The following is a 121,289-nucleotide window of genomic DNA, read 5'->3' as shown; positions in this document are numbered from 1 at the left end:
TATTAGCTATGGTTTATTTTGAGCTATGGGGGGCAGAGGAAAGTAGTTGTGGCAGAAACGATATGACCTACAATGCTTATTATCTTTCCCTTAAGAATTTTTTGGTCAAAGAATTTATCATCTGTCCCTTAAGAATTTTTTTTGTCAACCCCTTCTCTAAACAAATTATATTGGTAATTAAAATCTACCACTATTGAACCCATGGTGACTGAACTCACACGTGCCATCTTGAATATTAATACTTCTTTTATGAATAGATATGGATCTTTTGTTTACTCATCTGTAAAAGGAGAAGGAACACGATTTCACAACTTTGTCATTTGTGTTAAATGTTTTAATATGTGAAAAGCTAGAACAGTGCCTGGCTTGATAAACAGGGTACTTGATAAATATGAACTCTAATTCTGTTATCATATAGACCTGAATTTAAATAAATACAAGAAACAAAGACTTGTTCCCTCCTAATTTATTTTAAAATGTGCTGTAAACAGTTTGACATGTCCCTTTAAGAGCATGCTGGCTTCCCCAGTACTGACAACGTGACAAATTCTCCTTCATAGAAGGTACAAGTGAAACAGAACTGGAGGGGCATTTTGGCTCCTTCCCTCTTCCGTAGCTGGGCATCAAAATGTATCTGTGCTTCAGTAGAACTGGCTCATGTTTCTTGGGAGTGACGTGTCCAAACCACTGTTCATCCATATTTCCTGGATGATCTGCTCCCTGCGCTCAATCCTTTCTGCCAGCTCTGCAGCCTCGATGGAACTGTAGACAGGATATGTAGTCCTACGAAACCCCGAGAGTTCCCCTGGAAAGTCGGAGTCAGAGGAGTCCTCTTCTTCCTCTTCATCCTGGCTGTCCTCCTCGGCTTTGTCACTTCCTGGCACCAGGTGCTCCCTCGCCAGCTGCAACTCCCGGAAGTCCTTGGTGCATGACACTCTGATGACCAAGGCACATAACGTGAGAGCCAGACCGATGCAGACACTGGACACGAACAGCAGGGCAGCTCTCTCAGGGTGGGCTGCAAGGGAGAGAGAACATGTCAGGACCTGGAGGAGCTGTCAGTCATCACCAGTGCAAAGTCCCAAAGAAACAAGCATGTGCCCAGGCAGGTGGTGAAGGCAGATGCCAGTCCTGGACAGCCCCTTGGAGACCATCCATACCTAACTGGTCATATACTCTCATTAATAATAATCAAAACAAGTTTGGAGCATATATAGTTAATATAGGTGTGTTTATGAGAGCATATATAGCAATGGAACTGAAAAGCTGGACCCACCCGCCACAAGCTCAAATGCGGATCTGCCACTCACTAGTTGTGTGACTTCTGGCAAATTATATAACCTCTCTGTGCCTCTGTTTCTTCACCTATGAAATGGAGCTAACCCACCCCCTTGTCTTTTTGCCTTTTCTAGGGCTGTTCCTACAGCATATGGAGGTTCCCAGGCTAGGGGTCTAATCGAAGCTGTAGCCGCTGGCCTAAACCAGAGCCACAGCAATTCGGGATCCGAGCCACATCTGTGACCTACACCACAGTTCACAGCAACACTGGATCCTTAACCCACTGAGCAAGGCCAGGGATCAAACCTGCAACCTCATGGTTCCTAATCAGATTTGTTAACGACTGAGCCACAACGGGAACTCCTAAAAGCCCCTTTCTATCATAGAGTTGAGTTAATTCTTATGAGGCTCTCAGAACACTCAATGCCATAGAGCGAACGCTAAATAAACTGTAAGCCATCATTAACAGGAGGACATTTTGAAAAATTTGTTTATAAACATACATACAGGAATCCCCTTTGTGGCTCAGAACTTAACGAATCTGACTAGCATCCATAAGGACGCAGGTTTGATCCCTGGCCTTGCTCAGTGGGTTAAGGATCTGGCATTGCCATGAGCTGTGGTGTAGGTTACAGATGTGGTTCAGATCCTGTGTTGCTGTGGCTGTGGGGTAGGCCAACAGCTGCAGCTCCGATTGGACCTCTAGCCTGGGAACTGGGAACCTCCATATGCCGCAAGTGCGGCCCTAAAAAGCAAAAAAAAAAAAAAAAAAAAAAAAAAAGGTTTAAATATACATATAAGTACTAATACAGTAAATGTTACAAAGCTTAATTTCTTTTAGATTAAAAAAATAAATAAAAATTATTTGTTATTATCTATTATCTATTGTGTAATAGAAATAGTATTTATTGGTATTATGTATCCTTGTCTAAATCCTTACATATGTTTAATCCTTATATCAATCTTGCATGGAAAGGACCATTACTCTTCATTTGCGTATGCTTTGAGGCATTAGCGCTCCCATTTGGGGAAGTGATGATTCAGTTAATGCCTTTTTAATATAGGTTGAGCATTGAAAGATTTTTTTTCTATAAAGATTCAGAAAGTACACACTTGAAGGCTTTGTGGGCCATAGAGTGCGTGTTGCACCTACTCCGCTTTGCTGCTGTAACACGAAAGATGATAGAGGTGTGGCTGTGTTTTAATAAAACTTTATTTAGAAAATCAGCCAGTGGGCCGTACTTTGTGGATCCCTGATATAGAGACTCAAGCTGAGGAGGGGAGATGCCACCGCGTCAGCTCAGCTGGCCTCTTTAAGTGCAGCCTGGATGGGAAGCCACCTCCTGAGCTGGGCGCCTCGTGAGATGTCCTGTTGGCACCACCGGCCTCGCAGCTACATCTCAACAGAACATCCTCCTCCAGGCACTCAGCCTCCCCTGTCACTACCCGCCAGTAGTGATAACAGTTGTCTTTGCTGCCTCTGTCCTTCCGCAGAGGTGCAGACTGGAGGTTCAGAATTCCAGGGTTGTTCCGTTTCATGTACAGTCAAGGGATACGGCAGCTGTGATCTGACAGGAGAGATCTAAGCGGGACACGTTATCTTCTGGAAACTTGAAACCTCGCCATTCGGTTTCCTCCACCCAAGGCTCAAGGCACTAGGAGGTTCTTTGCTGCCATTGCCCCGATGGGCACGATCTCATCACTCCTTTTAAGACAGAAGTTGGAAGGCAAAACTGATTTTGGCTGGAGGAGGGGAAGCAAGCTGCATCTGTAATGTTGTTTTTTTCTTTCTTTTCTTTTTTTCTTCTTAGGGCTGCACCTGTGGCATATGGAGGTTCCCAGGCTAGGGGTCGAATGGGAGCTGCAGCTGCCAGCCTACACCACAGCCACAGCCACACAGGATCCAAGCCATGTCTGTGACCTACCCCATAGCTCTCAGCAAGGCCAGATTCTTAATCCTTTGACCGAGGCCCGGAATCGAACCTGCATCCTCATCGATACTCTGGAAGGTTCTTAACCTGCCGAGCCACAGCAGGAACTCCCTGTAGTGCTGTTAATAACTGTCCATCTTTCCTAAGGGCCAGGGTATTTTGAAGATGTGTGCAAATATAGACCCGCCTCACATCCTCTGTGCCACTTTCACTGCCAAGAGTGGCAGTGGAAGGGGGATTGGGAGACACTGGCATTTGAGACACAGTCATTAAACCACGACATACAAAAATGATGCTAAGACCTGAGGCTCGGATCTGATGGGGAAAATCCTTCCCCGATCCCGGCCCCAACACACACACATCAAAGCCTCTGCTGGGAGTGGACTCATCACTTCACTCTCACCTTCCTTCTTTTGAAGCCTCCTCCTTTCCTCTCCCTGCTGCCTCCCCCGCCGGAGCCTCCCAGCCACTGTCCTCTCCAACCCCTCCTGTTCGTGTTGACTCTGATAGAGCCTCTCAGTGCAGCCACGATTCCCCTCCTGCTTCTCCTGGGAAAGCATAAGCCTTAAGTCCGACCACAGCCACGTCTGCAGCCATCACCTCCTGCAGCGCCTATAAGGAGTGCTGCCGATGGGGAAACGAGTCCCATCCATGGTAACCTTTCCAGCCATCCTGGCTCAAGACAGGGTCAGCTCGTGCTGCTCAAGCGTCTGGGAAATAAGTATCACCCACAGCCCCTCCTCTCCTCTCCCAAGACCACCATTCCCAGTGGTGCTGTCGTGGGTGAACCAGATGCTCCCCAGGACAGGAGGCTTCAAAGTCTGGCTCTGCCCCAGACGGGCAGGTAACACTGGGCTAGTGACTGTCCATCATGCCTTCCTCCCTCCCTGCTTTCCTCCCTCTCCCTCTCTCTCTCTTCCCAACCTTATTTCTTCTTAAAGACTCCAGGTAGGAAGACTTAAACGAACCATAAATTCTCAGGATATGACGCATCCTCTTTATTGGGCAATATAGACTTTCCTTTATGCTTATTTATTTAATTACCTTACCTTTTAATTTACATTCGGTCATCAGCACCTGCACTGTGAATAAGCACCTCCCCCAGCAGGAAAGCTGGAGCCTTGGCAATACCCATGTCTAACCTGGTCTAACCTGTGGGTCCCCCTCCCCCGAGCCAGCCCCTCCTCCCCATCAAATTAACTACCACCCGAATTCCACGGTCATTGCTCCCTTGCTTGCCTTTTTATATACCTTATTACACCTCTACGTATCCTCAAAAACTTTCTGAAAAGGATAGACGGGTAAAATGTTACAAATAGCCCTGGGGCGTTGGTGTGTGTTTGTTTTTCACTTGGAGTATTGCCGCCTACTACTCCGTCGTCCTGACTGCACTGTAGTTGCTTCACTCACACGCCTGCTGCTGGGCATCTGGGTGGCTGCCAGGTTTCTGTCTGTGGGCCCTGTGACCTTGACCATTCCTGCAAATGTCCCTGGTGAACCTGGGCAAGGGTTTCCTACTGACCTAGGAAGGCAGCTGGGTGAGTTGTAAGGTATGTGAGTTTGGAGAAATGGTGCCGAAGTGGCTTCCAAAGCGGTGGCAACGTGTGAGGAATCCAGTGACGCCTCACTTTCTCCAGCACAGGGTATGGACAGGCTTCCAGCTTGTTTGCAATCGTACGGGCATAAAATTGTATCTCACTAAGGCTTGGCTGGTATTTCCCTGATCCCCGATTACAACTCTTCAGATGCTTATCTATTCTCTCTTCTCAAAACGCTGGGCTGTTGTGTGGTCCCTATTACACATAAAGAATATATATATAGGGAGTTCCCGTCGTGGCTCAGTGGTTAGTGAACCCGACTAGCATCCACGGGGACTCCGGTTCGATCCCTGGCTTCACTCAGTGGGTTAAGGATCTGGCGTAGCCGTGAGCTGTGGTGTAGGTTGCAGACATGGCTGGGATCCTGTGTTGCCGTGGCTCTGGCGTAGGCTGGTGGCTACAGTTGTGATTGGACTCCTAGCCTGGGAAACTCTATATGCTGTGAATGCAGCCCTAAAAAGACAAAAAGACAAAAAAAAAAAAAAAAAAAAAAGAACACACACACACACATATATATATAAAATCTCTATATGTTCTTTTAAAAAAATTGTTTTATGGCCACACCTGCAGCACATGGAAGTACCCAGGCTAAGGACTGAATCCGAGTCACAGTTGTGGCCTGCATCACAGCTGCAGCAATGCCAGATCCTTTAACCCACTGTACCAGGTTGGGGATTGAACTCGAACCTCTGCAGTGATCCAGGCAGCCCAAGTCAGGTTCTTAACCCACTGCACCACAGTGGGAACTTGCTATATATTCTTTTTTTTTTGTCTTTTTGCCTTTTCTAGAAAGGGTCGCTCCCACGGCATTTGGAGGTTCCCAGGCTAGGGGTCTAATCAGAGCGGTAGCCGCCGGCCTACACCACAGCTCACAGCAACGCCGGATCCTTAACCCACTGAGCAAGGCCAGGGAAAGAACCCGCAACCTCATGGTTCCTAGTCAGATTTGTTAACCACTGAGCCACTATGGGAACTCCAATATATATTCTTGATAATAATCATTTGACAGTATATATACTGTCAATATTTCCTGGTGAGTGGCTGGTGTTTTCCTTTCATGAACCTGTCTTGTGATCTAGTGAATTTATCTGAAAAATAGGAACAATGACACTGCTCTTCTCCATTTCCCCGCCCCCAGCTGGTCTCCTCACCCATCTTTCCACTGTGGCCATTGTCATCTTGTTAAAAATGTACATCTGGAGTTCCCGTCGTGGCGCAGTGGTTATCGAATCCGACTAGGAACCATGAGGTTGAGGGTTCGATCCCTGGCCTTGCTCAGTGGGTTAAGCATCCGGCATTGCCGTGAGCTGTGGTGTAGGTTGTAGATGCGGCTTGGAGCCCCCGTTGCTGTGGCTCTGGCGTAGGCGGGTGGCTATAGCTCCAATTAGATCCCTAGCCTGGGAACCTCCATATAAAAAGGCAAAAAGACAAAAATAAAAAAAAATAATAAAATAAAATAAAATAAAATAAAATAAAAATGCACATCAGACATCACTGCCCTACTTAAAACCTAGAGTTCCCCTTTTGGCACAGGAGAAATGGATCCAACTAGTCTCCATGAGGATGCAGGTTTGATCCTCTGAGTTAAGGATCCAGTGTTGCCATGAGCTCTGGTGTAGGTCACAGATACGGCTTGGGTCTGGCATTGCTGTGGCTGTGGTGTAGACTGGCAGCTGCAGCTCCAATGTGACCTCTAGCCTGGGAACTTCCAGGTGCCACAGGTGGGGCCCTAAAAAGCAAGCAAATGAAGAAACGTATAAACAGTCCCTCTCTTCCCATAGGGTAAGAAGCCAAACCTGACCACGGCCTAGGATGCTGGCTAGGAGCTGGCTGTCCAACCCCCTCCCCAAGTTCACCTCCAAAGACTCATCCCTCTGCTTTCTGCCTTCCCACCCACTGGCCTCTCTCCAGCCCTCAAAGGGGGCGAGACGGCTTTAGACCTTGGTGCTTTTGCAAGTGCGGTTCCTTCTGCCAGGAATGTTCTTTCTCCCTCTCTGTCCAGCCCTCTGTGACCCCACTCCCAGTCTGGATGAGGTCCCCCATCATAGGTCTCATGGCACCTCGAATGTCACTAAGTCAATGAGTGTGTTTTGTCCTTTCTTGCCCCATCGGATGCAAGGGCTGGGGCCAAACAGCCTTGTTCTTCGCCCAATCCCCAGCACCCAGTCAAAGCAGGAAGGGACACGGCTCTCTGCTGAGTACGTGAGGGGAGGGGTCCTGAGTTTGCAGCTCCTGGCTTGGTACCCTGTGGGTGGGGGCGCCATAATGCTAGTTGCCTTTCCTCCTCTCTCCCTCCATCCAGGGGGTAAGGTCTGGCTTCTAACATCAGGAGAGCTTCGCATGCGTCAGACCCTGGGTCCCTCTTGGCTCAGGTTTACTCCCTGCCAAGCCGTCACTCTTCGGGCTGTGTGGACACCGAGTCTGCTGAGATCCACGGATCAAAGATGGAGAGCACAGCTGGCCCCCTGGAAACGAGGCTTCCTGGTCAATCGAACCAACAAGTGTGAAGTCACAGAGTCACCAGATGTTCATTAGACGGAGCCCTGGCAGTCAGCCGCCCCTGCTCCTCCTGTCCCAGCTGTTCCCCTTGGCCAAAGCTGCCACCAGGCCGGCACCCCAAGCTTGGCCAGGGCGCTCCTAAAGCCCTGGGCTTTACTCCAAGGGGACGCCACGTGTTTTCTGAAACCAGTCAGACCACTTTAAGCCTTTGTGACCCTTTCTCCTAGCATATATTCTGGAAACATAAAGGCAGTCGTCTCCTTCTTAAACAGCATCTTTGCCCTTTGCTGCCGTTGGTCTTGGTCCCCTTTTCATGTCAGTTCGTCACAGGCTCAAGTGAACCTGACTTCAGTTTCATCAGCTGTGGTCCTTGGGAAACTCACCACGGTGGCCCGTGACCTTTAAGGCCCAGGGACCCTTGACTCTCTGGTCTGGAGCCAACACAAGCTCCAACTCCAGCTTATGTGCGTCCAAACAAGACACCGAGAGGCGGGGGCGAGGGTGCCACCCGAGGGGCCCTGCTTCCACTGGGCGAAAGCGCAAAGCGTCCTGGGCCTGGTCTGACAGCACTTAGGGGTGTGATAACACCTTTCTGTCATGGAACCAAAGATGACAGGCCATGGGAACACGTCAGAACACACACCCAGGTGACAAGGCGGCGCTGATCTCCAGCCATCCTCCCCGACAGGGGATCGTGTAACTCGGATTGTGGAATGTGTTATTATACTTCTGTTTCAATGTGGGTTTGTCTGAGGTCCCGGAGTTCCTTTCATAGGAGACAACAGGGCTCTCCCAACTCAGGAGAAGCGCTGCTTTCTTACCCACGGCCCCAGGTACCCCACACACCCCAGAAGTCCATGGTCAGCCCTGCAGAGGCTGAAGATGCACACAGGCCCAAGGCAGTGACAGAAATATGAGGCCACACCAGGCATGCAATTAGATAAACATAGTCTGGGTGGGATGGGAGACATGAGGTTCTGAGCGCAAATGTCTATTTAAAAAAAAAAATTTTTTTTTGTATGTGTTTCAGGGCTGCACCTGCAGCATATGGAGGTTCCCAGGCTAGGGGTCAAATTGGTGCTGTAGTCGCTGGCCTATGCCACAGCAACTCGGGATCCAAGCCACATCTGTGACCTATACCACAGCTCACAGCAACGCCGTATCCTGAACCCACTGAGCGAGGCCCAGGGATTGAACCTGTGTCCTCATGGATGCTAGTCAGATTTGTTTCCGCTGAGCCACAACAGGAACTCCTCTGAGCACAAATGTCTAAATAAGTCTCCTGCAGCACAATCAGCAGGGGTACAATGGCTGAGCTGCCCAAGAAACTGCCTTCCCCGAACCCCAACACACACACACACACATCCATCTGCCCACACACATATGCAGGCACCTTATTCCATTTCCCTAATTTCAAAAATTTTCCATAAGCTTCTTCAAACCTATGGTCTAAATCCTAGAATGAATTCAAAGAGTAGATCTATACTATTGAGAGGAGGACAAATTCGAACGCTCCCAAGATGCCTCATAGGCCCCTGAAATGACTAAAAAGAGAAATCGCTCATCAGGGACCCTTGGACGTTTTCGTGTCTGTTCCACCAGCATCTGTGTCTCGACATCAGGGGACAAGCGCCTTGATTCTGGTTTCTAGTCTGCTGGTCCCCTATGGGCACTTGGCTACACTAAGGTGGCAAAGCTACCTGCAGCCTGACCTGTGGACCCGGCCTTTTGGACGCGTTCTCTCTACTGTCTCTTTGGCCGATTTTGTCAGAGTCTTCCCAGCTCAGTCTCTTGGGCTGCTCCTGTGGGGGCCTCCCCTGTATGGGGACCTCTTCCCCTTGGTGGGGGCCCAGGGACCCCAGTCCAGCCTTCAGATCGCATCCCTACACTGAGGATGAAGATGCGTCAGAATTGGCAAAGGGACCACTTTCTAGCTACAATGAGGAGGGTGTTTTCATGGTTCGAGGCTCGTGTTCCCATAAGACTTGGTGAGCCTCTGGGATTTGATGAAAGGACTTCCAGTAGCCACTTCATCTCCTTAACACCTGACACAGCATGTTCAGATCCCCTTTCTCTTTGACATGAAATTTAGGCTTGGTCGCTCCTTGCTGAGATGCATGTGCCTAAACATCCCTCAATACAACCAAATAATAACCCATCGAGTCCTTTAATTTCTTTAAAATTGAATACATAAAATTAGAAACCATGGGGTGATAATACGGTGCAGGGAAGCTTGTGACACCAGAGGAGGACTCGTTATTTGATCCCTTTTTTTTTCTTCTTATGGCCACACCTGTGATGTATGGAAGTTTCCAGGCTAGGGGTCGAATCAGAGGTGTCACCGCTGGCCTGCGCCACAGCCGCAGCCACGGCAGATCCGAGCCGCATCTGTGACCTATGCCACAGCTTCCGGCAATGCTGGATCCTTAACCCACTGAGCGAGGCCAGGGCTCGAACCTGCATCCTCGCAGACACTCTATCGGGCCCTCAACCCACCAAGCCACAGTAGGAACTCCTGGTCACTTAGTAACTACTTCCTGGGACTCGACTCTATGCTGGTTCTGTCCCAGGCACTAACTAGATGCTAAGATGACAAACACCTGCCTTATGACACAATGTCCAGTGGAGAGATGGATGCATAACAAATACACCTCTCCAAAGGCTTCTGGGGGTGATGAGCTCATCAAAGGACACAGAGGGATGGAAGTAAGTAATTCGAGTCACTCCGGGTCATGAGGTTTCAGTCCCTCACCATTCTGAAGGGCATACTTCTGTCTTCGAGAAGCTGGAAGGCAGGTTGCATCTGCTGAGCCCAAATCCTGCCCTGTTGCTGGCTACTCGGTGTCCTCAGGCAAATGGCTCAACTCCTCTGAGGCTCAGCCTCCCCGTGTGTAGGCAGGAGAGAAGAGTCCTTCTCTTTGGGTTGTTGCCATGGACAGGACGGCATCCCCCCAAATTCATGTGTTAAGGCCTGAGCCCCCATGTGTCTGTATTGGGAGATAGAACCTATAAGGAAGCAATTAAGGTTCAACGGGGTCATACAGGTGGGGTCCTGGTCCAACACAATTAGTGTTATTATAAGAAGAGATGGAGTTGCCTTCATGGCTCAGTGGTTAACAAACCCAACTAGGATCCATGAGGTCGCAGGTTCAATCTCTGACCTTGCTCAGTGGGTTAAGGATCCGGTGTTGCTGTGAGCTGTGGTGTAGGTTGCAGATGTGGCTCGGATCCTGCGTGGCTGTGGCTGTGGCTGTGGCCAGCAGCTGTAGCTCTGATTCAACCCCTAGCCTGGGAACTTCCATATGCCAAAGGCACAACCCTAAAAAGCAAAAAAAAAAAAAAAAAAAAAAAAAAGCTCTCTTTCTCTCTCTTTCCCTCCCTGCTGTGTGGGGACAAAGGGGGAAGGCAGTTGTCTACAAGCCGTGAAAAAAGCTCTCACCAGGAACCAAACTTGCCTGTACCTTGATCATGGCCTTCCAGCCTGGAGGAAGATAAATTTCTGTTGTTTAAGCTACTCAGTCTCAGCCCAGGGTATCTTATTATGTACGGCCACTTGGATGGACCAAGACAGTTGTTGGGAGGAAATGACACAACCCGGAGTGGCCATAGCACAGTAAGAAGCCTTCTCGTTGCTCTTCTGTGTGAAGTGTTTTCAAGGTGCCTTTCCTCCAAGAGGCTCTCTGGGAACTTCAAAAACATGGGGATACTCTCGACAATAAAAACCCTTACATCTCTTAAGTTTGACAATTATCAGGAAGAGCAAGAAATGGAAATGGGGGGATGGTTAGAAAAGAGAAGATTCTTAACAACCATACAGGAAGAACAGTGGTCCCTACAACCACTCTGGAAAACAGTACGGAGGTACCTCCAAAAAACTAAATAAAGAACTACCATATGATCCAGCAATCCCACCTCTGGGCATCTATCCAGACAAAACTTCCATTGAAAAAAATACATGCACCCATATGTTCACTACAGCACTATTCACAGTAGCCAAGACATGGAAACAACCTAAACGTCCATTGACAGATGAATGGATTGGGAAGATGTGGTACATATACACAGTGGAATACTACTCAGCCATAAAAAAGAATGAAGTAAGGCCATGTGCAGCAACATGGATGGACCTAGAGATTCTCATATGAAGTAGGTCAGAATGAGAAAGACAAATACCATATGATAACACTTACATGTAGAACCTAAAATATGGCACAAAGGAACCTGTCTACAAAACAGAAACAGACTCACAGACTAGAGAACAGACCTGTGGTTGCCAAGGGGTGGGAGGAAGAGGGATGGACGGGGAGTATGAGGTTAGTAGATGCAAACTATCATATTTAGAATGGACAAGCAATAAGGTCTTACTGTACAGCACAGGAAACTCTATCCAATCTCTCAGGATAGAATATGATGGAAGATAATACGAGAAAAAGAATATACATATATAGGAGTTCCTGTTGTGGCTCAGTGGGTTAAAAACCCAACTAGTATCCATGGGGATATAGGTTCAATCCCTGGCCCTGCTCTGTGGGTTAAGGATCTGGCATTGCCATGAATTTTCATATGTGTGTGTGACTGAGTCACTTTGCTGTACAGCAGAAATTGACACACCATCGTCAATCAACTATAGGTTAATAAACATAAATAAATAAAAGTCAAGACGACTGGTCCCAAGAGGGTCCCAAGACTTTTCAACTCCCGCGTTGAGATGTTTCCTTAAGGCTTTATCTTCCTCTGAGGAAGGCTTACTCCAAACGGCCCCCACTCTGGCAGGCCTTGAGTAAGTCGTGCTGTCAGGCATTATATTATCAGCTATTTTACAGACGTCCTCAGAGGCTTTGGCTCCCTGCACAGAGTCGGGCAGGCGTTGCTGCAACTTGCAGACCCCACATTCCAAAATACGGCCTCTCTGGAGGGCAGCGGAGAGGCGGGCGAGGAAAGACGGGCCCGCACCCCGCCTCGCTGACGAGCGAGCTGGGCTCTGCTAATTAAGCAGGGCTGAGTCTGACTCGCTCCTCGAGGGGAAGATTATCCAGCGGAACTTTGGCAACCGTGCGAAGTAACCCTGGTGACTCAGACAGGGGCTCTGCCTTCACAGGGCATGACCTGTTTTATCCACGAAGTCATCTTTCAGCTCAATTTTCTTCCAGCCAAGGGTGGAATTCGATAATCCTATGCCCTTCCCAAATTCTAGAGCAGGAAAATGCATTCCTCAGCTTCCTACTTTGCCAATCAGAACATTCCCTGTGGAGCCCAGCTGCCAGAGAGTGTGACTCTGGCGTGTGTTACGTCCCTGTGCGTGTGGTTCTTATATGGGTCACCGGCGGGAACTCTACCTAAATTCAGGCCTCTGGCGAAGACCGCAGTTGCAATGTCAAACTTTTTCTCTAGTTTTCTAAAGTTTAGTTTTAGATTTTCCTTTCCTTTCTTTTTTTTTTTAAAGTCCTTTTTCTTGAGCTATCCATGTGCTATAATTAAACAGAGCATTTGTAAGACCTCGGCACATCCATCGACATTCTAGAAAGCTTCAATTCACTGACCTACCTCGGAGGTAAGCAAATGCTGCCAGAGAGTGGCTGACAATGACTCCATCTTTCCTCAGAACCCTCGGTTCTCTTGGGTCAAACTTTATACCTGTTTTGTATAAAAAAATAAATACATAAACATTAAAAAACAAAAGGCAAGACTGATGAATCCACAGCTGTTCACAGTAGGCTTTTTGTTCCCAATCCAAGACTGCCATCATAAATAAAAAGTCATAGACATCTAACAAGTGGACTTCTGACTACATTGCCAAAGACTAGGCCAGGAAGAACACGTAGGAAGCAGTCTGAAAATATTCAGTGAAAAAAGGGGATGTAGATATTCCAAAACGGGTCAGTTCCAACCTCACTCATCCACTCTACTGCAGAAGGGAACACGTTTATTTTTCCATTCTAAAGGCAAAGGCACTCATTGTGTCTCTGGGAGATTTAATAATGTCTTACTTAACCACAGAGCTGCTGTCTGCTCTGCTGACCACAGAAGAGAAGGGCCTGAATTATCAAGGGAGGGTGTGTTGGGCTATTTTTGGAATGACAGCCAAGTGCAGGACAGCTTGGATTTCACATGTCTGGTTAAGCTGCTTTGATGGGGTTTGAAGAGCCCCTATGGAGCAGCCTAAGGGGAATGTCAGGTGGGGCTCTCAGGCCTCTAGTGCGGGGGGGACCAAGACATTCATGGGATCCACTTGGGAGCCTTGTAGGAAACAGCAGAGGGGCTGGCAGAGGCAGAGCCTGGTGGAGAGCTGGAAGGGCAGAACGAATATATTAACAATAGTTATCTCTAGGAGTTCTCGTCGTGGCTCAGCGGTAACAAACCCAACTAGTATCCATGACAACGAGGGATCAATCCCTGGTCTTACTCAGTGGGTTGAGGATCGGGCGTTGCCCTGAGCTGCCGTGGTGTAGGTCGCAGATACAGCTCGGATCTGGCGTTGCTGTGGCTGTGGCGTAGGCCGCTGGCAACAGCTCCACTTCGACCCCTAGCCTGGGAACCTCCATATGCCGTGGGTGCAGCCCTAAAAAGACAAAAGACAAAAGGCAAAAAAAAAAAAAAAAAAAAAAAAAAAATTACCGTAGTCACCATCTTTCTGCGTCGAAGAAGGTTTGAGATCAGCAACACCTGGATCAATCGCTGTGAGTATGTTCTTGGGAACTAAAAACCAAAAAGAAATGTTTTCAATACTTGGCACACATAACATATCTATGTATCTTTATTTATTTATTTTGTCTTTTTAGGGCCACACCCACTGCATAGGGAGGCCCCCCAGGCTAGGGGCATAATCGGAGCTGTAGCCGCCAGCCTACACCACAGCCACAGCAACACTCGATCTGAGCCGTGTCTGCGACCTACACCACAGCTCTCAGCAAGGCCGGATCCTTAACCCACTGAGGGAGGCCAGGGATCGAACCTGCGTCCACAGGGATGCTAGTCGGATTCGTTTCTACTGCGCTGCGACGGGAACTCCTATCTACCTATCTTTAAAATGCAATGTAGATAATATAAAAAATCAACTTTCAGGAGTTCCCATCGTGGCTCAGTGGTTAATGAATCTGACTAGGAACCATGAGGTTGCAAGTCTGATCCCTGACCCTGCTCAGTGGGCAGTGGGTTAAGGATCCGGCGTTGCCGTGAGCTGTGGTGTAGGTCGCAGATGCGGCTCGGATCCTGCATTGCTGTGGCTCTGGTGTAGGCCGGTGGTTACGGCTCCGTTTTGACCCCTAGCCTGGGAACCTCCATATGCCTCAGGAACGGCCCAAGAAATGGCAAAAAGACAAAAAAAAAAAAAAAAGAAAAAAAAAAATCAACTTTCAAACCAGTACCTAAATCACTCACTCTCCTTGTCTTATACACCCCCATGCCTACACCGACAGAGCCCGTGTGATCATCCAGTGTCCCAGAAAGATTAAACTTTAGGCCTATCATGCAGTATTAAAAAAAACCCAAACCAACATCATGGAGAATAAATAAACAAGATATGGTATATCTATTGATAGAATAACGGTTACCAATAACAAGGAAGGAAGTATAACTGTCCCTTGGTGCCCTTGGGGGATTGGTCCCAGGACCCACCTCGGACACCAAAATCCACAGATGTTCAAGCCCCTTCCATAAAATGGCATATGATTTGCACACGACTTACACATATCCTCCCATATACCTTAAATCATCTCTTACAATACCTACCACAATGAAAATGCTGCGTAACTAGCTGTAAATATAATTGAAATGCTATATAACTAGTTGTTGGCATGCAGCAAATGCAAGTTTTGCGTTTTGGAACTTTCTAGGATGTTTTCCCCAATAGTTTCAGTCCATCGTTGGTTGGCTCTATGGATACGGAATTGCAGATACAGTGGGGCTGCTGAGCTGACATCTGCTACCACGTGGATGAACCTCCAAAACATGATGCTCAGTGAAAGAAGCCAGACGCCAAAGACCGTACATGGTAGGACTCCATGAATATGAAATCTCCAGGAGTTCCCGCTATGGTGCAGCAGGTTAAGGACCTGGCATGCCACAGATTGAAGCTGGTTGAAGCTGCGCTCTGATTCCTGGCTCGGGAACTTCCATAAGCCATGGGTGTGGCCAAAAAAGGGAAAAAAAACTCTCCAGAAACAGTAAATGTATAGAGACAGAGAATGAATTCGTGGCTACTGGTAAGAATGGGGACTGATTGCAAACGGGCACGAGGGCACTTTGGGGGATCGTGGAGATTTTTTTTTCCTTTCTATGGCTGCACCTGTGGCATACAGAAGTTCCAGGGTTAGGGGTCGAAGTGAAGCTGCAAGCCACAGCCACAGTCAGAGCAACACCAGATCCAAGCCGCATCTGTGACCTACACCGCAGCTTGTGGCAACACGGGATCCTTAACCCACTGAGCGAGGCCGGGGATCGAACCTGCCTCCTCAAGCAGACTATGTCAGGTTCTTAACCCACCGAGCCACAAGGGGAACTCTGGAAATGTTTTAACATTGGAGTTTGTGGTAAAGGCTGCACAGCTCTGTAAATTGACCAGAAATCACTGAATTGTTTTCACATAAAACAATTTAAATTTTAAGGTATATAAATCACGCCTCGATCATGCTGTTAACTCTGAATATAAACTTCCCTGAGATGCGGTGAAACAAAATGACTGTAACCAACTGAAAACCACCACTCACCTCTCCCAGCTGCAATTCTGCTTTTTGTCCCAGCTCCTTAACCCAATGCTTCCTTTGTTTTTGGTTTTTGTTTTGTTTTGTTTAAATGGCTGCACACATGGCATAGGGAAGCTCCTGGGCCAGGGACTAAATGCGAGCCACAGCTGCTGGATCCTTTAACGACTGCGCCCAAAGCTGGGGTTTGAACCTGAGCTTCCTCAGCGACCTGAACTGCTGCAGTCGGATTCTTAACCCACTGCTCCACAGCAGGAATCCTAACACATTACTTCCTTAATAAGCCTGCAGAGAACTCCAAGGCTCCATGCTAGAATGAAGCTCTCAGTATTGCAAGAAAAGACACCAGAAAGATGAAGAGAGAGGGCAGTGTAACAGCCTCCTTTGGAAGGAGGTTAAAGATTCTATGGAATTGACCCTAAGGATAAACCATCCAGCTCTCAAGACCTTCCGGGCAAAACGGACAAACGGGAGAGCAAAGCAAGACTTCTGAAGACTCAGTGCCCTGTCGCGGGCTAGGAGACAGGAGAGGAAGCTAAATGTTTTTGCTGCAGAAAACTGTTTATTTTTGTTTGTTCTTCAGCCCAGCTGGTATCTGGGAGAGGTGGCAACAGGAAAGAGAAGTGAAGCCAATACAAACCAGGCAAGTTCAACGGCACTGGTTTTTTTCAAAAAGAGCTGGAGAGACATCTTTAGTAGCAAGACAACCTCATTTTCTTCCCCAAAGTGCTTAACTAAAGTCTTTTGGGGGTGTCCCAGGATCGACAACCAGGGGACATTCCTAAACTGTGAATTTTCCACATGCAGGGGGCCCTGGCGCCTTTGTGACCATCAGCAGCGAGGGTTGCTCTACAGGGTGGCACGGTGATGGTGGTGGAAGCGGCAGAAGCTGCCTGGGGCCCCCCAGGAATGCCTGTTGGCCGACCAGTGGGCACATGGCTGATCCTGAGACCCTGGCAGCGCCCCGGAGAGCTGAGCTATGCTGCCAGAGATGCCTTTTTTTTTTTTTTTTTTTTTGCTTTTTAGGGCCCCACCTGCGGCATATGGAAGTTCCCAGGCTAAGGGTGGAACTGGAGCTGCAGCTGCCAGCTTACACCATAACCACAGCAATGCCAGATCCTTAACCCACTGAGTGAGGCCAGGGATTGAACCCGCAACCTCATGGGCATTCTCATGGTTACTAGTCAGGTTACTCTGAGCCACAGTGAGAACTCCCCACGATGCTTTCTGAGGAAAGCGCCTCTCTGTCATTTCCATGCACTGATGGAGGAGTGGCCCTTCTTTCTCGCGTCTATGTCTTAGTTTGTTCTCAAGATATGGCGAGAGGAGGGCTGGACTCTGCAAGTGCCAGAGGTCTTACAGTGCAAGAAGGAGGAGCTGCTCAGAGAGGAAGGGATTTGTAGGATGATCTCTTACAGAAGAAAGCACTGAATCCCCTGTGTGTGCGATAAGCTCATGTCACGAACTTGTCCACTGACTACATGAAAATGGCTGTACTAGTGGGAGAATCTTTTATTTTTTTTTCTTCTTTTTTTTATGGCCGCACCTGCTGCATAGGGGAGTTCCCAGGCTAGGGGTGGAATCAGAGCTGCAGCTGCAGGCCTACACCCCAGCCACAGCCACACCAGGTACAAGCTGCATCTTCGATCTACACTGCAGCTTGCAATGTAGATGGCCTTAACCTACTGATCCAGGCCAGGGATCGAACCTATGTTGGGTTCGTACCCTGCTAAGCCACAACAGGAGCTCCGGGAGAATCTTTTAGGACCTTTAAGATAACATCAGGGGTCAACACACCTGTCAGATTCCCATACCTCCCATTTCAAGTGGATTCAGAATAAGGAGAGTATGGTATGACTTACTATTGTCTCTCAAACTCACCCCTCTGCACTAGGTACACCTGTGCAAACACCAGCGGGCCACTTGTCATGAGCTCCCACCGTGTGCCTCGGTACTCAGTGTTTAAATAGGGCCTCCTGTGCAACCCTCTTAGCGACCCTGTGAAAGGAGTCTCATTCCCATTCCTGCAGATGGGAAAACGGAGGCTCAGAGATGCGCCTTTCCCCCAGCAGAGGGTGACGCTTCTGCTCTACGTCTCACTCACATCCTCTTGTACTTTTTTGTGGTGCTGGGACCTTCCGCCCTCTGGGAACCAGAAAAAAGATGAAAGATGGCAAAGTGATGCCCATTCAGATAGAGTCTTTCAGATGAAACCAGAGAGGATGATTTATTGGGCCTGAACTCGTCGCTAAACTGGGGCAGGCATCTATCCTGTAAATCTGTCAAGTTTGGATCAGGGCAGATTTTAAGAAAGAAGCCTCCGTGGGTTGGCCTTAGGCCCCAAAGAATTTTTCACATCGAAGACAAAAAGATCTCTGCTTTTTTTTTTTTTTTTTTTCTTTCTTTCCTTTTCTTTTTTGGCCATGTCAATGGCTTGGGGAAGATCCCAAGGCCAGCCCAAGCCAGGGATCAAATCAGCACCCCAGCGGTCACCTGAGCCATGGAAGTGGCAATGCCAGATTCTTAACCACCAGGCCACCAGGGAACTCACTCCGAAAGAGCTCCCCTTAACTGTTTCTCCTTCTCAGTAGGTACCCAGATTGCATGAGCCCCTCTACATCCTGGCGTCTCCCTACCCTGCTTGTCCCAAACCTGTGCCACCAGGTCCTCCTGTCCCCAAATCCTAGCATCCTTCTTTCTCTCCTGCTCCCAAGTCCTGGGACAAAAAAAAATTCATATTTTATGGGAGTTCCCATTGTGGCTCAGCAGGTTTTGAACCGACGAGTATCCATGAGAGTGTGAGTTCGATCCCTGCCCTCTTTCAGTGGGATTAAGGATCTGGCGTTGAAGACGAGGCTCGGATCTCATGTTGCAATGGCTGGGGTGTAGGCCAGCAGCTATAGCTCTGATTCAATACCTAGCCTGGGAACTTCCATATGCTGCAGGTGTGGCCCTAAAAAGACAAAAAATAAAATAAGATAAAATAAGATAAAATAAAATAAAATAAACTCATTTTATGACAATACAAGAAAGATTTAAACATAAATTTTTCTCTGCTGTTTGAGCTTCCTGTCTCCCCTTTAGTGTGTATCGTGCATCTTCATCAACCCAACCCCCTCAGAGATAACCTTCCTTAATCTTATTTGGGGTCTCAAAGAGCCACAACTCACTACTCGCTCTGGAAGTGTAGATGATTGGGTAAACTCTCACATTATGTCATTTGGTGTACAACCCTTTGTCTCCAAAAAAAATTTTTTTTTTTTTTGTCTAGGGCCGCTCCCGCGGCATATGGAGGTTCCCAGGCTAGGGGTCTAATTAGAGCTGTAGCCACAGGTCTACACCACAGCCACAGCAACTGGGGATCCGAGCCAGGTCTGGGGCCTACACCACAGCTCACGGCAACGCCGGATCCTTAACCCACTGAGTGAGGCCGGGGATCGAACCCAAAACCTCATGGTTCCTATTCGTTAACCACCGAGCCACTATGGGAACTCCTGTCTCCAAAATTTATATACTTGTGCTATGACCTTATAGCTTTCTTTTTTGGGGGGGAGTGCTTTTTACAGCCACACCCGTGGCACATGGAAGAAGTTCCCAGGCTAGGGGCATAATCAGAGCTGCAGCTGCCAGACTAAACCACAGCCCCAGCAATGCAGGATTTGAGCTGCGTCTGTGATCTACACCACAGCTCATGGCAACGCCAGATCCTTAACCCACTGAGTGAGGCCGGGGATTGAACCCGCATCCTCGTGGATACTAGTCAGATGCATTACTGCTGAGCCACAGTGGGAACTCCCTCAAGAGCTTTCTGAAAGACTTTCTCCCAGGTTATAATCCTCAGGTTGGCTTGAACAAAAATTTCCATGTCTTTCTAAATTGACTATTGGTTAATTTTTCATCGATACCCGCTACTAGTATCCCTCTTGTCTCTAAATCCTGGCCCCTGTCATTTTAACCCCCCAAATCCTGGTACCCATCTGCCTGCCCCATCTCCCGGGAGGAGCTGCAGGCCCCAGCCTAAGGTCCACACATTTCCCGTTCCTGTCAGGGTGGGGCTGCTGGCTGTGCCTCTGTCTTGGGGACCCTCCAGGACCAGTGGCTGCGGACCTGGGGAGAAGCCCTCCCTGCAGAGGTGAGGGGAAGAGGGGGCCAGTTCTCCAGGCCTGCCTCCTTCTATTCGGAGGACAGTCTAAAATCTATCCTGTCCAGGAAGTGTGGTTAATAATAAAACTTGGATAAATTGAGAGCTGGAAGTTCCTGTCATGGCTCAGCCGTAATGAGCCTGGTCTAGTATCCACAAGGAATGCTCGGATCCCGCATTGCTATGGCTGTGGCTGTGGCTGGCAGCTGCAGCTCCTATTTGACGCCTAGGCTGAGAACTTCCATATGCTGCACGTGGGGCCCTGAAAATAAAAAAACGAGAGTGAGGACCTCATCTAGCAATGCATTAAAGAAGAGTACTTGAGAGTTCCCATTGCGGCTCAGTGGTTAATGAACCCAACTAGTATCCATGAGGACGAGTGTTTGATCCCTGGTCTGGCTCAGAGGGTTAAGGATCCAGCATTGCCATGAGATGTGGTGTAGGTTGCAGACACGACTCAGATTCTGTGCTGCTGTAGCTGTGGTGTAGGCTGGCATCTGTAGCTCTAATTTGACCCCTAGCCTGGGAACCTCCATATGCCATGGGTGCAGCCCTAAAAAGACAAAAAAATAAAAAAATAAAATAAAAAGAAGAAGAAGAATGCTCGATGCCTCTTCCAGCTCAATCAAAGACCAAGTGCTCTGTGCCGGAACCATTCCCCAGACGGTGCACCGAGATGCTGAAATTCTCCGCCCAGACTAAGAGCTGTGTGGGCGGGATAGCCTCAATTAAAAGAATCTATAAACTGGAAGGAGTGTTTCTATTAAATGCAAACTGCTTCTGTCCCCAGAGAAAAAACCCTCCAAGGGCTCCATGCTGCCCTTAGGCATAGGCCGAGCCTTAATCTCCCATCCCCCAAGACCCCTCCAGACCTGCCCACCCTCCCACGTCCTGCTCACCTCCCAGCCTCTTCCTGCCCTTCATCTTGCTGACTCCTACACATCCATCTTATTTGCCTCAGATGCCACCTCCCCTGGGAAGCCGGCCTGGTCCCCCAAGACACCAGGGCCTGCAATCACCCCATTTGATCCTATAGCCCATGAGGGCAGGGATTTTTTTTTTTTTTTTTTTTTTTTGTCTTTTTGTCTTTTTTGTTGTTGTTGTTGTTGTTGTTGCTATTTCTTGGGCCGCTCCCGCGGCATATGGAGGTTCCCAGGCTAGGGGTCGAATCGGAGCTGTAGCCACCGGCCTACGCCAGAGCCACAGCAACGCGGGATCCGAGCCGCGTCTGCAACCTATACCACAGCTCACAGCAACGCCGGATCGTTAACCCACTGAGCAAGGGCAGGGACCGAACCCGCAACCTCATGGTTCCTAGTCAGATTCGTTAACCACTGCGCCACGACGGGAACTCTAAGGGCAGGGATCTTAATGCTCACCACACAGACACACCCCCACCCACCCGAGGGGTAGTGTATCTCCTTGGTGGGCACAGCAAGATTGCTGGCCGGAACAGCAAAGCCTGGTTGGACATCGCTGCAGTTAGAAGCCAGGTATTAGAAGTTCCCTGGTAGCCTAGCAGTTAAGGACCTGGAGTCATTACTGCTATGGTGTGGGTTCGATCCCTGGCCTGGGGACTTCTGCAGGCCACAAGTGAGGGAAGAAGGCGGAGGAGAAGAGGGGGAGGGGAAGGAGATGAAGAAGGAGTCGGGGGAGGGGGAGGAGAAGCAGCAGCAGCAGCAGAAGCCGGTTATCGTATTGGAATAGATGTCTGTTGGGATGGACAGTCCTAGAGCCCCTTATGTAAAAGCATCTTTTTTTTTTTTCTTGGCCGCCTCAAAGGATATGGAGTCCCCGGGCCAGGGATCAGATCCAAGCCGAAATCGTGACCTATGCCGCAGCTGCAGCAATGCCAGCTCCTTAACCCAATGTGCTGCCAGGATTGAACCTCCGCCCCAGCACTCCCAAGAGGCCACAGATCTCACTTCGCCACAGCGGGAACTCCAAGAGCATCTTTTTTTTTTTTTTTTTTTTGGTCTTTTTGTCTTTTCTAGGGCCGTACCTGTGGCATATGGAGGTTCCAATGCAGAATTTCCTGGACCAGGGATTAAACCTGTGCCACAGCAGTGACAGTGGCAGATCCTTAACCGGCTGAGCCACCAGGGAACTCGAAATCTTGTCTTTCTATTTATTTATTTATTTAGGGCCCCATCTGTGGCATCTAGAAGTTCCCAGGCTCAGGGTCAAATCGGAGCTGCAGCTGCTGGCCTACACCACAGCCACAGCAATGCCAGATCCAAGCTGCATCTGTGATCTATACTGCAGCTTGTGGCAACGCTGGACCCTTAACCCACTGAGCAAGGCCAGGGATTGAACCGGTAACCCCATGGATACGGACTAGATTCTTTACCTGCTGAGCCACAACAGTAACTCCAATCCTGGGTTTCTCTGAAGCAGCATATATCACAGTTGGTAACAACAGACTTCTCTGGTTCTTTGTTTAATGGCCGTCTCTTTCCCCCATCTGATAATTTCTTGGGGACAAGGACCATACCTTTTTTCTGTTTTAACTAAAACATGCCCGCAATGTGCTAAACCAGTGAATGAGGGAAAGGAAGCCTGGACTAGAGCGTGTGACCCCCAGGCCCTGAAAGCCCACCTTCTCTTAGCTAAGAGGAGCCTTAGCCTGGGAACTGCTCTCTCCTCGTCCTTGAAGGCAAACCAGGAAATTTACCTAATTTGTAGGGTATCATCCTGTCCTTCCTTCAACACTCAGCTGGGGAGGCCTGAAGTTACTAGAACTTCTGAGAGATCTCTGTGGCTTCTTGGGGAAACAGCCGAATGGGCTCCATGCTGCCCAGAGCTGTTTTACATGGGAGCCAGAATAAAGACTGAAGTGAAAATAAAACCTTCTTCCTGGAATGTGAATGTGGGCGTTTTTTTCTTTCTTTCTTTTTTTTTTTTTGCTTTTTAGGGCCGAACCTGTGGCATATGGAGGTTCCCAGGCTAGGGGTCTAATCGGAGCTACAGCTGCCAGCCTATGCCACAGCCACAGTAATGCCAGATCCGAGCCTCATCTTTGACCTACACCACGGCTCATGACAACGCCGATCCTTAACCCACTGAGCGAGGCCAGGGATCGAACCCACAACCTCATGGTTCCTAGTTGGATTTGTTTCTGCTGCACCATGGTGGGAACTCCCCTGGGTGTATTATTTTGGGATTACATGTATTTGGTCATTTTACTATACAGTACAGCTTTGATATTGCAGAGGACAATGTTTTAAGCTCAGGATAGAAAAGACTGGGGATGCAACAAATATTATTGGGCTATAAAAGGAAGTGAAGTACTGACATGTACTCCAACATAGATGAACCTTGAAAACATATTCTAGGTAAAGAAGCCAGTCACAAAGAACCACACACTGTCTGATGCCATTTGCATGAAAAGTCCAGAAGAGGCAAATCCATGAAGATAGAAGGTTGGTGGTTGCTTGGGGTGGGGGGTGAAGGGTGGATTGGGAGGTGATTGCCAAAGGGTCCAGGGTCACTTTGGGGGGGTGATGACAATGTTCTTAAATTAGCTGTGGTGGTAGTTGCACAATTCTGTGACTCTATCAAGACCGTTGATTTGTATGATTAGCGGGTGAATTGTATACTTTGTGAATTGTATCTCAATAAAGTTGTTCCCCCCCTTAAAAAAAAGGTGAGAGGTATCCGGCCCAAGAAGGGGGTTTCAATGATCATAGGTAGCAGGTTCATCAGTTATGATGCTCTTTGCTTCTATACTTACTAAAAAAAACAAACAAAAACAAAACAAAACAGTTCACATGTCAGGAGGACAAATCAGAAATCCACAGCATGCTCAGAGAGTAATGAACATCTGATTTTTTGTTTTGTTTTGTTTCTTCTTTTTTAGGGCCACTCCCATGGCATATGGAAGTTCCCAGGCTATGGGTCGGAGGAGCTATAGCTGCCGGCCACAGCCATGGTCACAGCAAGGCCAGATCCATATGCTATGGGTTTGTTGCCACTGAGACACAACGGGAACTCCCTAACACATGATTTTTAAAGGTAACTTTAGGAGTTCCCGTCGTGGCACAGTGGAAATGAATCCAACTAGGAACCATGAGGTTTTGGGTTCGATCCCTGGCCTTGCTCAGTGGGTTAAGGATCTGGAGTTGCCATGAGCTGTGGTGTAGGTCGGCAGCTGTAGCTCCAATTCGACCCCTAGCCTGGGAATCTCCATATGCTGCTGGTGTGGCCCTAAAAAGACAAAAGACAAAAAGGTAACTTTATAAAATCAGAATCAAATGAGCCAGGAATTTCATGCTATTCTTTGAAGACACTAGGAAAACAAAGTGGAACCTACTTAATGGTTTTATGGGGAGCATTTGATCTGTTGGCTCAACCCCAGAGGTATATAGATACAATGGCTGTTGGAAGCATAGAGACTTTGTCATTTTAGGGCCTAAACGCAGGACTGGATGATTAACTAAGAGTCAGGCAGCACTCAGTGCACTTGCATGACAGACCCATACATTTGAGAGCCTTCTAAGCACCCAGATTAAAATCATTCTTCTCAGTGACATCAATTTGATTCCATTTGCTTGTTCTTTTCCTATCCTCTGCACTTGCTGCCAATCTGATAGGTAAAAACACTTTTAAAACAAATTTTGACCAGAGAAAATTCTATTGCTCATCCAACATAAATGTCATGAACAAGGATAAAAGATAAGAGAAAGGGCCCGCAAACACCCGGGATGGCAACACACTTTTGTGGGACTTTAAGGCCTGTCCTAGGAGATAAAACTCAAAGGCTCTGGCTGAGGTAAGAATTACGAGACCTTTATCATCCGCCTGTCTCACTGTAATTCCCCTCCCCCCCTTGAGCAACCTGGCCTACTCCTTCCCGCCCCTTACTAGGAAAGGTATCTGGCCCACTCCTCACCCTGCCCCTAGAGGGGCCTTATACGCCCCCAACCAACCAGCGAGTGTCTTGTAAGCCCCCTCTTTCCCCGACCAATCAGCAGGTCAGCAGGTGTATCCTAAGACCTCTCCTCTCCCTGGGCTATAGAAACAGACATGACCACACACGTGAGGAGAGCTCTCCCTGATTATCAGGAAGTCATCCCACTGCACTAGCAGTGTTTCTTATCTCTAGAACCTTTTCTTTCCTTTTACCCCACTATGAATCTGGAAATTCTTTTTCCAACCCGTGCATGGATCTCAACAAGTGTCAGAGGTAGGGTGAATGCCACAGCCTGTTACTGGGAAATTCCTTCTGTTTACATGCTCAACCCCTCCCCGAGAGGCAGGGTCTCAAAGTAGCTTGTGGAGGGAGGGTTCTTACCACATGCATAGGTGACAGTGAGGTATTTTTTCACTCCTGGCAGACAGGGGCTTCCGAAATGGTGGTTGTTGACCAGGATTTTGCACCTCTGCTTCCCGTAGCACCTCCTGGATAACACTTGCAAAGCTGCTGCGTAAGACAAGCAATCTGAGAGGCAGGAAACATGAAGAACTTACGTCAGATTCCATCTACCGCCAGTGCATAGTTGCTGTTATTTTCCGGAAATAAGTACACTGAGCTGGATTTCAAATCCCATGCAGATCATTTCTCTGATTAGTTTCTGCCTCATGAAAGCACCCCGTACAGGCCAAGTACCCTACAGGCAGGGCTGGCTAGAAGGTATTACTTTATTTATTTTGGCTGAGCCTATAGCACGTGGAAGTTCCCTCGCCAGAGATCAAACCTGCACCACAGCAGTGACCCGAGCTGCTGGAGTGACAATGCCAGACCCTTAACCTGCTGAGCCACAAGGGAACTCCTAGAAGGGCTTCATCAGCTTCCTCTAATACTCTGCTGTAATTGTCTAGGAAGGCTTATATATTTCCGAACAAGGGACCCTGTATTGCATCTTGCTCTGGCACCACCCTTGCCCCTGGTCATGTAACTGGCTTTGCATACAGAACAGGCAAAATATATAAAACACTGAATAAAGATTCTTATTTCTTTTAGGGCCCTTACCCACTCTTTGAAATATTTCATTTATTGGTTTATTTTGAGAATCCCTCTCCCCTATGTGAACACAAGCTCCATGAGAAGAAGGCAGTTTCTATTCTGTTCCTGTAATTCCCATACCTTGGTCCTCTGCGGAAACCCAATAATAATGACTGAGTCGATGGACAGATGGATGAATAAATATGAGGCCATCATTTTTAGCACCCCGGCACAGTGTCATCACAATCAGTCAGTATTCACTGAACCTGTATGGAGGATGAGGTCCTGTGCTATGCACCGTCAGAAAAACAAGTCAGAAGAAGCTTACCTTGCATTTGTGGGAAGTGTGATGGGGCTGGAGAGACAGACCCATATGTGTAACCTGTCTAATTATGTGAAACAGGGAGTGGTCCAGATGAGAGATGCTGGGATCAGAGGTAGGAGAGACAGTTGGGGATTGGAGTGGTCAAGACAGGCTTTATGGAGGAGAGGGGCTTGGTTATGAGAGAAGAATCATGACCTGGGTAGAGGCAGGCAAGAGAGAAAGGTCTAAACACCAAGGTAAGTGGGCCAGAAGCACCTAGAGGCTGAGGGGCTGAGAGTGAGCTGGAACAGTGATGCTGCAGAGAACAGCGAGGAAAAGTCAAACAGAGCAGGAGCAAGATACTTCTGAACGCTGAGCTAAAGAGTTTGAACTTTACTCTGCAAGCCATGGGAAGCCTTAAAAAATGCCCTGAAAATATCCCCCAAAATGTTTTTTGGGGACAGGGTATGGGATGCCCTGGGAGAGAAAAGGAACCAAAGGCAGGGAGACCAATATGGAAGCAAGTAGGGACCAGAGAAGGAGAGCATTTCAGAGACCTTGCAAATTTCAGCTCGCTCATGATAAGGGCTAACATTCTGCCAGGCTCTGTTCTCAGCACTTGGATGTTAACTGATCTAATGTTCCAGCAATCCTATGAGAAAGGTGGTTTATTATATATCGTATAGTTTATATGGTACATATAGAGAATATGTTTATAGAATCTGTAATGGGTTATTTAATAGATAATAGGTTGTTTAAATAAATAGGTTTATTACATATATGTTTATAGATACGCATACAGAGAGAGTGTGTGTGGATGTGAACACCAGGACAAGGCCCCCCCCCCCCCCCCCCCCCGCCCCGAGTCTGCAGGTTTAACTTCTTAACCTCTAAACTCTACCCTCCAGGCTCAGCGGAGGGTGGGTGAGGTCCCCCTGGAGAAAGACTCAAATCTTCAGCCTGGAGACAGAGGAGCCAGTGGCAGTGGTGCTGAGGAAAGGGGAAATCAGCAGGCCATTCAGAAGACAAAACTGTAAATGCACTCACTAAAGCGAACAAAATAGAAAGCTATTCTGCCCTGAGATGGGAGGGGCCGTTAAAGAGAGTTTTGGATCCAGAGATGCCCGTGGGAGGATCAGGCTTGCAGAGCCCTAGGGGCTGTTGCTGCTGAAGCCTGTCCCCAGGAGTGCAGCGCCCTGCATCAAGGACCCGCCGGCATAGGACTTGCCTTGAGCTGTCTGTTCATGTCTCATAAATGACAAACTCCTACCCCCTAAAGACAAAACTCCTGCACTCCCACAATTCCAGAACATCTCTCCAGCCTCATGGCTTTCCTTCTCGGTCAGACTTCTGGAAAGGTCTTTGCCCCCTACCTCCACTGCATCTGGTTACCCGCAGAAAAAGAGTAGGGTCGGGTCCCCATATAAAAATCAATTCCCAAAGGAATTGATTGTCTTTTTCTAGGACCGCACCTGCAGCATATGGAGGTTCCCAGGCTAGGGGTCGAGTTGGAGCTACAGCGCTGGCCTACACCAGAGCCATAGCAATGCAGGATCTGAGCCACATCTGTGACCTACACCACAGCTCACAGCAACGACGGATCCTTAACCCACTGAGCAAGGCCAGGGATCGAACCCGCAACCTCATGGTTCCTAGTCGGATTCGTTAACCACTGAGCCTCGATGGGGACTCCAGGAAAAGATTTCTTAAATAAAATACAAAAAGTGGAGTTCCTGCTGTGGCGCAATGGGATTGGCTGCTCTTGGGAGTGATGGGACCCAGGCTTGATACCTGGCCAGGCACAGTGGGTTAAGAATCCAGTGGTGTTGAAGCTGTAACACACGTGGCAACTGTGGCTTGGCTCTGATCCTTGGTCCAGAACTCCAAATGCCTCGGAGTGGCAAAAAAAAAAAAAAAAAAAAAAAAACCTGAAAAAACAAAACAACAGCAAAAACAAAACGCACTAACTGAAAAAAAAAAAAAGAATATTGATACATGTTAAAATTAAGAACCACTGCTCATTGAAATACGCAATAAAGACAAAGCACAATTGCAGGGGGTGGGGGCAGAGGGAACTGGATGAGGTGCTCAAAAGGAACCAAAACCTCTCACTTATAAGATAAATAAGTACCGGGGATGCAATGTACAACATGATAAATGTAATTAACACTGCTGTGTGTTACACATGAAAGTTAAGAGAGTACATCCTGAGTTCTTATCACACACAAACAAGTCTTTTTCTATTTCTTTAATTTTGTATCTCTACATGGAATGAGGGATATTTACTAAACTTATTGTGACAATCATCTCGTGATGCATGTAAGTCAAATCAATATGCTGCACACCTTAAATTGATACAGTGCTGTATGTCAATTGTATCGCAATAAAACTGGAAGAAAAAAAATTATAGGTGATAGGGAGAAAAAGATAAGCCACAAACAGAAAAGAGATAAATCAAATGGTTTAATGCTTCTACAAATAAATACAAAATAGATAATCGAATTTTTTTTTTTTTTTTTTTTTTTTTTTTTTTTTTTTTTTTTTTTTTTTTTTTTTGGCTCGTGCCAGTGTCATGCAGAAGTGCCCAGGCCAGGGATTGAACTTGCATGACAGCAGTGACCTGAGTCACTGCAGGGACCAGGTCAGATCCTTAACCACTGAGCCACACAGGAACTCCAAAAATTCAATTTTTCAAATGGGCAAAAATCATAAGCAGGCATTTCACAGAAGAGAAAACATCTGATACATATATGGAAACAAACTTAATCCTTTCTCTTCCCTTTAAGAAAAGCTTTTTTTCTTTGTATGGCCACACTTGCTGCATATGGAAGTTCCCGGGCTAGAATTCAAATCAGAACTGCAACTGCTGGCCTACACCACAGGCACAGCAATGTGGGCTCCGAGCCACATCTGCCACCTGTGCTGCAGCTTGTGGCAATGCCGGATCCTTAACCCACTGAGTGAGGTCAGGAATCAAACCGACATCCTCACAGATATTACGTCGGGTTCTTAACTTGATGAGCCACATGGGGAACTCCCTCCCCTTTCTTCTTTTTAATTGAAGTATAGTTGGTTTACAAGTTGTGTTAGTTTCATGTGTACAGCAGAGTGATTCAGTTATGCACACACACACACATATTCTTTTTCATATTCTTTTCCATTATGGCTTATTATATGATATTGAATATATTGAAATGAGCTACTCTTATTAGCAATGAGAAAGAGGCAAATGAGGACCACAATGAAAATACCACTTTATATATTCTAGATTGGCAAAAATTAAGAAGCCTGTCAATGCCAAGCGCTGCAGAAGCTGTGGAACAATGGAAGCTATTGACCATGGCTAGTAACTGCATTTCTGGCATCTTTTTAATTTGAACATTCTAAGTTTTTTATTTTTTATTTTAAAATTTTTTTTGTCTTTTGTCTTTTTAGGGCCACACCTGTAGCATATGGAGGTTCCCAGGCTAGGGGTCAAATCGGAGCTGTAGCCACTGCCCTACACCACAGCCACAGCAACGCGGGATCCAGGCCACATCTGTGACCTACACCACAGTTCACAGCAACACCAGATCCTTAACCCGCTGCACAAGGCCAGGGATCAAACCCGCATCCCCATGGATACTAGTTGGGTTTGTTAATCACTGAGCCACGATGGAAACTCCCAATTTGAACATTTTTATAGTTTAAGACTCAATAGTTTCCATCCCAAAAGTATACACGTGCACACATACCTTTCCTGAAATTCTTCAGAATTTATAATTCCTCCAGTTTGGGGGAGGTGATCTTATGCATTGGGACAGATATCCTGTTATTTCTCAGGTAAAACATAGAAATAAGCACATTACATGAAATAAATGGGGACTAACCAAAACCTTACATTAATTCTGGTTCTATCAGGTTTTTTCTGCCACATGAATATTTAAAAAAAGCTCTTGATATTTTTCAGAGCTTTCGGGTTTGCAGCCTTGCAACAAGGGATTGCAGACTTGTACTCTCGAGGAAGTTTTACGCACATAACCCCCAGGAAACATGCACAAGAATGTTCAGAGCAGCATAATTCTTACCAACAAAAACCTGGACACAACCCAAATGTCCATCGTCATAAGAATGAATAAAGTAGGCAGTGTCACTCATCAGCATGAATGAAAGGACCATACAGCCGCACACATGATACGGATGAACCACAGAAACAACGGTGATTGAAAAAAGCTGGTCCCAGAAAAATACATGCCGCTAGATACTATTGTTATTAGCCAAAATAAAAACCCTAAAAAAAGCATGTATATAACATACACACTTATGAAATAAAACAAGAGTGAAAAAGGGAAAAAAAATAAACCCAAATCTCAAAATAGCTGTTGCCACTGGGAGAAAGAGAAGGCGAGACAGAGGACTAGAGGCAAGTTATTGACAGGATTCTAATTCTTTGGGAGTGTAAATTATTCTGCTTTATAATTTGCATGAGTGTTACATATGCTCTTTTGCTTACATCAAATATATTAAATAATTTTAAAATAAAAAATGGGCTACTAGGAGTTTCCGTCATGGCTCAGCGGAAACAGATCTGACTAGCTTCTGTAAGGATGCAAGTTCAGTCCCTGGCCTTGATCAGTGGGTTAAGGAGGGCGTTGCCGTGAGCTGTGGGGTGGGTGGCAGATGCAGCTTGGATCTGGCATTGCTGTGGCTGTGGCATAGGCCAGAGGCTACAGCCCTGATTTGACCCCTAGCCTGGGAACTTCCATATGCTCTGGGTACAACCCTAAAAAGGAAAAAAAAAAAAAAGGACTACTAAATCCCTTTTCAAGATTTTTCTCCTGAACTCTTTTACATCAGATGGAGAGCAGTGATGTTGGAGGCAGACAGATAATAGTAATACTATAAGAAAGAAAAATATAAATATTTATTTGTCCCAATATTAAGCCAGAAATGTCTCATAGAGACATACAAGAAGTAGCAATGTCTGGTAGAAACGTGAACACAGGGAAAGAGAAAAAGTCAGGAGTCCACAATGACAGTAAGACCAACAGGCCCACGTCCATTTTTTCCCTTTGGTATCCTTAGGCTATCAAATCAACAGAAGCTGCCAGAACCAACTTCTAAAAAAGTACAACTCTGGGGAGTTTCCTTGAGGCACCATAGGTTAAGGATCTGGCACTGTCACTCCAGTGGCTTGGATTGCTGCTATAGTGTGGGTTCCATTCCTGGCCTGGAAATTTCCACACGCCTCAGGCAAGGCCAAAAAAAAAAAAGGTACAACTCTGATGATGTTCCTTCCCTGTTTATCTTGAAGCCTCATGAGGAGGAAGCAGCCTGGATCCCTGAGTCACCGCTTGGAGGAGAGCGGCCCAGGAAATCCACTTAAGCCCCATGGGACAGTGATGTGAGCAAGAGATAAACCTTTACCAGGATAAGCCACTGAGTTGTTTGTTGAACAGTTAATGCTAATTGCCTTGACTAATGCTTAGCAAGGTCATGGAACTTGCCTAAGGCCTCAGAGTTGAGTGGAAGTGAACACCCTAGATCTTACTCTGGTTGGCATTCAAGACTGTGCCCTTAAATATGATTTCCCTACTTGGACAAGAATGGGAAGAGGTACTGGGGGAATCGTGGCCTCAGACATTTGACAGGAGAGAGAGGATAAAAGACTGGGCTATGATGAAGAAGAAATTAGGGCTCTGGCTCCTGAGAGTCTGCTCAAGAAGACAGGACGGGGTTAGGGAAAGTCTAAATGATTCAGGTATAAGTAAGTAAATAAGGCAAGTGCCAGGTATGCACACGTATTTGGCACATGTGAACGATGTGGCCCAGTAGGGGAAAAACAAGAGGGTAGAGGGTTCGGGGAGGAGAAAGTCAACAATGGGAAGAAGCGTGCATGTGCTTGATGGCTTCAGAACCGGGGTTGGGCTCTGGAAGGATCTGGAAGGGAGGAGGTGTGACCAATAAGGCTTGTGGAGTGAAAAGACCACCAAAGGGGAGTTCTTTGGTGGCTGTGGCACAGGTTCAATCCCTGGCCCAGGAATTTTCACATGCCAAGGACATGACCAAACAAACAGAAAGACCACCAAAGGGGACAAAAGCCAGTCCCTCACTGTGAATGGGAATTTAATGAGCCTGGAGGTGGCAGGGGACCTGAGCTTCCTCCGGTGTGGGTGGCTAGTTATAGACAGAAGCACACATGATGGGTGACACAAAGTCAGGGCAGGAGTTCCCGTCGTGGCTCAGTGGTTAATGAATCCAACTAGGAACTATGAGGTTGCGGGTTCGATCCCTGCCTTGCTCAGTGGGTCTAGGACCCAGTGTTGCCGTGAGCTGTGGTGAAGGTTGCAGATGCGGCTCGGATCCCACGTTGCTGTGGCGTAGGCCCACGGCTACAGCTCTGATTAGATCCCTAGCTGGGAACCTCCATATGCCGCAGAAGCAGCCCTAGAAATGGCAAAAAGACAAAAAAACAAAACAAAAAAACCCAAGAGCACTGGCATTCAAACTGTGTTCCAGGGAACCCCGGGTTCTGAGGCGGTACCCCAGGCACACACGGCTAGAGGAAGATGCAGAAGCTCCATCTTTGTCTGTTACATTCAGGAGAGATCTGTGAAAATGCCCAGATGAAAGGAAGGACCTGTGGTGAACATAAAATGCTGGAAAGACAAGGCTCGTGGCGAAAGACAGTTAAATAAACAAATAAATACACACACGCATACAAAATATATAAATTAGGAGTTCCCGTTGTGGCTCAGCGGGTTATGAACCTGACTAGTATCCAGGAGGATGCGGGTTTGATCCCTAGCCTCGCTCAGTGGGTTAAGGATCTGGCGTTGCTGTGGGCTGTGGTGTAGGTCACAGACGTGGCTTGGATTTGGTGTTGCTGTGGCTGTGACGTAGGCCTGCAGGTGCAGCTCTGATTCGACCCCTAGCCCGGGAACTTCCATATGCCACAGGGGTGGCCCTAAAAGAAAAAAAAGGAAAAAATAAGGTTCCTGTTGATTTTGCTAAATCCAATTTCACAGTGCCTGATCACTGGTGTGCTGGGCTCACAGGAGGCCCCCAGCAATGATGCATTTAATGAATGAATGACTGAGCTGAGATGGACACCAGGGAGTGCAAACATCCCATGTACCTGGCTTCAGAATGTGTTGGGGGCGGGGGTGGCCCTTGAGTTCAAATCTATGCTGAGAAAGGCTGCCTGGAGGGGTGTCAGGGAGCTGTCATCCTCCTGTCGGTCCCTGGCTCAGCTCTTCTCTGCAACTCACTCTGACTTAGAGTCATCTTTGACTGCTTCTGAATACTCCAGCCTAAAGGATGCAGCTCCCTGGACCCAACCTGGCGGCTTCTCATGAATGAACGAACACAACTACAATACGACCCAGCAATCCCACTCCTGGGCTTAAATCCGGATAAAGCTTTTATTGAAAAAGACACATGCACCCCTATGCACTATTCACAGTAGCCAAGACATGGAAACAACCTAAATGTCCATCAACAGATGAATGGATTCAGAAGATGTGGTACGCCCAAGAAATGGCAAAAAGACAAAAAAAAAAAAAAGAAAAAAGACAAAAAAAAGGGGGGAGTTCCCGTCCCGCAGATGTTAACGAATCCGACTAGGAACCATGAGATTGCGGGTTCGATCCCTGCCCTTGCTCAGTGGGTTAACGATCCGGCGTTGCCGTGAGCTGTGGTATAGGTTGCAGATGCGGCTCGGATCCCAAGTTGCTGTGGCTCTGGTGTAGGCCGGTGGCTACAGCTCCAATTCGACCCCTAGCCTGGGAACCTCCCATATGCCGTGGGAGTGGCCCAAGAAATGGCAAAAAGACAAAAAAAAAAAAAAAAAAGAAGAAGATGTGGTACATATACACAATGGAATACTACTCAGCCATAAAAAAGATCAAAATAAGGCCATTTGCAGCAACATGGATGGAACTAGAGACTCTCATACTAAGTGAAAGAAGTCAGAAAGAGAAAGACAAATCCCATATGATATCACTTACATGTGGAATCTAATATACGACACAAATGAACCCATCTACAGAAAAGAAACAAACGCATGGACATGGAGAACAGACTTGTGGTTGCCAAGGGAGAGGGAGTGGGATGGACTAGAAGTATGGGGTTCGTAGATGCAAACTTTTGCATGTGGAGTGCATAAGCAATGAGATCCTGCTGTATAGCACAGGGAATTATATCTAGTCACTAGTGATGGAACGTGATGGAGAATAATGTGAGAAAAAGAATGTATATGTATGTATAACTGGGTCCCTTTGCTGGACAGCAGAAATTGACAGAACATTGTACATCAACGACAATTTAAAAATTTTTTCAAAAAGGTGAACAGAGCATGTCAAGCAGTCGAGGAAGATGGAATGAAATGTTTCAAGTGCCAAAGCATCAAATATGTCTCTGTGAAGAGGAAGAGTCATTGAAAGGCTTGGTCGTGGTCCTGGCAGGTCAGCCACAGCTCACATTGGACAATGGAAAGCCAGCTTGATAAAGAGACTCTACGAAGGTGTGAATGGGGATGCGAACACCTCAGAGTCAGTGCAGGAGCCCAGGGTCAGGATCAGCAGAGAAATGTTACTATCCCCAATCCCGAGGGGCAAAGGCAGTGGTTTCCAGAACTCAGGGGACGAGAGTTCCCACAGTGGCACAGCAGAAACCAATCTGACGAGGGACCGTGAGGTTGCGGGTTCGATCCCTGGCCTCGCTCAGTGGGTTAAGGATCCGTCGTTGCCGTGAGCTGTGGTGTAGGTCTAAGATGCGGCTCGGATCCCGAGTTGCTGTGGCTGTGGTGTAAGCCGGCAGCTGGACCCCTAGCCTGGGAACCTCCATATGCTGCGGGTACGGCCCTAAAAAGCAAAAAAAATAAGAATACAGGGGAGAGGGCTGCCCCACGGAACTCAGGTCTGCGGTGGGCAGCAGGGATGCTTCCAGTGTGTTGTGTTACTTTAGCTGCTTTTGTGCCTGGATCTCTCGTGGGGCTGAGAGCTCCCGGAGGGCACAGGGAGTCAGTCACCCTGTGGCTGGCCCAGCACCTGGTATCTGCTCAACTCACTCAGACTGTGTCCCTCCCACGCAGCACGAAGAACACCCTTTTTACTTGCTTTCTATGAGGTTTGCACAAAGTAACTGCAGAAGTCAAAGCCCACATAAATGGGAGCTGTGCTCAGCAGTCGTCTCTGAGCCTGAATGAAATACCTCCTGTGGTTAAGATCCCAGAAGATTCGTTGCCTATGGCATCTGCGAGGGGCAGGATGGAGCAGTAGGTAGCTCAGCCCCTTGCTAAGCCTGTTTCCTCAGCTGCATGATGAAGATACAGGGAGCAGGCTCACCGGTGGTCATAACGATTCCACACAGGCCATGTGTGGAGGGCCCGATGGGTGTCACCTACCATTACTGCTATCAGGCCCCTGACATACGTTAGATGGGAAAATGGTACTTTCAAAAAAGGCCTTTGGGATTTAGAGAATTTATAATCTGTTGCGAGACATGTTTCCACAATCTTTTCTTGGCCTCTTTGCTGAAAACTCCATCCTGTCCTGCTTTACCCCATCTTTCTGCTTGGAAAACAGTCGCAGTGCTGGTAAATGACTTAAGCTTAAGAACAAAGACCTAAAGGCATAAGTTATTCATGTGCTCAGCTGAATGAGGACTTAATGTGTTGGTCTGGGCACACCGGACCTGCGCAGATTGGCACGCCGTTTGCACAGCATGCTATGTCCTCTTAAGAATAAAAGAGGAGCCCCATGGCCCCAAGGGGTTTAAGAGGGGTTGTGAGCAGGATATGCATTAGTGAGGAGAACCAAGATGCAAACCTAGGCATCCTGGGTTGCTGCAGACAGGCATGCCCTCTGCAGAAGCACAATGGTGATTCTCTAGATGCTGTGCATAGATAGCTGACACCAAGCTTCCTCAAATGCTAATGATCGTTAAATGCCTAAAGGTCAGAGTAAAAGCTTAATCAGCAACCTGCTATGTGACTTTTAAAATAACTTAAAAAACTTATATCCTGCACCTACAATCCCCTTCTCACTTGACGTCATCCTAAAGAATACAATAAAAGCAGTGTGGTTTCTTAAGGCGGTGCTCTTGGTCCCTGAGGCCTTGAGTCCCCCGGTTCCCACCTTTACTTAAGATAAATGTCTCTGTGTCTTGTTTTATTATTATTATTTTTTGGCTTTTTTTTTTTTGCCATTTCTTGGGCCGCTCCTGCAACATATGGTGGTTCCCAGGTTAGGGGTCGAATCGGAGCTGTAGCCACCGGTCTACACCAGAGCCACAGCAATGCTGGATCTGAGCCACATCTGTGACCTACACCACAGCTCATGGCAACGCTGGATCCTTAACCCACTGAGCAAGGCCAGGGATCGAACCCGCAACCTCATGGTTCCTAGTTGGATTCGTTAACCACTGAGCCACAATGGGAGTTCCCACAATGGGAGTTCGTTAACCACTGAGCCACAATGGGAGTCTTGTTTTATGTTAACTTTTTTCCTTAAGTTTCACAGCACCTGTTCTTCAGCCCCATCCTGCTGAGCTGGTCTCGGCAATGATCTAAATTATTTGCTTTCTTTGGGTTCTGTTGAGTGAAAACAAGCATGTAGGGTATGATACATTCAGACCTAAATATTAAAGCTTAACCTGCAAATAAGAAGAGAAAAAAAAAAAAAAAAAAGACTGGAAGGAGAATCTCCTAGATGGTAAGAGAGGATATTGGGGAGGTTTATGGGAAAGAAGTTTTTTTGTTTTTTTCCCCCATATCAATTTTAAGGTACTTTCCAACTTTTTGTGAGCTTACATTGCTTTGAAATGAATGTGTAGAAAATGAACTTTCTTAAAAAGAAAATTCAGTGAGTTCCCATTGTGGCTCAGTGGGTTAAAAACCTGACTAATCTCCATGAGGATACAGGTTCAATCCCTGGCCTTGCTCAGTGGGTTAAGGATCTGGCGTTGCCGTGAACTGTGGTGGAGGTTGCAGACACGGCTCAGATCTGACTGCTATGGCTGTGATGTAGGCCAGTTCAACCCCTAGCCTGCGTGCCAACTTCCATAGGCCATGGGTACAGCTCTAAATAGAAAAAAAGAAAAGAGAAACAAACAAACAAACAAAGAAAAAAACAGAGAGAACAATGAAAAGAAAAGAAAAGAAAAAATTCACATCTGGGTAGATGATTGCTTTTAAATATGAGGGTCTCTGAGGCGATTTTTTGGTCAGAAATGTAAAAATTTCTGCACGTGTAATACTAACCTATACTTTTGGATGACTCAGTTTGCCCCAGAAGCCATGAAAAGTTGAGGAGCAAAGATATATCCTTTGAATTGTCTTCCAATTTATTTATTTTCACTGCTTTCCGGATGCACAGGGTTGCTCGTGAATATTTTTGCTATCTTTAGGTGTCTCATTATTATTTGGGGTTCTTAGCCAAGCACAACTCTCAGGTGAAAACAAACCTTAAATCTCAAGAGATCTGAGGATGAGCTATATAATTTTTATATAAGCTGCTTCCATTAGGAAGAAGTAATAGTCTGAATTATTCTTAGAAGTCCGACAACGACTAATGCTTTTCCCATAAACTTTTGCTTTTTTGTTTCAAAATAAATATGTTTGTAATTGAAAACTTTAAAATCACAAATATGCTGAATGCAGGAAAATAAAAATCCCACTAAATCCCACTATCAAGGGGAAAAAAGTCACCTTTAAATAATATCCTTCTAGTCACTCTTGTATGTCTTTCCTCCTCAAAAGGATCAAGACGTATTATTCCGTAGGCTACTTTTTCTCATTTATTAAGGTATTTGTGAAAAAATTTAACATAAGATCACTTTAAAGAGCTGCAGAGTTTTTCTTTTCTTTTTTTCTTTTTGCTTTTTAGGGCCACACCCATGGCATATGGAGGTTCCCAGGCTAGGGGTCTAATCGGAGCTACAGCTGCCGCCCTATGCCACAGCTACAGCAATGAGGGGTCAGAGCCGAGTCTTCAACCTACATCACAACTCACAGCAATGCCGGATCCTTAACCCACGGAGCGAGGCCAGGGATCGAACCTGACACCTCATGGTTCCTCGTCGGATTTGTTTGTGCTGCGCCACGATGGGAACTCCAGAGCTGCAGAGTTTCTCATTTTGTGGAGGTACTGGCTCTATTTACAATACCCCACCAGAGTGACGACCCCCATTTCGGATGATCTCCATTCTTTAATGTTACAAAGAATTCTATGTGAAACATCCTCAGAGCTTAATATCTGTACACAACCATGATAGGTTCTAATTCTTGGAAGTAGATCGCTTCGTCAAAGGGCATTCAAAACACGCAGGCTTTTGATACCCAGGGCCAAAGTGTTATCCAGGAAAGTTAGACCAATATGCGCACTCCTGTCGGAGTTGGAGGAGAGCCCTAGAAACTATCTTTTCTTAGGACGTGAGCCCGGCCATTTTCTTTAAGGCTACTAGAGGAAGGAAAGAAAAGAAGATTCCCATTGATAAGACCACAATCCTCTTGGACCCAGGAGGTCCTGTGACCCCCGTGATTTATAGAGGCATGCTTTGGCCCTCATAGCGGCCCTGGGAGCGAAAGAATTTATCTTGGTGAGAGTGAAAGAACCCACAGCATGTTTTCAGGAAGAGGCCCAAGCTAATTCAGGTCCGATTCAGGCCTGACCATTTCCTTGTTGACACAGAGCTCTGAACCACTGGCAGGATTTTTTTTTTTTTTTTTTTTTTTAAGTGGTTATTTCCCTCCCAGGCTGATTTTGTTTGCACCTTCTCTTCCTGGCAAAGCACCCTCTGCCCCAACACATGTGATAACAAGATATTCAGCCATTTAATTTTTATTTTCTTGGCTACCATTGAACACTGAAACTGAAGTTAACTGCTCCTTCCAACCTGTGTTTATTTAGATAATGAGGCTGCTTGCTCTTAAGAGACTCTGTCTTGGCAGTGGGAGGCCCTGGAACCTTGATCCTTGGCTGAGAAGTTCAGACCTGCCCACACTTGGCCTTGGGGCACCCTGAGCCCAGCCTTTGAGGCCTATTGTGTAGTTTTCTCACTCTCTTATTAAGGAAACAGAATCCCTGGAGCCCACCCAGAAAACGTAGCTGCAGCAGGAAATGACGGGCCACTGAAGACACCCAGCCAAGGGACCTTTCCGTGGGTCTGCTTTCTGAAGTTCATGCTCAGGTCTCTGGGAAGGGTCACTCCCTTCTGGGATTAGGATACTGTTTCACTGGTGTTCATTTAGAACCAATGATGATCAGTCGCTTTCTTTTCCTTTTTTTTAGGGCCACACCCACAGCACATGGACGTTCCCTCACTAGGGGTCAAATGGGAGCTGCAGCTGCCTGCCGACGCCACAGCCAGAGTAGCATCAGATCCGAGCCACATCTGGACCAATGTCAGATGTTTAACCCGCTGAGTGAGGCCAGGGACTGAACCCACGTTCTCGTGGATACTAGCTGGGTTCTTAACTCATTGAGCCACAACAGGAACTCCTTGTTCAATCACCTTCATACCTTCCTTATAGGTTCTCTTCCACTAGGTGAGGCATAAGATTGATTGATTGATTGACTGATTTCCCCCCCCCCAGGGCCACACCCACAGCATATGGAAGTTCCCAGGCTAGGGATCGAATCAGAGTTGCAGCTGCCAGCCTACACCACAGTCACAGCAAAACCATATCCAAGCCACATCTGCAACCTACACCATAGTTTGTGGCAATGCCGAATCCTTAACCCACTGCGAGGCCAGGAATTGAACCCAGATCCTCATGCACACTAGTTGGGTTCATTACCACTGAGCCACCATGGGAACTCCCTAGATGAGGCAGAAGTTCTGAGGGATCTGACTTGCTAGAAGTTCTTTCAAAAGTGTCTTTGGGTTACCACCCTCCCGAAGAGACACCAGATCTATCTGTGTTTGAACCTGTGTGACCGTAAGATGTCACTTTTTGACTGATGGCGTGGTCATCTGCCTTGCCACTCTTCTTTCTTACTTGATAGCCATGATGGTCAGCCTTCGGATTCGTGTCTAGGGCTGGAGTGACAAGTACCACGAACCGGGCAGCTTGAAGGCAGAATTTTGTTTCCTCTCCGTGATGGAGGCCAGAAGTCCAAGATGTCAGGAGAGCTGGCTGTTTCTGAGGCCTCTCTCCTCAGCCTGCAAATGGCCAGCCTCTCCCCGGGTCCTCACGCCTCTTCCCCGTGTGTGCCCGTGTCCCAGTCTCCTCTTCTTCTCCCAAGGACAGCAGCCACGGGGGACCAGGACCCGCCCACAGGACCTCAGTTTCATTTAGTCCCATCTTTGAAGGCTCCATCTCCCTCAACAGCCACAGCCTAAGGGACCAGGGGTTACGAGTTCAACAAAGGAATTTTCTATTATTTTATTTTATTTTTTGCCTTTTTAGGGCCACACCCACTGCATATGGAGGTTCTCGGGCTAGGAGTCAAATCGGAGCTGCAGCTGCTGGTCTACACCACAGCCACAGCAACACAGGATCTGAGCCACATCTTTGACCTACACCACAGTTCAAGGCAACACTGGATCCTTAGCCCACTGAACGAGGCCAGGGATGGAACTCGCATCCTCATGGATACTCGTCGGGTTCATTATCTGCTGAGCCATGACAGGAACTCCATGACAAAGGAATTTTAGGGACATGATTCAGCCCATAACAGCCTTTGAGATGGCCCCCAATAGTCTCCACCTCCTGGGATTCACTCCTGGGTGCAGACCCCGCCCTTAATGAATCAGCCAGTCTGTGTGACCTATAAAGTTTAACGGAGCTGACAGACGTGGCTTCCATTTGCTCTGCTGCATCTTGGGTTCTGGAAGAGGCCAGCTGCCACGTGACAAGGACATTCAAGAGACCCACATGGGGAGAAGCAAAGCTTCCCACCACCCACCAGCACCGATCTGACCTCCATGTGAATGAGCCGCCTTGCAAGTCCAGCCTTGATTACTGCAGCCCAAGCCAGCATCCTGGTGGCAACTTCTCGAGACCCCTTGAGACCCTAAGCAAACACTTCTCAACCAGGCTACCCCGGAATCCCTGCCCCACAGAAAGTGCGAGGAAATAGAGGTTCACTTTTGTTCTAAGCCACTGAATGTTGGGGGTATTTCACTACATAGCAATAGAAAACAGATACACATTCTGATACTTGGAAGCGGGGTGCTGAAGTAACAAAATCCTAAAACTATGAAGCTAGCTTTGGGACTGAGCAGGGGACACACGCTGAAAGGACTTTGAGGAGGTGGTCAGTGAAAATCTAAGGGCGCTGAGGAAAAGTCCAGCATCTGTGACCTTTGCACCCTGCGGCAGGTGCATCCTCAGGGTGGAGCTTCAGGCTATTGATTTTGAGGTTAGACAGCTCCTCCTTTACCACATCGGGCCCTACAAGTATGATTTTCTGTGCGTGATGACATGGGCAGGCTGGGAAGCACTGTTCAAAGCCAGGGTGTGGCATGTGACCTGCGCCTCACCATGGCTGCACCTGCCCTGACACATTCCAGATGTGACCAGCTTAGAGCATCACACACAGAACGTGGAGGCTCTGCCCACCCTCCTCCAGGCCCAGACCCCGAGGCCTTACTGAGGATGGCATGAGTACCCTCATGACCTTGGCAATGTCCAGTAAGAGCCTGGGTCTCACTAGGGGAGGTACTGGCAACCAAGCCTCGGGGGGCCCTGAGGATGCTGGGAGGAGCGTGATGACATCACACCCTGACTTGGGGGGGAGGGTGTCACATGCACATGCCTGGCTCCCACCAGGGGTGTCCCCCACTCCACCAGCACTCAGCCCTTTCCTCTTGAACTCAGCCTATGTATGAAGTACGCAGAAGCAACCAGCCCTTTGTAACAAACCCGGACGACAAGTTCAGAACAAAACATACTGTGGGGTGGCGTACTTACAGCAGAAACAGCTTGTAAAGGGTTAATATCTCTACTCTGTCTCAAGCTCATAAAAGTTATGAAAAAAATAAAGACGCCAACAACACCCCTAAAAAGGACAAAGGCCAGAGACATAATGTGTGCGAGCACAAATACAAAAGCACAAAAGCATGGAGAGAAGTTCAAGGTCATTAACAATCAAAGACAAGCAAATAAAAACAGAGAGAAAGGAGAAGTTCCCGGTGCGGCTCAATGGGATCAGGGGTGTATCTAGAGCACTGGGACAAGGGTTAGATCCCCAGGCTTGCACAGTGGGTTAAGGATGCTGTGTTGCTACAGCTGCAGCGTAGGTTGCACCTGCAGCTGGGATCTGATTCCTGGCCTGGGAACTCCATATGCCTCGGGGCAGACAAAAAAAATTATATATATATACACATACACACGCACACACATACGTATATACATACATATATATGCCATTTTATACCTCTTTACTTGGAAACACGAGGAAAAATCACACGCAATGCTGCCAAATTTGTAGGGAAACCCATAGTTCTATGTTGCTGCTTACACATATAAATTGGTATGAAAAGATTTTGGGAAGACCTATGAAGAATTGTAGGAGTTCCCATCATGGCACAGTGGTTAACAAATCTGACTAGGAACCATGAGGTTGCGGGTTCGATCCCTGGCCTTGCTCAGTGGGTTAAGGATCTGGCGTTGCTGTGAGCAGTGGTGTAGGTCGCAGACATGGCTCGGATCCTACATTGCTGTGGCTGTGGTGTAGGCCGGCAGCTACATCTCTGATTAGACCCCTAACCTGGGAACCTCTGTATGCCATGGGTGCAGCCCTAAAAAGACAAAAAAAACAAAACAAAAAAAAACAATTGTAAACATGCCCCTCCCCTCTTTTTGGAATAAAACTTTTGGGAATTTATCCCAAGGAAATAATCCAGAAGAAAGCAAAGGCTACAAGCACAAATTCATTATACATTGTTTATGATATTTAAAAAACAGAACCAATGAAATAATCTAGCCTCTAGATGGTTAAGTAAGTTATACACTGTATCCCTTCATGGAGGGAGGGATTGACTTTGTTAGGATTCTGCTGGCCATGTGCAAAACCAGCCAAGACATAAAGTTAAATTCAAAAACAGAATTCAGGAGTTCCCTAATGGCCTAGTGGTTAAGGATCTCGTGTTGTCACCACTGTGGCGAGGGTTCGATCCCTGGCCTGGGAACATCTGCATGGCTCAGCCAAATAAACAACAACGAAAACAAACAACCCCACAAAAACACAACAACAACAACCAGAATTCAGGAGTTCCCACTGTGGCTCAGCGGGTTATGAACCTGGCAAGTATCCATAAGGAGGTAGGTTCAATCGTTAGCCTCGTTCAATGGATTAAGGATCTGGTGTTGCTGTGGCTGTGGCGTAGGCCAGCAGCTGCAGCTCCGATTTGACCCCTAGACTGGGAACTTCCATGTGCTGCAATGTGGCCCTAAAGAGCAAAACAAACAAAAAACATAATTCAAAGGTATCTATTTTAGAATTGCTATTATATAAAAATTGTTCTCAGCTAATACACCAGGACCTGGAAGAGATTCTTTTCATTTAATGAGAAAATTTGTGGTGTTCCCGTCGTGGCTCAGTGGTTAACAAATCCGACTAGGAACCATGAGGCTGCGGGTTTGATCCCTGGCCTTGCTCAGCGGTTTAAAGATCCGGCTTAGCCGTGAGCTGTGGTGTAGGTCACAGATGTGGTTCGGATCTTGAGTTGCTGTGGCTGTGGTGTAGGCCGGCCGCTACAGCTCCAATTAGACCCCTGGCCTGGGAACCTCCATATGCCATGGGAGCGGCCCAAGAAATGGCAAAATGGCAAGAAAAAAAAAAAAAAAAAAGAAAAAGAAAATTTGTAGCTGAATCTTATTTCTGCTCAATAAAATTATGGCGCTTGTGCAAAACAGCAATATTCCCCATAATCATCTTTAAAAAGGACTAAAAATGCTCTCCTTGTGTATCTGATACAAAAGCCCACTCTGCTCTGCTTCCTGACTGCACACGGAGCCTGGCACGGGGCCCACTGGGGAGGGGGCACCCAGACCATGAGCATGGGGTGTGGCACCCAACTTCAGCTCCTACGCCAGAGGAAAAGCACACACTTGACCCTTCAGAGGCCCACGGTGAGACCCGATCACGCGCCTTTAGGCAATCATCCTCCGAAACGCGTGCCAGGTTCCAGGGTTAAAAATAAACAGCCCGCCTCCCTCTTCAAAGAGATGCGGCTGAGCTGCAGTAATAACTGGAAAGCGAGAGCAGAGATCACAGACGGGCGGCCCCGGGACCGGATGCAGCCTGGAGGCATGTTTTGCTTGGCTCACGTTGTGTTTTAAAAGTTGGAAAATTTCACATTAAGAAAAAATGTCGGATTTCCAGCATCTCACGAGAGGGTGGAAGCTGTGACTACACCAGGCTCGCAACCATCTACCTGACCGAGGCCAGTGGGGCTGCCTCACTTAGGAAGCGGGGGTGGTTCTGATTCATTCATGGGACTCAAGATTCACACGGGTGCCTACTCTATGCCAGCCAGGCCCTGTTCTGCTTGCTGGAAGTTCAGGAGGAAAGAGACCACCATTGCTTCTGTAGTGTTTACCTTCTCCTGGGGAGAGAGACCATAGCCAATAAGCAGCTATTTCCATGTTACAGAGACAATCAAATAGGAGGACAGCTCGGGAGGAACAGCAGGGACAAGGTGACATGCTGGCGCAGCACCTGGGAAAACCTCTCTGAGATGATGTCTGCGTTGATTCTTTTTTTTTTTTTTTCTTTTCTTTTCTTTTTCCAACCCGCAGCATGTGAAGTTCCCAGGCCAAGGATCAGATTCAAGCTACAGTCACGACCTAAGCCAAAGCAATGCTGCATCGTTAACCTTCAGCACCGGGCCAGGGATCGAACCTGCATCCCAGCACTCCCAAGATGCCGCTGATCCCGTTGTGCCACAGCGGGAACTCCTGAGTTGATTCTTTTTTTTTTTTTTTTTTGTCTTTTTTTGTCTTTTCAGGGCTGCACCTGAAGCACATGGAGGTTCCCAGGCTCGGGGTCAAATCGGAGCTGTAGCTGCTGGCCTACACCGTAGCCACAGCAAAGCGGGATCTGAGCCACATCTGCATCCTACACCACAACTCACAGAAACACCAGATCCTTAACCCACTGAGTGAGGTCAGGGATCGAACCCACATCCTCATGGATACTAGTCGGGTTCGTTAACCACTGAGCTATAATAGGAACTCCCTGAGTTGATTCTTAAAGGATGAGACAGAGCCAGCCACACCAAGTTGTGGGGTGAGAACATTCCAGGCCCAAGGAGGAGCTTGTGCAAAGGCCCTGGGGTATAAATGTGCAGAGTGCTCCAGAGGTACTGAAGGAAGGAGGGGGGTGGCAGGATTTATTCTAACTCCAGGGGGCAGAGGGGGGGGGCTTTAAGTTGAGGGTGGGGTGGGATGTGATCTAATCTGATTTAAATAAAAACCCCTCTGATGGCTAAGTGAGGAGGGGACCCAGGGAGGGAACAGAATCGAGGAGAAGGGAGGTGGGAGATCAGTCAGCAGGCAGCCAGGATGGTCCAGGTGAGAGAAGCTCAGGGTGGGCTAGGAGCGAATGTGCTGGAGTCAGGATGCTGGGTGGGGGGAGAGCCTACAGGACTGGCAGAGGCAGTGGATGGGAGACAGGAGGTCAAAAGAGGCTGCTGTTTAGAGGGGGTGAGATTAAAGTGTGTCTACCCCAAAGGGAAAACTGATGATTTTGTGGGGTGAACCTGCCAAGTGACATTTTTTTTTTTTTTTTTTGCTTTTTGTCTCTTTTCTAGGGCCGCACCCACAGCATATGGAGGTTCCCAGGCTAAGGGTCGAATCGGAGCTGTAGCTGCCAGCCTACACCACAGCCACAGCAATGCCAGATCCCAGCCGTGTCTGCAACCTACACTACAGCTCACAGCAACGTTGGATCCTTAACCCACTGAGCGAGGTCAGGGATCGAACCCGCAATCTCATGGTTCCTAGTCGGATTCGTTTCCGCAGCGCCACGACGGGAACTCCCCAAGTGCAGTTTTAAGCCTTCACGTCCAGTTGACCTGGGCCAAGGAGTGGACTGTTTCTTAGCCTTTGGTTAGACGAAGAGGATTCATCAGCACAGGCAGCCTGTGGTTCATATCTCTGCACACGTGGTGAATGGGCATTCAAGATGCTGAGATGAAGGGGTTCACTCGAGGACCCCCCCTTTTTCCCTTTGAGCCCCTGTGCCCTGCAGAGCTCAGGGCCAGAGAGCTTCCAGCATGTGGACGGCAGTTCGTGAATGCAGGGAAGTGCCTGATCCTCAGCCTCATGGGTCCTCAAGGGACAGTGGGCAGAGGGGCGGGCAGGCTGCTTTTGCCCTGCAACTTGGCCGGGATTCAAGCTTTTAAATCAGGATTGCCAAGCAAAGGGCCCAGTCTCCCATGCACAGACCTTTCCCGAGTCAACAAGGCTTATTTATGGCATCAGAACAGCCTGGTGACCTGAGGATTTCTCGAACTCTCTATGGAAACCTGTCTTTCAGCCATGGCATCTGCTAATGTTTTCTTTGGCTAATGACTTTCCCTTTAAACCTAACTCCCGGAGTTCCTGTTGTGGCTCAGTGGGTTAAGAACATGACGTAGTGTCCATGAGGATGTGGGTTCAATCCCTGGCCTTGATCAGTGGGTTAAGGACCTGGCATTGCTGCAAGTAACGTCGGTCACACATGCAGGTTGGATCTGGTGTTGCTGTGGCCGCAGCTCTGATTCGACCCCTAGCCCAGGAACTTCCATATGCAATGGGGGTGGGGTGGGGACTAACTCCCATCCAATTTCCCAGTAACCTCAGACAGTGACCTACACATCGAATGGCTGTTGGTCATTCAGCCTACAAACAGATCAGATCTACCCACCTGGCTGACCAATGTCTGCTCAAAAGATCCACTGAAATAGAAGTTATTTTCGGCTGTCTCCCAAAACACACGTGGCTAAGCTAGATTCAGGGAGCCCGAGAAATAGGGCGCCACACCCTGATATTAAGAAGTGGGGTCCCTCTCTGTAGAAAGAGATCAGAACATCAACAATGCCTTGTCCAGCTAAGCAAACCAGGTAACACAAGGAGTCCCGCAGGATGCTCAGGAGAAGAGTGATCGGATCTGCCTCTTAGAAGGCTGCCTCCAGCCACTGCAGGGAGAAAGTGTGTCTAAGGACAGGGGGACACCGGTGATGACCCAGCAATGGTCCCTTGACCTAACGCAGCTGCAGGAACAAGGGAGGAGGGAGTGGAGACATTCTGAGCATGCAGATGTTACACGAGAGGGAAAATGGAGCTTCCAACCTCACAGGTCACTGGCTGGAGCACTGGAAAGGGATGGGCAGCAGGAACCACCCTCGCAAGTGCCTCTCTCCCCACGTGGCAGCCAAGCTTATTAAGACGGGAGCTAATTAAGAGCGGCTGGATGCCTGCTTCTGCGGTTTGCCTGAGCTGCCCTTCAGACATCCCTCCAGCATGCTGATGGAAGAACTTTCCTTCCATGAATGCTGGGGCGAGGAGCCTTGGGGATGCATGACACCGGTTCCTTGGGAAGTGGTTCTCTCTCTAGCCTTTTTTTTTTTTTTTTTTTTTTTTGTCTTTTTAGGGCTGCACCCTCAGCATAGCGAAGTTCCCAGGCTAGGGGTCAAAATGGTATGCCAGTCTATACCACAGCCATAGCAACATGGGATCTGAGCCATGTCTGCAACCTACACCATAGCTTGCAGCAGTGCTGGATCCTTAATCTAGTGAGCAGAGGCAGGGATCAAAAACCCACATCCTCATGGACACTAGTCAGGTTCATTACCGCTGAGCCACAAGGGGAACTCCTCTCTCTCTAGTCTTATCTGAGAGTTGGCCTATGTAGCTGGGTCACTTTATGTTCCTTTTTTTTTTGCTCCCTAGATCCAAGAGATTACTTAACACATGAACTTCTTGTTAAAGGCAATGTTTAATTTCACATGGGATTCACAGAGCAATTGTAGCAATTTAGCCCATTAAGGAGCTCACTACAGACTGGATGAATAAAGCATAACTTCTTGGGGTGTTTCACAAACGAGTCTGCTCTCTCTGGTAATATGGCAAGTGGAGGTCAGACGGTTTCACCACCGCAGATTAGGGTATGTGATGGTTAATTTCATATGTCATTGTGGCTAGGCTACAGTGCCCAGCGGTTTAGTGAGACACCAGTCTAGATGTTGTGAAGGTATTTTTAAGATATCACTAACATGAGACATAGAAAACAAATTTACGGTCACCAAAGAGGAAGAAGGGGAGGGAAAAATTTGGAATGTGGGATTAACAGATACACACTACTATATATATGAGAGATAAGCAACAAGGACCCGGAATTTGCACAGGGAATTATATTCAGTATCTTGTGATAACCCATAATGGAAAAGAGTCTGAAAAAATATATGTATATGTATAACTGAATCACTTTGCCATACACCTAAAACACTGTAAATCAACTGTACTTCAACTTAAAAAAAAAGATATGACCCACATTCAATCAGAAGACTTTTTTTTTTTTTTTTTTTGCTTTTTATGGCTGCACCCACAGCATATGGAGGTTCCTAGGCTAGGGGTCAAATTGGAGCTGCAGCTGCTGGCCGACACTTCAGCCACAGCAATGCAGGATTCGAGCCATGTCTGTGACCTCCACCACAGCTCACGGCAACACCAGATCCTTAGCCCATGGAGCAAGGCCAGGGATCGAACCTGCAACCTCATGGTTACTAGTCAGATTCATTTCTGCTGCGCCACAACGGGAAGTCCTCCATCAGTAGGTGTTGAGCAAAGCAGAGCATCCTCCATAACGAGAACGGACCTCAACCAATCCATGGAAGGCCTTAAAGCAAAGACTGAGGTTCTCTGCAAAAGGGCTTTTTCTCTAGGCTGCAACGGAGAACTTCTGCCAAGGTTTCCAGCCTGGTGTCCTATGGCATTCAGACTCAAGACTGATCATCAACGCTTACCAGAGTTTTCAGACTGCCAGCCTGTCCCATGGATTTCAAACTTGCCAGCCCCCATAATTGTGTGAGCCAATTCTTTAAAATCCGTCTCTCTTTCTATACATGGAAAAAGTGTGTGTGTATATCTATCTATCTATCTATCTATCTATCTATCTATCTATCTATCTATCTTCTTGGTTCTGTTTCTCTGGAGAACCCTGACTAATAATAATACAGGGTGGAGTTCCCATCATGGCTCAGTGGTTAATGAATCCGACTAGGAACCATGAGGTTGCGGGTTCGATCCCTGGCCTCCCTCAGTGGGTTAAGGATCTGGCATTGCCGTGAGCTGGGTGTAGGTTGCAGACATGACTCGGATCTGGCATTGCTGTGGCTCCGGCGTAGGGTGGCAGCTACAGCTCTGATTAGACCCCTAGCCTGGGAACCTCCATATGCCGTGGGAGCGGCCCTAGAAAAGGCAAAAAGACAAAATAATAATAATAATAATAGAGGGTGACTCTGAAGGGTGGCGTTTTCGGGCATATCGTGGCCATCATCTCTTGGCTCCAAACTGCAGACTTCTAAGAAGAACAACTCCCTGAGCTCTTCTTAACCCTTGCCACAGCTTTAGGGACCTTCTTTCCATTCAGCCACCTTCCCCAGGTATCTGCAGCCTCTCCTCCCCCGAGTCTCTGCTCAGCACACCCATCGCTCCATACGACTGTGCCTTCCTTCCCTCCCTTCCCCACGCGCTTTTCTCTGGATGCATATCTGCACCTGCAATGCGATATTAGCTCAGTTATTATCTGCTTTCTCATTGCCTCCTCATCCACTGCTGGAAGGCCAGCTCCACGTGGACTCTGTGTTGGTCACTGAGCAACATACCTAGAATGGGCCCTGCAAACAGCAGGCACTCAATAACTACTCAGCATAGATTAACAACAACAGATGGGTTTTTTTTTGGCACATCTGTGGCAAGCAGAAGTTCCTGGAGCCAGGGATAGAACCCACACCAGAGCAGTAACCTGAGCCACAGCAGCGACGACGCTGAATCCTTAAACCACTGAGCCACCAGGGAACTCCTACAGGATTTGGGAATACGAGGCAGAAGGAGGCAGGACCCTGATATGGGTGGTTGTCCCCTGCCCTTGACTTTCCTTCTGATCCAGGTCCCAGCCATCGCGTGACGTCTTTCCTGGGGGAGCCAGAGACCTAATCTCTCCGACAGCATCCTGATAACAGTCACATAAAAACACGTACCGAAGGGGGGGAGCCGCCCAGCTTCTGAGGAGCAGACATCCCTCTCCTGGGTCCTCCGGCCGTAGGTCGCAGAGTAGATGTTGAGATACTTAGATTCGTGGCAGTGCAGTTTCAGCTCGTGGTCTTCACACACAGTTTTGTTTTTCAGTTCATCTGAAGCAGAAACAAAAATCGGCGGCACCATCAGCTTCCCTCAGGAGGAATCAGCAGGCACGCCCCCATCCTGGACCCGTCCCATCCCCATGGGGCTTGCCCCCCACCTCCCAGGGAAGGACACAGGATGGTCCTGCCTGCCACAGGCTCTCTGACCCTAGCATCCCTCTGCAGGAGGCAGTTGGAAACAATCTGTGGACAAGTGCAAAGACCCTGCAATTACACTAAGGACCAAACGGAGGAGGAGAGATGCTCAGATGACGATGGCTGGGCTCGCTGGGCTAGGTCCTGGGACGGACCTGGCCACCGAGGAAGTTCCTCTCTCTCCCCACTTGAGGTCACACATTCCATAATTGAAAGGAGCCTTTTCTCAAGTGTCATCTTGGGACGCACACAGGTAAAGACCAGGAATTACCGAGAGAAGATGAACCTCAGAGAGAGTCCAGCTAAACCTCATCACCCAACTTCATAATGTTCCAGCCACCCATTTGTGTATTTACACAGAGAGAAATGATAGGAAAGTAATTTATTTCCTTTCTGGGGGAGGGGGGACAAAACAAAATAAAACAAGGCACCATGTCTGTGAAGGACCCCTCTTTGGAGAAGTGTGAAAAGCTGGCCCTAAGTCAGGCGATCCAGGAAGAACCAGCACCTGGGCTGTCATGTGTCCTGGAACAGGAAGATTCCAGCCAGCTCATAGCATATTCCCTAAGTATTTAGGGAAAGTTTATTTGTTTAATCCATGTACCACAGTGACATTTCCCTTTGAAACGTCATAAAGAATTGACATTATAAATGCACCCTGAGGAAAATATAGTTTACTGGGTTTGGGGGGTCTGCTTTTGTTTAATTTCATTTTTATGGCAGCACCCATGGCATATGGAAGTTCCCAGGCTAGGGACTGAATCCAAGCCACAGCTGCAGCAATGCCAGATCCTTTAACCCACCAGGCCAGGGATTGAACCTTTGCTTCCACAGGCACCTGAGCTGCTGCAGTTGGATTTTTTTTTTTTTTTTTTTTTTTTTTTTTGTCTTTTTAGGGCCACACCTGCAGTATATGGAAGTTCAGAGGCTAGGGATCGAATCAGAGCTGCAGCTGCCGGCCTACACCACGGCCACTGCAACTCAGAATCTGAGTCATGTCTTCGACCTACACCACAGCTCACAGCAACACCGAATCCTTAACCCACTGAGCGAGGCCAGGGATCAAACCCGCAGCCTCTTGGATACTAGTGGGGTTCATAACCCTCTGAGCCACAACAGGAACTCCCTCCACTCATATTTTAGTTCCACTTTTCTTTCCTGGATTGGAGGTGCAGGCTGATCCCTTACACGAAAGTAGTCTAATTGTCATTCGAGGCCCATTAATAGGTCATAAAATTTATTTCATGAGTTGTGACCAGGATTTTTAAAAAATAAAGAATAGCTTGGAAAACATCAAACTACCTCACACAAAATAAGGATGCACACTTTTTATAACTGAAAAGATTTTTTTTTTCAGTTGTGTGTATGTTATGTTGGTCCAAAACGTAAAATGTTTTTTTTTACTCTGGGTTGCAATTCAACCAGTTTGAGGAGTTCCTGCTGTGGCTCAGTAATAATGAACCTGACTAGTATCTATGAGGATTCGATCCCTGGCCTCGCTCAGTGGGTTAAGGATCCAGCGTTGCTGGAAGCTGGAAGGTGTAGGCCGGCAGCTACAGCTCTGATTCAACTCCTAGCCTAGGAACTTCCAGACGCTGAGGGTGCAGCCCTAAACAAACAAACAAACAAACAAAAACAGTTTGAAATTCCCTGAAGAAGAAATTATGAGTGGTAAACACCAAGGCAAAGGTGGCTGGTGGGACCTTCAGATCTTGGACTTGCTGATGCTTAAATCTCACACTTAAAATATATGAGGAGTTCCCATAGCGGCGAAGTGGAAACAAATCTGACTGGGAACCATGAGGTCAAGGATCCCGCGTTGCCGTGAGCCGTGGTGTAGGTCACAGATGCAGCTCGGATCCCATGTTGCTGTGGCTGTGGTGTAGGCCAGCGGCTACAGCTCCGATTAGACCCCTAGCCTGGGAACCTCCATATGCTGCGAGCGCAGCCCTAAAAAGACCAAAAAAAAAAAAAAAAAAAACCAAAACAAAACAAAAACAAAAAACAAAAAACAGTAAGAAAATAATTTCCAAATGTAAACTCCATCTTTTGGTAACTTATAAATCCTCATGCCTTCTCCCTAAAAACAGAGGAGCAGCAGGGAGGCCAAACCTACACCACAGCTCACAGCAACGCCGGATCGTTAACCCACTGACCAAGGGCAGGGACCGAACCCGCAACCTCATGGTTCCTAGTCAGATTCGTTAACCACTGCGCCACGACGGGAACTCTGAGGCCAAACTTTTGAACTGCAGGAAAGAGTTTTCAGATCTCAAGATGATCATCAGCTCTGGGGCCGGAAAACTTTGGCAACGTTTCTTTCAAACCTGACAGTGGGAAGATTCATTAACAAAAGACGCAGGGCAGAAACCCACTGAGAGATGCTCACCAACTCCCCCTCCTCTCTAGCCTGTGAACACACCTGAGGAAGCCTCAGAGGAGGGCAAGGTGAAAGATGACTCAGCAAATGTTTAGGATGCCCTTGACCCGCTAACTGGAATCTTAACAGTTTAAACTTAGAGCCAAGAAAAGCTTTGTTTTCTTTTGCTAAATAAAAAGAACACTGAGTCTGACCTTGACATAGGCGGGTTTGATTTCGGTGAGTCATATCCGCACGGGTATGGGATGTTTTTTTTTTCAGTGCTTTTGATGACTAAACACTAAATCCCACCAACACCGAAATACTGCCTGACTTCAAAGGTCCAGCATGAACGACGGCCTTTGATGGAGAACAGAGGGCCTGGGTAGACACACCAAAAGAGCTCCAGCGCCCTTCCAACAAGAAGAATACCAAAAATGCTAAGAATGCCCTCCATTGGCAGAGCTCACCAAAAAGGAGGGGGAGAAGGCAGGACAGAAAAACCAAGCCTTATCTCAGTCAACCGGAAACTTCTGAACAGGAATGGTTTCTTTCCTTCTCTCTTTCCTTCTTATCAGAATTTTTAAAAATAAGAAGAGTTTTGCTTTGTTTTGTTTTTGTTTTTTTTTGTCTTTTTGCTATTTCTTGGGCCGCTCCCACAGCATATGGAGGTTCCCAGGCTAGGGGTTGAATGGGAGCTATAGCTTCCGGCCTACGCCAGATCCCGAGCCTCATCTGCAACCTACACCACGGCTCACAGCAACGCCAGATCGTTAACCCACTCAGCAAGGCCAGGGAGTGAACCCAACCTCATGGCTCCTAGTCGTATTCGTTAACCACTGCGCCACGATGGGAACTCCTGTTTTGTTTTTTAAAGGCATGTCATGAAATGCACTCAGTAGCTCCCATCTGCCTGATCAAGAACCATTCTTTACAGGTAGCCGTGGTCCAGCCAAACGCAGCCAGAGTAACACAACACTCCCCCGTAAGGCCTCCAGTGATTCCTGTCCCCAGATCACAGGCAAAGCATCTCCTGGAATGGAGGCACCTGTGTCATGGTCTTTGCTTGGGGGTTACTGCGGTATGATGTTGAGTTGATCGGTTCCTTGGGAAGGTACTAATTCACTGTCACTTACGAGTGACATTTCTTTCTTTCTTTCTTTCTTTCTTTTCTTTCTTTCTTTTCTTATCTTTTGTCTTTTCAGGGCCTCACTCGTGGCATATGGAGGTTCCCAGGCTAGGGGTCTAATCGGAGCTGTAGCCACCAGCCTACACCAGAGCTATAGCAACACCAGATCCAAGCCACGTCCGTGACCTACACCACAGCTCACAGAAATGCTGGATCCTTAACCCACTGAGCGAGGCCAAGGATCGAACCCGCAACCTCATGGTTCCCAGTTGGATTCATTTCCGCAGTGCCACAACGGGAACTCCAAGAAGGACATTTCTAAGGAAAATCACGGACATGGAGATCAGACTTGTGGTTGCCAAGGGGGAGGGGGAGGGGGCTGGATGGATTGGGAATTTGGGGTTAACAGATGCAAGCTATTGCATCTGGAATGGATAAGCAATGAGATCCTGCTGTATAGCCCTGGGAACTATATCTAGTCACTTATGATGCAGCATGATAATGTGAGAAAAAAGAATGCATACATGTATGTGTACCTGGGTCACCCTGCTGTGCAGTAGAAAATTGACAGAACACTGTAAACCAGCTATAATGGAAAAAATAAAAATCATTATCAAATTAAAAAAAAAGTGACATTTCTAGGTTCTAAGAACAAGGGGACTCTTAACCTCATTGCTGCTTTTCTTAGAGAAGCTAGAATTTGTTTTAGAGCTGAGTCAGAGTGCTCAACTGTCTCGATTAGAAAAGGGATGGACAGCCTTCCAGAAAGGAGGCGCCAATATCCCTCTGGGTTTGGAACCATGACTCTGCTTGAAGGACAAGAGCAACAAATTCTCTGTCCTAATTAAAGGACTATGTGTGTGATTCAATCCTCTTTAGTAACACACAGACAGGAGTTCCTGGGGTGGCTCAGCGGATTAAGAACCCAACTAGTCTCTGTGAGGGTGCAGGTTTGATCCCTGGCCTTGCTCAGGGGGTTAAGGATCCGGCCTTGCTGCCAGCTGTGGCATAGGTCGCAGATGCGGCTTGGATCCCGAGTTGCTGTGGCTGTGCTGTAGGCTAAGCAGCTGCAGCTCTGATTCAGTCCCTTGCCTGGGAACCTCCATATGCTGAGGGTGTGGCCCTAAAAGGAAGAAAAAAAATGCACAGATGTTTATGCACATCAGCAGTGGTCTTTTGAAGATGGGCGGAGGGAGTGATCTGCCCTGATGAAAATATGTTATTCCCGACATTACTTACAACTGCCAGTGCCTGGCAATGATAACATGCAGACACATTTAGTTACTTTTATTGTGTTTTTAATTGGGTTTGTATTGTGTTTTACTGTGCACTCAGCTGACAGTGTATGCCGCTATTGCCCGCACCCAGGGCAGACCACAGCCCTTTCAACCCATCCGTTGGAATTTATCACTGCCTTCAATCATTCACGTCTTTTTTTTTTCTTTATAGGGTCACACCCATGGCATATGGAAGTTCTCAAGGTAGGGGTTGAGTTGGAGCGACAGCTGCTGGCCTGTGCCACAGTCACAACAACATCAGATCCGAGGCATGTCTGTGACCTACACTGTGGCTCAGGACAAAGCCGGATCCTTTACCCATTGAGTGAGGCCAGGGATCGAACCTGCGACCTCATGGATACGAGGGTTTGTTACTGCTGAGCCACAACAGGAACTCCCAGTCATTCAGATCTTCAACAAGAACTACTTTAATTTGCCTATTGGAATAAGAACTACCAGTTGCTGAGCCTGTGCTAAGCATTTTACCTAGAGCATGGTATTTTTAGAGTCTTTACAACAGACCTATGCAGAAAGCGTATTATCTTCATTTCGTAATTGAGTTATGGGGCCTCGGACGGTTCCCAAGGTCACACAGCAGCTACACAACAGACAGGACTATGAACACAGAGCTGTTTAAATTCAAAGCCCTGCTGAAACTAAAAATCTCCAAAGGGATGAGATTTAGGGAGGAGATGAAGCATGGCACAAGGTCAGGGAAAAGAAGGTTCTAGTGAGAATTTTCTGGTAAAACACTTTCCAAAAAACAAACATAAAAGCAAGCCCTGTAGCCTTTGCCAATTTCCCTGGTGTAAATACTTCTTCCCTGGCAGATTTCATGGCACACAGGCAGGGGTGGGAAGAGATGGGTGTGCCTGGCTCTCACTGTAACCGCTGGGTCCACGCATTCCTGGTGCTGCAGGGGGGCCTTTGGACAATTAGAGTGTCACCAGGGGCTGGAACTGGGGTGATGGAGGAGTGCCTGAGGCGAGAGGATGGCAGAAAAAGAGGCAGGATGGCGTGGGGACAACCTCACTTCCACCTCTATTTCAGAGCAGCAATAGGAGCTGCCTCCCAAATTGCAGTGCCTCGGGCCACCCATGTCCCGGTCACAAGAGGGGCTCTGGTCTGAATGCCTGTGTCACGGTAAAATGCATATGCTGAAATCCTAATGCTCGCCTGATGGTTTTAGGGAGGTGGGACCTTTCGGAGGCGCTTAGGTCACAAGGGTGCAGCCCTCTTGAATGGGATTCAAACATTTAGAAAAGAAACCCTGGAGAGATTCCTTTTGCCCGTCTGCCAAGTGTAGTCAGAGTAAAAAGACAGCCGTCTATAGGGAAGCGGGCCCTCAGCAGAGACCACATCCGTGGGCACCTTGATCCCAGCCTTCTCAGCCTCCAGAATTGAGAGAAATAAATTTCCGTTGATGAGAAGCCACCTAATTTGCGGTATTTTGTTATAGCAGCTCAAACAGATGCAGATACAAGGGCTCTGCCCCTCTTCATCTGTTATGCCTGGGGCAGCCAGAAGGGGCTTTGTGATGCTACCCAGGACCCTTCCTGCTTAAATGCTACCCTACAGGCAGGCTCCGCCCCCTTCCCTGGCTGTCAGGGCCCTGGATCCTGCTCCAGCTCTCTGCCTAGTGCTCCTTTTTGCTCCCTCCAGCCCTGTGCACCCTCCAGCTGCAGCTTCTCTAAGGAGTGATCTTTCTGTGCCCTCACCTCACCCCTGCAGTTCATCACAATCTGCCAGGAAAGCCCTCCCTGAACCCGGGCCAAGGTCAAGCCCTCCTCTCGGCTTCCGGCTTAGTACCACGGGCCCAGGGGCCTTCTTCCAATGTTTTCTGGGACAGATAACAGTCTTTCTCGAGAAAGGTGATATTTAGTCTAGAATCTAAAGGATGAGAAGCAACCTGCCGGGTGAAGATATTAGGGTGGAATTCCCGTTGTGGCTCAGTGGTTATCAAACCCGACTAGGAACCATGAGGTTGTGGGTTCCATCCCTAACCTCACTCAGTGGGTTAAGGATCCGGCGTTGCCGTGAACTGTGGTGTAGGTCGCAGACGAAGCTTGGATCCCACGTTGCTGTGGCTATGGTGTAGGCCAACAGCTGCAGCTCCGGTTGGACCCCTAGCCTGGGAACCTCCATATGCCTCCGGTGCAGCCCTAAAAAGACAACAGACAAAAAGAGAAACAAAAAAAAAGGTGTTAGGAAACACTCGCTGGATGAAGGGACATTGGAAAATGTCCAAGGCAGAGCCACCATCCAGGAATCCTCCCCAAGATGTGAGTTTGCACAGCCAAAACCCGGTCCACGCCTGTGCACAGCAAGTGCTTAATAAGTGTTTGCTGAAATGAAATTAGCAAATGGCCCTAACTGCCCCACACAGAAACGAAGCAGTCCTGGCACTGGTTTGGCACGTCTTGCCAATTTCGCAAGGGCCTTTTCACTTCTTCACGAGGCTAGTCCTGCCCAGCTTTTTATTATGAAAAATTTCTAACATACAGAAAAGGAGAGACTGTGGCAGTACATGGACAGAAGAGAAAAAGAAGGCAAAGCTAAGGCGGTCAAGGGCGAGGCCAAGGGCATGGCCAAAGACACAGCCAGGGCATGGTCATTTTAGAGATTTAGCCCTGGCGGGATGTCACTAAGAACACGGGGACCTTCCTGAGAAGTGATTTTCCTGAGTCTCTTGAGTGGGGCTGGAGTTGGTGAGAATTCCTGGGAAGTGGGGGTGGGGGCAGGGACGGGGGGGTGGGTGGGGGAGGGGGTGTGAGCTTGTTCTGCAACGTTTGGGCTTCCTTGCGGGGGTTTGTGATTGTGTACATGTGTGACTACATGCAGACCATGTGTACCTGTATAATAGTGCGTGTGGATGTGATAGCACGCATGCGTGAGAGTCTATGTGTGTGCGCTGTGTGTGAGAGTGTGCATGCGAGTGTATGTGTGAGCTGGAGTGTGTGTTTGAATGCATTGTCTGGGCCGAGCCACAGGGCGGTTCTGAAGTATCTGGGCCCCAGCAAGGAAGGGTTTGAGACAGAAGCCTGAATGTTTGTTGAAAGGACCCAGGGTGCCTCCGCAGATGTGTTCCTGAGACCATTCCATGTGTGTCGCCAACCTGTCACCCACCAGGGAACCCAGGTCACCAGCGTCTTGGGAGATGCTGGGCCCCAGAGGCAGAAACCAAGTGCAAAAAAAAAAAAACAACAACAAAACAAAAAAACCCCCAAGAAGAGGAGTTCCCACTGTGGCCCAGCAGAAATGAATCTGACTAGTATCCATAAGGATGTGGGTTCGATCCCTGGCCTCGTTCAGTGGGTTAAGGATCCGGCGTTGCTGTGAGCTCTGGTGTAGGTCACAGATGCAGCTTGGATCCAAGTTGCTGTGGCTGTGGCGCAGACCAGCAGTTATAGCTCTGATTCGACTCCTAGCCCGGGAAGCTCCATATACTGTGGGGGCGGCCCTAGAAAACAAAGCAAAAAACAGACAGACAGACAGACAAACCCCTGAAAACAGAATACAAACAAAATGCAAAAAAACTCCAATGAGAACAGTTGCATTAGGGTGGCAGTGCAAAATTTTAAAAATTATTATCTCTTAATCTACTCAATATTCTTTAATAAGCTATATGGGAAAAGAATCTGAAAAAGAATGGCTATTTGTATATGTATGACTGATTCACTCTATGGACACCTGAAACTGACACAACGTTGTAAGCCAACTAACTATACTCCAATAAAATTTTTTTAAACATTTATTATCCCTTATGTTTGTCTAAATGCCATTCCTATACCATTGCTGTCTTTTCAACAAGTTTTTCAAGTATTACCCGGAACCTGTAATTACCTACAGCCTCTCTTAGGCAGACCCCTTATGCCTGGAGGTGTGACCTACTAACTGAAGGGTGATTCTGGGTTGACCGCAAAACCAGGGTGCATTAGAAATGACAAAAGTCAGTAGAGAAAAGGGCAAGAATCAGAACAGAAGCGGATGCTCCAGCCAAGTCCGCTTCCTCTTTCTTTCTCCTTAGGAAAGGGTGCTGCTTCCGCACCGCCCCGCTCAAGATGAAAGTGGAAAGAAGCAGGTTCTTAAAGATCTGGAAACCTGAGCTCAGGTGGCAGCTGTGCCCCCGACCCCCTCAGAAGAGCAAGCCGCCCCTCAGCTGGGAGGGAGCCCTGTGACAAGCCTTCCTCTCCAAAGGAGAGCCAGCACCTCTTACTGCGGAAACCCAATTGCAGCCTCCTGCCACCCTGGTACCTTTGGCATCCATACAACTGAGTTTTACATATTAGGAAGGACTTTTTTCCCCCCTTTTTTGGTTGCCCTGCAACATATGGAGTTCCCAGGCCAGGGATCAGATCCAAGCCGTAGTTGTGACCTAAGCTGCAGCTGTGGCAATGCTGGATCCTTAACCCACTGTGCCGGGCTGGGGATTGAACCTGCATCCCAGCGTTCCCAAGACACCACCAACCCAATTGCTCCACGGCAGGAACTCCTGGATTTTTTTTTTTTTTAATTCATGGATTTGCAAGAATGCACACAGGTAAGTGCACACACACGTGCATACACACACACACACACACATACACATAAACACACAAATTGAAAAGCCACATGGAATGAGGCCCAGCATTCCTGTTAAGAGTTTCAAAGTTGGACAAATGCCAACTGGTGGAGCATTTTCATCCAGGGTGTGAATGAAACAGGGAGCCCACACCCCCACACATTGTCCCCCTCGGAAGTTACTTACTAGGTTGGCATTTAAAGGAGACCAGGAGGTATTTACTGCTTCCTGGACAAAGGTCAGGTCCAAACACACGGCTATTGACCAGGAGATGGCAGGCCCGCTGGTTCTGGCATTCATCCAGCACCTTCTAAAACAAGGGGGTAGAAAAAGGGACAGACTTAAAAACCACACACTGTCTGTGAGACCCCATACCTGGGCAGCTCCGGGCTCTGAGCGGGAAGGGCACGTGCCAGTCTGGCCCGGGACTCACATTTTAAAACCTTTATGCTGGTACCAGCTGCCTCTAAAAACAGAAGCACAGGCACATGGCTGAGCCGGTGGGCTCCCTGCCTCCAACTCCCTGTCTCCCCATCCTCCTAGAGGAAGAACCCTGCTCCAACAGACTGGGCCCCCAGCAGAAAAGCAGCCTCCAATTTGCCTCACCCAACATCACTGCTGACAGTTTTGGCAAAAGCGCCCCCTCAAGGAGGTTCCCAGGGTGGGGAGCAGAATCAGGGTACCAGGGATGAACCAGAAGGTCCTTGGACGTCCCCTTCCAGGAGGGAACCCTGCTTTTATAGCTGAGCATGAGGGGGATCAGGAATTGTAACCATAGCCTCTCATCCTTAGAAATGCCCCAACCCGGCCACGGCAGTGCTCAGCTTTTGGGGGACCCCTTGAAGACCCAAACCCAAACCCAGGCCAACAAATGAAAATTCAAAAGCTGATTCCCACCCTCACCAACCTCAAGGGCACGGACCCACTTCTCCCCAGTGGAGCGATTTTCTTAGTGGAATACTCAGGCCTTCCGTTGAGCATTTTGCTTAAAACCTTTCCTTCAAATCTCTCCTGACCTTTTCCAGGCAGATCACACCTTTGTGAGCGAGTGTGCTCTGTGCAAGCTCGTGGAACACCCAACAGTGGGTTGTGGGTGCCCACTGCTGCCCTCTCAGCTCCCAAATAGATCGGGCCCTGCCCACAACAAACAAAGAGGTCCTCCTCTTGGTTTTGGTAAGAAGGACACTAAGTACAGTAAAAATGTTCCCAAGAATTTAGTTATTCCTGCTGGACTGAATTTAGTGCCGATTCAGGAACCTGAGTCGCCATGTTCTCATAGTAGCTCATGGAACATCTCCATGAAAGATACTGGCCCTACCAGGCGTCCCCCATCACCTCAGAAGCCCTGCAGATAAGCATAAAATCAGGAAAAATGCACAGGGAAACCCAGAGGACCCAGGTGATGATGCATATTCTCGTGGTTGAGAGCAGCATGAAATAACACAGCTCTTGGATGGATCCCTGTTTTGCAACCACAGAACGAGTCCCAAGGCAGAGCTCCCTCCAAACTGTATTACAGCTGGAAAATGCGGTGGGGGCTTCCTGTAGCCACGTAGCCATGGGCTAGGTCAGGTGAACTGCTCCTGTGCAGACATCAACCCACTCTCTTCTTCCTTAAGCAACCGCCCTCTGAGGAAGCACCTTGCCTCAGTTCCCAAAAGCAGGTCAAAAGACACAAAGTAAAGGATCTCTTGATTTCTAGATGAAAGAGCAGCGCCCAGAGATGTTTCTGGCAAACACATCTTGCAAACAACATCAGAATTGTGTTCACAAATGCTGACTTGTCTGCCTGGTAATGGGAACATCCTCTTCCCTCGGGGATGCCTGGCAGAGGCAGGCACCCACATTGGAGGATGAGGTTGGTGCCAGAGCTTTGGGACTGCAGGGTGCCAGGAGTTCCTACTTTCACAAAGTAGGCACTTCCGCCCTGGTGGCACTGGCCAACATTCTTCTCTTGTACCTAGGAGGACAGCAGACTGCCTGGGTAGCAGGGATGGGTGGATAGGGCTATTGGGGTGAAGAATGGGGCCCTCTGAGGATAGAGGGAAGGGTCAGGGATAGGGTGGGGCTCACAGGGAAAGGAACTGCCTGGCTCCACAAGGAACCTGTAATCTCTCCTCAGGGTGTGGAAACCAAGGGATTCATTCAAACACATTCTTTTGGCTCCTCATTTGGTGTCTCTACCCAGATCTTACAATGCTTGGGATGGGAGCAATACATAGTACACAAAATAGAAAAATCCTTCCATCATCACATCATGTTTGCTTCTCCTCTTCAGGCTGTAGGGAGAGCAGCACAGCATTAAAGCTAATTCCATTTCTCCTCAGTTGCTCTAGGAAATTTACCTTTACTCACCATTTCCCACGACTGACAAAATCGAGCTGACATCTAATTTGCTGCCTGCTCTAACTACCCTGACATCAATGGATTCACATGGAACTTTGGAAGCATTAAAAAAAATTCAAGGCCAAGTGACTCTGTAGCCCTGGCCAATTAGTTATAATCATTGAGGGCCCAGGGGCAGTGAGTAGAGGTTGCCTGGATCATTGGAAGCCAAAGCAGTCTAAGGTCATCATTGATATATTGGTTTGGGCTTCCTCGAAGATCAAATGTTTCCCTAATGCCGACTGAAGAAAGAATGATTCTGTTCCACTCCCACCCCTAATTCCTGGTACTATCTAGAAGGATGAACCAGCAGCGGCTGCCCAAAGTACCCCAAACCAGAATAACATGATTATCTACAACCATAGAAGCACGCCATTAAAAAAAAAGAGAATAATTACTGATACATCCCTTCCTTAAATGCATTCTTTAAGAATTTGATCATGACCTCTGATGTCTGCCTTGCGGTTTCCACTAAAGAACCCACAGCCTTCCCTCTCTACCAGGACGCGGATGGGGGACGTGGGCCTGGAGACTGAAGCCGGACATGACACGACCGTCCTCTGCTTTACTGCAGTGAGTGTGTCTATGGACAAATTCATTCTGTGAGTGCATTCGGGGGCGCACCAATAAGAAGGAATTCTATGTAGACTTGTTTGATAAAGAATCTTTTTGAGACGCGAAGAATAGCTCACCTGGAAAATTGGCGGTTTATCTACATTGAGATTTTCATGGATCAGGTTTGCTTTGACTAAAATATTTATTTATTTATTATTTAATTATTTATTTATTTTTGAGGGTACACCCGTGGCATTTGGAAGTTCCCAGGCCAGGGATTGAACCCAAGCTGCAACTGCAGCAACGCAGGATCCATTAACTCATTGTGCCTGGCTCCAGATTGAACCCGCAACTCCACAGCAAACTGAGCCATTCTCTGTGCCACAGCGGGAACTCTTGAGTGAACTATATAATCATAAGTATATGCAGAGAGAGAGAGAGGGACAGAGAGGGACAGTGTGAGGAAACCGTTCTGTCACCTTTCAGCATCTAGGAAAGGCCATACCTGCAGGGTGGTAGGCGCCATACAGGTTAGGCTGTCTTCCCGCTGGGAGGCAGGCTGCTGTGTGCTACACATTTGGTAATCTTGCCCATAAAATGCCGACTGCACGCTGATGGTGGAATGCCGAGGGCACTGCAGATTCAAGTGGTCCCCATCACAGGCATAGGCGGTGTGGTTTTGCAGGAGTTTGGTGAGGTAACCTGGAAAATATTCAGCTGGGTTACAAGAGGCCCAGGAACGCACCCCTCCTTCCTGGATTTCAGCACAGGAGGACGTGGGCTCCCCCGGGAGGAAGGGCGGTCTGTGAGGAAGACGGGGGCGGGCGGGGGGTGGGGTTTGCTCAGCTGCTGCCCGAGAGGACCCTGGAAAGCCCAGAGCCTGGGGCGGTGGGAGCGGGTGCCAGCTTTTCCATCTGAGATGGCCCCTTGTAAGGCTCCGGGAGCACCTTCCCACCAGGAAGCACGAAGGGACTGGCCAGGAGCCAACTGGCCCTGAAGCATCTCTCTAAAGCAGGAAAAAATTATGAGTGGATGTCCCTTGGGCATATGGAGGCCTGTCCTGGGGAGACTTGGGTTCTCTCATCTCCCACTAAGGGGGCCAGGCCTTCCTGGAACAAGGGGAGGCCGTTTTATTTCAGGAACTCGCTCCTTGGCCTGCCTCAGTCCTGGAGGAGAAAACGAGGTGGGCCCTCTGCCCTCGATAAGCGCCTTCTCTGAAGGGAGGGGAAGGGGCAGGTGGTCGTGCCCTGTTATGGGTTGAATGGTGCCCCTTCCCCAAGTTCAAGTGCACCCAGAATTTCAGAACGTGACCTTGTTTGGAACTAGGCTTGCGGGAGATGTAATCAGTTAAGATGAGGTCACACTGGAGTGAGAGAGGCCCTCAACGCTGCATGACTGGTGTCCTGATGAGCCGAGACGCGGAGAGAGACGGCCACGTCAAGACCAGAGTGATGCTTCCGCGAGAACACCAAGCAATGACTGTCGGGAGCAACCAGAGCCGGAAGAAGTAGGGAAAGAGGCCCCCTTGGAAACTCTCAAGGCACCCTGGGCCCAACGACACCTTTTCTTTCTAGGGCCACACCTGCAGGATATGAAAGTTCCTAGGCTAGGGATCGAATTGGAGCTACAGCTGGCAGTCTACACCACAGCCACAGCAACGCCAGATCCTTAACGGACTGAGCCAGGCCAGGGATCGAACCTGCATCCTCATGGATACTAGTTAGGTTCATAACCTGCTGAGCCACAATGGGAACTCCCCTGCCCACACCCTGATCTCAGACTTCCGGCCTCCAAAACTGTGAGAGGATGCATCTCTGTTGGTTTTGATCACCCACGTATGTGGTTATTTGTTACAGCAGCTCTGGCAAACTCATACGGGCTCCGGATCCCAGCGTCCCCGGGATCTCCAGCAGGCTGGGGGGAGTCCTGTAGGCCTTGGGCTCTGAGGGGCTGGCCGGCGCTGGAGGCCTGGCCTGTTTCTCAGAAAGGAGGAAGGAAGGTTGATCTGAAATGTAGATTCCTTTCCTCCTTCTCACACCTCATAAGGTCAATCGCAAGGCAGCTGGGAGGGAAGCCAGGGACTTTCTGGCGAGGTGCGTGGGAGATGGTTTGGCAGCCCTCGGCCTCTGATGGGGGCGCGGGGGGAAGGGGGCGTGGAGGAAGGCACTCTAGAACTCCCGGATTCCCACCCAGACTGGCGGTGCTGAGCTCTTCCTGCTTAGGTGTTTGGTTTTTTTCTTTGTTTTTTGTTTTTGTCTTTTTGCCATTTCTTGGGCCGCTCCCGCGGCATATGGAGGTTCCCAGGCTAGGGGTCCAATCGGAGCTGTAGCCACTGGCCTACACCACAGCCACAGCAACGCAGGTTCCGAGCTACGTCTGCGACCTACACCGCAGCTCAAGGCAACACCAGATCCTTAACCCACTGAGCAAGGCCAGGAATTGAACCCGCAACCTCATGGTCCCTAGTCGGATTCGTTAACCACTGAGCCACGACGGGAACTCCTTCCTGCTTAGGTTTCAGTTACAGAAAAGGGACTCTATGCTCTGCCAGAGGGTGGTCACACCTGCCAATCCACGCATGCCCATCTGAGGATGGAGACTGGGCATCCTCGCCAGCACACTTCATCCAGACGGGTGGCCTCGCACTGCAACTCCTTTTTTTTTTTGGTCTTCCCACCCTTGAAAACCATCATAAGCATAGCCAAGAAATCAGCTACCCCAAGTTAACTTGACTTAGAGCAGTAAAGTCTAGCTTGAGCAGCAAAGTTGCCATCAGGCAGCAGGCATATGAGCCAGGTCCTGCTTTTTGGAATGTTGTCACTCACAAGGTGCATCCCACAGACACTGAGAGGGGACTGGGCCTCCAGGGGTCCAGGGGCCCCAGGTCAGCGTCATCCTGTAGGACACAGGCAGGCCCGGATAAAGCCATGATGTGTGTAAGTCCCAGCCTTCTTCGTAGAATCTCAGCATCCTGTTATGAACCATACAGGGGACTCAGGGTGGTACTGATGCTGCCCCTAGGCCAGCCCCACCCTGAAGTTTCCCCAGCTGGTACCCCCATCCTTGGGTCTCTTTAGCTATGTCACTAAAACTTTCTTGTTCCTCGCCCCATCATGCATTACAGCGGAGCAGCTGATGAAATGTTCGAGTAATTCTGGGACCACGCCTTCGGCTTAGGGCTTATGATCTGTTCGAAAGGCCGTGCGGTAGTTCCCACTGTGGCTCAACGGATTATGAACCCAACTGGTACCCATGAGGATGCAGGTTCGATCCCTGGCCTCGATCAACAGGTTAAGGATCCGGCATTGCCATGAGCTATGGTGTGGGTCACAGACGCAGCTCGGATCTGGTGTTTCCATGGCTGTGGCGTAGGCTGGCAGCTGTAGCTTCGACTCAACCCCTAGCCTGGGAACGTCCATGCAATGCACCTGCAGCCCTAAAAAGAAAGAAAGAAAGAAAAAAAGAAAGAAAAAAGGCTGTGCATTACTGTAGGCAATGCACGAAGGTAATGATAAGGCCCCGAGGCAGGTGGACCCATAAGACAGAAGGGGCCTGGGTCCCAGATTCATGGAAGGCACCAACGCCTGCTCCACAGACTGTTCCACGAGTGTGAAAGGAACTTCTGTGTTCGGGCCATCACCTTTGTTCACCCTCTTTTTCATGTAGTCTGTCCCCAGTAAATGAACTTGATCTTCATGGAACCATGTACATCAAAAACACAGTACGATGCAGTGCAGTGGTCCAAGCCCGCCAGCATCCCATCTGCATGTTCTGAGAGTGATATTCTAAAGGCAGATGCTGAACGCCCAGAACTAACTCCAGGTCTTTGGGGCCCTTCTGTACTTTGAGGGGAGAGGGGAGGCCCCCTCCCAGTCTATCAGTCCTAACAGGCCACAAGTACAAAGAAGAGACTTCAGCAGGAGAACTTGCTCTAGATTCAGCCCAATTCCTTCTTCGAAGACCTGTGCCTACATCCCATAATGGAATATTCTTCGGCACTAAAATGAAATGAGCTATGAAGCCCCCAAAGACATGGGGGAACTTAAATGTATATGACCGAGTGAGAGAAGCCAGTTGGAAAAGACTCCACGCCATGGGATTCCAACTATATGTCCAGGAAAGGCAAAGCTATGGAGACTCTGCTCATGGCCAGCAGGAGTGGTTGAGATTCAGGGGGAGACAGGGATGAATAGATGGGGCACAGAGGAATCTCAGGGCAATGAAACCACTCTTCCTGACCCCATCATGGGGAACACATGTCCTTATGCATTTTTAAAAAACCTGTAGAATGTTCAATGTCAAGAGTGAATCCTAGTGTAAACTATGGACTCTGGGTGATACTTAGGGGTCAAAGTTGGTTCACTGATTATAACAAATGCACCATTGGTATGGGGTGTCCACAGTGGGGGTGGCTCTGCCAGTGTGGGGGCAGGGGTGTATGGGAAACTCTGAACTTTCTGCTCCATTTCGCTGTGAACCTAAAACTTCTCTTTTTATTTCTCTCTCTCTCTTTTCTTTTTACAGCTGCCCCTGTGGCATATAGAAGTTCCTGGGCTAGGGGTCAGATTGGAGCTGTAGCTGCCAGCCTATGTCACAGCCACAGAAACACTGGGTCTGAGCCGCATCTGTGACCTATGCCCCAGCTTTTGGCAACGCCGGATCCTTAACCCACTGAGCAAGGCCAGGGATGGAATCTGCATCCTCAGGGAGACAACACTGGGTCCTTAACCCACCCGGTCACACTGGGAACTCCTAAAACTTCTCTTAAAAAGATACTCTAATTCAGGGTTCCTTGGTGGCAGGTTAAGGATCTGGAATCACTGCTGTGGCCTGGGTTCAATCCCTGGCCTGGGAACTTCTGCATGCCACAGGCTTGGCCAAAAAAAAAAAAAAAAAGTCCATTTAAAGAGAAAAAAACCCAAAAAGCATAAAACCACCCATGCCTCCCCAGAATAATGCTACCTGGGGGAAGAGAGGGGTTAGTGACAGAAAGGGGACAGGAGGTGGGGTGCGTGTGAGCTGACAAAGCTCTGCCTTTCTCTCTCTCTCTCTCTCTTTTTTTTTTTTTTTTTTTTTTTTTGGTTTTCTTGCCTTTTCTGGGGTTGCTCCCGCGGCATATTGAGGTTCCCAGGCTAGGGGTCTAATTGGAGCCCTAGCCAGAGTCACAGCAGGCCTATGCCAGAGTCACAGAAACACAGGATCCGAGCCGCATCTGCAACCCACACCACAGCTCATGGCAACGCCAGATCCTTAACCCACTGAGCAAGGCCAGGGATCGAACCCGCGACCTCATGGTTCCTAGTCAGATTCATTAACCACTGAGCCACGACAGGAACTCCCAAAGCTCTGTTTCTTGACCTGAAGGGTGGGGTATGTGTTTTACTTTCACTGTGAAAGTTCACCCAGTTACACACTTGGGATCTGTGTACTTTTTTTGTGGGTAGCTAAATAAAAATGTTTGTTTAAAAAACCTGTGCCTGCAAAGTTTTGTGACCAAGACTTTATACCAATAAAGTCTAGACAGTGTGGAGCCTGTGGCTGATTTACACAGCAAAGGGTCATGAACACTGTCTACAGCAGGTGACCCCACCTGCACGTGGCCTCCTCCGCAGTGACAGCAGGAAGCACATGTGAGGATAGGCCACCGGCCTTCCCACCTTGTGGTCTCCACAGGTGCCCGCCCAGACCCCATTCCGAATGATATGCTGTGTCAGAAGCTGCTAAGGGGTCAAGAAGAAGAACAATTAGAACTGCCCGTTGCTGCGAGTTCCTGTCGTGACTCAGTGGGTTACAAACCTGACTCGGAACCATAAGGTTTCGGGTTCGATCCCTGGTCTCACTCAGTGGGTTAAGGATCCGGTGTTGCCGTGAGCTGTGGTGTAGGTCGCAGACACGGTTCGGATCCTGCATGGCTGCGGCTGTGGTGTAGACCGGCGGCTGTAGCTCCTGATTCCATCCTTCACCTGGGAACTTCCATGTGCCGCAGGTGCAGCCCTTAAAAAAAAAAAAAAAAAGAACTACCCACTGCTGTTAGCAACATGGGGGGCACCGAGGCCCCTTGGCGAGGCATCTGGGATGGTGAGGGGGAAACAGAAGCCTGTTTAGAAAAGGTCAAAAAGTCAGAGGAAATTAAGGAAAATCTAAGATGGGTCACGTGGTAGACAGAATAACAGCCCCTCTGTGCCCAGAACCTTTGAATAGGTTACTTTACATTATAAAAGGGACTCGGGGAGTTCCCGTCCTGGTTCAGTGGTTAACGAACTGGACTAAGAACCATGGGGATGCTGGTTCAATCCCTGGCTTTGCTCAGTGGGTTAAGGATCCGGCCTTGCCGTGAGCTGTGGTGTAGGTCGAAGACGCAGCTCAGATCCCGAGTTGCTGTGGCTGTGGTGTAGGCCAGTGGCTACAGCTCCAATCGGACCCCTAGCCTGGGAACCTCCATATGCCGCAGGTGTGGCCCTAGAAAAGACAAAACAAGGGGAGGGGGCTTTGCCACAAGGACTGAGTAAAGATCTCAAGCTGGTGAGATGCTCCTGGGTGATCTGGGAGAGAACCAATCTGATCACAAGGTCCTTACAAGAGGGAGACAAGAAGGTCAGAAGAAGAAAATGTGGCAACAGAACCAGAGGTTGGAATGGGGGAGCCGGGAGCCAAACATGTAGGCGGTTTCTAGAAACTGGACAAGGCAAAGAAACAGATTGTACCCTGATGCCTCCAGAAGGAATGCAGCCCTGCCAACACCTTGATGTTAGACGTTGACTTTGAGAACCCTAAGAAAACAAGCCTGTGTTGTTTCAAGCCACTAAGTGTGTGATAATTTGTCACAAGCAGCCGTGGGAAACTAGTAGTTTGTACAGGTAACCCTTGCAATAGCTTGCTGAAGGTGAGGAGAGAAATAAGATTATTGATTAAGAATTGATGTCCAGGGAAAGATTTTGAAATAATTACGATTGTTTAAAAGTGGGGAGAGGTCTATGCATATTTGTTTGTGTGTGTATAAATATATATACACATGAGCCCTAGGTTATATTAAATTCTATTTCTTTCTTTGTGTTTTTTGTTTTTTTCAGGGCCATACCCACAGCACATGGAGGTTCCCAGGCTAGGGGTCAGATCGGAGCTATAGCTGCTGGCCTATGCCACAACCACAGCAAACCAGATCCAAGCCACATTTGTGACCTACACCACAGCTCTGGCTCCTTAACCCATTGGGCGAGGCCAGGGATCGAACCTGCATCCTCATGGGTTCATTTCTGCTGAACCACAATGGGAATTCCTATTAAATTCTATTTCTTACTGTGGGTTAAGGTCAAACAAATTTGAAAGTGGGTGCTAGCAAGAGAGAGTTGAAATGATGGACTGTAGGCTCCAAGCTCAGTACAGGGAAACAAAGGAGCACAGGAGAGGCCCAAGGAACAGAGGCCCTGCTGAGACCCAGCAAGGCCAGACTAGGGACAGTCAATGACACCAGCAACCTTGTGCCCAGACATTGCTTGAACGGATTCAAGCAGCTTCAGATGATAGCAATGCCCGTGGAAGAAGGTATAAGAGGTCAATGGAAGAGAAGGTTATTGGAAATGAGGATGCCAGGAGCTGGGAAGATGCCTTCTGGACTAGGCCCCTCCCAAGATGAAGGTAGGAACAGGCAAGAGGAAGAGCCTGCTGCCAAGGTTGACCTTGAACAAAGGGCAGATGACAGATGATCCAGCTCCCAGTCTAAAGCCCCTTCCAGTGTGCTCTCTGGCTTCCCCAATGAGCCCACTCACTCTTCCCATGTGTTGGGGACAGTCAACCCATTATATTGTTGTCTTAGTCCATTCAGGCTATCACGACACACCACAGACAAGGTGGCTTATAAACAATGGAAATTCATTTCTCACAGGTCTGGGGGTTGGAAGTCCAAGATCGAGACACCAGTATGATCACATTCTGGTGAGATCCCTCTTCCTAGTTCAGAGCTGGCCTCTTCTCACTGTGTCCTCATGCAGTAGAAGGGGAAGGGAAACCTGTGGGGTCGCTCTCTCTCTCTCTCTTTGTTTTTTATCTTTGTGCCATTTCTTGGGCCACTCTTGTGGCATATGGAGGTTCCCAAGCTAGGGGTCCAGTCGGAGCTGTAGCCGCCGGCCTACGCCAGAGCCACAGCAACGCGGGATCCAAGCCACGTCTGCGACCTACACCACAACTCACCAAGACGCCAGATCCTTATCCCACTGAGCAAGGCCAGGGACCGAACCCGCAACCTCATGGTTCCTAGTCAGATTCGTTTCCACTGCGCCAAGCTGGCTGTGAATGCTTGCTCTTTTTTTTCTGAAGCCAGAAGGCCGCCACAAAAGTCCAAGTTTCCCAAGGACTGATGGTGGCCTGAGTTACTCCAAGTGCAAGATACAAGTACATTAGGCCCGGACCCCACATCCTTGCCCTCCGGTCCCTAATCACCAGGGGCCAATTTCACAACCTGACTTCTGGAAAGAGAATGGGATTCAACTGTATTATCATTGCTAGCCACCCACCCCCATTTTTTTTTTTTTTTTAAGAAAGCAGCACCCTCCAGTCAGTTAATGCTTTAGATAAGAGACTACACCCTTTTATTCACAAATACTTAAAGGTGTTTCTACTTGTTTGAAGTTCTTTCCAGAAAAGGGTATTTTTTTTTTCTTTTGTGTTTGTGAGTGTGTTTCAAAAGTTTGGCTAAAGCACGAGGAAAGGGCAGCCCACGGGGCTTTAGAGCAATGAGTCAATGCATCTAACGATGCAGGAAAAAAACCCCACAATGGATAAAGGGCTCATGACTGGGCACCACACACCCAAGAGCATTTAGATCAAAAAGTGAATTTAGACTTTAAGTCCCTTCTCTAGTCCCAGGTTTGGCAGGAAAGAGCTGATGCTAGAGGTTGATAATGAAGACAACTAGAGCCATCAGACTATTTCTTAGAGATTTGAGAGGGCATCGCAAGTGACCTGGGCGATGAAGGGAACTGTGCTGCTCTTAAATGATGTGCTCAGACCCCAACACAGACCAGAGGAGGACAGAGGTAACATGAGCATCTACACAGGGCAGACACACATGGGAGGAGCAGGTTTTCCAGGCCTCCGGATAATATAGTGGATGCATGGAAAGTTCTGGCCAATGGAGAGAGGGCAGAAGTGATGCTTGTCACTTGCAGATCTGTCCCTCGAGAACCCGTGTGATCCTCTACTCACTCTCTCTCCCCATCTGCTGTCACATGTGGGAGAGCGACACAACACGGACAAACTCTGAGGACGCAGGAGATGGTGGAAGCACAAGATGGAAGGAACCTGGGTCCCTGAATGACCGCATGGAGCACAGCCTCTCTGCCTGTCCACTTCCACTGGACCAGGGCATGGGCAAGAGCTAATGCGTTATCTTGATTACCCTACCAAGATTTGGGAGTTGCTGGTTTCAGCAGCTGGCCTACTCTGACTAATACTCCGGCATTCTGTCAACTAGTACTTGTGTTGGGTAGGAAGCAGGTAGGTCTTTGAGTACAAGAACTTTCACCAAACACATCTCACTGGTCTGTGACTGTGTTTTGACACCATCCCAGGTGACCTTCAGTCCCCTTGGGGGAAATCATTTCTTTGAGCTAAGACCTTGCTACTGAAAGGCTACCATTGAAGTCAGTAAAATTACTAAAGAGATAAAAGGGATTAGCAGTCTCATTAATTAGCCTACTAGTCACCACCCTTCACAATGCCACTTTTTTTTTTTTGCCACCCCCTAGACACATGAAGTTCCCAGGGCAGGGATCAAACCCGAGCTAGAGCTTCAACCTACACCACAGCTGCAGCAACCCATTGGACTGGGCTGGGGATTGAACCAGAGTCTCCATGGAGACAAGTAGGATCATTAATCCACAGTGGGAACTCCTGCCACTGACATCAAAACACTGCATTAGTTTAAGTGGGAAGCAGAGACTGAGTGAGCTTTTATGGAATGCCCACAGGCAGGGAGGTTTCCATGTGCTGATGTGTGTGAGAGAGGGGATATGACCAGGCAGACTGGGTGGTTCTCCAATGAGTGTGGCCCTGGAAAAGAAGCGCTAAAGCACAGAGGTGGAGGCCACAGCTGTGATGCAGGGAATTCAGGCTTTGCAATCCTTCAGATCACTTGCTTATTCAGGCACGTTAACTATAACTCCTTTAGATCTCAGTTTGCTCATCTGTAAAATAGGAGACATACCTACGTTACAGGGTTGACAGGCAGGTGATGAGAAACAGCACAAGAAGAGCACCTTACACACCGGCTGGGCATGTCAGTTTCATCCCCTGAGGACTGCATGGGGGTGCTGGGTGGAAAAGAGATGGGGAGTTCAATCTCTAGGGAAGAGGGAGCCCTTCAAACAGGCAAGGACAAGTAGCCCTGAATCCACTGGTTCCTGGCTTAGACTTCATTTGGATTTAGGACTCAGACATCCGGGAAAAGAGTAAATGGTAAATGACGTTTGCTTTCATATTCTATAAAACCGCCCTAAGGACATGCTCATATTCATGGTGGGGATTATACCATTAATCATTTGTGCTTCTTGAAAAGAACCAGCTGAGTGCTAATCTGGCTAACTTTGCTGGCTTCTGATATGTTACTTTTTTTTTTTTTTTTTTGCGGGGGGGTGGGGGGGGCGCCCCCCACCGAGGCATGTGGGAGTTCCCAGGCCAGAGATCGAACTGGTGCCTCAGAAGCGACCTAAGCCACCTCAGGGACGATACTGGATCCTTAACCTGCTGAGCTACCAGGAAACTCCTGAGATGTTACTTTTACACCTACAAATTCGGGAAAATCCAATCTGACCACTTTTTTCTCAACAAACTCAAGCTATTCTCTTTGACAATAAAGCTGCTTGATTTTCTTTCTTTTCTTCTTTTCTTTTTTCCTTTTTAGGGCCAAATCTGCAGCCTATGGAAGTTCCCAGGCTAGGGGTGGAATGGGAGCTGCAGCTGCCAGTCTACACCACAGCCGCAGCAAGGTGGGATCCGAACTGTGTCTGAGACCTACACCACAGCTCACAGCAACGCCAGATCCTTTAACCCACACTGATTGAGGCCAGAGATCAAACCCACATCCACATGGATACTAATCTGGTTCATTGCTGCTGAACCACAATGGTAATTCCCAAAATACTATTTCTGAAGGCACAAAAACTGCAAAATGTTCCATGCTTTCCATAGTTTCAAGAGCATTTAAAGGAACCCCAAAGTGTATGGGATTAAAATACTCTCCAATTTCTTTTTTTTGGGGGGGGGCATACCCACAGTATATGGAGGTTCCCAGGTTAGGGATGGAATTAGAGCTGTTGCCACCGGCCTATGCCACAGCCATAGCCACACTGAATCCAAGCCGAGTCTGCAACCTACACCACAGCTTATGGCAAGGCCAGATCCTTAACCCACTGAGCAAGGCCAGGGATTGAACCCACGTTCTCATGGATGCTAGTCGGGTTCGTTAACCACTGAGCCATGATGGGGACTCCTACTCTCCAATTTCTGATCCATAATAATGGAAAAAATTAACCCTGGAAGTTGGCTGCTAACATTTGACAACTAAAGGAACGGCTCCCAGTTCTCTCTGTGACGTTTCCGCCTTGAGGAATGAACGCTTTTCTTCTTCCATGTGGCACCAGGCGCCGTTTCCCACTTCCCGTGGCTTCGAGTTCTTGCATTTAACCCTGGTTTCTGACGATCACTTATTCAATGGTCTCTTGCCTTGTTAGTGTTTTGTCCCAACATCCCCCTCTTTTCTCTTTCTGCACACCAACCCTCTGATTTTTTGTTTTGTCTTTTTGTCTTTTTAGGGCCACACCCGTGGCATCTGGAGGTTCCCAGACTAGAGGTCGAATCCGAGTTGCATCTGCGACCTACACCACAGCTCACGGCAACACCAGATCCTTAACCCACTGAGCAAGGCCAGGGATCGAACCCGCAACCTCGTGGTTCCTGGTCAGATTCGTTAACCACTGCGCCACTACCTACCTGACCTCACCCTTATAATTCTTCCCATCGGCTCCAATCTTCTTGTTTCTCAAAAAGGCCACACGTACTCCCACCTTAGGATCTTTGCTTCAGCTGTTCTCTTTTCCAGAAAGCTTCTCCCTCCAAATATTTGCTTTCTCTCTCCCCTCTACCCTTTCATCCTGCCCGTTGTTCAAATGTAACCTTATCAGACAGGCTTTTCGGAGCTGCTCTGAGAAACACGCCCTTCCTGCCCCACTATCCCCGATTCTGCTAATTCACTACATGCAGATGCGCTGTCACTCTCTCCCGCTCCTGAATGTGAGCAGGGATATTGTTTTATTTATTGCTCTAGTTCCAGAAGCTAGAGTCTGACATATAGAAGGAAAGCAATGAATAATGTGGGGTTTTTCGTTTGTTGGTTTTGTTTCTTTTTTCCTTTTTACAGCCACGTCTGAGGCATGTGGAGGTTCCCAGACTGGGGGTCGAATCAGAACGTAGCTGGCAGCCTACACCACAGAAACAGCTACACAGGATCCGAGCCATGTCTGCAACCTACACTACACTCAGGGCAGCACTCAACCTGCTGAGTGAGCCAGGGATGGAACCTGTGTCCTCATGGATACTAGTGGGGTTCGTTAACCGCTGAGCCACTAGTCGGGTTCGTTAACCACTGAGCCACAACAAGAACTTCTGTTTGTGGTTTTTGTGGCTACATACATGGCATGTAGAAGCTCCCGGACTAGAGATTGAACCTGAGCTGCATCAGTGACAAAGCCAAGTCCTTAACCTGCTGAACCACCAGGAAACTCCTGGCAATGAATAGTTTTTAAGTGTGTGAACAAGACCAGCAGAGCAAGAACAGGCTAGAGATGAATGGCTGAGCAATAGATTCTTTTTATGGCCACATCTGCAGCATATAGACATGCCCAGGCCAGGGGTTGAATTGGGGCTGCAGCTGCGGCCTACCCCACAGTCACAGCAACACCGGATCTGAGCTACATCTGCAACCTAAGCTTGTGGCAACTTGGGATCCTTAACCACTGAGTGAGGCCAGGGAGCAAACCCGCATTCTCACAGAGATAACTTTGGGTCCTTAACCCCCTGAGTCACAAGGGGAACTCAGATTCTGATCAATCCTCACAGCACCACCATTGTCCAGTACTTAGAGATCTTGCTGGTAATTGCACTGTCCATTTTTGGGGCCACACCCACAGCAAGGGGAAGTTCCTAGACCAGGGATCGAACCTGCACCACAGCAGCCCCAGATTCCCAACCCACTGCAGCACCAGGGAACGCTGTAAACCTCCTATCTTCCTAGTGCCTCCACATCCCCATGAATGGGCTGTGAGCGTCCTGCACAGGCCATCAGCTACACTCGTGTGATAAGCCTGGTCCCTGCCCTGGGCTCCCCTGACTGTGAAGCGGTGACATTCCAACACACCAATACAACTCCTCATGACTTTGCAGTGCGTGCCACTCTGTCTGCCAGTGAAGGCACCTGCCCGTGGGTCCTCTCTTTCTCTCTCTCTCTCAGCCCCCCCACCTGCGTGGCTGAGCCACCCCCTGGGTGCTTCGCCCATGTGGAGCCCTGCATGGCTTGCTGTGTCTCCCTCCTGTGGGACCTGTGAGTGTAATGGATCCTTCAATTCCATTCGCCTGAGTGCAATTTCCATGTTAGCATGATCTTTCAAGAGCCCCCAAAGAGGATTTTCTGCACCATTTATAGCACAGGAATGTATATATACACATATATACATATATTACATACATGCATATTTCTATACTCAAATAATACATATATGTATATTTATACACAGAGAAAAAGAGAAATAGAGAAAGATATGAATTATCTGATTATAAACTATTCTCAATACACTGGACTGAGCTTGAATTACAATTGTGCGATTACCCTCACCATTTTATCTTTTCATTTCATTTTTTTGCTTTTTAGGGCCACACCCACCACATATGGAAGTTGCCAGGCTAAGGGCTGAAATGGAACTGCAGCTGCCGGCCTACACCACAGCCACAGCAACTCCAGATCCAAGCTGTGCCTGTGACCTACACCACAGCTCATGGCAACACCGGATCCTTAACCCACTGAGCGAGGCCAGGGATCGAACCTGAGTTTTCATGGTTACTAGCTGGATTAGTTTCTGCTGCACCTTCACCATTTTATTTTGAACAGTCTGATGGGTGCTCCTTTGAGCTCTTCCTTTCTCCCTCCCTCCTTTTCTTTCTTTTTAAGGCCTCACCTGCAGCATATGGAAGTTCCCAGGCTAGGGGTTCAGTCAGACCTGCCGCTGCCAGCCTACACCACAGCCACAACAACACGAGATCCAAGCCACATCTATGACCTGTACTGCAGCCTGCAGCAACACTGAGGGGGGCCAGGGATTGAACCCACAGCCTCATGGTTACTAGCTGGGTTCATTACCACTGAGCCACAATGGGAACTCCTCCTTTGAGCTTTTTCAACCAGAGTTCACATCTTATAAAAATGAACACCTTATTCGGTAACCAGGTACCCATCCCAGAAAGTGGTCAAACCAACAACATCTGGATTAGATTCATTGGAAAGTAAGTGGATCGATCCCCATTTACCCAAATACCCAAGGCATTCACACTGAACACGTTTTCTTTTCTTTGGGGTGCAGAGTATCCCCCTAAACCACAGAGCCACTTGGCGATGAAGGCAGGAGGGAGGTGCATTTGATAACTTCATGCGACTTTTTAGCAGCTCTTAAAACTCAAGATATGAAATCTACACTTGATCTTTTCTGCTTGGCACTGGCCAAATTAGTGGCTCTGGCCCCCTTGACAACAAAAGGCTCTCAGAAACACTCAGGAAAGCCGAGCAACCAGAGGGCTCAACACGGCCCAACACACGGATGTGGGGGCGGACAGGTGCCTGCCTCCCAACTGCCCCCGAAACAGCCTTTCGACTCCAGATGGTTTAGTTCACGGCGGGCCACCCTCAGCCGTGTAGGATGATCAGGGCAGCGGTGATGCCGCTCAAGGCAGAAATGAAGACAAGGGCACGCATTTGGTGCTTGATTCAATTCATTGGAAAACCATATAGTGCTTTCACTACTCTTAATAATAAAACTTTTTCTTTTAGCTTTCCAAGATGATGACTGGTGAGCAACACTGTAAACCTAAAAAAAAAAAAATAAAATAAATAAATAAATAAAGCTACTGGGGAGGTGAAAATGATTGGATTTGGGGGCAGGGCACATTTCCTGTACTTTTTTTTTTTTTTTTTTTTTTTTTTTTTGTCTTTTTGCTATTTCTTGGGCCGCTCCCACGGCATATGGAGGTTCCCAGGCTAGGGGTCCAATCAGAGCTGTAGCCACTGGCCTACGCCAGAGCCACAGCAACTCGGGATCCGAGCCGTGTCTGCAACCTACACCACAGCTCACGGCAACACCAGATCCTTAACCCACTGAGCAAGGGCAGGGACCGAACACGCAACCTCATGGTTCCTAGTCGGATTCGTCAACCACTGCGCCACGACGGGAACTCCCATTTCTTGTACTTTTGACTAAACATGTTCTGTTGCCTAAGCAGGTAGCAAAATCAGAACAGGGAAGTTTCTCAAACTTGCCACAGCTGTGACGTTCCCATGCAAGTGGCTACGCTTAGGGAACAGGCCAGGTGACAGACTGTATCTGTGACAGCTCCCCTCGTTGGTCTAACAGAGGGTTTGGGGGCAGGTCTCCCCCTTCTTTGGTTTCGCCTTCGACTTAGGGGAGGTAGCAGCATTTTCTCCTTTGCATTCTGCAGAAACAGGAAAGGCTGGCAAATACAGAGAAATAAAGCCGCCCGCCTGGTAATCAGGCTGGCCTGGCTTCCATCTTATATTCACCGTTAATTGAACCCCTGGCACGCCTGCCCCTGGGCCTGGTGTAAACCTTTTCCAGTGGGCTCGGCTTCCCTCAAGGGTCCCTGGGGGCCCAGGCTTTCTTCCTTCTCCTGAATGCTCTGTTTTTTTTTGTTTTTGCTTTTCAGGGCCTCACTTGCAGCATACGGAAATTCCCAGGCTAGGGGTCGAATCAGAGCTGTAGCCGCCCACCTAGGCCACAGCCACAGCAACGTGGGATCCGAGACGCATCTGTGACCTACACCACAGTTCACAGTAATGCCAGATCCCCAGTCCACTGAGCAAGGCCAGGGATGGAACCTGCATCCTCGTGGATGCTAGTTGGATGCGTTTCCACTGGCCGTAGCAGGAGCTCCTCCCAGGCTCTCTTTGCCTACTCTTCCATTCTCCTTTTTGGCTGAGAACCTGTTTACTTCTGATGGCCCTCAGCTTACACCTGCTATTCTGAGGCTGTTGCTTTCTTTATACACAACCGCTGGGGTGACAGCTGAGTGATCACATCCCATTATGTCTGCTTTATTCACTACCACGCTGGAGTCTTCTTCCACGGACGGGCTGCTGGCCAGCTTCTGGATGATTAACCGGAGGAAAATCCGACCCTGGTTCGTTGGTATAGACAGCTGCCTGTCATGATTCGCAGACTGCTTTTTTTTTGCAAACTCACCTACTCACTCATATCTATTTGCAACCGCAACATCAATTCTCCTGGGACTTTCTCAGCCATTCTCAGAAAAATCCGAGTCTTCCAACTTGCATGGTTCCAGCTGGAATGGACCCCCTGCCTGCTGGTTTCGGCTCGCACACATAAACACCTGTCCTTTTCAGGGCCTAGCTGGTGCAATGCTTTTCTCATTTCTGTGCTTTATGCTGGTGATTTTGCTGTGTCAAACAGCCCCAAGCGTGGTGGTGTTTGTTTCGTGTCCCTAAGCACAAGAAGCTGGGATGAGCCTTACTGAGAAAATGCATGTGTTAGAGTGGCTGCATCTAGGCACAAATCACAATGCTGCTGGCAATGAGGTCAGCATTAGCGAATCAGCAAGGCATGTTAAATAAGATGTCTTGAAACACAAACATGCATAAAACCAGGTTTGTATTCCCCTGGGAATGATGGCTCAGGATTTGCTATTTCAATGCCGTACAGCAGGGTTTTATAGCACATACCACCTTGAATAATGAGAACCCACTGTATTTCTTTCCTTTTTTTTTTTTTTTTTTTGGCCACGCCCATGGCATGCGGAAGTTCCTGGGCCAGGGATCAAATCAGCCCCACAGCAGCAACCTGGGTCACAGCAGCAACAACACTGGATCCTTAACCTGCTGAGCCATCAGGGAATACCCCAGTGTATTTCTTTTTTTTTTTTTTTCTTTCTGCCTTTTCTAGGGCCACTCCCTCAGTATATGGAGGTTCCCAGGCTAGGGGTTGAATCAGAGCTGTAGCCACGCCTCCACCAGAGCCACAGCAACTCGGGATACAAGCCATGTCTGTGACCTACACCGCACCTCACGGCCACGCCGGATCCTTAACCCACTGAGCAAGGGCAGGGATTGAACCCGCAACTTCATGGTTCCTAGTCGGATTCGTCAACCACTGAGCCATGATGGGAACTCCACACCCCAGTGTCTTTCTTTATTAGAGCTAGAGTGAGATAAATACAGCCACGGTAAGATATAATTGACTATATAATTGACTCTCTCTCTCTATATATATAATGCGGGTTCAAACCTGCATCCTCATGGATACTAGTCAGATTTGTTTTTGCTGAGCCATGATGGGAATTCTCACTCATTCCTCTTTTATAAAATTTTCAACCTTAATAGAAGGCTTTCCAGAAGTTCCCATTGTGGCACAGAGGAAGCAAATTTAACTCGTATCCATGAGGATGAGGGTTTGATCCCTGGCCTCACTCAGTGGGTTGGGGATCCAGCATTGCCATGAGCTGTGGTATAGGCCGGTGACTACAGCTCCAATTGGACCCCTAGCCTGGGAACTTCCATATGCCACGGGTATGGCCCTAAAAAGCAAAATAATAATAATAATAATAATCCATGCAAGAAGTTCCCGTCATGGCTCAATGGGTTACAAACCCAACTAGTATCCATGAAGATGCAGGTTTGATCCCTGGCCTTGCTCAGTGGGTTAAGGGTCTGGTGTGGCTGTGAGCTGTGGTGTAAGTTGCTGACACATCTCAGATCCCATGTTACTGCGGCTGTGGTGTAGGCTGGCAGCTGCAGCTCCGATTCTTCCCCTAGCCTGGGAACTGCCATATGCCACAGTCGAGGCCCTAAAAAAAAAAAAAAAAAAAAAAAAAATCCATGCTAATAATTCAAAGTCTCGTTTTTAAAAAAACTTAAAAATTATTGAAGAGCCAATTAAAAAAAAAACATGACAAGAAAAGGTATGTTAGGGCCTTTAATAGCTCTTTCCTCTGCATTTTTGAACAAGGGGCCCCTATTTTTATTCTGCACTGGGGCCTGGCAGTGACACAGCTGGTCCAGGCTGAAATGACAGTGACATAGCCCTAGAGTCGGTGGGGCTGGGTGAGGGGGACGAGGGCACAGGGACAAGGGAGACCTGGGGAGGCCTCCCAGATTTTGAACGGGCAGTGCCATCCTCTTGGGAAATCTGACATTAAGAGCAGGGTCTGTGATTCTGTTCTGCGTGCCTGTGGGGCATCCCAGCTGCGTGTCTGGAGTTAGACGCTCCAGAAGGCGCCTCGGAGGAGAGAAACCAGCAAGTGATCTGCGCACAGGTGGCAGCTGAAACCTGAGGGAACGGTTCGTGGGACACCTGTGGGCCAGGATGCCGGGGGATGCAGATGTTTAAGAGATGGGACAGCCCCCGAGAGGAGACTGAGAGGGAGGGAGGCCAGAAGGCAAGAAAAGGCACAGGGTGGCGTTCCTGTCATGGTGCAGTGGTTAGCGAATCTGACTAGGAACCATGAGGTTGCAGGTTCGATCCCCGGCCTTGCTCAGTGGGTTAAGGATCCAGCATTGCCATGAGCTGTGGTGTGGGCTGCAGATGCGGCTCGGATCCCACATTGCTGTGGCTCTGGCGTAGGCTGGCGGCTACAGCTCCGATTAGACCCTTAGCCTGGGAACCTCCATATGCCATGGGAGCGGCCCAAGAAACAGCTAAAAAAAAAAAAAAAAAAAAAAAAAAAAAAAAAAAAAAAAAAGAGGCACAGGGTGGCTGTGGAAGGAGAGGCGAGAAATACGATGACAGCCGGAGGCGGATATTAGGGGGTTGGGTAAAGAAGGGTTTTATCAGCTGCCCGATCCCTCTGGACCCAAGACAGCCATCCATAAACTGAAGACGATAATAACGCACTTATCTTAGGGGACCGCTGTCAAGGGTAAATGAGCTATAACACGCAGAGTGCTCAGAAATCTGCTCTATTAACTTCCTGTGGCTTCTGTAACAAGATGCCACACACCGGGTGGCTTAGAAGAACAGAACTGTACTGGCTCCCTGGCCTGGAGGCCGGAAGTCCCAAATCAAGGTATCAACAGGGCCAGGCTCCCTCCAACGTCTCTAGAGAAGGATCTATTGCCAGGCCTTTCCCCCAGCTTCTGGTTGCTCCTCGGCTTGGGGCAGCATAATTGTAATCATTGTATGGCATTCTCCCCATGTGTCTAACTCTGTCCTAATTTCCCCTTTTGATAAGGACACCAGTCATATTGGGTTAGAGGCCATTGTAATAACCTCCCCTTAACTTAACTTTGCTTTTTAGGGTTGCACCTTTGGCATATGGAGGTTCCCAGCCTATGTCACAGCCACAGCAACTTGGGATATGAGCCAATTCTGTGACCTACACCACAGCTCACAGCAATGCCAGATCCTTAATCCACTGAGTGAGGCCAGGGATGGAACCCACACCCCCATGGATACTAGTTGTAGATTCGTTTGCACCGCGCCCCAACGGGAACTCCTAACTTGACTACTTCTGTAAAGACAATCTCCAAATCAGGTCCCAGGTACCGGGTGAAACCTCCAGCGTATCTTTTTGTGGGAGACCTCAGGAGTCAAGTCTATATAAATGTTCATCTTTCTTATTATCACCTCCATTCGTTGGTGTTTGGTTCCAAGGTATGAGGAAGTGACTGCGGGACAACGTGAGTTTGGGGAACTTCCATTTGTTGTGGCCACTATCTCCATGACTACGTGATGTTTCTCCAACAGCCCAGGTGAAGGTAAATATATGAAGTAAGGAGCAGGAACAAAGCAAAAGGAATGACACATTCTGACAATGAGCCAAAGACAATCATGAGCAGAAATACCGACAGCCGTGCCCCAAGGAAACCGCTCGCTCCTCAGGGGTCCTGGGGAGGCTTGGGGCACCAGATGGACAGAAGTAAACATCATCCCCTGCTCCCCCTCTGCCAATGCCTTGTTCCCTACATACACACAGAAGGAAACCCAAGTTTTGATCATTTATAAAACAAAGAATAGGTTTATATGTGGAGTAAGAAGGTCTTCCGAGCCAGAAGCAAACAGTTGACCTTCTAGCATTCTTTGCAGTGGTAAGAAGCACATCTGATGTAGAGATAAGCAATAGATAATAAACAGGTTGAGTTACCAGAAGTATCAAGCTGGTCATCATCTTAAAAGCAACTATGTCTGGGGCTAAAGTGGAAGCCATCAATCCCAAAGGAAAAGCAGATGGAGCTGCAAGGTGCTCCAAAGCTTAGAAAGAGCGTTGACCTGTGACAGATGGAGCATTGAAAAGGAACATCTTAGTCCTCACCAAAGCCCCAGGTGAGCAGCGTCTCTCTTCCTTGATGCTCTTCCTCATCCTAAGCCCCTTCCGGAACAAATGCTCCCCTGTCACTTCATCCCAACAGCAGGAGCAACACTGGGGATGCCTTTTCGGGACTAGGTCCCCTTGCCCAAACTCCAGGTTCCAGAATCTTTTTTTCCTCCTCCTCTTCCGCTTTAAGACTTGCTTCTCCTGAGTTCAAGACTCTTGCAGCTTTGCTACATATATTGCTAACTACAATGACTCACCCTGCATGAGGATGGCTGATGAGGGCACCTGTCACCTAAAAGATGCCTTCTCCAAATATCAATGTCACTTCAGACTAACGGGGTGACGACACCCCATTCCTCCCCATGCGATGCATCAAGAAGAACACAGCTTCACTGCTGTGACATCCTGTACAAACGCATAAGAAGAAACCATGAAAAAAAAAATCAGACAGGGAGTTCCCGTCGTGGCGCAGTGGTTCATGAATCCGACTAGGAACCATGAGGTTGCAGGTTCGATCCCTGCCCTTGCTCAGTGGGTTAACGATCCGGGCGTGGCTGTGAGCTGTGGTGTAAGTCGCAGACGTGGCTCGGATCCGGCGTTGCTGTGGCTCTGGCAGCTCCAGCTCTGATTCGACCCCTAGCCTAGGAACTTCCATATGCCGCGGGAGTGGCCCAAGAAATGGCAAAAAGACAAAAAAAAAAAAAAAAAACAGACAAATCCAAACTCAGGGACATTCTACGAAATGATCATCTTATAATCTTCCCAAATGCCCGTGTCATGAAAGATACAGACTGCAGAGCGGTTGTAGCTTGCAAGGAGACCAAAGAGACATGACAACTGAAAACAGTGCACAAGCTGGGATTTTCTTTTGCTCTAAAGTACATTATTGAGACAACGGGTGAAATCTGAACAAAGTCTACAGATTAGAAAACAATATTATAGCAGGTTAATTTCCTGATTTTGGCCATTGCTCTTGGTTAGGAAAGAGAGTATCCTTGTTCTTGAGGAGCACATGGAAGAGCTTGTGAGTAAGGGACATCTTATCCGCAACTTAGAAAAGGATAAGGTGGATGTGATTAAATGGTAACATCTGGGGAATCTGGGTGAAGAGTACAAAGGAAGACTTTGTACTGGTATTACACATTTTCTACGTCTGGAAAAACATAATAAAAAGTGTTTACTATTTCATGCATATACGGATAGATTAAAAGTTGCGCAATGCTTTCCAGCAGGTCTCAACCTTGACTGCACATCAGAATCACCTTGAGAGGTTTAAAAATATCAATGCCCAGGCCCCAGCCCAGAAAGTCTGATTCACTTAGCCTGGGGTGGGGAAAGCTCCTGACACCGCTTTATTTGAAAGCAATCCAAGATGATTCTAGCATGAGCCCAGAGAGTAAACAGCCAGTTCAGCCCGTGATATTGTGGGTGGGAAGGGTTCTGGGCTGGGGTCTTTCTGAATCTCTCACATCTGTCCCTTTTGAGAGCTGATCGTGAGGGCAGAACAGTGACGCTAAACAAGGGCAGGGTCCTGGGTCCAATTCAGGTCCTGACTCTACCAACCTGGGAGATATCCCAGCAAATCCCTTTTCGGCGCCCAGCCTGGGTTCTCTCTGCTGTGGGATGAGGTTAAGCAAGGGCAGCCTTCAAAAGTTCTTGCGTCTCTGGGCTGTGATGCTCCGTAGTGCGTTTGCACAGCCTGAAATCCTTTGATGTCTAGGTGGCAGAATGGGATGAAGGTGAGTAGGGAAGACCAACTTCTGGAAGGTTCTGGAAGGTTCTGTCCCAGTTTGGTGACTCCTACCAGACCTCTCCCTTCTCAAGGATGGATGTCTAAGAGGGTTCTTAGGAAAGGGCTGGGGAGGCAGGAGGCCAAGGGTCAGCTGGGGAGGCCAGGCTCCCAGGGGACTGAGGCAGCTGTCCCCGGCCCCTTCACTAGGCAGGCCTGGCGGGGCTCCATGGGAGGAAGGTACCCCTACAAAGAGGTGATACCTGAGGCCCCAACTCTGCCCTAGATTCCTAAAGACCTTCATGCCCTGCTCAATCTTCTAACAAGACGCTGCTTAGGACGGTGCCCCAGGCCACAGGTGGATACTGAGCATCTGAGATGTGGCCAGTCTGAACTGAGATTGCTGTAAGTGTAGAGTACACATCAGATTCCAAGTCTTCAAAAGCAAAAAACAAACAAAAATCCCATCTCATCAATAATTTTTAAAACCACTAATTAATGTGGAAATAATACACATTGGGTTAAATAAAATTTCCTGTGGAAATTCATTTCTCCTCTTTCACTTTTTCTAATGTGGTGGCTACTATGATATTTAATATTAACTATGTGGATTACATCATATTTCTATTGGACAGCTCTGTTCTGAAGTCTGTATATTGTCCTTTTGTGACTTAATTCCCTGGTGATAATTGTATTAAAATCCAATCAAGGAAGGCTCTTGTATGCAATGGCATCAGCCCCAGACCCCAGATGCCCTGCAGTGAGAAATGCTTAATGCTTTCTCCTAAGGTTCTCAGGCTCCTGTGACTGCATCAAATTGACCCTTCCCCAGAGCCCACGAAAGTGTAGATACAGTCTTGCCATGTCCATTCCTCACAGCATGCTGAATATTAATAAAGATAAGAACAGAAATTTACAACCTAACACTCAGCACTGCAATTTGAACCCAATCTGTGAGACTGAATCACAAACATTTGACCAAACATTTTTTTTGGTCTTTTTTTGGGGGGGGGGGCACCCACTGCATATGGAAGTTCCCAGGCTAGGGGTCAAATCAGAGCTGTAGCTGCCCGCCACAGCCACAACACCACCAGGTCCAAGCCATGTCTGTGACCTACACCACAGCTCACTGGTAATGCCAGATCCTTAATCCACTGACAGAGGCCAGGGATCGAACCCACATCCTCAGGGATCCTCGTTGGGTCCGTTACTACGGAGCCATGAAGGGAACTCCGTATTTGACATTTTAAAAGTAAAACTCTCAGTATCTCAAACTGCCATCCATGCCACCTAATACTTCTGTAGAATTATGGGTTGATCCATAGAAACCCAATGAACGCCCTACAATCAAAATTTACAATGATTGTCTTTATGCAACAAACACATAAAAAAGGGGGTGATGGTGAAGACCACGGAAGAGCTGAACTCTGCAGAAGGCAAATATCGATGGACACAGAGTTCTAAAGTAGAGTCTCCTTCAAAGACAAGATGAAGGATGTATGTACTAACCAGGTTATTCTATAAACTGCTGCACTATGTCCTAAGGATACCCCCTTGTGTCACTAAGAAGATAACCTCATTATTGCCTATGCCTGTTCCTGCCCGCTAATCTTGTCACCTTCCTTAATCCCACTAATAATAATCTCATCACCTTCCTTAATAAAAGTCATGTGGGTTAAAGCCTTGGCGCCTTTGTTCTGCGGAACAGAGTGCCTCCTGGTCCCCCACTTTCTAAATGAAAAGAAAGAAAGAAAGAAAAAAAAATATATAATTCAGTCACCGACCAGGTCTTCAAGGGAGTTTTTAAGAAACCAGGAAGAAGGAAATACACGTTGTTTTGCTGAGGACCAGTGGCATTGAGGCAGGGCCCCCAGAACTGGTTTGGGTAGAAAGTCACTCCCATGTCGTGGCAACATCGTGAGAGAGCTTCCCAGCCCAGAGGTACCCCCTACTCCTAGTTCAGCTGAATCCAAGGGTTGAAAATGATGCTTCGGTTCCCTTAATTTTTTTTTCGTTTTCTTTTTAGGGCCGCACCTGCAGCATACAGAAGTTCCCAGGCTAGGGACTGAATCGGAGCTGTAGCAGCTGTCGCCCTACACCACAGCCACAGCAATGTGGGATCCGAGCTGCATCTTTGACCTACACTGCAGCTCTTGGCAACACCGGATCCTTTAACCCACTGAGCGGGGCCAGGGATCGAACCTGTGTCCTCATGGGTACTAGTAGGGTTCATTACCACTGAGCCAAAACGAGAACTCCTTTTCTGCTTATTTTTTATAACATCTATTTGAAAAGTAAATACCAAATGCATGAAGCATTTGGGAAAATCGATAATGTCTCTAAGCCTTTATTGTCAAAAGTGTGTTGAAACAAACAGAAATAAACTCAGACATAGAAAATAAACTTATAGTTACCAAAGGGGAAAGGGAGGGGGAGGGATAAATTGGGAATTTGAGATTAATAGATACACACCACTATATATAAAACAGGTAAATTCTCCAAAGAAGACATACTGATGGCCAAAAAACACATGAAAAGATGTTCAACAGCACTCATTATTAGAGAAATGCAAATCAAAACCACGATGAGGTACCACCTTACACCAGCCAGAATGGCCATCATCCAAAAGTCTACAAACAACAAGTGCTGGAGAGGGTGTGGAGAAAAAGGAACCCTAGTACACTGCTGGTGGGATTGTCAATTGGTGCAACCACTGGGGAAAGCAGTATGGAGATGCCTCAGAAAACTAAACATAGAACTACCATTTGATCCAGCAAGCCCACTCCTGGGCATCTACTCAGACTCGCAAAGACACATGTACTCCAATGTTCATTGCAGCACTATTTACAATAGCCAAGACATGGAAACAACCTAAATGTCCATCGACAGAGGAGTGGATCCAGAAGAGGTGGTACATATACACAATGGAATATGACTCAGACATTTAAAAAGAATGAAATACCGGCATTTTTTGCAACATGGATGGACCTAGAAACTATCATGCTGAGTGAAGTCAGCCGTACAATGAGACACCAACATCCAATGCTTTCACTGACATGTGGAATCTGAAAAAAGGACAGACGGAACTTCTTTGCAGAACAGATGCTGACTCACAGACATTGAAAAACTTATGGTCTCTGGAGGAGACAGTGTGGGGGGTGGGGGGATGTGCCTGGGCTGTGGGATGGAAATCCTGTGAAATTAGATTGTTATGATCATTATACACCTACAGATGTGATAAATTCATTTGACTAATAAAAAAAGGAAAAAAATAAAAAATAAAACAGGTAAATAATAAGGACCTACTGTATAGCAAAGGGAACTATATTTAGGATCTTGTAACAACCTATAATGGAAAAGAACCTGAAAAAGAATATATGCATATATTCTTCATGCATATATATATATATATATATATGACTATATATATGAATCACTTTGTGTACACTTCAAACATCTAAATCAATTATACTTTAACCTAGAAAAAATAATTCTCTAAAAGTGTCCTGAAAAAAAATATCCTGCAAGAATATATTCTGTATGCCTATAAATATATACACATCCACAACGATAGTCAAATAATCAAATATATATATAGTCAAATATGTTTTTATTTATTTTATTTTTTTTTGGTAGGGCTGCACCTGTGGCACACATGGAAGTTCCCAGGCTAGGGATCAAAGCTACGGCTGCCGGCCTACGCCACAGGCACAGCAATGCCAGATCTGAGCCGTGTCTGCGACCTATCCCACCGCTCATGGCCAATCGGGATCCTTGACCCACTGAACGAGGCCAGGGATCGAACCCGCATCCTCATGGATACTAGTTGGTTTCGTTACTGCTGAGCCACAATGGGAACTCCTGTTTTTCCTTTTATCGAAGGAAGTCCTATTCATTTTAACGACACACTTTACTTGGCGTAGGAATGTGATGTCTTAAGGAAGGTGTCGAGGAAAGGTGCTTGGATCTCTTGATACGGACCGGTTCTGAAAACTCGAGCTCTCTCACACCAGAATGGGCAGAAATGAGAAAAAAACAGCCAAGCCCTCCTGTTGGACAGCATTCTTCCATCACCCACTTTAAAATTAAATCTGAAACAGGGTTCTGACAGGCCTATTTTCTTCAGTGCCAAGAGCCACACAATAGACCTTTTTTTTTGGACAAAGCTCTTAAAATGCTCGGAGATTCAGATGTACTGAGTCACAAAACTGTACAAATACTGCACACCCATTCCTGCTGGTGCCCTTGCTCGCTCTTTTGGAAACAATACTATATTTTTGCTGTTGTTTGGCAGAAGGAAAGAAATATTTTAACGAGAGTTGCAACCTGTTGGGAAGGAGGGTGGCGGAGGGAGGCAAGCTCTGACAGTGGGTGGCTGGCCTCCGGGCTGGTGGCTTCTGAGCAGGGGTGGGAAGGATCATTTCAGAGGAATCCATGTGATTCTCCTTCTGCTCAGTGTGGGCACTGCAATGGTGCCCAATCCCATGACCCCAGGAGCTTCAAATGTGGCCTGATGAGGTGACGGCATTGGGGACAGAGGGGTGAACAGGGTTGCACTGAATCAGCACTGCACAGCCATGCAATTAGCATCGTCTTTGAACAGGTCTCTTTAGAGAGTGTATAACATAGAGCACAGAGAGGCACAGAAATAGCAGCGGGTACCTAGGTTCTCAGTCTGTGGGTGCACAGGTGGAAGGAATAGAGAGGGTGCAGGACAAACCAGAAGCAGGAACGGAGGAGCTGGCAGTGGGAGGAGCCAAAGAAAAGCAAATCCATGCAAGGTCTTCAAGACTTGCTTGCTCCTTTTAATGGGGCAACAGGATCAGCAGCATCTCTGTAGCTCCAGGACACAGGTTCAATCCCCTGCCCAGCACAGTGGATTAAAGGATCCATCATTGCCGTAGTCTCAGAGTAGGTTGCCGCTGCAACTTGGATCTGATCCCTGGCCTGGGAACTCCATATGCCGAGGGGTGGCCAAAACAGAAAAAAAAAAAAAAAAGTTTAAAAAATGAATTCAAGTCAGTTCTCTCATGGTGCCATGGGTTAAGGATCCGGTGTTGTCACTGGCGCTGCTCAGGTCACTGCTATGGTGAGGGTTCAATCCCTGGCCTGGGAACTTCCACATAGCTCCCCCTGCCACAAAAAAATTCAAATGAAATTGCAGCCCCCATCCCCACCCCAGGGTTGTTTCACTAAAGTTGTGACATAATTGAGAGGTGCTGCAAGTACATCCTCGAATTGCAAGCAAGCCACCAACGTCAAGTCTGAACACCTCTCCATCCAGAGGGATATTTCACATCGATATGAATGATGGTGAGTATTTGAGCTTGAAATGAGGAAGACCAAAGGGCCAAAGACAGAGGCAAGTTCCAGAGAGGAAGGTGGAGGTACGGGGGCCTGAATAAACCCTCCTGATGAGAGAGTGTGAGGAGGTACAGCAGTGCCTGCATTGACCTTGGCTTTGAGGAACTGAAGACTCCTTGGCAGCTGCAGGAGGCAAGTGGGCCTTGAGAAGAGCGTCATGGAGCCATCTCTAAATTTTCTAGACTCAGCCTTGGTTTTTAAAAAATTTTTCCCACCTTCTTCAGATTCCAAACATGTAGAAAATAAAACCAGGACATGTGGGCTGGTCAGACCCAGCATTCCTCAACCTCGGCCTGAGGAATGAGGCCCAGATTATTCCCTGCTCTGGGGGACATCCTGTGCCTTGTATTTAGGATGTTTTGCAGCATCCCTGGCTTCTACTCACTAGATGCCAGCAGCACCCCTAGCTGTGACAAACAGAATTGCCTCCAGACATTGCCAAATATTCCTGGGGAGACAAAAATCTCCCTGGGTTGAAAATCATTGGTTTATTTAAAAAAAAAAATTTTTTTTTAATGGTCACACAGGCAACATATGTAAGTTCCCAGGCTAGGGGTCAAATCAGAGCTACAGCTTCTAGCCTATGCCACAGCCACAGCAATGCCAGATCTGAGCCGCATCTGCGACCTATGCAGCTTTCGGCAACAGATCCTTAACTCCCTCCCCAAGGATTGAACCCACATCTTCATGGAGACTATGTCAGGTCTTTAACCCACTGAGCCACCATGGGAACTCCAAAAAAATTTTTTTGTTAACTGAGGTAGAGTTGATGTTCAACATTTGGTTGGTTTCAGGGTGCAGCAAAGTGATTCAGGGTTTTTTGCAAAGTACATTCCGTTATCAGTTATTATGAGCTAATGAGTATAATTTCCAGGGCTATACAGTAAATCCTTGTTGCTTATCTCTTTGATATACAGTAGTTTGTATCTGTTCATCCCATGCCCCTAATTTGTCCCTCCCCGCTTCCCTCTCCCCTTTGGTAACCACTAGTTTGCTTTCTATGCCTGGTCTGTTTCTGTTCTTGTCTATACATTTCATTTGGTTTATTTCTTAGATTCCACATATAAGTGATATTAGACAGTACTTGTCTTTCTCTGCCTGACATTCCACCAAGCACAATATCAAGAATCATTGGGTTAGCCTAAATGTTAGGAACGAACAAAATTTTCACGGACTAAAGACAGCCATGCCCTATAAGGACCATAGGGCATTTTTGGTGAAGACAGACAAGCCCAACTAACTCACCTTGAATGGCCAGAGATAAACAGAGTGGGAGACAAAGGCAGACTTTTTCTCAAAGCTCTGGTTTATGGCTTTAGGGAGTCATAACACTATTTACACATAATCTTGGAGGGAAAAGTCCTGGGGCTCCCTTGCTTTAAAAAAAAAAAAAAAAAGTAACTCAGAAGAGAGGGAACTTCAGACTTGAACTCAGGTTTAAAGAAGCAAAACAGAGAAGACCACAGGCTGTACAACTGACTCCACACAAGTGAGTCCTGTGGTTCTGGGGAACTTGGACCCAGCTTCTCATCCCAAGGCTGTGGATGGGGCTGTCTTTGCATCTGGTCTGACCTGCCCACAAAGCATCTGGCATTGTTAACTTTGTTTGTCTCTTTAGGGCTGCGCCCACGACATATGGAAGCTTCTAGCCTAGGGGTCAAATCACAGCTGCAGCTGCCAGCCTACACCGCAGGCACAGCTGCATCGGTGACCTACATTGCAACGCATGGCTACACCAGATCCTTAACCCACTGATCAAGGCCAGGGATCAAACCTGTGTCCTCGTGGAAACTCATGTCCTCGTGGATGCTAGTTGGATTGTTAACCTGCTGAGCCACAGCAGGAACTCTGCATTGTTAACTCTGGAAGGTAGGTTTAGGCCTCACGCAATAGAGGAAGGTGTTTAAAAACAACTGTCCCTTGGGAGTTCCCTTCATGGCTCAGAGGTTAATGAACCAAACTAGGATCCATGAGGATGCGGGTTTGATCCCTGGCCTCGCTCAGTGAGTTAAAGATCTGGCATTACCATGAGCTGTGGTGTAGGTCATGGTCTCGGCTCGGATCCTGCGTTGCTGTGGATGTGGTGTAGGCTGGCAGCTACAATTCGATCCCTAGCCTGGGAGCTTCCATATGCCGTGGGCGCAGCCCTGAAAAGCAAAAAAATAATAATAAAATAAAATAAAATAAAAACAACTGTCGCTTAGCTTCACCATCAAATGGACAAGAAAGTGATGTGTGAGCCTGAACTTGGGTCATATACTTTTTTTTTTTTTTTTACTACAAAGGGGATTATAATTGCGTGCACTCCTTCAGGCGCAGTCCTCAAAAGCTGTACAAATTGGCCTTCTAGATAAGATCGTGCGTTCTCATCGCCACCTGTCTCCCAATGAACAAACAGAGGAAAAAGGGCTCCGTGACCCTGGGTACTCTCGTTCCAGGGTACAGTGCAATGATTTATGATTTTTAAGCCTGAGAACTTTGGAAGCCGCTGAACATGAAAAGAGTGAAAACTCTTCTAAGATGAGAGAAAGGCAGGACTTGGTCGCAGAGCACCCTTCTCAGACTCTGAAACACTACTCTGAAAGCTGTCCCCAGTATGCATCGCTCCGGCCCTTGCAGACAAAAAGGGTTATTTTATCCAGATTATTCCCCCACGCTGCAGGGGCAAAGGGACTCATTTGTAATCATCAAAGGAATGCTGACAGACTTGAAACGGGATTACATTCTATTATCCTCATCCGAATTCAAGATTTGTTTTGGAGATCATGCTTAGGTTCCTTCCTCCCTGCTCCTCCAACCTCAAATGAGGCGATTGGTATGCACGGGACATCTAAGGCAGACATGAAATCAGACAGTTTGCAAACATACATTTCAGATTCAGTGGCCTGAGTTTTGAATTTTAATGTCTGCCTGATTCAGGGTGGGTGGAAAACTTGGCTCTCAGCATCACTTCATTCCCTAACTTGGTGATGCAGGAGAAATTCAACTTCAGGAGCCAGAGCTGAGCAAATGACATGGGGGTCCAGAAAGGGAGGTGTGGGGATGTCAAATCTATGCATGAGCGATGCTGTCTGGTAGGTCCATGAATCTTCTGATCCGTAGTCAGATGCATCATCCATTGTGCCACTGGTCCATCTTGGTAGGTCTCATCTGGGTACGCTACTAAACCCTCAATTCCGAGCCCTGTGGTTTGGACACCATTTGGAGAACGTAACCTGCCAAATCTAGCTTCATCCCTCAAAACTGCTTTGTTATCTGTGTGACCATGAAACCACTGAGAAGGAAGCTTTGCCAGGACAGAACTGACTCTTTAGAGTAGGCCTATATGACACCTAGCACAGCACCTGATAACTGAAAGACTTGAGAATAGTTCCTGTTCTTTCACATAAATCTTCCACTGTGTGACCATGATGGAAATAATGCCCACCTGGGGAAGTCTTGGGTACCTGAGGCTGAGGAAGAGTTCAACTGGATTAATAAAACTCCTGATTTTAGCTGCCAAAAGACAAAATATCTCAGAGAACATCTCTCTCAAGACAAGGAGATGGCACTCTCTAAGAAGGAAGACAGCAAGAAATGTAGTAAAGTGCATTAGAAATTATACCATGTCTTTGCTCATTTTCTTTTCTTTCTTTCTTTTTTTAAAGGCTGCACCCATGGCATATGGAGGTTCCCAGGCTGGGGGTCCAATTGGAGCTACAGCTGCTGGCCTACACCACAGCAACGCCAGATCCAAGCCACATCTGCCACCTACACCACAGCTCATGGCAACACCAGATCCTTAACCCACTGAGTGAGGCCAGGGATCAAACCCAAAATCTCATGGTTCTTAGGCAGATTTGTTTCTGCTGCACCACAAGGGAACTCCTGCTCATTTTCTTCATATCTCAGTCCTTCCTTCTAGACCCAGTGTCTTTCTTCAGGAAGTGTACCCTTTAATAGTTCTTTCAGTAGGATTTATTAGTAGTACACTTGCCCTTATTTCACATGCATGCTTGAAGATAGTTTAGCTGGGTATATAGCTCTGCACTGACAGATTTTTGCCCCACCCCCAAACCTGGCAAATATTTCACTGGCTTCTGGCTTATACTGTCATGGCAAAGCCTTTACAGATGAAAAAATTTTTGCATTCTGATTGTCTTAAGACTGCCACTTTGTTTTAGTATTTTATAATTTTAAGATGACAGGTACAAATTATTGTTATTTATCTTCCTTGGGATGCTTGAAACTGAATCTTTTATCAACTCTTGAAAACTGCCTCAAAGGAATTGTCACTTTAAGTGCTGCCTCTCCCTCATTTTCCCTATGTTCTCTTTCTAGAATATTGAGCAGCTATTCTTTAAACCTTCATCTCACCCTCCACATCTTATAAACTTTTTTTCCATGTCTTTATCTCTTTTGCTACATTCAGGACAATTTCTCCAGCTTTATTTTCCAGTTCACTATTTCTATCTTCAGCTATATCTAATCCATCCATCAAGCTTTGGACTCCTAGGAATATATTTTTTATGTTATTAGATACATTGGTTCTTTAAAAAATATGCCTGCTCTGGAGTTCCTGTTGTGGCACAGCAGAAGTGAATCCAACTAGAAACCATGAGGTTTCGGGCTCGATCCTTGGCCTTGCTCAGTGGGTTAAGGATCTGGCATCACCATGAGCTGTGAGTCACAGATGTAGCTCAGATCTAGAGTTGCCGTGGCTGTGGTATAGGCCAGTAGCTGTAGCTCCGATTTGACCCCTAGCCTGGGAATCTCCATATGCCACGAATATGGCCATACAAAGAAAAAAAAAAAAAGACTTCTTTCTTGATAGCCTTTCATTTCTTCCTCATATTTTATATTCCCTCTTTTATTTTTTTGTGTTTTATGTTCTCTTTTATTTATTAAAAATTCTGTTGTTTTGGTGCTATTGTTCATGTAATGTAATTTTGGATTGTGTGTTCACGATCAGAATTTTATCTATGGGAATCTTGTGGGGCCTATGTTTCTATGCAGGAGGTATTTGTGTGCCTTTTTCACATACCCTGGGAACATTTTTAGTTTCTCCACTTGGGTTTCCTGGTAAAGGTAAAGTGAATTCAAAACCCAGACTCTTGAAATGGCAGAATTATGGTTACTTATTCTCAAGGGAGATTATTTTTTCCTCCAATTTCGAACCCAGGCTAAGATGTTTCTTTGTCATCTTTCTTTGCAGGAAGGTCGATTTGTTTCTCATGCATACTTTTATGAATGCTTAGCCCTTCCAGGTCCTGATCTTATATGGAGATCTTTATTCCAATTCCTCACTTGACATTGGTCTAATACCTTGTCCCTTGTCTTTGTGTACCTATTAAATCCTGGTTTTAAAGTGGTTGTAAAGACCATCAAAGGCCCCAGTGTAGCCATAGGGTCAGTGCCAGCTAACTTCTTTGGTTCTCTGATTCTTCTTCATTTTTGTTCCCTTGCTACTCCTTCCACTTAGTCACTCAATCATGCATTTAAAGGATGCTTATTATATTTTATTCAGTAGATCTAGGTATTTTTTGGGGGAAATAATTTTAGAACACTAGTTCCACCAGATTTGCAGAAATGGATTCTAGCTCCTATATCATAATCAGTTATTTAGGGCTGAATGGTGATATCTTTAGACACAACTTGGAATGGACAATACCTATAAACCCTGGGAAAGATTTGCATCTGGGAGATTAAGAGATAACTATCACAGCAGTGGCATTGCTTTAAACAACCTGAAATTAATTTGTTTTAGTATTAGAGAAGCTGCCTGGGTTCAAATCCCCCAAAGTTACTTAAACTTTCTTGCCTCCATTTTTTTTACCTTATCATAACCATATCCCCTTCATAGGGTTGTGAAGATTAAATGAGTTGATAAACATGAAGTTCTTAGAACTTTGTGTGGCACAGAGTGCTCTACATGCTTGACACACTGTAGTGCCTTTAATTCACTAATGTCTCTTACTTGTGCTGAGGTAACCAAAGAAAGAAGTTATCCCCTATGCTGGGTCAGAATTTAAACTGAGATGGTGCACACCCTGGGGCCAGCTAAAGGGTAGCAGAATTAGAGACCCTCCTTGGGGGAAAAAAGAAGCTTAGAGAAAACAGATTAGAGTCGGTTTGATGAGCCACCCTCCTATTTAAGAGTCACCATCCAGTGCTAAAATTTAGGAGACTCTAGGACTAATGTCATTATGCTATTTCCTTCCAGAAAGATACAAACACCCTAGTCTCCTTCAAATAGTGGCCAAGTGCCATAAAAGTTTACAGAGCCGGAGTTCCCGTCGTGGCGCAGTGGTTAACGAATCCGACTAGGAACCATGAGGTTGCGGGTTCGATCCCTGCCCTTGCTCAGTGGGTTAACGATCCAGCGTTGCCGTGAGCTGTGGTGTAGGTTGCAGATGCGGCTCGGATCCCGCGTTGCTGTGGCTCTGGCGTAGGCTGGCAGCTACAGCTCCGATTAGACCCCTAGCCTGGGAAACTCCATATGCCGCGGGAGCGGCCCAAGAAATAGCAAAAAGACAAAAAAAAAAAAAAGTTTACAGAGCCTTGCCCCAAGCTTCCACCTTCATTACTTAGCTTGAATGATAGGAGTATGGATTTTTGGGAAACCACTTACTGGATTCATATCCTGCCTCTGAATTTCACCAATGGTTGTGCAACTGGGGTACAGGGCAAGGTGGGGATAGGGGTGGGTTACAGGGGAGCGGTTGTTCTTACAGTGTACATTACCCCCAAAGTGGTGCTTTTTCAAGAATTTTAAAGATGCTGACAGGATGGCTGAGAAGAACAGTGGCCTCTAAATTTTTAGAATCATAAACACCCCATCAGTAAAAACATTTTGAGAATACATCTCCAATGTCCATAATTTATTTAGAAAGTATGTACTGTTCTATTGTCAACTTACATGTTAACTACAGGCAAAACACAGCCCCCCCCTCCTTTTTTTTGACAGAAAAGAAACAAATAGAAAAGAACAGAACGTCTAATGTTTTCTCTTATATCCTCTGATCGCCCTGCGTGTGCATCTACTTTGGGTGGGCAGTGATGGGAAGATGCTGAAGGAAGGAATGGGCAAAGGTCAGTCTACTTAGAGGGCAATTGAGATCGCCAAGGTCGATCCAAGAACTATTTAGGAAGGCTAGGCCAATTATGGCACCCTTTTTCTGGCTTTGTCCCCCACTCAGCACCTACACAGATCAAGTCCCCCAGTCTGGCCCCACCCTTGGGCTCACATTAGGGTCTGCCTCTGCTCTGCTTCCTAGTTGAAGAGTCTTGGGCAAGTTAGCTAGGCCCCTCTGAGAGTGGGGCAGCTCATCTGTAAAGTGACCCCCCCCAACACACACCCTACTTACTGTGTCACAGGGTTGCTACGAGCTTGAAATCAGATAACACTGTGATCAACTACTTTTTACTCCCTGCTTTTCTGTTCCTTCCTTGAAACGGCTGCTAGGCTGCCCTTTCCAATAAAACGCCTGGGAGACCAAAACCATCAATAAAGGACCACTCGCTTGCCCAGACTCCTCTTTCTCGGCTAGAGAAAGAGCCGGCAGAACACTTTACAAATGTAGTTACTTTCCATGGAAACAGACTAACCGTTTGAGATGCTTACTGTTCATCGCTCTTCTTCTCTGACAGCTGGACAACTCCTTCAGACATTCACTTTGTTTTTCTTTGGTTACAAGCTGGCTTTTTGCTCCATAAAAGTTTTGAAAGTAAGGACAGTCCTGAAGCAAAGGATGATGGGATGGAGGCATAATAAAAGGCAGAGCTGTGTGTGTGCACGCAGGCACAGGTGCACGTATGTATAAGTGTGTGCATACATGTGTGCTGAGATACAGTCACACACTGAGAGCTGGGAAAACACATCCCGGTCACCCCAGTGGTGAGCCCTGGTTGAGAGGGGCCGGGAGCAGGGAGACCCCCATCTTTCCCAGGTGCCTCTAGGTGAACTGACTACAGGGGCAGGAGGCAGCCTTGCCCTCTTAATACCAGAGCAATGGTTCTCAACTCTGCACACTAAAATTGTCAGGGGAGCTTTGGAGCTCCTGCTGTGGCACAATGGTATCCACAGCATGTCTGGAGTGCTGAGACATGGGTTTGATCCCAGGCTCGGTACAGTGGGTTAAGGATCTGGCATTGCCACAGCTGCAGTGTAGCTCACAACTGTGGCTTGGATCTGATCCATATGCCATGGAGTGGCTAAAAAAAGAAAAAAGGTACAATCACTATGGAAAACAGAATGGAGGTACTCGAAAAACTAAATATAGAACTACCTACCATATGACCCAGCAATCCCACTCTTGGGCATATATCCGGACAAACCTTTCCTTGAAAAAGACACATGCACCCATATGTTCATTGCAGCACTATTCACAATAGCCAAGACATGGAAACAACCTAAAAGTCCATTGACAGATGAATGGATTAAGCAGATGTGGTACATATACACAATGGAATACTACTCAGCCATTAAAAAGCACAAAATAATGCCATTTGCAGCAACATGGATGGAACTAGAGACTCTCATACTAAGTGAAGTAAGTCAGAAAGAGAAAGACAAATACCACATGGTATCACTTATATCTGGAATCTAATATATGTCACAAGTGAACCTTTCCACAGAAAAGAAACTCATGGATTTGGAGAACAGACTTGTGGTTGCCAAGTGGGGGGAGGGAGTGGGATGGACTGGGAGTCTGGGGTTAATAGATGCAAACTATTGCCTTTGGAGTGGACAAGCAATGAGATCCTGATGTATAGCACTGGGAACTATATCTAGTCACTTGGTGATAGAGCATGATGGAAGATAACGTGAGAAAAAGAAGGTGTGTGTGTGTGAGAGAGAACGAGAGACTGGGTCACTTTGCTGTAGAGTAGAAAATTGACAGAACACTGCAAACCAACTCTAATGAAAAAAATAAAAATCATTAAGTAAAAAAAGAAAAAAGAATTGCCTGGGGAGCTTTGAAAAAGAGACCAACACCGGGCTCTCCCAGATCAATTAAATCAGGAGCCCTACATTGCTGCTAGAGCATCCATACCTTTGTTTAGACTCAAGCGATTCTAGCGTGCAGCAGAACTGGAAGGTTCACTCTCCAACCGAAATGGACAGCTCCATCAGGACCAAGTTCCCATCCCTGAGCCCCCAAGATCAACAGAACGACCATTTTTCTACATTCAGAAATTCTTGGTCAATGAAATAAGGAGCTAGGCTCAGTTTGAGTCACTGGGCTGCAAATGATCTGATCACAAGCCCCAGTTCTTGGGCTACTGAAGGCGGGGTAAGAGGGTAGGACATCCGCCCAGAGACCCCCTCCCACCATGCAGTGCCCTTTACTGACATCTGGGGACACTTTAGTAAAAGGAAGGCCTTAAAAGCTGCCCCAGGTCCCTGTTTCTCATCACCTTTCCTTTCTGCTTCCCACACTCACCACTACGTGCTCCAGGGTAAAACCAAATGTGTAAACATATGGTCGCGACTACTTTGTCAAAAGCCAGGAGTTTTCTAGGGATCCAAGTGGGAACTTGATGAATTTTCCATCCTTTCCTCTCCTCCCTCCCCATTAGCCCATCAATCACCTTGAACTTCTTAGAGAAGAAAGAAAAGACAGAAAAAACAAAACAGAAGGGAGAAAGCGAAGGGCAGAGAGAGAAGACTGATTCTTGCTCTCAGCGGAGAGTAAAAAAGGAACAAGCCTTGCGGGACATGGCAAAGCAAGTTCAGAGACACTGAAACATCACTCTTTAAAGCAGGACCAAAAGAGGATCCTTAGCTTTTTAAGGCTGGAACCAGAAAGGCATCTCTCCCTCCCCTCTACCCTCGCCCCTCTCTTGTTCTTTGAACAAAGATGATGCTGATATTATATTTCTATTAAAAAAAAAATCAATGATCCATTTGGACCTCTCAGGCCAAATCCTCAATTTGGGAATGCAGTCAAAAGAACAGAACAGATCCCAAGGAGGAAAATGGGTGAAAGCCAAGTGCATTCAAGTTTGGGATTAAGGATCAGAGGCACTAATTTTGTATGAACTGTTCTGGCCTTCCTGGGATGCGTTTTTAATGCAGTGATGATAGCCTTCCAGTGGCCGCTGGCAGCATCTCAATGTCTTCAGGGAGGAGAGGGAAGGGGGTGTTTAGGGAGCCTGTTTCCTGGCAGGCTTGTAGGTGATTAGCACCAGTCACGAGCCTGTGGAGGAGGAGGAGGAGTCTCTGATGCAGCCCCTGGCTGATTAAGAGTGAGATTTGATGCTGGAATCCCCGGGGCAAAAAAAAAAAAAAAAAAAAAAAAAAATCAATGACCCAGGAAAACTACACCAGCTGACAGCCTCAGAAAAAGGTTCAAGGAATAACTGCAAAGAAGAGAGAAAGGCTTAAGTAACTTTCCAAAAACTCTGCACTGCTAATCTCCCAGGAGGCCCTACAGTGCACAGACAATGGCTGGGACCTCTTTCCTTCTGGCACTTTCTTTCACCTGGATTCACCATCCTTCTTCACGAAGATTGAAGGGGGTCCCAAGTTCCCTCCACCCTCCCTCTGTCTCGGTTTTTGATGTTTCCTTGTTTAGAAAAGTAAGCAAGTAACTGCATGGTCAGATGCTGCTCTCCAGTGCTCAGCTATTGCCATCAAGCTCCACGGGGGAGGGTCCGCTGTCTCTTTATAGGCACTGATTTCTACACAGCCCTCCAAGTTCATAAAAAGGAACAGGACCGCTTGTCCCCAGGAAAACAGGGCATCAGGCTCTGAGGCCACAGGGATGGGAGAGGGGTGGGCTGGAGTGGGGAGTCACGTGATCAAGAGCCACTGCTTCAACTAAAACATTCAAGGGAACACTCAGACTGTCATCTTCAGAGCACAGGAATTTTCCTGGATGCTGTATGTCACATGGTAAGGGGATCTCTACAGGTCAATTAAGTCTCAAGTCAAATCAATCAACTTCGGAAGACTTCATCTTTCTCCTCAGTTGAGCCTTTTCTGACATTTTCCAAATGCCACACAAAGAATTTCCATCTAGACATGTCTGTGATTTAAGAGGTTATTTTTCTTTCGCTCTCCCCAAGAGGCTCCCTGACACTTTCTCCCTGATCTTCAGATCTCCAAAGAGTAAGGCTGACCAGAGGAAAAATGGGAGCTCCTTGTGGCTAGATCTGGCAATATCACCTCCCATCAAACACTGGCTCGGGGAGTTTTAAACCCTGGAATGCAGGTTCCCATTGAAAGCAGAAGAAAATTCCTCTTATCATTTATTCATGTAGAAAACCATGTACGAAAACAGCTATTTCCCAGGACAGAGCACCCCAGTTTGATAACTCAAGTTTCACCCTCTGTAACAACAGTTGCTGCATACAGACAATCCCAGGCTGGGGTGGTAACCTGCAGCCTGCTTCAAGGATTGTAACTGCTTCACTAAAGAAACAAATGCTAAGGGTCTATAATCTGTGAAAACAATCTAATGGTTACACCGCAATTTACCTCAAGCAATATTTGTTCAGTTACAATGATGTCACAAAAGAAGGGCTTGTCGGCTTTCAGTTCTTTGCTTAACAGTATTCAGAGCCCGATGGTGGCTGAATTCAGCGCTGCTTTCTATAGCTTACATCAGCAAAGACAGAACTTTTCTAGCAGCCAAGAAAGTTCTCTTACAAAAAATCAAAAGTCGATAGCACTTGAAATTCAGCATTTCCCAGCACATTTACCACAATGCTCTAACCCTCTGGTGCTGGATTTTAAGGACCACAGTTTCCTTGCCAAACAGGCATATCTTGGCTTCTTTTGCTAGGTAGAAACACTGCCTTGATATTAAATATTCAAAGCAAAGAACCTCTGACCCAAGGGCTCTCAGCTAACAATGACATTCTCTGTAAGTAAACTAGAAACCCAACTCAGCTCTGCTTTGCCAGGGTCCCCTGCCATGTAGGAGTCTACCGCACCAATAGGGCTGAGGAGTGACCATGATTATATTGCAAAAGACCCTGAGGCAGGGATACAGGAGCATGGACTTGGCAGAAGATGCTGGAGAAGGGGGAGCGTGGGGTTCAGGGCTGCTTCCTGGGCTGGGAAGGGGTGAGGAAAGGGTGAAAGGCCTCCAACCTGGCCAGGGGGAAACCCAGGTCTGATACAGGGACCTTGTTGGGCTAAGCAAGCCCGGCTGTAAAAATTCAGCTCCTATAGCCCTCATCAACCCAGAAACTTCTCTCACTTTGCAGCACCACACCTACCATCCCAGAACTGACCGAGATCAGCTGCCGGGGCCCTTGGTCCCAGTCACCAAAAAGAAAAACCTCACCCATTACTGGGGGGTGGGGGGGAGGTCGTTATTTTTGGTTAAGGCATTGGGGCTGCCAGGGGCAGATGCTGGTACTTTTGGTTAGTGAAGAGAGGTTACTGAGTCTCCTCTCTGTTCTGTAAGCTTCTAACTCATCTCCCACTGCATCTCCACCAGACCTCCCAGCCCCTGTCCGTATAGACTTCAGGTCAAGGGTCTCCTGGGCTGGTCTCCTTACGTGGGCACCCGAGAGGCTGGTCGGGGCACATTCAGACTATGCGGATGGCAAACCAAGTGCAACGTGAACCAACACGTGTACCAACAGCGCCAAGAGGGGCATAGGGCTCAGCTTATCAACTTAAGGAGCTACCAGCGGACCCTCACCCATCAGAGCCGGGTCCTGCCACTGGGAAAGTGACGAGGTCAACTCACTGGAAGAGAAACTCCAAACACCATATGGACCCTTCCTTCGGGGGGTGGGGCATCCCCTGCTGCCACCCCACACGCAGCTACATATACTAAGGTTTCACACTGGGCAAGAAAACCAGCTTTGATTGCGCCCCAACTTTAAACCAACCCGGCCTTGACCCCTCGGGCGTCCGCCCCCCTTCAACCTAGGGTTCAGCTGGGTGCACGGCGGCGCCGGGGGCACACAGGGAGGGAGGTCGATTCTTACCGGAGAAGTCCGTGAGCGCTGAGATCTCTTTGGAGCAGACCAGGACAGTGCAGTAGAAGAGGCGCAGCAGCTGCCCGGGTGGCTCTACCTGCCTGCGGAGGCCGGGATGCTGTGCGGGCTGGGGCGCGGGCAGTGGGCGCGCATGTCCCGGCAGAAGCATGGTGCGCAGCGCGAAGGAGCGCGAGCGCGGGCCAGGGGCGCGCCGGGGGTCGCTGGGCGGAGGGCAGCGTCACATGGCAGGACGAGTCGGTAGCCGGCGGCTCCGCGGCCCCCTGCCACCTCCTGGCCCAGGCTGCCAGAGCCTCCTCCCCGGCGCGGGCCGGCACCGGCTCCCCAGCAGAGAGGAGGGGGCGGAGAACTGGGGCGGGGCCACGAGCCCCGGGAAGGATCCGCGTAGTTTCCCCGAGAGGAAATCTCCGCTGCGGCCGCGCGGGAGGAAACGAGGGCGGGGGGCGAAGGGAAAGTGTAGCCTCTCACGCTCCGAGGCTGCGGAGGCCGGTCCCTGGCGCGCCGCCCGCCGCGGAGGGCGCCCCCAGCAGCGCGCCGAGAGCCGCGCAACTTGAGCGCCCTTCCCGCCCGGGTCCCCGCCCCCGAGACGGTCCGGCACCCCCGGCCGGGCCCGCTGGCCCCGTGCCAGCCTCGCCCTGGCCGCTGGAGGAGCGCGGCCGGTGCCGGTGACGCACTTTGGAGCCAGCGCTGCGCGTAGAGCCCCGTCGCCCCGGGGCGGGGGCGGGGCCGAGGCCGAGGTGGGGGCCGCGGGACGGTGGGGACCCGGAGGTGTGGGACTCAGCATTGACGTCTTTGCGACCTGCAGCGCTCCACGTGCCGAATCGCCAGGCTCGCACAGTTATCCCCATTTCACAGAAGAGGAGACTGAGACTCAGAGCGTTGCTAAGTCTTAGGCAGCCAGGACGGGAACCATCGCGGGGCAGGCATTGTTCTCTGGATCAGGCGGCTCCAGAGCCGATTTCTTTTTGCTGCAACTGTTTTCTTTTGCGTATTGGTTGTCCGCCGCGCTCAGGGGATCTGACACTGGACCGGCACAAACAGCCGCCGAAAGCTAATAATTGGGCTTTGTTTTAAAATGGGCCACAGCATCTTTCTGAACCTCTCGATTACGCGCCGTGTAACCCACGTTTGGACACCCAGCCCGAGGAGGAGGAGCAGACTGCAGAGCCTGGGTTCGGGGGAACCGAAGACAAGTGCGTGGGGCGGGGGGGGGGGGGGAATGCCGGCTGTGGTCCCTGGGGTCCACCGACCCAAACCCGGCGGATTACGCGGGGCGTCCGGGCCAGGCGGCGCCGGCGGGAGGGAGGAGAGCCGGGCCGGCGGGCGCTGGGCACAAAGTGTTCCGGAACACCGCGGGAGGGCCTGCCAAGTTCTCGGCAGGCTTGACGCGGAAATGTAGATAATGAGGCCCAAGGGCGGGACCAGGCGCAGTGCGCCCGCAGGCTCTGAACTGCCCCGCGTACGCCGCACAATGAGGCGCGGAGGCCTGGAGAAAGAAAACCGAGACTCGCTGGCCTACCTGTAGGACCCTCTTAGAGGCCGGCCGCAGGGATCGTGGAGGACCGGATGTCATAGCGTCCCACCTAGTGCTCCAGGGTCCCCGGGGCAGGGTGGGGGGAACTGAGATGCCGGCCCCTTCTTCCCTGTCTTGGGAATGGGAGTGGGAATGGGGGGATGCAAAGATCAGTATTTGTTCGTAGGACCCAGCCTGCCAAACACAATGATTTTTTAAAATCTACATTAAAGTACTCAACCTTCTCAATAACCCTTGGATGTAAGTATTCCTGCCTACTTTCTAGGTCTCTGAAACTGAGGCAAGGAGGGTGGGTAAGGATGCCTGGCACTTAAAAGCCGTTCGGTAAGGGACGTTTGCTCAAAACTCAGTTCCCTTACGTTCTTTCCATTCCGTTCATCCATTTACTTCAGATGTGAATTCGGTACCCCTGTGTGCCAGATCCTCTGCTGGGAGCTGGGAGTGCTGGCACCAGAAGGGAACCAGGCTCCCTCAGGCCTAGGGGCTGCCACCAACTGTCCCATAGGGATGCACAGGCTTCCAGATGCCTGTGGGAGCACTGCTGCTGTGACAGCATCCCCTGGCTTCCTTATCTGTGAATTTCCCAGGCTCACTGTGTGGATTTAATGAGTTGATACGGGTGACATGGGTAGGACTGGGCCTGGAACAAGTCAGTAGTGGTCACTGGTACAGCCAGGAAGACCAAGGTAGAACAGGTAATGCCAAGTGAACGACAAGGGGCCATGAGAAGGAGCCAGAGAGGGGAGGGAAGGAGCGGGAGAGGGAGGTGCTAGGGATCTTTATAAGACAAGATGGTTGAGAAAGATGGGAAGAGTTGGCCAAACGAAAGCTAGGTATCTGTGGGGAGTGAACATCTTGGGATAAGGGATCAGTGTATGTGAGACCCAAGAGGCACAGTTCCATAGAGAAGCGTGGAAGGGATGGAGCAGAGAGAAAAGGGCAGGGCAAGGTGACACAGAGAGGTCAGCGGCCAGAGCTCAGGGACCTACACCTTGGTGAGCACTTCCATCTTTTTTTTTTTTTTTTTTTTTGTCTTTTTGCCTTTTCTAGGGCTGCTCTCGAGGTATATGGAGGTTCCCAGATGAGGGGGTCTAATCGGAGCAGTAGCAACCAGCCTACGCCAGAGCAACAGCAATTCAGGATCCAAGCCAGGTCTGCAACCTACACTACAGCTCATGGTAACGCCGGATCCTTAACCCACTGAGCAAGGCCAGGGATTGAACCTCCAACCTCATGGTTCCTAGTCGGATTTGTTAACCACTGAGCCATGACGGGAACTCCAGCACTTACATCTTTATCCTAAGCCCTTGTGCGCATTTCCATCATAAGCCAGCAAAGGGTTGTAAGCAGATGACTGATGCAATCAGGTGTGTGATGGTGTCTCTGGCTGATGAGCAAAACTGGGCTGGAAGGGTCAGCAGTGGGTCCAGAGGCTATATGCCCGAAAGAATTGAAAGCAGGGATCCCAAGAGATATTTGGACACCCATGTTCATATGGCCTTATTCCCAAGAGCCAAAAGGTAGAGGCAACCCAGGTGTCCATCAATGGACAGATCAATGGATAAACAAAATACGGAATATTATACAGTCATAAAAAGGAGTGAACTTCTGATACAGGCTGCAGAATGGACAAACCTTACAAACATGATGCTAGGTGGATTAAGCTGGACATGAATGATAAATATTGTGTAGTTCCACGTACATGGAATATCTAGAATAGGCAAACTTATAGAGACAGAGATTAGAGGTTACCAAGAGTTGGGAGAAAAAGGAATAGAGTTCCTTCCTTCCTTCCCTCCCTCCTTTCTTTCTTTCTGTCTGTCTGTCTCTCTCTCTCTCCCTCTCTCTCTGTCTTTCTCTTTCTCTTTTTAGGGCTGCACCTGCAGCATATGAAAGTTCCCAGGCTAGGGGATCTAATCAGAGCTGAAGCTGCTGGTCTACACCACAGCCACAGCAATTTGGGATCTGAGCCGTGTTTGTGACCTAAACCACAGCTCACAGCAACGCCGGATCCTTAACCCACTGAGCGATGCCAGGGAGCGAACCTAAATCCTCATGGATACTAGTCAAGTTTGCTACTGCTAAGCCACAACGGGAAGTCCAAGAGTTATTTTGTAATGGTTATAGGGCTTCTGTTTGGGGTGATGAAATAGTTCTGGAAATAGATGGTAGTGATGGCTGTAAACACCATAGATGTAATTAATGCCACTCAACTGTACGCTTAAAATGGCAATGTTTATGTAAAGAATTTGCCACAACTTCAAACAAATTAATAATGTAACATGCCAAAACCCACTGAACAGGCTTCAGCATGGGCGAACTTTACACACATGATGCTAGGTAGAGTAAGCCAGACACAAATGATAAATATTGTGTAGTTCCACTTACATGAAATATCTAGAATAGGCAAGTTCATAGAGACAGAGATTAGAGGTTACCAAGAGTTGAGAGAAAGAGGACTGGAGAGTTATTTCTTTTTTTTTTTTCTTTTTGTCTTTTTCGGGTCGCACCTATGGCATATGGACGTTCCCAGGCTAGGGGGCCAATCAGAGCTGCAGCAGCCGGGCTGCGCCACAGCCACAGCAATGCCAGATCTGAGCTGCATAAGCAACCTATACCACAGCTCACTGAAACGCTGGATGCTTAACCCACTGAGTGGAGCCAGGGATCGAACCTTGTCCTCATGGGTCCTAGTCGGGTTCATTACCCCTGAGCCACAATGGGAACTCCTGAACTGTTCACTTTAAATGGGTGAATTGTGGGGTATGTGAATTATATCTCCATAACGCTGTTTTTTTTTTTAAATATCAAATTATGATCACAAAGTGGATGATAAGGGGATGATCAAGAGGGGAGGGTAGCCCGGAGGCTGTGCCTGTGCAAGGCGCTGGGGCTTTGCAGGCCCAGAGAGAAAAGCAAAGTGGCCAGATTAGAAAGCTAAGAGGGATGCGTGGAGAGGGCAGTGTGACTAGGTGGTTGTGGGTCGTGGGTAAGGTCCCTGCCTGCCCTCTGCTTTGCCCCTCAGCTACTCTCTGGCAAATCAGATCTTAATCCTAATCTGATCTCTTTAAGAACGCTGGAATCTTGCAAGAAAATTAAAGAATTCCATTTATTTCCCTCTCTGGTGTGCAGACTTATTGTGCCCCCAACAAAAAGGAAGCCGGTTGCTCCTCACCCCCACTTCCCTCTCTGAACATATTATACAATCATATAGGACCACCTACATAATTCACTGGCCCAGCGCAAAATGAAAGTGCATGGCTCCTTCTTCAAAAGTGATTACGAGGAGTTCCCATGGTGGCTCAGTGGTGACGAACCTGACTAGTGTCCATGAGGACGAGGGTTCAATCCCCAGCATTGCTCGATGGGTTAAGGATCCGGCATTGCTGTGAGCTGTGGTCTAGGTTGCAGATTCAGCTTGGATCTGGCGTTGCTGTGGCTGTGGCATAGGCTGACAGCTGCAGCTTCAATTCACACCTAGCCTGGGAACCTCCATATGCTGCAGGTGCGGCACTAAAAAGAGACCAAAAAAAAAAAAAAAAAAGATTTCGAATTTCAAGAGAGTGATAGCAGGGCATTAAATCCAAAGTGGGTTTTTGGGGGTTTGTTTTTTTTTTTTTTTTTTTTTGGTCCTTTTTGGCCACTCTAGGGATCAGATCTGAGCCACAATTGCAACTCACGTCACAGCCTCGGCAATTCCAGATCCTCTAACTCACTCTGCTGGGCCAGGGATTGAACCTGTGTCCTGGAGCTGCAGAGACACCGCTGATCACATTGGGAACTCCCAGTGTGCGTTCTTTGAGCACAGGGCCATATGCCCATGAAGCTGGCCCTGGTACTCCCAGCATCCCCATGTCTCAGACGCAGAGACCAACACCACAACTCACACGGATCATCTGCAGCAGGATTTGAAGCTGTCTTCTACAGCAAAGGCACAGAACTTAGGGAATGGATGCCAAGATGGAGTAAAATGAAAGTGTCCTTTTCCACGTGACGGCACCCCTGGTCATCTTGCCCCTTCTTGCATGAGTTTGAGAAGTACTTCTGTACCTGGAACACCTAGTCTTTTAAAAAAAATTTTATTGAAGTATAGTTGATTTACAGTGGTGTGTTAATTTCTGCTGCGCAGCAAAGTGAGATGGTTATGTGTATATATATGTATAGATATATGCCCTTTTTCATTATGGTTTGTCACAGGCTATTGACGATACTTTCCTGTGTTTTATGGTAGGGCTGTGTTGTTTAATCCATCTATATACAATAGTTTGCCTCTGTTGGCCCCAAACTCCCAATCTCCTTCCCCACCCCCGCCCCAACCTCACCCTTGGCAACCACAACTCTGTGGACTATTCTGTACATGAGAGGCATCCCTGTAGGACATTGTAAATTACGTACCTTAATTCCTGCCTTTTTTTTTTTTTCCCTTTTAGAAGCAACCTTGTTCCTCCTCTCCTGCTCTAAGTCGCATCTCTATTTTCCTCCTTTTTTGAGATCCTGGCCACTTCCCTCCTAAACCTGCTTTGGAGGATGCTTGTATGCTGTGCACTTAAGTCCGGCCCTGAGCCTGCCCTCTCCCTGGGCCATCAAGAGAAGGCTTTGGGGCTTTCAGCAAAGATGGGCTGCAGCCGTTCCGAGAAGACATAAGCCACCATTTGTCCGCTGCAAAGAAACCAACCTTTCAGCTCGGGATAGTGAGGCCGAATGTTGTCCAGAGCTAAAAGGGCTTATTTTTAGAAAGCAACAAACAGTGGTTTGTTTATAGAGCTGGCACCAAAGAGCCATATCAATAGCAAAGAGCCTGCTCCCTGAAGACTGGGAAAGCTGGGGTGCTCTAGAGAGGCTGTGTAGGGAACGTTTGGCCCGAAAGCCTATGGAAGGCGGCCTTTACATATCGGCTCAAAACCGGTGTCCCTGAAGGTCAAAGTTATCGAGAGCAGCAGTCTGTCCTCTGCCACTGACAAACAGTCACCCGCCTTGGACCTCCCTGCTTTTTGGTTTTTCAAGTCGGGAAAATGACAATGTTGGACTCAAAAGTCATGTTGGCTCTATAAGCCCATAGCTTATTTAAATACGATGTGAGATTTCAGGAAATTGGGCTAAATCTATACTGGTTCCTTGCCATTCCTTAAGATTTCTTTTTCTTTTTCTTTTTTTAGACCATGCACATGGCATTCAGACATTCCATGACCAGGGATCAAACCTGTGCCACAGGAGTGACCCGAGCCACAACGGTGACAATGCTGGATCCTTAATCCAATGAGCCACCAGGGAATTCCCTTCATATTTTGTTAAATACATATTCTTCTTTCTTTTTGGCTCTCAGTTTGTTTCTATGTTATTCATATTTTTTCTCTTTGTAATGAAGGAATGTCTCGTGGCACAAGCAGATTTGGGGGGGAGGGAGGATTCTTGGAGATCATGAATGATTAAATTCTGATCTGTGAGAGATTTCAGTGTGAAAATGCCCAGGTATTCCAAGCAGTAAGCTCAGTTTCTGGAGGAGAGTGTGACTCCATCCTAGAAGGAATAGACACCTCTCAGGTTGGAAAGTTCTGGGTTCCGCCAGAAGGTCTGAGACTGCTCCTTGCTACCAGTGACACGCTGCCTCTAGCAAATGCTGCAGGGCGTCCAGCCTGCCTGGGCCCCCTCCAAGAACAGGGCCATTTGCACATTCCTGTTGTGGCTCAGCGGAAACAAACCCGACTAGTATCCAGGAGGATGCAGGTTCGATCCCTGCCTTGGTCAGTGGGTTAAGGATCTGGTGTTGCCATGAGCTGTGGTACAGGTCACAGACACAGCTTGGATCCCACATTGCTGTGGCTGTGATGTAGGCTGGCAGCTGTAGCTCCTATTCAGCCTCTAACCTGGGAAATTTCATATGCTATGGGTGCAGCCCTAAAAAGAAAAAAAAAAGACAGGGCAGTTTGCTCCAGAGACCCCAACCCCCTTCTCTTCCTACCTCATTCTCTGCCATCAGAAAGGAAAGAGTGCTGGGAGTTCCTGTCGGGACTCAGTGGAAACGAATCTGACTAGTATCCATGAAGATTCATGTTCGATCCCTGGCCTCACTCGGGGGGTTAAGGACCCAGAGTTACCATGAGCTGTGGTGTAGGTCACAGATGAGGTTCAGATCTGGCATTGCTGTGGCTGTGGTGTATGCCAGCAGCTATAACTCCAGTTCTACCCCTAGCCTGGGAACCTCCATGTGATGCGGGTGCAGCCCTAAAAAAAAAAGGCGGAGGGGGAGCGTGCTGATGGAAGGAATCACCACAGTACATTGGAAAGAAGCACATTTAGCTCAGAATCACCAGGCTTGCCCTGCCAGCTGACACAGTGGAAGGCCGTGAGTAACTGTACAGACTCCATGGTCAGAGTTCAAAGGTTCGAATCCCACCTGTGCCACTACTGGTACTTGTGGATGGTGGTACAGTTTAGAGCCAACAGCTGAAGTTCAGGCTAGTCAGAGAAGCCGCCTCACCCATGGTAATAACCATAACCATTTCAGGAGTTCCCGTTGTGGCTCAGTGGGTTAAAAACCCGACGAGTATTCATTCAGATGTGGGTTTGATCCCTGACCTTGCTCAGTGGATTAAGGATCTAGCATTGCTGCACATTGCAGCATAGGTCTCAAATGAGGCTCAGATCTGGCATTGCTGTGGCTGTGGTGGTGGCCTGCAGCTGCACCACCAATTCAACCCCTAGCCTGGGAACTTCTATATGCCACAGGTACAGCCCTAAAAAAACAATAATAATAATAACCACTTCATGGCTTAGTATGTTAGTATTTCTTGAGCATAAGACAGTGTTTGGTTTCTATTTAACCCCCTAGGGATGTCTTTGTGATGAAATGACCTTTGCCTTGTTAGGTAATGATGGAAATTGTTTCCAACTTGTTTCTCTGGATGCCAGTGACCTTGGTCCTCTGTCAGGAAACTGGGCTAGGCTTTTTCACCAGCATTTTGTTTTTCTCTTTCCGTGGACTGGCTGGGACGCTCTCCCTGACCCTGGTTTCCGAACACCCTCCTTCTCCCCACCTCTGGCCACTCTGTTGACCTCCTCACCCTTTTCCTGCCCACTGTGACATAGCTGAGTTCTTGGGACCTCTCTTCCCTCCAAAATGCCAGCCGAGGAGTTCCCTGGTGGCTCAGTGGGTTAAGGACCTGGCATTGTCACTGCTGTGGCTTGGGTCGCTGCTGTTGTGTGGGTTCCATCCCTGACCCAGGGAACTTCCACTTGCTATGGACGTGGCCAAACCACCCTCCAAAACAAAAAAGCAATGACATAAATTGCCAGCCGAATTTGACATCAGTTCCTCCAATCCTCAAAGGGTGACACTCTCTAAACTTGCTTTTCCTAAATTATTTTTTACTATGGTAAAATACACATTAACACCTTCATTTTTCTTCTTCTTTAAATGCTTCCCGTTTTTTTAAAAAAAGCTTTCTGCTTTAAAATTTTTTAATTTAAACTTTTAATTAATTTTTTAAAATTTAATTTCACCATTTTTAAAAGGTGAATATATTGACCACATTGGCCCCGCTAGTAATTGTTTCTCTCCTAGAAGGAAAAAAGAAGGATTGGCAATGAGCCCAGTCTGTTTCCCTTTGGTCGACAGCAATAAAAATCCTTTAGCAAAAGCCTCAGAAGGATGGGGAAAGTCCTTGGGAGGCCAAAGACTGCTGCACAGGTGCTGGGGATAAACAAACCTGCCACTTCAAAAGGTGCAGTACCTGCAACCCAACAAGGGAAGGTACTAGGAATTGACAAGGGCGCCCTCTGTAGGTGATGTAGGTGCACGCAGGGCTCACAAAAAACATTCTCATTCCCTCAAAAGTTTTTATGATACATTATCATTAACTAGTCTTTTATTATTAAACCTAAATGGCCAACTGAGACAAAGAGTTCCGAGATCATTCTTCGTCACTGGTATTGGGAACAATATTAATTTAGCCTCCTAAACTTGCCAGTTCCAGCAGCTTTCTTTGCTACTTCTTTGATGACACCCACAGCAACCAGCTGTCTCAGGTCACAAATAGTAAAATGACCCAAAGGAAGATCATCAGAGAACCTCTCAACATACTTGGGCTTGCCAGGAGCCATATCAATATGGCAGTTGAAATGCACCAGGCACGAAGCTTTCACCAGATTTCAAGAATTTGGGGTTATCTTCCAGCTTTCTCCCAGAATGGCCATCAAGGTTCTCTTTCAGCTCAGCAAATTTGCAAGCACTGTGAGCTGCATGACAAGCCACACAAGTGGGTAGCCAGCACTTATTTGGCCTGGATGATTCAGGAGAGTCAGGAGGTCAGCAGCTTCCACTGGTGGGTCACTTTTGCTGTCAAACTCACAGGACCATGGTGAAGACATTTGAAAGACACCTTCTCAATATCGAAGCCCACATGGTCCCCAAGAAGAGCTTCACTCAAAGCTTCATGGTGCATTTCAACTGACTTGACTTCAGTTGTAACACTGACTGCAGCCAAGGCGACTGTCATGCTGGGTTTGAGAACACTAGTCTCCACAGGGACAGTACCATTCCATCAATGTTGTAGCCATCCTGGAGGAGCAGACAAAAAAGGCTTGGCAGTTGGACAAGTTGGTGCCAGGATGCCATCCATGGCCTGAGGAAGTGTGTTTCCACAGGCATTGCCATCTTTATGGGTGGCTTTCCATGGCTCCAGCATGTTAGCACCACTCCAAGCAGAACTGGTACAAAAGCTACCATGTGAGTGTTAACAGCCAATTTTCTTAATGATTTCCTTATATCTCTTTCTGGCTGTAGAAATCTCTTCTTTTAACACCAACAATTAGTTGTTTCACATCCAGTGTGTAAGCCAGAATGGCATGCCCATGGGTATGTGTGTCTTTTTTTTTTTCTTTTTTAAATTTTTTATTACTCAAATGAATTTATCACATCTGTAGGTGTATAATGATCATAACAGTCTGATTTCACAGGATTTCCATCCCACAGCCCAGGCACATCCCCCCACCCCCCAAAATGTCTCCTCCGGAGACCATAAGTTTTTCAATGTCTGTGAGTCATCATCTGTTCTGCAAAGAAGTTCATTGTGTCCTTTTTTCAGATTCCACATGTCAGTGAAAGCATTGGATGTTGGTGTCTCATTGTATGGCTGACTTCACTTAGCATGATAGTTTCTAGGTCCATGTTGCAAAAAATGCTGGTATTTCGTTCTTTTTAATGGCTGAGTAATATTCCATTGTGTATATGTACCACCTCTTCTGGATCCACTCCTCTGTCAATGGACATTGAGGTTGTTTCCATGTCTTGGCTATTGCAAATAGTGCTGCAATGAACATTGGAGTACATGTGTCTTTGTGAGTCGTGGTTTTCTCTGGATAGATGCCCAGGAGTGGGATTGCTGGATCAAATGGTAGTTCTATGTTTAGTTTTCTGAGGACTCTCCATACTGCTTTCCCCAGTGGTTGCACCAACTGACAATCCCACGAACAGTGTACTAGGGTTCCTTTTTCTCCACACCCTCTCCAGCACTTATTGTTTGTAGACTTTTGGATGATGGCCATTCTGGCTGGTGCAAGGTGGTACCTCATTGTGGTTTTGATTTGCATTTCTCTAATAATGAGTGACGTTGAACATCTTTTCATGTGTTTCTCGGCCATCTGTATGTCTTCTTTGGAGAACTGTCTGTTTAGATCTTCTGCCCATTTTTGGATGGGGTTGTTTGTTTTTTGGTATGGAGCTGCAGAAGTTGTTTATAAATCTTGGAGATTAATCCCTTGTCAGTCGATTCACTTGCAAAGATTTTCTCCCATTCTGTGGGTTGTCTTTTTGTTTAGGGTTTCCTTTGCTGTGCAGAAACTTTGAAGTTTGAGCAGGTCCCATTTTTTTATTTTTGTTTTTGTTGTCAATACTCTGATAGGTGGATCTGAGAAGATGTTGCTGTCATTTATGTCAGAGAGTGTTTGGCCTATGTTTTCCTCTAGGAGTTTGATAGTGTCTGGTCTTATATCTAGGTCTTTAATCCATTTTGAGTTTATTTTTGTGTATGGTGTTAGGGAGTGTTCTAATTTCATTCTTTTCCAGTTTTCCACTTATTGAACAGGCTGTCCTTTCTCCATTGTATATTCTTGCCTCCTTTGTCATAGATTAGTTGGCTGTAGGTGCATGGGTTTAATTCTGGGCTTTCTATCCTGTTCCACTGATCTACATGTCTGTCTTTGTGCCAGTACCATGCGGTTTTGATGACTGTTGCTTTGTAGTATAGCCTGAAGTCCGGGAGCCTGATTCCTCCAGCTCCATTTTTCTTTTTCAGGATGTCTTTGGCTATTCTGAGTCTTTTGTGCTTCCAAAAAAACTTGAAAATATTTTGTTCAAGTTCTGTGAAAAATGTCCTTGGTAATTTGATAGGGATTGCATTGAATCCGTAGGTTGCCTTAGGTAGTATAGTCATTTTGATAATATTAACTCTTCCGGGTATGTGTGTCTTGGAGACAATTTCACCAACACCATCAGCAACAATCGAGGCAGCACAGTGTGGCTGACCTGACTGTGATCATGTTTTTCATGAAGTCTCTATGTCCTGGGCCATCAGTGATAGTCACATCATACTTGCTGGTCTTGAATTTCCACAGGGAGGTATTGAGGGTGATACCACACTCATCTTTTACTTTATCCAAGACCTAGGCATCTTTGAAGGAGCCCTTTCCCATCTAAGCAGCCTCCTTCTTAAATTTTTCCGTGGTCCTTTTGTCGATCACACCACATTTGTAGCTCAAATGGCCATTAATGGTGGACTTGCCTGAATCAACCTGTCCAAAGATGACAAAGTTGATATGAGTCTTTTCCTTTCCCATTTTGGCTTAGATCCAGTGGTGGGTTTCACAGTACGTGTGTTCTGGTGGAAAACCCATTGCAAAAAAGTAGTGGATCTTTATCATGTATCAAGTTCCCGTACATGCATAGGTCTTTTTCTTTTGAATAAACTTTTTTTTTTCTTTTTTACGGCTGCACCTGCAGCATATGAAAGTTCCCAGGCTAGGGATTGAGTCGGAGCTGCAGCTATCAGCCTACATGACAGCCACAGCAACAGCGATGGCCGGATCCAAGCCATATCTGCAACCTATGCCGCAGCTTGTGCCAACCCTGAATCCTTAACACACTGAGCAAGGCCAGGGATTGAACCCACATCCTCACAGACACTATGTTGGGTGCTTAACTTGCTGAACCACCATGGGAACTCCTGAATAAACTTTTAATTTTGTAATAATTCTGGATTTTCAGAAAAATTGGAGAGGGATTCCGTACGCCCTTACCCAGTTTCATCTAATGCCCTTATTTTTGTATACATTTGTTAAAACTAAAAACTGTCATGATACACTCCTATTAACTAAACTCCCGACTTTATTCACATTTCACCAACTTTCCTCCTAGTGTCCTTTTCCTGCTCCAGGATCCAGTCCAAGATATCACAGTGTGTTTAGTTGTCATGTCTCCCCAGCCTCATCTGATCTTTGACAGTTTCCAAGTTTTTCCTCATTTCTCATGATCTTAAGAGTTTTCAAGATTACAGGTAATATATTTTGTAGACTGTTCCTCCATCTTGCACATGATGGGGGTGGGGTTATATGGGTTTGGGGAAGGATGTTACATGGGTGAAATGCCCTTCTCATCGGTTCCCTTTAATCACAGGAAGGGTGACTGATAACAACTTCGCTTATCACTGGCGATGTTACCCTTGATTACCTGCTTGGTCAAGGTAGCTTTTGTCACATTTCTCCGTGATAAAGTTGCCATTTTTCCTTTTCGGTAGTCTAATCTTTGCAAATTGATTACTAAGCCGACGCTGGAGGAGGGTGGGGGGAGAGGGAGATTTGAGCTCCTTCTCTTGGAGCAGGGAGAATCTACATGTATTATTTGGATAATAATTAATTTTTTTCCTTTAACCCATTAATGTGGTAAGTTATGTAGATGTGATATCCAACCATCCTTGTATTTACTGGTTTTTTTATTTTTATTTAAAAAATTTTTTTTAGGACTGCACCTGCAGCATATGGAATTTCCCAGGCTAGGGGTCCAATCAGAGCTGCAGATGCTGGCCTGCACCTCAGCCACAGCAGTGTGGGAACCGAGCCATGACTATGACCTACACCACAGCTCATGCCAACGCCAGATCCCTAACCCACTGAACCAGGCCATAGCTGGAACCCGCATGCTCATGGGTACTAACCTGGTTCTAACGTTACCTCTGAGCCACAACAGGAACTTCCTGTTGCTGTTGCTTTTTTACATGCAGCATGGGATTAGTTTAGCTAATATTTTATTTACACACATCTATGTCTGTAAGTGAAATAAGCCCATTATTCTTCTACTTTGTATAATCCATGGTTAGTTTTGTATTTGAGGTTACATTAGCGTCATAAAAGGTGTTGGGAATCTTTCCTTCTTTTCTGTTTTATGAAGCAAACTGCATAAATAGGGATTATATGTTTCTTAAACAATTGCAAAAACTTACCTGAAAATATCTGTACCTTGGGAAAGTTTTGATGTTGTACCATTTTATTTAACAATTATTGGTCTATTCAATTTTTCTAATGTTTTTGGTGCCAATATTTGGATTTTTACCTTTTTCCAGACACTGGTTAATTTATTTTTTAAATTAAAAAAAAATTTTTGTGAATAGTTGTTTATGACACTTTTGTGTTTGTATGCTATTTTCTCCCTTTACTGCTGTGTTTTGTTGTTTTCCATCTTTTTCCTGCCCCATTAATCTTGCCACAGATTTGTTTATTTAATTTAAAAAACAAAAACAATCAGCTTTTGGTTTGCAAATGTTCTTTATTGTTTTTTCATTCTCTTTGTAATTGATTTTTCTCCTAATCTTTGCTTCTTTTTTCTTCTTAATTCTTTGGGTTGATTCTACTGTACTTTTTCTAATTTCTTGATTTGAATATGTACTATCAGTTCATTTGTTTTCAATCTTTCCTGCCTTCTAATAAGTGTACTTAAAGCTATCAATTTTCCTCTAAGACCTGTGTCCCATGAATTAAGCAATATAGAGTGTTCATTTGATTGCATTCCAAGTCTTTCACAATTTCCCTAATGCTTCCCAAGAATTACCTAGAAGCTTTTTTTTCTCTCTCCCAGGCTTATGGGATTTTAATAAAACTATTCTCTTATTATCAAGGTCAAATTTTATTGCCTGATGGTCAGAGAACATAGTCTGTGTGATGTTGATTTCTTTTTTTTTTTTTTTTTTTTTTTTTGTCTTTTTGCCATTTCTTGGGCCGCTCCCGCGGCATATGGAGGTTCCCAGGCTAGGGGTTGAATCGGAGCTGTAGCTGCCAGCCTATGCCAGAGCCACAGCAACGCGGGATGTGAGCCGCATCTGCGACCTACACCAAAGCTCATGGCAACGCCGGATCGTTAACCCACTGAGCAAGGGCAGGGATCGAACCCGCAACCTCATGGTTCCTAGTCGGATTCGTTAACCACTGCGCCACGACGGAAACTCCTGTGATGTTGATTTCTGAGGGAATTTATTAGGGCCTCCTTTGGGGCCTAGGAAGTAGTCAATTTTTATAACTATTCCACGTTATTCAAGAAGAACATGTATTCCACTTGTGGGAATAAAGTTGTCATACCACCTATTAATTTGAATACACTGTTATTCAAATTTTCTATATTTTTTTTCATATTTTTGTCCAATGACTAAGGTATTGGACAAGTTTTCACAACTGCTTTGAAATTTATCCCGGATATTTTAATCTATTAATTGGGTATGGATTTTGCTACATTTCACTGTTCAGAGATTAGGGCCATCAGCTCAAAACCTAGTATTTTTGAGTAGTCTGATCTGAGACCATATCGAGGCTATGGCTCTTCTGGGAACTGATCGCTGCATACTTCCTGAATGGATTTCAAAGTATAATTTTAAACATAGGTGTATACTACCCAATTGTAAGATGTAACACATGGAATAATGACTGGAATTCACAGGCAGATTCATGCAGAATGTTCAGAAGCTCTTCTTCTCCCGGTCCATGACTTGCCTATACATACCCCCAGCCAGCGCCCCGTTCAATGCCACAGTGGGGAGTAGTAGTCTCCAAATATCTCCTTTTAACATGTGAAAATATTCATGGGTTGCCTGCAAGTTGATATTATTCTCCCATACCTTATGGTAAATTTATCAAATTTCTCTGATGGCTTACTTTTGTAAGGAAACAGGTTAAGAGGAAGGGTGGGGAAGAAAAGGGACTGAGCATAGAGAGGGAGGCAGAAAAATAAATAATTCTGCAAGAAATGGGACTGAGCCTAGAGCGGGAGGGGCAGAAAAACAAATAATTCTGGAGGAGGCATTTTCCAGGCATGTGAGTCCTGGGAAAGTTGCATCAGTCAGGCTTTGGGAAAATGGGGGCAGCAAGAAGGTGCTATTATGCATGTGTGGGGAGCGGGTGGGCAGAGAGCAGACTTGGGGAAATTTAAGAAGACAAACATCATCTATGTCATGATTTTAATCAACTGTTCTCACACTTATAGCTCATTTCTTCCGTATTGGACAAGAGGGGAACATTTCCTGCACATCTTCAATTTTGCCTTGGAAAAGAAAAGAAGGCACATTTAATGCTTCTATTTTCTTCTCTGCTTTACTATCATTTTGGTCAGAAACTCACAGTGACCTAATCTGGATCATACTAATATTAAAAAAATTTTTTTGGCCATGCCTGTGGCATGCAGCAGTTCCTCAGCCAGCAATAACCAGAGTGACAGTAACCAGAGCAGTAAACAGAGCCACAGCAGTAATCAGAGCCACAGCAGTGACAATGCAAGATCTTTAACCTACTGAGCCACCAGGGAACTCCTGGGTCATACTGATGTAATGTATCTACTGTTCAAATAATTTATTTGATAATTATTATATGGCCTGTAGTATCTCATATCATCTTGGGCTCTTGGATAAAGTCTTTATTATGATTGGATTTATAAGGTGTGTCATATTCTCAATTATCCTGACTGCAAGTCTCTTGAGGGTAAGTCTACTGTGTAACACTTTTTTTGAGTCTGTTATGGCTGGTTTATAACACAGTGAATATAGCAAATGGTGCTGTGGGTTTACTTATCTTTTCTAGCTTGTGGACCCTGGATCCTTCCCTGGCGTTCACAGTGGCTGTCTCTGAAAGAATGCTTCATTCTTCTCCTTGATGAACATATAATGGGATAGTCTTGAGGTCGGGTAAACTAAAAGATTCGTCACTAAAGAGACTCAAACTTATATCCAAATAGAGAAAGGCATGCCATACCACTCCTCTCTATAATGCGGTTGCATTAATGAGATTTTAATTAAATGAAATAGCAGAGGGTCAACTGTCAAGACAGCTTCACCTTGTGTGCAACGATGTATTCTCACATCCTGAGAGTCCATGATAAATACGCTTTAATATGAACCTGATATAATCTTTGATTGAGCTTCTCCTTTTAACCACTTCCAAAACTGGAATGTGACCCCGTACGACTGAAATGGGAATAAAGAGACACACTCACTTAACAGGGATGAATGAGAAATATGGCCACTGGAGATGAACTTGTGGGCTGTTGGAGGCTGGACTCTTTCCTTGACTAATTCACCACAGTCTAGAGGCCAGTTCACAAGCTTGTAGACTTGAAAATCTTCATCCTGGCGTCTTTTGAAAGCATCCCTAATTGACCTGCCTTTTAGGATAGATTGGCCCTAACCAAGCTCAAGACTCAGGTCTCTGTATTCATTTATGTAGACATTTATTTATTCAACAAATATTTATTGAGCCCAATGAAGTATTAAGCCCTGTTCTAGGGCAGTGAGAATGGAACACTGAATTTGTTTTGTGCCATCATAGAGCACACATTTTAGTAAAGGAGTTTGATAAACGAATGAGTATCTAACATCACCAGTAGGTGATAAAGGCAATAAGCGAAATTTGAGGTGGGTAAGAAGAGATGGACAGGAAGAGCCCACATGAAGTGAATGAAGTGAGA

The 121,289-nt window shown here is 47.4% G+C and overlaps 1 protein-coding gene and 1 pseudogene across 4 annotated transcripts; both read right to left on the bottom strand.

Moving 5' to 3' along the window:
* Nucleotides 1-451: 451 nt before the first annotated feature.
* On the bottom strand, nucleotides 452-104,066 carry EVA1C (eva-1 homolog C). 4 transcript variants are annotated; one of them, XM_084991940.1, is made up of 8 exons: nucleotides 103,756-104,066; nucleotides 63,637-63,833; nucleotides 60,378-60,501; nucleotides 50,569-50,721; nucleotides 25,440-25,586; nucleotides 13,922-14,002; nucleotides 12,847-12,940; nucleotides 452-1,018 (listed from the first exon to the last, which is right to left on the bottom strand). In XM_084991940.1, the coding sequence occupies exons 1-8, from the start codon at nucleotides 103,913-103,915 to the stop codon at nucleotides 1,009-1,011; spliced, it is 966 nt and encodes a 321-aa protein (XP_084848066.1). In that variant the 5' UTR covers nucleotides 103,916-104,066; the 3' UTR covers nucleotides 452-1,008. The 4 variants fall into 4 exon arrangements, with proteins under 4 accessions (XP_084848066.1, XP_020926576.2, XP_020926577.2 ...); XM_021070917.2 differs by having other exon boundaries at nucleotides 12,851-12,940; XM_021070918.2 differs by having other exon boundaries at nucleotides 12,851-12,940; nucleotides 50,569-50,718.
* Nucleotides 104,067-113,239: 9,173 nt separating this feature from the next.
* On the bottom strand, nucleotides 113,240-114,151 carry LOC100623026 (elongation factor 1-alpha 1 pseudogene; annotated as a pseudogene).
* Between the last annotated feature and the right edge of the window lie 7,138 nt (nucleotides 114,152-121,289).

The sequence above is a fragment of the Sus scrofa genome, chromosome 13 (genome assembly GCF_054392235.1).
Source record: "Sus scrofa isolate SSC_HxYL_T2T_F1_AM1 chromosome 13, Sscrofa_HxYL_maternal_Yorkshire_Landrace_v2.0, whole genome shotgun sequence".
Taxonomy (NCBI): domain Eukaryota; kingdom Metazoa; phylum Chordata; class Mammalia; order Artiodactyla; family Suidae; genus Sus; species Sus scrofa.
Note: the sequence above shows the minus strand (reverse complement) of the source record. Positions and strands in the feature narration are given on the sequence as shown.

Bases quoted from the DNA above. Each gene is read 5' to 3' on its own strand.
- EVA1C (XM_021070917.2), bottom strand. From the start codon at position 103,915: ATGCTTCTGCCGGGACATGCGCGCCCACTGCCCGCGCCCCAGCCCGCA. The intron at 14,003-25,439 runs GTAAGAACCCTC...TTTGGTTTTTAG, and splicing joins CACTGTCACCTATGCATGTG to TTCCCAAGAACATACTCACA. The intron at 12,941-13,921 runs GTAATTTTTTTT...TATACAAAACAG, and splicing joins GCAGAAAGATGGTGACTACG to GTATAAAGTTTGACCCAAGA.